The sequence below is a fragment of the Amia ocellicauda genome, chromosome 11, assembly GCF_036373705.1.
Source record: "Amia ocellicauda isolate fAmiCal2 chromosome 11, fAmiCal2.hap1, whole genome shotgun sequence".
Classification (NCBI taxonomy): Eukaryota; Metazoa; Chordata; class Actinopteri; order Amiiformes; family Amiidae; genus Amia; species Amia ocellicauda.
Genome location: NC_089860.1, coordinates 36,923,655 through 37,063,685, shown reverse-complemented (window position 1 = coordinate 37,063,685; position 140,031 = coordinate 36,923,655). Strand labels below are relative to the sequence as shown.

The following is a 140,031-nucleotide window of genomic DNA, read 5'->3' as shown; positions in this document are numbered from 1 at the left end:
AGCAGCAATAGCCTGGAATGGGTTTACCTGAAAAGAAACACACGTGTTTAAGGATGTGGCCACAGAGCACAAAACATCAGTAAACCTACGCAGTTCCTCTACTGCAGGGGTTCCAAAACCGGTCCTGGAGGACCCCCTGTCCTGAAGGTTTTTGTTCCAACCAAGATCTTAATTGCTTAATCGATTCCTTAATTGGACAAACAATGCAATACAATTATTTAATTAAGTGCTCCTAAAATCTGATAATTCGTCGGTGGAGGGTTTTGAGAGGGAGATATAGGGTTTTATTCAGTGGTGTTCAGATAATTTTCTTGAGGTTAATGTAAAGAAAACTAAAGAGATGGTCATAGATTTTAGAAGGAAAAAAACAATAGTTCCCTCTTCTAAGATTAATGGTGAATTAGTTGAGCGGGTCTCAACTTATAAATACCTTGGAGTTGAAATTGATGATCACTTAAGATTCATTGAATGCGCAAGGATTAAGTATAAGAAACTACAACAGAGGTTGTTCTTTCTTATGAAACTGAATCATTTAGTAGACTGTCATATCCTCCATATGTTCTATAAATCTGTTTTGCAGAGTGTTCTGTCCTTTGGCCTGATCTGCACCTTCGGAAACATGCGTGTTCAAGATCATGCCAAATTGCAGCGCATGATCAAGATGGCAAATGGGATCACTGGGGTCGATCAGGTGTCTGCAGCACAGCTGTATAATGTGATGCCAAAAGCAAAGAAACTGCCCGTTCTGAGATCAATGTGAAAATGTATTGGATAATTAATTAATTATTTAAATAAAGATAATGAATTACAGTTCATTATATATAATAATAACCTAAATCAATAAATTTGAAATAATAAATAAAGCAAATATGAAAACATATTATCATGTCATCTCATTACATATCACTTACAGCTATAATCCTTCTACAGCCATATCTATAGTTGTGCTGATTAATCTGGAATTTAATCTGTCTTGTACATTTTTAAAAGGAAACTCTTGTGAAATGTTGTTTCCTTGTTATAGAGAAACCTGTTTTCACTTACCCAAACAAATCTTGAGAAACATATAAATCCCCTGAAGGTCCAATGTACCACAGTCAAGAATATGTTGAAGACCATATTGGAGTTGTAGAGATTGTAGAAAATAGATTCTATTGACCAACCCTATTAAAAAAACGAGAAACATAAGAAAAACACAACAATTATCGCACAATGTCTTTGAACATAAAGATCTATATTTAATTGTATTTGCATGTTTACTCGATTAGAACATAATATCACAGAATCTAAGCTCCAAAAATCAGATCATAGTCTGACACCAGCACTATAAATAACTTACATTTTCTCAAGCATTAGTACAAATTCTGTGTGTCTAAAGTGCTGGAGTCTCCCAGAAGTCACTGCAACATCCTACAATTTAAGGCATTTATACTACCTTTTGCCAAAAGCCTTGTCTGTCCTTGAAAATATGTAAAGCCTTTTTCTGGATTGTGTCTTGTGTCTCTGGGGTTAAAACACCTGTTGTAGATCACGGTGTAGTTCTGACCCAAGCTCGTCGTCTCGTGGCTGTCACTGTGTACAACTCCATTGCAGTTGCTATGAGGCAGTGGTGACAGGTGACTGCTGAGCCAGTTAATAAATCTTGTCTAATCCTCTTAGCCATTACAGCTGGTGATTCACTGGAACACATAAGACAGGCCAAATCAAAACTTTGACCTACCTATGGATCAAGTACAAATCTGTACCCTATGGCAATTCAATGTATTGTCAGAAGCCACTATATACTATTTATACATTAAAACTTGATAAACTTCTAAACTTAGTATTTTGAGTTGATTTAGTCTACCCAAAAAGTGTGTGATGGACCCTGTTTAATGTTATTTTAAACTCATTCCATTTTGTAGAGAAATGTGGAAATAAAAGACCCTTGTTAGTAGTTATACCTTTAAATATGTAATTGATACCAGTATTTGAACATTTGCCATTTGAAGGATGCTACCAAATAATGTCTTCATTGGATCTGAATAAATAAAATGTATTGATCTCCTAAGTCACGTACACTGTAATGTTAAATAAGATTGTTTTTAAGAGATTTTTAAAAATCTCTTAATTTCTGAAATTCCAAGGACAGAGACAATGTTTATTGTGTGTCATAAACATTATTTTAAAATGGTTATCAGTCCAACATATGAATCATGAGATGTGATCCAGGGTGGGGGAAGGGGGGAGTATTGGATTATATAGCAAAGGTTTGTTATTCACTCATGTTCACTCATGTCAACTACATAATTATAATCCTTATCCAGGGTAACATACAATTAACAATTTATACAGCTGTGTTTTACTGGAGCAATCTAGGTACATAATAATAATAATAATAATAATAATAATAATAATAATAATAATAATAATAATAAAATCCCATTACATACACACGTAGCCTATATACACCGATCAGCCATAACATTATGACCATCTGCCTAATATTGTGTAGGTCCCAAAACAGCCCTGACCCGTCGAGGCATGGACTCCACTAGACCTCTGAAGGTGTGCTGTGGTATCTGGCACCAAGACGTTAGCAGCAGATCCTTTAAGTCCTGTAAGTTGCGAGGTGGGGCCTTCATGGATCGGACTTGTTTGTCCAGCACATTCCACAGATGCTCGATTGGATTGAGATCTGGGGAATTTGGAGGCCAAGTCAACACCTTGAACTCGTGATTCATCAGATCAGGCCACCTTCTTCCATTGCTCCGTGGTCCAGTTCTGATGATCATGTGCCCATTGTAGGTGCTTTCAGCAGTGGACAGGGGTCAGCATGGGCACTCTGACTGGTCTGTGGCTACGCAGCCCCATACGCAACAAACTGCGATGCACTGTGTGTTCTGACACCTTTCTATCAGAACCAGCATTCACTTTTTTAGCAATTTGAGCTACAGTAGCTCGTCTGTTGGATCGGACCACACGGGCCAGCCTTCGCTCCCCACGTGCATCAATGAGCCTTGGCTGCCCATGACCCTGTCACCGGTTCACCGCTTTTCCTTCCTTGGACCACTTTTGATAGGTACTGACCACTGCAGACCGGGAACACCCCACAAGAGCTGCAGTTTTGGAGATGCTCTGACCCAGTCGTCTAGCCATCACAATTTGGCCCTTGTCAAAGTCGCTCAGATCCTTACGCTGCCCATTTTTCCTGCTTCTAACACATCAACTTTGAGGACAAAATGTTCACTCGCTGCCTAATATATCCCACCCACTGACAGGTGCCATGATAACGAGATGATGAGTGTTATTCACTTCACCTGTCAGTGCTCATAATGTTATGGCTCGTTGATGTACAGCAGTATTTGCGATTTGCAAAGCGGAACCTATCTCTACAGTTGCTGGTTTCTCTCCCTACGAGATTTCCGGGGGCCGGTTTCCGGTGCGCGGTTTCCGGTCCGGCGCTGTGGCGTCGTGTTGCTGTCGCGCTGCCGGAAGTGTATTTACAGTCGTGTCCGCGCCGAGCCGGAGCTGAGACGAACATGGAGACGATCCTGGAGCAGCAGCGGCGCTACCATGAGGAGAAGGAGCGGCTCATGGACGCCAAGACCAAAGAGATGCTCCACAAGAAGACCACGGTACCGTGAGCGCCGGCTGTGCGGGGACGAGGCCCGGGGTCGGCCGGCGCAAACAGCCGCCCGTTCATATGCGTATATATGTGTATATTGAACAGTGTATTGAACACACATTACAGGGTGCTGTTATTCGTGTGAGCTTTGAATGACCAGATTGCTGTGCTGGTCAGTATGTACAATACGTACAGAGTACTTACTGAAACTTTTAAATTCATATTTACATCTCAAATTGACACGAATGCAACATTGTTTTTCTAATTAGTTTCATTATTAATATCTATAACGCTTTCTTTTCTAGTGCTGTGGGCGTGGAAGAACAACACTATAGTTTATATGCGGAATAAGTGTTAATAATATTGTGTGCGCCACTGTACAGCACTACAGTCTGGTCCGGCTGTCCGGCTGCAGTCCCGGGCCGCGGTGTCTGCTGGTCCAGTTTCAGGAGAGCACAACCACTTCATTAATGCCATGATTGACTCGTTTGGGCTTGTGTAAAACTGTCTTATCTTGTGCTGCCAATATCTTACAATTTGTTAATGACTCAAAAGATTGAATCCACAGAACATGCCAGTCTAGAGAGAAGGGTTAAATGCATCCAGCTCATTGTTTATTTAGGCTAATTAATGACCCCACAGCTGGGCTGGAACAGAACCCAGCAGACACCATGGCCCCCCAGCACTGGGGTCTGACACCCTTGGTCTAATTAACTTTTGTAATTAGCTGAAATGCACTGATGAGGCAATATTTAACAAATCTGTAGTCTGAGTTGGACTTGTTTGTATTAATTATTGTCTTTTCTCACCCAGTTACGAGACCAGATCAACTCGGACCACCGGACCAGAGCCATGCTGGATGTAAGTGTATGATCGCAGTATGTGACTCGTGGAGTGAAACTGAGGAAATCCCGTGTTCTGCTCGTGTGTTTATTTCCCAGCCGTAATAATCCTTGGCCTATTATAATCCTCCATCACAGTCCCTGTCACTGATCTGACCTTCATTCTTTCAGAGGTACATGGAGGTCAGCGGCAGTCTGAGGGACTCGTATGAAGATAAAGATGGGTGAGAACGTGGATTGGATTATTTTAATGTCTATTTAGTTATTTTTGTAATAATTACAGCTCGGATGACTCCACAGTGTGTGATGTTCGTCTGACCGGTTTATCACGTGGGAATTCAGTAACCTCTTCGAGCCACACAATGAGCTGTGTTCTGTCTTGGCAGAAGTGAGAATTGTGTAGATTAGACCCAGATCCGGCTCGGATGTTTTGTTTTACTGACTGGAGGACAGTGTGTGCGGTTCCTGTTTGCTCACACTGCTGTCCACGTTGCAGGATGAGGAAGGAGGAGCTCGCCGCCATCTCGGGACCCAACGAATTCGCCGAGTTCTACAACCGGTTGAAGCAGATAAAGGAGTTTCACAGGAAACACCCCAACGAGGTGAGCGAGGGGCCCGCCAGCGACGCAGAGGCAGGGGGATGATCTCCCGCACGCCACAGTGACAACACGAGGAGCGGCTTTGTGCTCCTTAGACTCGTGTCCCCCAGTGATCGCCTGCTCTCTGTGTTCATGCTCTGCTGCAGGGAAATGAGCGTTTCTTCTCCTGCTTTTCAGATCTGTGTCCCCATGTCTGTGGAGTTCGAGGAGTTGATAAAGGCCAGAGACAACCCCACTGAGGAGGCACAGAGTGAGTCCCGCAGCTCTGATGTCTGATCAGGGTTTAAAATCCTGTATTTACTCATCAGAATAAGACCCTCGCTCTCTTTAATGTGCAGTGCTTTGGCCAGGTCTCTACCCCCCCCCCCCCCCCCCCCCTGCTGCCTTTCCAACACATTCCCCTCTGTTACAATGAATCGGCCACCTTCCCGTTTATGACTGCGTTCCTGTTCGGGAAACGTTTGGACATCTGTGAAAAGATGGCTGCTGCTATGTCCATCAATGTCCTTTGATTCTGTTTTGCCCGTTCGCAGACCTGGTTGAGTTCACGGATGAGGAAGGCTACGGCCGGTACCTGGACCTGCACGACTGCTACCTGAAGTTCATCAACCTGAAGGGAGCAGAGGTGAGAGCCGGCGCCTCGGCGCAGTTCTGCTCGTCTTATTGTGTGGGAGAGAGAGAGAGCTAACTGTTCTTGTTCTTCTTGTAGAAACTGGAATATATTACATATCTGTCCACGTTTGACCAACTGTTCGACATCTCCAAAGAGAGGAAGAATGCAGAGTACAAGAAGTAAGTCACGTTTGCTTTTTGAGGCGATTGGGCAGCGAGGATTCAGGTGTCGCTTAGCCAGAGATCAACCGAAAGTGCGACCCTGTCACGTCATGCAGATGTTTACAGCCTGAACGTACCCCACCAGCTCCACAGCCAGTGTTTCATTGATTTGTTTGTGCGTCTCCATCACTCCTCTCTGTGGCGAGGAGTCTGTGGAGATCTGTGTTAGCTCTCTCGGTTCATGTCTGCCTGTGCCTGGTCAGGTATCTGGAGATGCTGCTGGAGTACCTGCAGGACTACACCGACCGCGTGAAGCCGCTGCTGGACCAGAACGAGCTCTATGGTCGCATCCTGCATGAGTTCGAGAAGAAGTGGGAGACGGGCACCTTCCCGGGCTGGCCGGTGAGTCTCGCCAGAAACCAGTGACCTTTGTCTGCGTCTGTGTGGTGTGGCCTCTCCGCTTGTGCTTCAATATTGAGTTCCCCCAAGAAACCTGTCTTCGCTTCCAAACTAATTCCGGAAAGAAAAAATAGATGAATATAGATTAATTGAAACGAACCCCTTCCTACTGATGCTGATCGGGTGGTTGTTGCTGGAGACGTAGCCCTGTTGTTGCGGGAGATGATGGGAGACGTGAATAACCTGCCGTGTTCTCAATGGAGACTCGTCACGGAGAGGTGAAGGGGTCTGTGGATGGGGGTCTGTGGACAGGGGCCTCGCGCTCCGGTTATCTGAAACAGTCGACCGCTCTGTTGAGCGACAGTAAGGCGAGGCGGAGAGGCACTATGCGTTCATCACTGTTTTGTCGAAGCTCAGTCCCTGCTGTGTTGTGTTGTTGTAGAAAGAGACCAGCAGTGCGCTGACACACGCCGGAGCCCATCTGGACCTGTCTGCCTTCTCCTCCTGGGAGGTCAGTAGAGCTGCGGTCTATGTGTGTGTGTGTGTCTGTGCTCCAGTCAGGACCCTAATGGACGTTCCTCTCCCCTGCAGGAGCTGGCGTCTCTGGGGCTGGACAGGCTGAAGTCGGCCCTCATGGCTCTAGGCTTGAAATGCGGGGGGTGAGTATTGCAGAGACGCCCGAGGCACTTCATTAATATGTCCTGTGGATACTAGGGGAGAAACGGACATCTGTCTCGCGTTCAGAATCAGGAATCCAGTTCGGAACAATGACCTGCATTGTGTGACCGTGTGTTTTTTTGTAATTAAATCGTATTCCCATAATTAAATATAGTTTTAGCCACAGAAATGCCACCACAGCTCACTCGGCGTGAGATTCGTACTGAACTCGCTCAGAACTGCGTTAAATACGTTTAACGATGTGTTAAATATGTGGGTATTCAGAAATCACTCTTGACTGTAAACTCAAAGTATTGATTAAACTGCTGAGGTTGGTGGTTCTGTCTGCCGCTCTCCTGCCGAATTTTACACGTTTCCTCACAGCGATCATTCCAGATGTATTTTGTTGTGGTTTTTTAAAGTTATTAAAGCGGTGCAGTTGTGTTGGCTTGTGTTCAGTGACAGTAAAGCAGCTCTAGACTGACTGGGCTGTTTCTGACCCTGTCGTCCTCTGATGCAGGACTCTGGAGGAAAGAGCCCAGAGGCTGTTCGGCACCAAGGGCATGTCGCTGGAGTCGCTGGACCCGTCCCTCTTCGCCAAGAACCCCAAGTCCAAAGGACCAAAGAAGTACAGACGCTTTATTACCCTCAGAGAATGGCATCATGAGTAACGCTTTGAACGTGAAGACATTTAGTCTCGAGCCGAACAGAACCACGGCTCTGTTTTGACTCTTTTTTTTTACTTTTTTTTTTTCTTTCTCCTCTCCAGGGACACAGAGCGCAATAAGGAGATCGCCTTCCTGGAGGCGGAGATCTACGAGTATGTGGAGATCCTGGGGGTGAGTGTCTCTGTCCGTGATCGCAGGTGCACATGCGGGTCATTACCGCGTCGGTTCAGTCCCAGGCCCCCACTGACCCGCCCTGTCCCCCTCCGGCCCGCAGGAGCAGAGGCAGCTGACCCACGAGAACGTGCAGCGCAAGCAGGCCCGGACCGGCGAGGAGCGCGAGGAGGAGGAGGAGGAGCAGCTGAGCGAGAGCGAGAGCGAGGACGAGGACAACGAGATCATCTACAACCCCAAGAACCTGCCGCTGGGCTGGGACGGCAAGGTACGCGCCCGCCGCGAACCCCCCAGTGTGTGATGTTGTGTTGTGGGGACTGGAGAGATGTACACGTGACGTGGCGTGACCAAGTCGTGTTTTCCTTCCGTGTCTTCCAGCCGATTCCCTACTGGCTGTACAAACTGCACGGGCTGAACATCAACTACAACTGTGAGATCTGTGGCAACTACACCTACAGGGGCCCCAAAGCCTTCCAGCGCCACTTCGCCGTGAGTTTGACCTTTTAATTATTATTGTAAGCTCCGTAAACTGTTTTTATTCCCAGGTTAACTGTGTGCTGTTAGATTTTATGACTAAAGGCACATCTTGGCTCTTCAGTCTGAGGGGCAGAAGCAGATGTTTGTTGTCGAAAGCTGTGTGATGCAGGTGAACTGGCGGATCGTGTACTGATTGTGCGTGTCTCTCTCAGGAGTGGCGTCACGCTCACGGCATGAGGTGCCTCGGGATTCCCAACACCGCCCACTTCGCCAACGTCACCCAGATCGAGGACGCAGTGTCACGTAAGAGCCTGGCTCCTCTCTCGCCGCACAGCCGGGCAGAGGAGGGATTGATTCGTGCATGTGTGTTGTGTGGCGTGTGATCTTGTCTGGTGCCCTGAACAGAGGTCTCTTTGCTCCAAACTCACACGCTGCATCTCTCCCCTGTTCCTTCCTCCTCCAGTTTGGGCAAAGCTGAAATCCCAGAAGGCGTCGGAGCGGTGGCAGCCGGACACGGAGGTAAGCATTTGCATGTTTGCCGGCCCATTACAACGGGTTACCTGTGTGTCAGATGGGTTCTCCTCCGGCTGCTGAGTGACTAGACCTAATATCAGAGCAGATTTAACCCTGCTATGGCACCATGAAAAAAGTTACGTTGACATTACCATTTGGGGTGGGGTCACAGAGACCCCGTTCTACCACAGCAGGGTTAAACACGCATTCACGTTGCAGTCGCAGAGTTTTGTTATTAATAGTCTTGCAGTGTGGATCTGTTTTTAATCTCTTGCCTATAACGTACTCTTGTTGCACATGACGTCCCGCAGCAATGCGAAGCCCAGGCCTGTGTTGCTGGAGGTGAATGTGTGACTGTAGGGTTGTAGAGTTGTGTGTCTGAGGGAGAACCGGCCACAGGGGGGCGCTAACAGCCAGTGTCTGTGCATTGCAGGAGGAATACGAGGACTCCAGTGGAAACGTCGTCAACAAGAAGACCTACGAGGACCTGAAGAGACAGGGGCTGCTGTGAGGCCGGCCCGGGCTTGGGTCTGACACGGTCCTGAGTCTGCCCCCTCGGGATCGACTGGGAGACGTTGCAGCCGGGCTTTTTAAGGGACTTTGTGTCTTGTTTTTTATTCACGGTGTTTGGTATCGACCGTGCGCCTGTATCTTTACTCCGGCCTGTCGGACACATTCAATAAATTTCTTCAGTGTGTTTTTCCCCAAGTCTGGTTGTGGGTGTTTCCGTCGGGCGCTGGATCAGACTCTCTTCTGCAGCGACGCGGGCAGGCAGCCTGCCGTGTGTGTCAGGGCAACGAGAGGCTCGCCTGAGCAGCACCAGCCTTGCGCCTCCTCCTCCAGATCAGTATGGTCCGCAGACCGAGCTCAGTGGCTGGGTCCAGTCCGGTCTGGTCTTCTGCACACGTGTCACGAGCTGGAAAACGAGTTCTGGTTTCTCCTAGGGTTGTCTGTCTGTGTTGTGCTGCTCTGCTGAGCTGCTGCTGACATGTTACACAGTTTTAACAGCTTCTTTTAATAGTAGTGCCTCAATAAACACCCACGTCCCCAGGAGATGGCAATGAGGGATCGATGCTTCTTATTGACCTACTTCTATGTGGTTCCGTTTGAAGTGAGTGTGTGTAGAAGCCGGGCTGAGGACAAGGAGACCTGCTCTGTTCTGAACCCATGGAAGAGGTGAGCAGACCTGACCCGGCCTGGAGAGAGAGGTAGAGATGGGCCGGATGTGCAGAAGGAAAGAGGGAGGGTGAAGTGAGAGAGAGATGAAGGACGGAGGAGGAGGAGGAGATCATGAAACCAGCTTGGTGTCTCTCTGTGTGTGTGTGTGTGTGTGAGAGTGTGTTCAGCAAATTCCTGCTGCACTTTTCAGAGTGTGAACAGCAAATGGTCTGTCCTCCTCCACAGGAAGCGGTCCTCGGTCCAGACACACCCCCTGCTCAATCTGCACATCTAATTTTCCTGCATCTTCTTTATTCTGTCAGGACGGAAATGAGGTTCTCTCGGCAGTTCTTTATTTAACCATCACTTCAAGTTTTTGATTTTAATCTTCTCTCTTGCTTCTCTAGACGTTACTAGTTTTAGCAGGATATTTAGAATCTCTGCAGAATGAAAACGACTCCATGTCTTCATTAAACTATTATGGGATCCCCACACTCCTATAAACAGAGCTCCCCTTGCTGTATTAGTGCTGTTTTTACAAAGAGTTGTGTTCAGTTGGTATATCTCGGGGAACTGATATCTGTACACCAGACGAGACAGGCGTATTGATGGAGGATTGTTTTCCCAGACGGGCTTTATTTCTACAGCATTACCGGTTATTCACACACCGCTTCAGTTTAAACACAGAGATGCGGGTGTGTGCGCTGCTCATGTGTGGTCTGTTCTCTCGTTTACTGATCCCTTTGTTAATTGAACACGATCGGTTTACATCCCTTTGTGGAGAACACAGTCATTTCATACTTCAATATCAAATATCGCATTGACTCCTTCAGTCCCCATTGTCCTGTTTGTAGAAGAGCTATATTTACCTAAATATCTCGCATGCCTTGTCCGATATATTGCATAGTGCCAACCAGAAACAAACTGTTTAGATTAATAAGCGTCCAAATGTCATTCGGCAACGTATACTCATAGTAAACATATTTGTGGCCGAAGAGGAAATCTGATCTGTGCGGTGAAACAAAGTCCACACGCTTTTTTGTCTCCAGTTTTGTGGTTTCCCTGTTTCAGAGCGAAGAGCAGGTCCCCTCCACGCTCTGTCCTGCCTTGTACCAGCTCACACCTCGGTGGCCAACATCTGCGCTGATTGTGTTGCTTGTTGCGTTGTTTTAAAGTAATAAATGCATTTGAAGATGTCCTCAATGAGTCAGACCCGTCCGTGTTGAAAGGAAGGCCTCGCCCTCCGTCCTCGTGCGCTCGGTGCACGTGAGCTCCGTGCCGCCGACGGGAAACTGTTTCCAGGCCGGCTGGGAAGAAGCAAGATTGATTCCAGTAACTAGTTTTAATGAGCCACTCTTTTCACTAAAGGACCCTCATGGCTAATTAGCGGTGCTCAGCGGCCCGGGCCTGCAGGGGCGCCTCCCCGCGTCCTCCACGGCTCCTCTGTTGACGCAAGAGCCTCATCACCAAAGACACGGTCATGATTAATAGTTGCCATAGCACCCCTGTATGAAGCGCGCTCTCTCTGCGCGGCGCTCTGTAGTCGCCCTGGAATAAAACCAGCACACACCGTTTGTCTTTTTGTCTTGTTTTGTTTGTGGCTGCTGTCCGCAAACGAAGGGCTGTGTTATGTTCTGGATGATGAATGCTGTTTACACCCAGGGCAGCTTTATGAAACTCCTATGACTAACAAAAGCCACTGAAAATGCATGTATGCAGGTGGGTAATTAATGCACATCTTAATAAAGCAGCATATGCTGGTGGTCTGAGCGCCAGGGCGCTCATAAGGAAGGTGGGGGTGAGCTGGTAAATGTGAACTATTGACCCGAGAGGAAAGAAACCATCCAATTAATACATGTACTGACTTTAGATTCAGTTTATGTTCAAGCACATCTGGCTTTAGTTGTGAGACTTTAAAGTGAAAGGTAAACTGACAAATAAGACTTGAAATTCATCAGAGAAATCTGTGCGTTTGGTCTGGCCTGAGGGTATTACAGACTGCAGTGAACTTCCCATGAATGCTCCTGTCTCAGCTTTATACCTCTGGTGTGTGTATGTGAGAGAGAGTGAAAATTGTTCACACCCTCATCGATTTCCTTTGCCACAGCACGGCTCAGTCAGGTTTGGTTCAAGACCAGTAACCGATCTGTGAACCCGAGTCGTCTTTCCTGGAAAGTGGAACATTAACGGGGGGAGAAGTGCATTACACTGGTGTCTGTCAGCACTGGAGTAAGATTCATCCCTTCATGGCCTAAAATGTTCCCCAAGACTGTCCATGTCAAACACAAGGCACTTCTACTCTCGGCCCGAAGGAACAGTGCTGCTGTCATTCCAGAATCCTGTTTTATTGTGTAACTACTAAAGTATACCCGTATAACATTTACACGTGTAAAAGTGACTCTCGCAGGCATGAGCGGGTGACACACTGAGGTTGCTCTGTGTCTGAGTGCATGTTCGTGCTTCGGGAAGAGCAGGTAATCCAACAGCAGGGGTTTGTCCCCGTGGTGCCTCTGTCACTCAGAGCCGGGGCCCCTATCTCCCGTCCTGCCACGCCAGGGGGATATAAAGGGACAATTGTTGTCCGGAGGCTTTTATGTAAAATAAAAAGGTTTTTCATTTCACTTTGTCAGACAGAGAAGTGATGAAGTCACTGCAAACCCGCCTTCAAAGCTCTGAGCCCTCTCTCTCGACTGGCGATCAACAGTGACTCGAGGGTGAGTAGCGAGGTTCTTCTGTTTCATAGTCTTTAATCCGTCGTTTCACACGAGTGGAGCAGAGCAGCTACAGAAACGCGTCCGCACAGGACTGAAACGACGAGCCGCAGAGTCCAGCAGGACAGTGAGCCGTTTCACTGCTCAGACTGAGCTGCAGTTGTGAGACTTGAATTAGCAGCCAGTGTTGCTCAGAATAAAGGTTTGTGTTTCAGATATACTTGTTTAAATGGATCGTCCTCTGATGAAGGCAGCTGGTCTGGAAACGGGAGGTGTTCCTGTGGGAACCCAGTGAAAACTTGAGATTAGAAGTTGCTTTGTTAGAGTGAAACTTTGATTGGTGTCTGGTCTTATGGACATTCATTAATACACTTTAATTAATCTTGAATTGATATCTTCTAGTTATTTTTCTTTTTAATTTTGCTTTTAATTAATTATTTCAATTAATTTGCTCTTAATTCAGGCAGTTGAAATCACAGAATACTTTTGAGCAAGAAAATGCCCGTGCAGGAGCTGTGCCGTGGGAAAGAGGGAAATTATTCAGATGTAAAGCACATTTCATCCAGCTCAGTAAAGGATGCAAGTTAATGCTCAGGTTCAGTCGTGGTGTACAGGGCGAAACAACGACCCTCAATTAGATTTCAAATCAAGGGTGGAAAATGGAAAGCTTGCATTTGAGATGTATACGACATGTTGCATGCTTAGACATGTTTCTGGATTTTGACTTGACCTGTTTTTGGCCATTTCCCACTTCCTAAAGGTGTGTGTGTGTGTGTTTCTGTGTGGGGGTGTGAGCGTGTGTGTGTTTCTGTGTGTGGGGGTGTGAGAGACGCAGGGCAGTGTGTGTGTGTGTGTGTTTCTGTGAGGGGGTGTGAGTGTGTGAGACGCAGGGCAGTGTGTGTGTTTCTGTGAGGGGGTGTGTTTCTGTGTGTGTGTTTCTGTGTGGGGGTGTGAGTTTGTATGTGTGAGACGCAGGGCAGTGTGTGTGTTTCTGTGTGGGGGTGTGAGTGTGTGTGAGACGCAGGGCAGTGTGTGTGTTTCTGTGTGGGGGTGTGTGTGTGTTTCTGTGAGGGGGTGTGAGTGTGTGAGACGCAGGGCAGTGTGTGTGTGTATTTCTGTGTGGGGGTGTGAGTGTGTGTGAGACGCAGGGCAGTGTGTGTGTGTTTCTGTGTGGGGGTGTGTTTCTGTGTGTGTGAGACGCAGGGCAGTGTGTGAGTGTGTGAGACGCAGGGCAGTGTGTGTGTGTTTCTGTGTGTGTGACGCAGGGCAGTGTGTGTGTGTGTGTGTTTCTGTGTGTGAGACGCAGGGCAGTGTGTGCGTGTGTTTCTGTGTGGGGGTGTGTGGGGGTGTTTCTGTGTGGGGGTGTGAGTGTGTATGTGTGAGACGCAGGGCAGTGTGTCTGTGTGTTTCTGTGTGGGGGTGTGAGTGTGTATGAGACGCAGGGCAGTGTGTGTGTTTCTGTGTGGGGGTGTGTGTGTGTGTGTGTTTCTGTGAGGGGGTGTGTTTCTGTGTGGGGGTGTGAGTGTGTATGAGACGCAGGGCAGTGTGTGTGTATATTTCTATGTGGGGGTGTTTCTGTGTGTGTGAGATGCAGGTCAGTGTGTGCGTGTGTTTCTGTGTGGGGGTGTGTGTGTGTGTGTGAGACGCAGGGCAGTGTGTGTGTTTCTGTGTGTGAGACGCAGGGCAGTGTGTGTGTGTTTCTGTGTGAGTGTGTGTGTGTGTTTCTGTGAGGGGGTGTGTTTCTGTGTGTGTGAGATGCAGGGCAGTGTGTGTGTGTTTCTGTGTGGGGGTGTGAGTGTGTGAGACGCAGGGCAGTGTGTGTGTATATTTCTATGTGGGGGTGTTTCTGTGTGTGTGAGATGCAGGTCAGTGTGTGCGTGTGTTTCTGTGTGGGGGTGTGTGTGTGTGTGTGAGACGCAGGGCAGTGTGTGTGTGTTTCTGTGTGTGTGTGTGTGTGTGTGTGTGTGTTTCTGTGAGGGGGTGTGTTTCTGTGTGGGGGTGTGAGTATGTATGAGACGCAGGGCAGTGTGTGTGTATATTTCTATGTGGGGGTGTTTCTGTGTGTGTGAGATGCAGGTCAGTGTGTGCGTGTGTTTCTGTGTGGGGGTGTGTGTGTGTGAGACGCAGGGCAGTGTGTGTGTGTGTGTTTCTGTGTGTGAGACGCAGGGCAGTGTGTGTGTGTTTCTGTGTGTGAGACGCAGGGCAGTGTGTGTGTGTTTCTGTGTGTGAGACGCAGGGCAGTGTGTGCGTGTGTTTCTGTGTGTGGGGGTGTTTCTGTGTTGGGGTGTGAGTGTGTATGTGTGAGACGCAGGGCAGTGTGTGTGTGTGTGTGTTTCTGTGTGTGAGACGCAGGGCAGTGTGTGTGTGTTTCTGTGTGGGGGTGTGTTTCTGTGTGTGAGACGCAGGGCAGTGTGTGTGTTTCTGTGTGGGGGTGTGAGTGTGTGTGAGACGCAGGGCAGTGTGTGTGTTTCTGTGTGGGGGTGTGAGTGTGTGTGAGACGCAGGGCAGTGTGTGTGTTTCTGTGTGGGTGTGTGTGTGTGTGTTTCTGTGAGGGGGTGTGTTTCTGTGTGTGTGAGACGCAGGGCAGTGTGTGTGTTTCTGTGTGGGGGTGTGTGTGTGTTACTCTGTGGGGGTGTGAGTGTGTATGTGTGAGACGCAGGGCAGTGTGTGTGTGTGTGTTTCTGTGTGGGGGTGTGAGTGTGTGTGAGACGCAGGGCAGTGTGTGTGTGTTTCTGTGTGGGGGTGTGTTTCTGTGTGTGTGAGACGCAGGGCAGTGTGTGTGTGTTTCTGTGTTGGGGTGTGAGTGTGTGAGACGCAGGGCAGTGTGTGCGTGTGTTTCTGTGTGGGGGTGTGTGTGTGTGTGTGTGTGTGAGACGCAGGGCAGTGTGTGTGTGTGTGTTTCTGTGTGTGAGACGCAGGGCAGTGTGTGTGTGTTTCTGTGTGTGAGACGCAGGGCAGTGTGTGTGTGTGTGTTTCTGTGTGTGAGACGCAGGGCAGTGTGTGTGTGTTTCTGTGTGTGAGACGCAGGGCAGTGTGTGTATGTGTGTGTGTGTTGCTGTGTGTGAGACGCAGGGCAGTGTGTGTGTGTGTTTCTGTGTGTGAGACGCAGGGCAGTGTGTGCGTGTGTTTCTGTGTGGGGGTGTGTGGGGGTGTTTCTGTGTTGGGGTGTGAGTGTGTATGTGTGAGACGCAGGACAGTGTGTGTGTGTGTTTCTGTGTGTGAGACGCAGGGCAGTGTGTGTGTGTGTGTTTCTGTGTGTGAGACGCAGGGCAGTGTGTGCGTGTGTTTCTGTGTGGGGGTGTGTGGGGGTGTTTCTGTGTGGGGGTGTGAGTGTGTATGTGTGAGACGCAGGGCAGTGTGTCTGTGTGTTTCTGTGTGGGGGTGTGAGTGTGTGTGAGACGCAGGGCAGTGTGTGTGTTTCTGTGTGGGGGTGTGTGTGTTTCTGTGTGGGGGTGTTTCTGTGTGTGTGAGATGCAGGGCAGTGTGTGCGTGTGTTTCTGTGTGGGGGTGTGAGTTTGTATGTGTGAGACGCAGGGCAGTGTGTGTGTGTGTGTTTCTGTGTGGGGGTGTGAGTGTGTGTGAGACGGAGGGCAGTGTGTGTGTGTTTCTGTGTGGGGGTGTGTTTCTGTGTGTGTGAGACGCAGGGCAGTGTGTGTGTGTTTCTGTGTGGGGGTGTGAGTGTGTGAGACGCAGGGCAGTGTGTGCGTGTGTTTCTGTGTGGGGGTGTGTGTGTGTGTGTGTGTGTGAGACGCAGGGCAGTGTGTGTGTGTGTGTTTCTGTGTGTGAGACGCAGGGCAGTGTGTGTGTGTTTCTGTGTGTGAGACGCAGGGCAGTGTGTGTGTGTGTGTTTCTGTGTGTGAGACGCAGGGCAGTGTGTGTGTGTTGCTGTGTGTGAGACGCAGGGCAGTGTGTGTGTGTGTTTCTGTGTGTGAGACGCAGGGCAGTGTGTGCGTGTGTTTCTGTGTGGGGGTGTGTGGGGGTGTTTCTGTGTTGGGGTGTGAGTGTGTATGTGTGAGACGCAGGACAGTGTGTGTGTGTGTTTCTGTGTGTGAGACGCAGGGCAGTGTGTGTGTGTGTGTTTCTGTGTGTGAGACGCAGGGCAGTGTGTGCGTGTGTTTCTGTGTGGGGGTGTGTGGGGGTGTTTCTGTGTGGGGGTGTGAGTGTGTATGTGTGAGACGCAGGGCAGTGTGTCTGTGTGTTTCTGTGTGGGGGTGTGAGTGTGTGTGAGATGCAGGGCAGTGTGTGTGTTTCTGTGTGGGGGTGTGGGGGTGTTTCTGTGTGTGTGAGATGCAGGGCAGTGTGTGCGTGTGTTTCTGTGTGGGGGTGTGAGTTTGTATGTGTGAGACGCAGGGCAGTGTGTCTGTGTGTTTCTGTGTGGGGGTGTGAGTGTGTGTGAGACGCAGGGCAGTGTGTGTGTTTCTGTGTGGGGGTGTGTGTGTGTTTCTGTGAGGGGGTGTGTTTCTGTGTGTGTGAGACGCAGGGCAGTGTGTGTGTGTTTCTGTGTGGGGGTGTGAGTGTGTGAGACGCAGGGCAGTGTGTGCGTGTGTTTCTGTGTGGGGTTGTGTGTGTGTGTGTGAGACGCAGGGCAGTGTGTGTGTGTTTCTGTGTGTGAGACGCAGGGCAGTGTGTGTATGTGTGTGTGTGTTGCTGTGTGTGAGACGCAGGGCAGTGTGTGTGTGTGTTTCTGTGTGTGTGACGCAGGGCAGTGTGTGTGTGTGTGTGTTTCTGTGTGTGAGACGCAGGGCAGTGTGTGCGTGTGTTTCTGTGTGGGGGTGTGTGGGGGTGTTTCTGTGTGGGGGTGTGAGTGTGTATGTGTGAGACGCAGGGCAGTGTGTCTGTGTGCTTCTGTGTGGGGGTGTGAGTGTGTATGAGACGCAGGGCAGTGTGTGTGTTTCTGTGTGGGGGTGTGTGTGTGTGTGTGTTTCTGTGAGGGGGTGTGTTTCTGTGTGGGGGTGTGAGTGTGTATGAGACGCAGGGCAGTGTGTGTGTATATTTCTATGTGGGGGTGTTTCTGTGTGTGTGAGATGCAGGTCAGTGTGTGCGTGTGTTTCTGTGTGGGGGTGTGTGTGTGTGTGTGAGACGCAGGGCAGTGTGTGTGTGTTTCTGTGTGGGGGTGTGTTTCTGTGTGTGTGAGACGCAGGGCAGTGTGTGAGTGTGTGAGACGCAGGGCAGTGTGTGTGTGTTTCTGTGTGAGTGTGTGTGTGTGTGTGTGTTTCTGTGAGGGGGTGTGTTTCTGTGTGTGTGAGACGCAGGGCAGTGTGTGTGTGTTTCTGTGTGGGGGTGTGTGTGTGTTTCTATGAGGGGGTGTGAGTGTGTGTGAGATGCAGGGCAGTGTGTGCGTGTGTTTCTGTGTGGGTGTGTGAGTGTGTGTGAGACACGGCAGTGTGTGTGTGTTTCTGTGTGGGGGTGTGTTTCTGTGTGTGTGAGACGCAGGGCAGTGTGTGAGTGTGTGAGACGCAGGACAGTGTGTGTGTGTTTCTGTGTGAGTGTGTGTGTGTGTGTGTGTTTCTGTGAGGGGGTGTGTTTCTGTGTGTGTGAGATGCAGGGCAGTGTGTGTGTGTTTCTGTGTGGGGGTGTGAGTGTGTGAGACGCAGGGCAGTGTGTGTGTATATTTCTATGTGGGGGTGTTTCTGTGTGTGTGAGATGCAGGTCAGTGTGTGCGTGTGTTTCTGTGTGGGGGTGTGTGTGTGTGTGTGAGACGCAGGGCAGTGTGTGTGTTTCTGTGTGTGAGACGCAGGGCAGTGTGTGTGTGTTTCTGTGTGAGTGTGTGTGTGTGTGTGTGTTTCTGTGAGGGGGTGTGTTTCTGTGTGTGTGAGATGCAGGGCAGTGTGTGTGTGTTTCTGTGTGGGGGTGTGAGTGTGTGAGACGCAGGGCAGTGTGTGTGTATATTTCTATGTGGGGGTGTTTCTGTGTGTGTGAGATGCAGGTCAGTGTGTGCGTGTGTTTCTGTGTGGGGGTGTGTGTGTGTGTGTGAGACGCAGGGCAGTGTGTGTGTTTCTGTGTGTGAGACGCAGGGCAGTGTGTGTGTGTTTCTGTGTGGGGGTGTGTTTCTGTGTGTGTGAGACGCAGGGCAGTGTGTGAGTGTGTGAGACGCAGGGCAGTGTGTGCGTGTGTTTCTGTGTGGGGGTGTGTGTGTGTGTGTGTGTGTGTGTGTGAGACGCAGGGCAGTGTGTGTGTGTTTCTGTGTGTGAGACGCAGGGCAGTGTGTGTATGTGTGTGTGTGTTGCTGTGTGTGAGACGCAGGGCAGTGTGTGTGTGTTTCTGTGTGTGAGACGCAGGGCAGTGTGTGCGTGTGTTTCTGTGTGGGGGTGTGTGGGGGTGTTTCTGTGTTGGGGTGTGAGTGTGTATGTGTGAGACGCAGGGCAGTGTGTGTGTGTGTTTCTCTGTGTGAGACGCAGGGCAGTGTGTGCGTGTGTTTCTGTGTGGGGGTGTGTGCGTGTGTTTCTGTGTGGGGGTGTGAGTTTGTATGTGTGAGACGCAGGGCAGTGTGTCTGTGTGTTTCTGTGTGGGGGTGTGAGTGTGTGTGAGACGCAGGGCAGTGTGTGTGTTTCTGTGTGGGGGTGTGAGTGTGTGTGAGACGCAGGGCAGTGTGTGTGTTTCTGTGTGGGGGTGTGTGTGTGTTTCTGTGAGGGGGTGTGAGTGTGTGTGAGACACAGGGCAGTGTGTGTGTGTGTTTCTGTGTGGGGGTGTTTCTGTGTGTGTGAGATGCAGGTCAGTGTGTGCGTGTGTTTCTGTGTGGGGGTGTGTGTGTGTGTGTGAGACGCAGGGCAGTGTGTGTGTTTCTGTGTGTGAGACGCAGGGCAGTGTGTGTGTGTTTCTGTGTGGGGGTGTGTTTCTGTGTGTGTGAGACGCAGGGCAGTGTGTGAGTGTGTGAGACGCAGGACAGTGTGTGTGTGTTTCTGTGTGGGGGTGTGTGTGTGTGTGTGAGACGCAGGGCAGTGTGTGTGTGTGTGTGTTTCTGTGTGTGTGACGCAGGGCTGTGTGTGTGTGTGTTTCTGTGTGTGAGACGCAGGGCAGTGTGTGCGTGTGTTTCTGTGTGGGGGTGTGTGCGTGTGTTTCTGTGTGGGGGTGTGAGTTTGTATGTGTGAGACGCAGGGCAGTGTGTCTGTGTGTTTCTGTGTGGGGGTGTGAGTGTGTGTGAGACGCAGGGCAGTGTGTGTGTTTCTGTGTGGGGGTGTGTGTGTGTTTCTGTGAGGGGGTGTGAGTGTGTGTGAGATGCAGGGCAGTGTGTGCGTGTGTTTCTGTGTGGGTGTGTGAGTGTGTGTGAGACACAGGGCAGTGTGTGTGTGTTTCTGTGTGGGGGTGTGTTTCTGTGTGTGTGAGACGCAGGGCAGTGTGTGTGTGTGTGTTTCTGTGTGGGGGTGTGAGTGTGTGTGAGACGCAGGGCAGTGTGTGAGTGTGTGAGACGCAGGACAGTGTGTGTGTGTTTCTGTGTGAGTGTGTGTGTGTGTGTGTGTTTCTGTGAGGGGGTGTGTTTCTGTGTGTGTGAGATGCAGGGCAGTGTGTGTGTATATTTCTATGTGGGGGTGTTTCTGTGTGTGTGAGATGCAGGTCAGTGTGTGCGTGTGTTTCTGTGTGGGGGTGTGTGTGTGTGTGTGAGACGCAGGGCAGTGTGTGTGTTTCTGTGTGTGAGACGCAGGGCAGTGTGTGTGTGTTTCTGTGTGAGTGTGTGTGTGTGTGTGTGTTTCTGTGAGGGGGTGTGTTTCTGTGTGTGTGAGATGCAGGGCAGTGTGTGTGTGTTTCTGTGTGGGGGTGTGAGTGTGTGAGACGCAGGGCAGTGTGTGTGTATATTTCTATGTGGGGGTGTTTCTGTGTGTGTGAGATGCAGGTCAGTGTGTGCGTGTGTTTCTGTGTGGGGGTGTGTGTGTGTGTGTGAGACGCAGGGCAGTGTGTCTGTTTCTGTGTGTGAGACGCAGGGCAGTGTGTGTGTGTTTCTGTGTGGGGGTGTGTTTCTGTGTGTGTGAGATGCAGGGCAGTGTGTGTGTGTTTCTGTGTGGGGGTGTGAGTGTGTGAGACGCAGGGCAGTGTGTGTGTATATTTCTATGTGGGGGTGTTTCTGTGTGTGTGAGATGCAGGTCAGTGTGTGCGTGTGTTTCTGTGTGGGGGTGTGTGTGTGTGTGAGACGCAGGGCAGTGTGTGTGTTTCTGTGTGTGAGACGCAGGGCAGTGTGTGTGTGTTTCTGTGTGGGGGTGTGTTTCTGTGTGTGTGAGACGCAGGGCAGTGTGTGAGTGTGTGAGACGCAGGACAGTGTGTGTGTGTTTCTGTGTGAGTGTGTGTGTGTGTTTCTGTGAGGGGGTGTGTTTCTGTGTGTGTGAGATGCAGGGCAGTGTGTGTGTGTTTCTGTGTGGGGGTGTGAGTGTGTGAGACGCAGGGCAGTGTGTGTGTATATTTCTATGTGGGGGTGTTTCTGTGTGTGTGAGATGCAGGTCAGTGTGTGCGTGTGTTTCTGTGTGGGGGTGTGTGTGTGTGTGTGAGACGCAGGGCAGTGTGTGTGTTTCTGTGTGTGAGACGCAGGGCAGTGTGTGTGTGTTTCTGTGTGAGTGTGTGTGTGTGTGTGTGTTTCTGTGAGGGGGTGTGTTTCTGTGTGTGTGAGATGCAGGGCAGTGTGTGTGTATATTTCTATGTGGGGGTGTTTCTGTGTGTGTGAGATGCAGGTCAGTGTGTGCGTGTGTTTCTGTGTGGGGGTGTGTGTGTGTGTGTGAGACGCAGGGCAGTGTGTGTGTGTTTCTGTGTGTGTGTGTGTGTGTTTCTGTGAGGGGGTGTGAGTGTGTGAGACGCAGGGCAGTGTGTGCGTGTGTTTCTGTGTGGGGGTGTGTGTGTGTGTGTGTGAGACGCAGGGCAGTGTGTGTGTGTTTCTGTGTGTGAGACGCAGGGCAGTGTGTGTGTTTCTGTGTGGGGGTGTGAGTGTGTGTGAGACGCAGGGCAGTGTGTGTGTTTCTGTGTGGGGGTGTGAGTGTGTGTGAGACGCAGGGCAGTGTGTGTGTTTCTGTGTGGGTGTGTGTGTGTGTGTTTCTGTGAGGGGGTGTGTTTCTGTGTGTGTGAGACGCAGGGCAGTGTGTGTGTTTCTGTGTGGGGGTGTGTGTGTGTTACTCTGTGGGGGTGTGAGTGTGTATGTGTGAGACACAGGGCAGTGTGTGTGTGTGTGTTTCTGTGTGGGGGTGTGAGTGTGTGTGAGACGCAGGGCAGTGTGTGTGTGTTTCTGTGTGGGGGTGTGTTTCTGTGTGTGTGAGACGCAGGGCAGTGTGTGTGTGTTTCTGTGTGGGGGTGTGAGTGTGTGAGACGCAGGGCAGTGTGTGCGTGTGTTTCTGTGTGGGGGTGTGTGTGTGTGTGTGTGTGTGAGACGCAGGGCAGTGTGTGTGTGTGTGTTTCTGTGTGTGAGACGCAGGGCAGTGTGTGTGTGTTTCTGTGTGTGAGACGCAGGGCAGTGTGTGTGTGTGTGTTTCTGTGTGTGAGACGCAGGGCAGTGTGTGTGTGTTTCTGTGTGTGAGACGCAGGGCAGTGTGTGTATGTGTGTGTGTGTTGCTGTGTGTGAGACGCAGGGCAGTGTGTGTATGTGTGTGTGTGTTGCTGTGTGTGAGACGCAGGGCAGTGTGTGTGTGTGTTTCTGTGTGTGTGACGCAGGGCAGTGTGTGTGTGTGTGTGTTTCTGTGTGTGAGACGCAGGGCAGTGTGTGCGTGTGTTTCTGTGTGGGGGTGTGTGGGGGTGTTTCTGTGTGGGGGTGTGAGTGTGTATGTGTGAGACGCAGGGCAGTGTGTCTGTGTGTTTCTGTGTGGGGGTGTGAGTGTGTATGAGACGCAGGGCAGTGTGTGTGTTTCTGTGTGGGGGTGTGTGTGTGTGTGTGTTTCTGTGAGGGGGTGTGTTTCTGTGTGGGGGTGTGAGTGTGTATGAGACGCAGGGCAGTGTGTGTGTATATTTCTATGTGGGGGTGTTTCTGTGTGTGTGAGATGCAGGTCAGTGTGTGCGTGTGTTTCTGTGTGGGGGTGTGTGTGTGTGTGTGAGACGCAGGGCAGTGTGTGTGTGTGTGTGTTTCTGTGTGTGAGACGCAGGGCAGTGTGTGTGTGTTTCTGTGTGGGGGTGTGTTTCTGTGTGTGTGAGACGCAGGGCAGTGTGTGAGTGTGTGAGACGCAGGGCAGTGTGTGTGTGTTTCTGTGTGAGTGTGTGTGTGTGTGTGTGTTTCTGTGAGGGGGTGTGTTTCTGTGTGTGTGAGACGCAGGGCAGTGTGTGTGTGTTTCTGTGTGGGGGTGTGTGTGTGTTTCTATGAGGGGGTGTGAGTGTGTGTGAGATGCAGGGCAGTGTGTGCGTGTGTTTCTGTGTGGGGGTGTGAGTGTGTGTGAGATGCAGGGCAGTGTGTGCGTGTGTTTCTGTGTGTGTGTGTTTCTGTGTGTGAGACGCAGGGCAGTGTGTGCGTGTGTTTCTGTGTGGGGGTGTGTGGGGGTGTTTCTGTGTTGGGGTGTGAGTGTGTATGTGTGAGACGCAGGACAGTGTGTGTGTGTGTTTCTGTGTGTGAGACGCAGGGCAGTGTGTGTGTGTGTGTTTCTGTGTGTGAGACGCAGGGCAGTGTGTGCGTGTGTTTCTGTGTGGGGCTGTGTGGGGGTGTGTGGGGGTGTTTCTGTGTGGGGGTGTGAGTGTGTATGTGTGAGACGCAGGGCAGTGTGTCTGTGTGTTTCTGTGTGGGGGTGTGAGTGTGTGTGAGACGCAGGGCAGTGTGTGTGTTTCTGTGTGGGGGTGTGTGTGTGTTTCTGTGTGGGGGTGTTTCTGTGTGTGTGAGATGCAGGGCAGTGTGTGCGTGTGTTTCTGTGTGGGGGTGTGAGTTTGTATGTGTGAGACGCAGGGCAGTGTGTCTGTGTGTTTCTGTGTGGGGGTGTGAGTGTGTGTGAGACGCAGGGCAGTGTGTGTGTTTCTGTGTGGGGGTGTGTGTGTGTTTCTGTGAGGGGGTGTGTTTCTGTGTGTGTGAGACGCAGGGCAGTGTGTGTGTGTTTCTGTGTGGGGGTGTGAGTGTGTGAGACGCAGGGCAGTGTGTGCGTGTGTTTCTGTGTGGGGTTGTGTGTGTGTGTGTGAGACGCAGGGCAGTGTGTGTGTGTTTCTGTGTGTGAGACGCAGGGCAGTGTGTGTGTGTTTCTGTGTGTGAGACGCAGGGCAGTGTGTGTATGTGTGTGTGTGTTGCTGTGTGTGAGACGCAGGGCAGTGTGTGTGTGTGTTTCTGTGTGTGTGACGCAGGGCAGTGTGTGTGTGTGTGTGTGTTTCTGTGTGTGAGACGCAGGGCAGTGTGTGCGTGTGTTTCTGTGTGGGGGTGTGTGGGGGTGTTTCTGTGTTGGGGTGTGAGTGTGTATGTTTGAGACGCAGGGCAGTGTGTGTGTGTGTTTTTGTGTGTGAGACGCAGGGCAGTGTGTGTGTTTCTGTGTGGGGGTGTGAGTGTGTGTGAGACGCAGGGCAGTGTGTGTGTTTCTGTGTGGGGGTGTGTGTGTGTGTGTGTTTCTGTGAGGGGGTGTGTTTCTGTGTGTGTGAGACGCAGGGCAGTGTGTGTGTGTTTCTGTGTGGGGGTGTGTTTCTGTGTGTGAGACGCAGGGCAGTGTGTGTGTTTCTGTGTGGGGGTGTGAGTGTGTGTGAGACGCAGGGCAGTGTGTGTGTTTCTGTGTGGGGGTGTGTGTGTGTGTGTGTGTGTGTTTCTGTGAGGGGGTGTGTTTCTGTGTGTGTGAGACGCAGGGCAGTGTGTGTGTGTTTCTGTGTGGGGGTGTTTCTGTGTGTGTGAGATGCAGGTCAGTGTGTGTGTGTTTCTGTGTGTGAGACGCAGGGCAGTGTGTGTGTGTTTCTGTGTGTGAGACGCAGGGCAGTGTGTGCGTGTGTTTCTGTGTGGGGGTGTGAGTGTGTGTGAGATGCAGGGCAGTGTGTGCGTGTGTTTCTGTGTGTGTGTGTTTCTGTGTGTGAGACGCAGGGCAGTGTGTGCGTGTGTTTCTGTGTGGGGGTGTGTGGGGGTGTTTCTGTGTTGGGGTGTGAGTGTGTATGTGTGAGACGCAGGACAGTGTGTGTGTGTGTTTCTGTGTGTGAGACGCAGGGCAGTGTGTGTGTGTGTGTTTCTGTGTGTGATACGCAGGGCAGTGTGTGCGTGTGTTTCTGTGTGGGGGTGTGTGGGGGTGTTTCTGTGTGGGGGTGTGAGTGTGTATGTGTGAGACGCAGGGCAGTGTGTGTGTGTGTTTCTCTGTGTGAGACGCAGGGCAGTGTGTGCGTGTGTTTCTGTGTGGGGGTGTGTGGGGGTGTTTCTGTGTGGGGGTGTGAGTGTGTATGTGTGAGACGCAGGGCAGTGTGTCTGTGTGTTTCTGTGTGGGGGTGTGAGTGTGTGTGAGACGCAGGGCAGTGTGTGTGTTTCTGTGTGGGGGTGTGTGTGTGTTTCTGTGTGGGGGTGTTTCTGTGTGTGTGAGATGCAGGGCAGTGTGTGCGTGTGTTTCTGTGTGGGGGTGTGAGTTTGTATGTGTGAGACGCAGGGCAGTGTGTCTGTGTGTTTCTGTGTGGGGGTGTGAGTGTGTGTGAGACGCAGGGCAGTGTGTGTGTTTCTGTGTGGGGGTGTGTGTGTGTTTCTGTGAGGGGGTGTGTTTCTGTGTGTGTGAGACGCAGGGCAGTGTGTGTGTGTTTCTGTGTGGGGGTGTGAGTGTGTGAGACGCAGGGCAGTGTGTGCGTGTGTTTCTGTGTGGGGTTGTGTGTGTGTGTGTGAGACGCAGGGCAGTGTGTGTGTGTTTCTGTGTGTGAGACGCAGGGCAGTGTGTGTGTGTTTCTGTGTGTGAGACGCAGGGCAGTGTGTGTATGTGTGTGTGTGTTGCTGTGTGTGAGACGCAGGGCAGTGTGTGTGTGTGTTTCTGTGTGTGTGACGCAGGGCAGTGTGTGTGTGTGTGTGTGTTTCTGTGTGTGAGACGCAGGGCAGTGTGTGCGTGTGTTTCTGTGTGGGGGTGTGTGGGGGTGTTTCTGTGTTGGGGTGTGAGTGTGTATGTTTGAGACGCAGGGCAGTGTGTGTGTGTGTTTTTGTGTGTGAGAAGCAGGGCAGTGTGTGTGTTTCTGTGTGGGGGTGTGAGTGTGTGTGAGACGCAGGGCAGTGTGTGTGTTTCTGTGTGGGGGTGTGTGTGTGTGTGTGTTTCTGTGAGGGGGTGTGTTTCTGTGTGTGTGAGACGCAGGGCAGTGTGTGTGTGTTTCTGTGTGGGGGTGTGTTTCTGTGTGTGAGACGCAGGGCAGTGTGTGTGTTTCTGTGTGGGGGTGTGAGTGTGTGTGAGACGCAGGGCAGTGTGTGTGTTTCTGTGTGGGGGTGTGTGTGTGTGTGTGTGTGTGTTTCTGTGAGGGGGTGTGTTTCTGTGTGTGTGAGACGCAGGGCAGTGTGTGTGTGTTTCTGTGTGGGGGTGTTTCTGTGTGTGTGAGATGCAGGTCAGTGTGTGTGTGTTTCTGTGTGTGAGACGCAGGGCAGTGTGTGTGTGTTTCTGTGTGTGAGACGCAGGGCAGTGTGTGAGTGTGTGTGTGTTTCTGTGAGGGGGTGTGTTTCTCTGTGTGTGAGATGCAGGGCAGTGTGTGTGTGTGTGTTTCTGTGAGGGGATATGTTTCTCTGTGTGTGAGATGCAGGGCAGTGTGTGTGTGTGTGTGTTTCTGTGTGGGGGTGTGAGTGTGTGTGTGTGTGAGACGCAGGGCAGTGTGTGTGTGTGTTTCTGTGTGGGGGTGTGAGTGTGTGTGTGTGTGTGAGACGCAGGGCAGTGTGTGTGTGGAGGGGTGTGAGTGTGTATGTGTGAGACGCAGGGCAGTGTGTGTGTTTCTGTGTGAGACGCAGGACAGTGTGTGTGTGTGTGTGTTTCTGTGTGGGGGTGTGAGTGTGTGTGTGTGTGAGACGCAGGGCAGTGTGTGTGTGTGTTTCTGTGTGGGGGTGTGAGTGTGTGTGTGTGAGACGCAGGGCAGTGTGTGTGTTTCTGTGTGTGAGACGCAGGGCAGTGTGTGTGTGTTTCTGTGTGGGGGTGTGAGTGTATATGTGTGAGATGCAGGGCAGTGTGTGTGTGTTTCTGTGAGGGGGTGTGAGTGTGTGTGTGTGAGACGCAGGGCAGTGTGTGTGTGTTTCTGTGTGGGGGTGTTTCTGTGTGTGTGTGTTTCTGTGTGGGGGTGTGAGTGTGTTTGTGTGAGATGCAGGGCAGTGTGTGTGTGTTTCTGTGTGGGGGTGTTTCTGTGTGTGTGTGTTTCTGTGTGGGGGTGTGAGTGTGTTTGTGTGAGATGCAGGGCAGTGTGTGTGTGTGTTTCTGTGAGGGGGTGTGTTTCTGTGTGTGTGAGACGCGGGGCAGTGTGTGCGTGTGGGGGTGTGTGTGTGGGTGTGTTTATGTGTCGGCTGCCCTGCAATGAACTTGTGTCCCGTCCAGGTTGTATCATATCCTCGGTGCCCCCAGGTTGCTGGATAAAGTAGTTATTGAAAACGGATGAATCGACACATTTCTGGTGTGAGACTTTGTTAAACACTGTTGTGTGGTGTGCCAGTTGTGTAGCACTTCTCTCTGGCAGCGAGAGCTGGTCTTCGGTTGCATCACATAGTTAAAACCGCTGAGTTCAAGCAGCAAACTCCACCAACGCACCCCAGCATTCGATACGCTGCGGTCACCCAATGAGATCCCGACACAGGAGGCGAGCTGGGAGCCCATGTGCTCTGAGCATCACTTCATTAGCGTGTTGTAGACATGCACTCATATCTGTTGTGCACCTGTGCCCCCACCCCCCCCCCCCCCGCCTTGCTGGAAATCCTCCCCTCGGCGCTGTGTGTGTTAATTGGTAGGAGGTCCAGGTAAAAACAGTGCGCAGTGACAAGCCGCAGAGCAGCAGCAGATTAGAGCATCTCTGTGTGTCGAGCTCTTTCAGCGCCAGGTCCCGGGGAAGCAGGAGATTTGTTCCTCCAGTGCCGAGTAGGAGTGCGTCAACACAACACAGCTGTGTGTCACGGATACACACGGAGACTGAGGGTCCGGCAGTGAGTGAACTCGACACGTTTCTAACCTTTTCAGGTCACATGTATATTCAACAGTTGGTAGAGTTAGAAATGATCTTGTACTCACACAGCTGGTTCATGTGTGGTTATTTCAGAGAAACTGTCCTGTTTGATGATTATTATATTATGCGTAAAATATTGATTATTTTTACTCCGTTATGGAGCTAAATTAATTCTGATTTTATTTATTTTCTTTGTGAATTATGGATTTATAGGACATTAAACAAAATGAAGATGATCTAATATTTTATTAATGCATTTTTATTAGTAGTAGTAGTCATAGTAGTTTTACCACTTAACACTTTATTTTGAAACAATTTCTTGAGACAACTGTTACACTATTTTGTTTTAGAAACCGTGCACAGATTTTCCTCTTACAAGAAGGCAAACGACTCCTTATTAAACCAAAATACCGTATTGTTAAGCGTGTGTGTATGTCTTTAATAAAGCTGGTCCTTAGAGTCCCGGAGGAAAAGTGACATCATGTATTTGGTTCCTGCATTTTCACAATAGAAAAAAGCACAGCGCTGTACTTTGTTGTTGTTTTGATTTTTTTTTTCCAAAAGCGTGTTTTCACTTCATGATGTTAGAAATTAACTATATAACATCATCTAATATTAGTTATGAGTTTTGACTTTCATTTCAATTAACTTATTAGACCTGGAAGACAGACAGAAGCACACACACAGACCATCTGGTATCATGGTCAGGCAAATGCTTATATGAGCAGATTTTAAGTGGGAGGTGTGAGGTGCCGTGGGTGTGAGGATGTGGCCCTCGCTCTGTCGGTTGTGTAATGGAAATGATTACAGGTCGATCTTTCTCAAAATACAGAATCGCCAGATCACCTTGGAGGCCTGTGGCAACTGTCACCATGCCAGCTGCTCTCCTGTGAGCAATTACCGTTGGAAGGAAAAAAAAGCGCCTTGTGTTTTTTTTTAAGCTCATTGTTGTCAGGGCAGCTTCACGAAGGATCAAACGACCTCGGGAGAATATGCGAAAACAACCTGTACGTTTCATAAGTGCTCTGGGAAAGTAAACAAGCATCTCCTCTCGATGAGCGAGTCACAGGCTTTGCACAAAGGTCACCTGCCCACCTGTTTAATTGAATATCAGCCTTTCACACAGCCACGCGTGTCGGCGAATGTCAACAAGCTGCCTCGCAGATCTGGCCAATATCTGGTTTTGGAAATGGAACTTAATCTGATGTGCAAAGACCTGCATTGTGTGGAGGGCAATCCTTCCCAGCGGAGGTTTACCCAGATGGAGTGACTACGGTGTTGAGAAGTGGTACAAATGGAAATGTGGGGTCTTTATGTATTGTGTTTGTATATTAATAACATGGATATATTTCAAGAATGTTTTAGTCTGTAATTCCTATGTTAATTTTATATGTTGAAATTACATTGTAATTAAATGTACCATACATTTTCAATATATGGAAAACATATGTGGATTGAAATATACTGAAATTGTATCCTGTATGTTTTTAATATATAAGGATCACACATTTCTGTTGTATGTTAATCAGGGACACAAATGGAAATTGGGCTTCAAGGCATTCAAGACAGAAAACAGGAGATACTTCTTCACACAGAGAGGCGTCACAATCTGAACAAACTCCCCAGCGATGTGGCTGAAGAGACAATTTGGGAACATTCAAAAACAGACTGGATAGGATCCTTGATCACTTAGTTATTAATGGACACCAAACGAGCACAATGGGGCCTCCTCTCGATTGGACACTTTATGTTCTTATAACAGACCTCAGTAATGGCTCTTGTGTAGCTGAGTATTATGGGCACAAACCTTTCATACTCGACTTGTTGTGTCCAATTGAACTCTGCGCTGTGATGCATTTCTGGTCATCCTTCAGTCTACTCAAACACTGGCAAACATCGCTCCTCCATCTGTCAGCCACCAGGATGCCACCCTTCGAGAACCAGCGAATCGAGGCAGATGAAAATCTTCACCGGAATTTTACCAGTCCGCACCACATCAACGTTTAAGTCGGAATCCTTTCTGGACCCTCATTTTGAATCCCAAGCAAAGCCATTGCAATACTGGCAAAGCTTGAGAAGGAGAACGGATGACAAAGCAGTTTCTCTCACAAACACCTGGTGGAAAACCAGACACAGGAGGTCCCTGGCTCTGATCTCCCCCGTGGGCTCGGACAGCTGGAAAGAGTGGAAACCGCTTCACTGCAGGTTGGCTGAGGTCACAGGGACCAACAATGAAGCCTTCATAACTCCAGATTCATAAGTCTGATTGAGAAACACAGAGAGATTCTGCCACTCCTGAGGCAATTACTCTGCATCGCGGTCAACAATCGAAGTTGTCACTAGAGATTTATCAACCATACGCAAGAAGATTAAGTTAATTACTTAGTTGGTTATTGTTTGGTCTGTTTATTATAGGTACTAAACTGCACAAGATATACAGTGCATCCGGAAAGTATTCACAGCGCTTCACTTTTTCCACATTTTGTTATGTTACAGCCTTATTCCAAAATAGATTAAATTAATTATTTTCCTCAAAATTCTACAAACAATACCCCATAATGACAACGTAAAAGAAGTTTGTTTGAAATCTATGCAAATGTATTAAAAAAATAAAAAACAAAAAAAGCACACGGCATTTGCTCAATACTTTGTTGAAGCACCTTTGGCACCAATTACAGCCTCAAGTCTTTTTGAGTATGATGCTGCAAGCTTGGCACACCTATTTTTGGGCAGTTTCTCCCATTCTTCTTTGCAGGACCTCTCAAGCTCCATCAGGTTGGATGGGAGAGTCGGTGCACAGCCATTTTCAGATCTCTCCAGAGATGTTCAATCGGGTTCAAGTCTGGGCTCTGGCTGGGCCACTCAAGGACATTCACAGAGTTGTCCTGTAGCCACTCCTTTGTTATCTTGTCTGTGTGCTTAGAGTCGTTGTCCTGTTGGAAGATGAACCATCGCCCCAGTCTGAGGTCCAGAGCGCTCTGGAGCAGGTTTTCATCAAGGATGTCTCTGTACATTCATCTTTCCCTCGATCCTGACCAGTCTCCCAGTTCCTGCCGCTGAAAAACATCCCCACAGCATGATGCTGCCACCACCATGCTTCACTGTAGGGATGGTATTGGCCAGGTGATGAGCGGTGCCTGGTTTCCTCCAGACATGATGCTTGCCATTCAGGCCAAAGAGTTCAATCTTTGTTTAATCAGACCAGAGAATTTTGTTTCCGAGAGTCCTTCAGGTGTCCTTTAGCAAACTCCAGGCGGGCTGTCGTGCCTTTTACTGAGGAGTGGCTTCTGTCTGGCCACTCTACCATACAGGCCTGATTGGTGGAGTGCTGCAGAGATGGTTGTTCTTCTGGAAGGTTCTCCTCTCTCCACAGAGACACGCTGGAGCTCTCTCAGAGTGACCATCGGGTTCTTGGTCACCTCCCTGACTAAGGCCCTTCTCCCCCAATCACTCAGTTTGGCTGGGCGGCCAGCTCTAGGAAGAGTCCTGGTGGTTCCAAACTTCTTCCATTTATGGATGATGGAGGCCACTGTGCTCATTGGGACCTTCAATGCTGCAGACATTTTTCTGTACCCTTCCCCAGATCTGTGCCTCGAAACAATCCTGTCTCGGAGGTCTTCATACAATTCCTTGGACTTCATGGCTTGGTTTGTGCTCTGACATGCACTGTTAACTGTGGGACCTTATATAGACCAGGTGTGTGCCTTTCCAAATTATGTCCAATAATCTGAATTTACCACAGGTGGACTCAATCAAGTTTGTAGAAACATCTCAAGGATGATCAGTGGAAAGAGGATGCACCTGAACTCAATTTTGAGTGTCATGGCAAAGGCTGTGAATACTTATGTACATATGCTGTTTTTGTTTTTTATTTTTAATAAATTTGCAAAGATTTTAAACTTCTTTCACGTTGTCATTATGGGGTATTGTTTGTAGAATTTTGAGGAAAATAATGAATTTAATCCATTTTGGAATAAGGCTGTAACATAACAAAATGTGGAAAAAGTGAAGCGCTGTGAATGCTTTCTGGATGCACTGTATATATAGAGCCATATATATTTAGAGTGTAACATAACTGTAGTGATTAGTTTATCTGATGCATTGTGGGATACAGAAAACACTCCTAAGAGATTCATATTATTTCTTTAGCAAAAGTTTTGTTGTCCCCCCCAACTGTGGATAGTGGGAAAAACAAAATGGGTTTTGGGTTTGATAAGTCAGCAATGGGGACATTTCCCACAATACATCTGTTTCCCTCCTGTATACTGTTGGCATGGAGTGTTTAATGCAGATGGCTGACCGTTGATTTAAATTGTCATACAATTCAGGCGGCAAAGAAATTTGGTGTTAGTGATTGTCTGTGTGAAGTTTAAAAGCCTCGAGTCATTCCTGTGAAGAAAGTTTGTTTCATCATGTATCTGCTCTTTCAAGAGACTCTCATCTGTAGGAAGTATTTATCACTGGGAGATCATTACTGTGGGCTCTATAATCAAAGTTGGTGCCAAAAATGTTCTGTTTAATCTCCTCATTATCTAAGAGATGTTCAGCAGATATTTCAGTGTCTAGTAATACAATTTTATTTATAAATCATGTGGGTTTAATTGTTGAGGAACTGAAACAAAAGGTTGCTCTCCATGGTACTGAAACTCTAAGAAACTCTTTTCTGAAGATGTATAGACTTTGACTTTTGTGAGAATTGATGATCATGAGCTAGAGATGTCTAAACGTCACTCCACCTGGGCTCTGCATGTCTTTAGCCTGGGAATTGTGAGGAAAACCAAGAAAAGAAAGGACACATGTTTTGAAATTAGTTTAAATGCTTTTATCTTGCAGGTTATTGTAAGTACTGTGATTTCAACCGTTTGGAAGAAAGTATGGCTCCTGGAAAGCTGTTGAAAGGTAAAAATCACTGCACACGTACAATCGCCTGCATCCCCTACCCTTGCTTTTATAAATCCATATTATATAAACTGAGTGGCATAACACTATGAACGGTTGCAGACCAAACAAAAAAAATCTGAATCCAGAAACACTGTATATTAGATGAAACTACAGAAATGCACATGAATGGGATGGCAGTCAAAGTTCCCACAATCATGTTCATAATCCCTTTCCCATCGTGCTCAGTTCACAACAGTTTCCTAATGTGGGGGGGGGCAGTGAGGAAGGAACGTCTGGGGAGCTAATTTAAGAAAATGAAAATGAGATGCTGTTTATTTTGTGTCATGGGGGATTCGTTTTTCATCTTTAAGAAGGATATGGGAAATTTAACAAGGTGTTCAAGTTTAATTAAAATTGGCCTCCCTTCCTTTAACGGATTAACGAGCTGGAATCCGTACCAGTTTGAGTTCACTGGAGATGGAGAGACGAGGAGTGGGACTATCGTCGAGTAGTGGATTGAAAATGAAATGTAAAACAAGTTTGCATCTGAAATGTAATCTTATGGAGATGCGGATGAGTCCTTCTCGTTGGGAGGGGAAATTGGCAGTGCTGGGCAGAACACAAACCCTTTACTCCACATATTGAACCTTTTCCACATTTCCGGTCACAAATTCAGCACAAATGCCTTGAATACAAAACCTCACACACACACACACACAACATACATATCAATATGTACTGCTACACCATTCCAAACGCAGTGACAATGTGGTGAAAGAGCTAAATAAGTTGTTTTGTTTCCTTGTATTTGAATGCTAGGTTTTCTTCTGCTTGTAATCGCTCTCACAAGAGGTCCACTCTTGATGTCAAGTGCATTAGACACATCCACTGAAACAACATCTGGGTCCACAGCTGAGAGCACACCCGCGGGATCCACAACCGCGTCCGGAGGAACGGGAGCGACAGCTTCCGCCACAGCGACCAATCTTCTCACTACAGGCCTCTCCGGTGCAGCCGCCACCAATGGCACCACGGCATCTACCGCCTTGCCGAGCACTTCAGAGACTGCAATCACATTGACTGCAACGCCAACCACCAACACTACAGGTACCACAATGAAGCCATGATGTATTCGGTCTTGGGATGGAGACTGTACTAGGTTCCAGAGCCCAAACGTTGACCCAGATGGAAAGGGTGAGATCTTAATGGTATGCATCTCTCCTGGTGATATATGGAAGCTGTCATGGACATTTAAATCCCCCCGACCGTGTATTATGTTGAAGTGAATTCGTTGTTCTCGCAACGATAGTCGCAATAAAATTTAATAAAACATGTCAGGATGAGTATATATTAAACTATTTCCACATTTTTAAATTGACTGTTTCAAAGGAGCAAATGAACGAATGTTCTAATGAGTCGCTCTGGGTCTCAGTGTCATCAAAAGCCTCTCGTTTCCTTCTTTAACAGCAAATGTTACCATGAGGCCAGATATGACTACTTCAAACTCCACCAGTGCTATAGTTTCAATGGTAAGTGCAAAGACAGATCTCTTGATCTGAAAAATGTTTTCCTTTTCCAAAACCACACAATGGTGCAGATCCGCAGTGGCTCTCAAAAGTATTCACCCCCCTTGGGCATTTCTACATGTCATTGTGTCACAACATGAAATCGGAATGGATTGAATCAGGAGTGTTTGCCACTGATCAACATAGAGAATTCTATACTGTCACAGTGAAAAATAGAATCTGCAAATTGTTCTAAATACGATACAGACAATACTTGTATATTTACTGTATATTTGTATCTGTAACCAGTGTCTACATTGAGCACCTCTCGTGCTAGTTCTTCCCTGGAGGTCTAGGGAGGTCTGGTGTGATCCAGATATCTCCAAAACACCCAGTGACATCGAGAGACAGACCTGTGTACAACTTGCCCACAGATCTTTCACTCGGATTGAGCAATGACTGTAACTGATGGTGCTGCCAGTCGTGCAGCTCAGTGGTACGGTATGGATGATTCAGTCTTTTCCTCCTGTGCAGCCCCCCTGCAGGTGGTTCAACTGCAGCTGGTCTTCATGTTATTCGATGTTCACGGACGTGATGGCAGAGCTTGTGAAGACTGGGAGTCCTTTCTATAAGGTAAACCCTTGTCTTGCAGGGAGTGGGGTTCCCATACACTGTTGAGTGGAGGCTTTGGATTTGCTCGAGATTGGAGACAGAAGCACAAAATGGGCACACAAGTCTCCAGTTAAACAGAGGAAGGCTCATTCACTAATTAATGGACGTTTCAACTGAAGTCCTCATAGCCGGGTCATTGTTCCCTTAGTCAGGCCAGTCTATGCCCAAATTATATTTACCTTCTACACACGTCTATTGCTGTTGTCCAAACTCCTGAAATTAAACAAATACCGCCCTGGCAGCTCGAAATGGAAACGATAACTGCCCCTCTGTGACAGGCCAAGCAATGCTGCTGCTTCTCTCCTCCGCTCACTTCCTCATGCTTTCCACACCGAGCTCTTCCACTGCCATTGACTTCAACTGCTCCACTGCTCAACCACAGGGCTGCATCTCTCCTTATATGGCGTGTGGCCCTGGCCCGAGAACACGCCCCTCAGCTAGGCCCCGCCCACGTGTCCGTAGAGCAGAAATCTGAGCTGTTTCTGTTCATAAGTTAATGGAGCTGAAACCCACGCGCTGAGAATGAACTTTCTTATGTTCTGTTAGAGAAATAATGAGTTTAATCTAGATTATAATTTCTAGAACTTTCTAATGTAGACGGCTAACGAAATGCACATGTAACACACAGGGTTAAATTAACATGAGAAAACAACAACCATATAATCAGTCAAATATCTGCCAATGGGATTAAACAAATCCTTAATTTGCAAAACACAGCACCATTTCATTTTCAGTTCATTTAAGCAAAGTAATCTCACTTTAAGAACCTCAATGCATCAGCTGTTCAGCTATTTTGGGTGTGTGTTCCAGAAAGATTATGAAAATATAAGAGACTCACCTACCCAGTCCTTTCAAATAAGATCGTACATCTAGGAACGATATTTGTATTTTCTTATTTCAGGTTTCCAGTTAGATGAACAATTGTATTACCTTCACAAGCCCAGTTATTAGCCTGAAATCGTACAGATAGACACGCTACGATCAGCATTGTTTCACACTGAAGAGCTTCTGTCTTGCAGCTGAGCCGGCTGAGCGACGGGAACTACAGCTTCAGCTGCAGCAGCTTTTGTAACAGCACATACGGCCGATGCATGAATGCCACAGAGACCTCCTGCATGGTGGAGTGCTGCAACACCACGGCCTGCCTCAATGCCACGCTGAAGAGCCTCAACACCAGCGCAGGTAACGCAGCCCACCTCCCTTCAGTCTAACAGAGCCCGACCGAGATGAACAACATAGAGCTAGCTGACAAACACAAAGGCAGAACATCTCAGTGCTCAATGACCGCAGGTAAGAACACGGTGGATACGAAACAGAGAAAGGAAGATCACTGGGTTGATGCACGGAGAGAAGTACACAAAAAATGTAAAGAGAGAAAATGTTGTATAGCGCATACAAAAGGGATGGAGACAAAACAAAATACAAAGAATATGTTGAGCTGCAAAAAGATGTTAAGAAAGGGATCAGGAAAGCAAAGAGGGAAATGGAAAGAAACCTAGCTCTATGAGCTAAAACTAATGCAAAGAGCTTTTTTCAATACTACAACAGCAAGAGGTCAATAAAGCAGGAAGTGAAACAGATAAAGGGCAAAAACTGAAGAATCTTGGAAAATGAACAAGATGTGGCAAATGTTCTAAATGAGTATTTCACAGAGGTTTTTACAAAAGAAAAGACAGATCACATGCCACAGGTTAACAATCAGTCCAGGCAAATCCTAAGAGAGATCAGGATAAATGAGGAGGAGGTACTAAAGGGACTAGCAGAATTAAAACCCACAAATCAGCTGGGCCAGATGGGATATTTCCAACAGTACTTAAAGAAATGAGGGAAATTATTTATAGGCCACTAAGTCAATTATTCCAAATGACACTTAGAACAGGGGATGTGCCAACTGACTGGAAGACAGCAAATGTCATACCAATCCACAAGAAAGGGGACAAAACTGAGCCAGGAAATTACAGACCAATCAGTCTCACCTGCATCACCTGTAAAATGTTGGACAAAATGATTAGACAGAAAATAGAGGAGCATCTCAATGAAACCATATTCTTGGAGATAGTCAACATGGGTTTAGACGAGGTAGATCATGTCTTACTAATTTATTGGAGTTTGTTGAACATGCGACTGCGGCTGTAGATCATGTGAAAGCATATGATATGATATACTTAGATTTCCAAAAAGCTTTTGATAAGGTTCCACACCAAAGACTGATCCTCAGATTGGAAGCTGTAGGCATTCAGGGTAATGTAAGTAGATGGATTATGAACTGGTTGATGTTTAGGAAGCAGAGGGTGTCGATTAGAGGAGTCGCTTCTAACTGGAGTGAGGTTGTTCGTGGAGTTCCACAGGGATCAGTACTAGGGCGTTTGCTTTTTATAATCTGTATTAATGATCTGGACTCTGGGATAGTTAGCAAACTTGTCAAATTTGCAGATGATACTAAAATAGGTGGCTCAGCAGATACAATCTCGGCAGCACAGGCTATTCAAAGGGACTTAGATAATATTCAGTTGTGGGCCGACACCTGACAGATGAAATTCAATGTGGACAAGTGCAAGGTAATACATGCAAGTAACAAAAATGTCCACTATAATTACACTATGGGAGGAATAGAACTAGATGAAGTAACACATGAGAAAGACCTAGGAGTCTATGTGGACTCCTCACTTTCAGTAATAAAAAAGGCAAACACAATGCTAGGGTATATTGTCAAAAGTGTAGAATTGAGAACAAGGGCAGTGATGTTCAGACTGTTCAATAAGACCATAAGAAAGTGTCCAATGGAGAGGAGCCCATTCGCCCCATCGTGCTCGTTTGGTGTCCATTAATAACTAAGTGATCCAAGGATCCTATCCAGTCTGTTTTTGAATGTTCCCAAATTGTCTCTTCAGACACATCGCTGGGGAGTTTGTTCAGATTGTGACGCCTCTCTGTGTGAAGAAGTGTCTCCTGTTTTCTGTCTTGAATGCCTTGAAGCCCAATTTCCATTTGTGTCCCCGGGTGCGTGTGTCCCTGCTGATCTGGAAAAGCTCCTCTGGTTTGATGTGGCCGATACCTTTCATGATTTTGAAGACTTGGATCAAGTCCCCACGTAGTCTCCTCTGTTCCAGGGTGAAAAGGTTCAGTTCCTCAGTCTCTCAGTAGGACTTTCCCTTCAGACCTGGAATAAGTCTGGTTGCTCTCCTCTGAACTGCCTCTAGAGCAGCGATATCTTTCTTGAAGTGTGGAGCCCAGAACTGTCCACAGTATCCAGATGAGCTCTATCTCATCGATAGGATCCTTGGAGCACAATGGGGCGGATGGCCTCCTCTCGATTGGACACTTTCTTATGTTCTTATGTTTAATTATTATACCGCCCAGTCTAGGACAGGGATAATACAAAAAATGGCTGCCAGGATGTGAAGTTGACATTGTAAAAGCGGTTGGCATAGCGAGAGACAACTAGACGCAGGTAGAAAACTGTAAAGCTGAGAGAGAGATGCATAGATAAATGTGTCTCCAGTAAATTCTCAGTCTTTACAATGCTTTATTGTAAACGTAACCCCACCTTCTTGTTCTTTGATCTCTCAGGGACAACAATGGCCCCATCAGCTACCACCACCGCTCAATCCTCTGCCACCACGGCTGCCAATGTAAGTAGTCATTCTTGTTGTTGTTCTTTATCTTTGTTGTACTTTATCCTTTTCCCACCAGATTTTCATGGTGTTTACAACTCCTAGAAACCCATAGAGAACTGTGACTCAAGTCTACTTGGATCATCTTCTACCTGACCGGTTGACTGTCACCATCTGGGCACTCTTTTAACAGATCAAAGAGGACCAATCACAGCTCCAGGAGACTAGTGCCATCTGAACCCCATTCAGATATGGTCTGGTGTCCCTTTCCAGTGCGGTTGTGGTCTCATTCTTTGTTCCTCTCCTTGTTTTTATTTTCTGGGGGGGCAAACTCATAATCTGATGCAGGACCAAGCAAGATTTGTAATTGCCTGTTCTGCCCTTTTCACTTCCCAGGGAAAGAAGTGCGCGACACTGACGTGTAAAGGAGACGGATGTTATAAAACCGCAACGTCGACTACAGCCGTGTGTGCCTCGGGCTACGACTACTGTGAGGTACGTTGTGCTTCTTCTCCCCAAGATGAGAACGAAAGGCAGGCGCTTTAGAGACGGCTTCAGCTGTGGCGGTGCTGTGGAGAAGCAGCCGGGGCAGGTCGTGTAGAGAGATGATCAGGCACTGTTGTGTTAAACTCTCACAGCCGCACCATCACTGGCTCCACAGCTGGACGATATCTGTCCCCAGGACGTTACAGATCATGGGGACGGATGACGAATTCAAGCTCTCCTGTCGTCTCTTTACCCCCCCACCCGCAGCTGAAGAAGGTGGTCTCCGGCTCCGAGATGACCTGGACGGCCAGCTGCAGCAACTCGTGTCTGAAGAGCGGCCTGGTGACCTGCAGCTCCACGGCAGTGGACTGCATGCAGGAATGCTGCAACGCCACCAGCACCGCCTCCTGCCTCAAGCTCAACGGCAGCGTCAACATGCCGAGCAGCGCGGGCCCCGCCACCGTCCCGTCGCTGATGGCCCTCCTGACCGCCGCCCTGCTGGTCTGGGTCTTCAACGGCCAGCCGTGGTCCCCTCTCCGCCAGTAGAGCGAGACGCGCTCCGTCCCGCAGCGCCAGTGTCTCCGCCGTAGCTTGCCGGGCTTTGTCTCCCCCCGTCTGTCTTTGTGGTAACGAGGAGAGCGACTCCAGGGTTACGATTGAACGCATGTCATGTAGTTTAGCCTGAGCTGCTTACAGAGAGTAGGGCCGAGATAGAGACCGCCGTCCACAGCCTCCGTAGCATTGACTTGCACAACCCTCATGACACAGATCAGTCGCAGAGCTGCCTGATCGCACCGCACGTGTAGGGAGGAGACCGACGCTGTCTGTACAACGCTCAGTGCGTCTGAGCTACGGCAGCACCACACGCCTCCTTCATGAGCTGTAGCATTTCTAAGGTACACAACCTCCCGCTTCAAACCATCAGCTTTCATATATATATATATATGTGTGTGTGAGAGAGAGAGAGAGAGCGAGGGGGGGGGGCGTGTGTGTGTGTGAGAGAGAGCGAGAGCGAGAGAGAGGGAGAGGTGTGTGTGTGTGTTTGTATGGTATCTCTAAGCCTTTTATGCCTTTGTAAATGTATTAGTTCAAGCTTGAAGGTCAGAACCCAATCATGTGTGATGCTAGGGTTTAATCACCATCAAGATAGCATGATGTGCTGGCTCTCAGCCCTGCTCCACTCCTGGGACCCCCGCCCTGGTGGTTTCCATTCCAAACGAGCTCTCAATCACTTAAATGAACTGTAATTGAAGTAATTTGTTTCATTTGACTTTTTAAATCATGTAGCTTATAAAAAGTTGGATATTTCAAGTTCCATCTCCAGTTTCATACTTAACATGAACTCTACAACTGTTTACCATCATTTCAGATCTCCGATTAGGCAAATGATTAGTTAAATGAGGGTTTAAGTAAGTCATTGAGAGCTCCGCTAGAACAAAATAGCAGGACCGGGGTCACGGGACCAGGACTGACGGCCAGAGGCATAACGGCAGGCGGATATATACGCTGCTGTCACTATTCTTATATTGTTTTTAAGCCCAGCTATTAATACAACACAGAGCAGGGCACACACACAAGGTCACTGAGGAAGACAAAGTCAAATAGAAAGGGCCCGTTTCGCTGCTGTTGGTAATTACCCATCTAGCACATTTACAGCAGGATGGGTGTGTACAGAACACAGGGCAATCTGAGGTGTAACAGTCTGTGCTGCTTCTCCTATATTGTGTATGACATGGAATGGGAACACAAATCCAAAATAAAGAGCAATAGTAAGATCTTGAAATTAAATGAATTTGACTTGTTTAATGCGGTCAGTTGTGCCATCAGTCAATCAGGTTCACATCTGTACATCATCTTTAAAACAGCAACAGAGTCGTACGAATGTGCATTTATATTGAAACCCTACCACTGTTCTCCAACCCTGGAATACACCAAGACAGGAATGATTCTAGATCATGTTTGTGTGTGTGTACTATATCATACAAATTATAGCAATAAAAACATGACTTATGCCTTCTGCAGGTGAAAAGTACTTTTATTTTTGCAATATAATTGTATGTTGTTTTAATGTCCTGTAATGTTACTTGCAAAAAGATTATTCCATAATAAACAATTCAAAAGTGATGTTTGTCGCTTCTGTCGATTGAACAAACTCTACAAACTGTGACTCGACTTCAGTGGAATAGAGGTTTCAAATGGAATGCAAGAAGCATGTTCAGAAATAACATTTTAAAATCTGTCAGTTACTTCAAAACGGAAATGATAACAATCTTTAACAGAAAAATAAATCTGAATAGACGTCTCCTCCATGTCGAATGAGTCAACCTGACCGTGTTGACACAATGCAACACGTGCTGAGACGGGTCCAGTCTGCAGCAGCTCGGCAGTGTTGTCTCCTCTTCCTCTCGCAGCACAAACCTGCTCTTTGTAATCATTATTAAAGTAGCACAGCTGCCGAATCATAGAGCGCGGACTGGACATCACTCGCGCTGTCTGTGTCTCGATACAGGCCTGAGCTCTGTCCAGGGCCATCCTAGCCACAGGAGACTTGTCGTTATTCCCCAGCAGGAAGTCCAGCTCATGTCCCAGTGATGAAGCCCGGCTGCTCGGGAGCCCCGAGTGGACTTTCACCGACTACATTTTCAGAATAACATGTTCAATTGAATCTGTACAATAAATCCAAATTATTGCAAATCAGAAAAGTAAGGAAAGAATGTAGGTGTGCACTTTATGTTTTGGGTATGAACTGTAGTAATCTGGTAACTGTCAATGTATTATGATTGCTGCTGGTGATGAAAATGACAAACAACAACATAATCATGATGATGAAGATGATGAGGCAGTGACGAGAATCCTCAACCACATCCACACTCTTCATCACCTGTAGACACACACGGGACGTTGGAGGGACTTCAGTGGCCAGTGTTGCGTGTTCAGCACAGTAAGGCCACTACACAGCAAAAAGGACAGACGTCATGGCATCTGCTCTGAGAAACTGTGTATTGTTGTTATAGTAGGAGCAGTAGTGTTACAGTGTATGATTTATAACGTATATGTAACAACTATTACATGCACGAAGGAGTCTGAGACACTGAAATAAAAAAGATATGTTTCACAGCTGTTTCTGGCCGATGGCAGCGCTGTTGTGACGGTCCAGGAGCAGCGGAGCGGATGGGGGGCACGTTTCTTCGACTTTCTTTCTCTCGTCAGACCTCAGGCTGTTGTCCCTGCTCTCTCCGTTTGACCTGTGAAAGCGGATGCGCAGAGACACCCCGCCTGACCGCCGCTGCGCAGCCGCTGCTCTGTCAGGGGTTCCCCACTGCGGCGCCGTGACGTCAGAGCAGCGCAGTCCGTGCGTGCAGCTGTGCAACATCTGGACTGCAGAATACATCGCCCAGTAACGCGAAACTTCATGACCCACTGAAGTTATCGGCGCCACGGCGGGGATTTCAGGCGTCATTTGGGAAGCGCAGCCCGTTTTCTCTCCACACTGTCGTGCTTAGAGACCTTCCTGTGAAAATGGACCAGTCGGTGGCGATCCAGGAGACCCTGGCAGAGGAGGAGCAGTGCATCATAGTATCCTACTTCTGTGTTGGCAGCGCTGTCCGCAGACGCAGGGCGCTGATCCGGGTCCGGCAGGGCGGGGTGGTGCTGGGCACTGCCCGTGTGTCGTGGGTCGTGAGGAGGCCCGGGCCTGGGCTGAGCTCCCTCGCTGTGGAGAAACATTGGCTGCTTGCTTATCCTCTCTAATAGCTGCAGACCTCGCAAAGCAAAAGTAAAGACACGTCTCTGCGTTTTGCCCGGCGACAGTTTTGCTATTTGAGTTCCAAAGTTCATGTTGACGTGTTTAATGCACTCAGCGCATGCTCAGTGCGCTCCGTGCTCAAGTGCCAACATGAGTGCAAGGTGAAGCGGAGGCCCATGTGAGGGCGCTGTGGGACGGGTTACCCTCAGTCACACCGTACCAGCGCAATAACAGCGCAATTACTGGATACATGGTCTGACAGAGAGAGATAGTTAAAGATGCATCAATAAAATGAGCTTTATTTATTAGACACATTATTGAGAGAGGGAGAGGGAGAAGAATAAGGAGAAGGAGGGAGATTAAAGCATTCAAAACAAAGTGGCCCAAGTTGTAGTTTTATACAAATATTGTGAAGGCACAATTCTTACATTTCCTCCATTTGTTTGCATTCATAGAGCCAGTATTTTAACACATACATATCAAGCAGGTTTTGTTGTGAGTGTTGCCCTTAACTGAAGCAATTATAAAACATGCCGTCCAGTGTTGTCTTGTTGTGGACAGCGGCACAGAGAGCCGACTCCTCGGGCTGGTGGGACATGGGGACGAACATGCGTAAGTCCCTCTTGGTCTCTGGTGAAGCTCTACAGGTGACAGAGGCAAACTGACCAAAACAGGCACCAACCATAATTGGATGAAGCTCGTAGTGTAGCTTTCCTGTCCTTTCTTTCTCTGCAGGCTGTTCATCTACACTCACAGACGAATGGCCATTACTGGAGATGATATCACAATAGATGAAGTCATCCCCATCGATGGAGACTTTGCTGTTGAGGAAGGTACGTTGCTTTTCATTCATTTTGAGGTCCTCTGTATGGTGGCTCCATGGAGCGTCTCCCACCCAGTGTGCCGAGGTCTGTGGGAGCCAGTGAAAGTGTGGACCGTACAGAATCGTTTCCCTTCATTTCCCGCTCTGTTACAGAGTGTGTGTAACATTAGTTGAGATCATGCTATGGAAAAGACTGAGGACTGTGTCTCACGTGATCATGCCAGCAGGGCGTATGCAAAGTGAGCCCCGTGCAGTGTGTTTCTTGAAGCTGAACTGAGGCTTTTAGGTGGAGGACTCATCGCCCCACCAGCGCTGACTGTCTGTGTTCCTCCTCTTGCAGTTTCCTCTGTGAATGAGCTCGCCGTCGTTGGTGAGTCCTGGCACTGCCGTTTCATCGCTCTGTTCAAGACACCTGTTGACTTCCACCAACCAGGAAGTACTCAAACCAAATGACAAGATCTCAAGATATATCAGTAGATAATTCACTTCCATCCAGTGTCGCTAACAGGTGTTACAAATTAGATTTAGGTTTTCACATAAGACCTTTCACTATCCAGTTATATAGTTGTTGTTGTTGTTGTTGTTTACTGGAGCAATAGCCACGCTCAAGGGTGCAGTTCCACACCTGCAATTTGACCACACCGCTCCACACTCCGGAGTGCAGTTCCCGAAAACACTCCCCTATCTATCCACTTTCTCACCGACCAGTTTTTTGTTTCTGGGTGAAAGCAGCTGTGTTGGAGGCAGGTGGGGACTAATGGGGCGTCTGACTGGCGTCTGTGTTTCCCGCAGGCTCGGACTCCACCGTGACGATCTCTGTGCAGGGGCTGGTGCTGGAGTTGCGGCTGCATTTCGGCTCCAACAGTCGCATGTTTTTGCATGAAGTCAACAAAGCCTGTCAAGGTAGGCGACCATTTTCATATCCTGTTTTTTAAACACTGCAGCTCTGAGATCCATATGCAAAAATAATGTTGGCGCAGTGTGTGCAGATGTTTTGTGGCAGGACAGACCCGTCCATGTCTTCAGTATGGGAATGCAGTGCCTATAGGACGTATTCCCCACCCTTGGATTTCTCCACAGTCTGCTGTGGTACAATCTGAAATGTTGATGCATTTAAATGTTATGTATTAACTTTGATTCTCACAATCTACTCCACACTTTCAATGTGTGAAAAAATGGGGAAGTGAGAAATCAAATCTATTTAAAAAAATCCCTGAAAAGTCTTCATTAGAGAAGTATTAGAAGTATTCACCCCTTTGCTGTGAAACTCCTAAATAAGCTTGATTGCCTTCACACAATACATTGACTGGAGGCCATCTGTGTGCAATAAAAGTGATTGACCTGATTTCAGATTAAACACAGCTGTCTCTGTAAGGTCCCACAGTTGGGTAGTGTGTTCAAAACAAAGACACCACCATGAAGACCAAGGAGCGTTCAAAACAACTCCAGGATAAAGTTCTGGAAAGGCGCAGTTTAGGTGAGGGGTTTAAAAAGAGGTATACAAAGATTTCAGTGGCATTCAATATCTCTTGGAGCACAGTCAAGTCAATCACTAAGAAGCGGAAGGCTTACGGCACCACCCAGGATCTGCTGAGAGCAGCGGTCCTCCCACACTGGGCAGCCGGGTCAGAAGAGCATTGGACAGAGAAGATACCAAGAGGCCAGTGACACTCTGAGAGACCTGCAGCCATCCATGACTGAGATGGGGAAACTGTCTAAAACAGCTCAGGTACTCCATAGATCTGCCCTGTATATGGGACTGGGAAATTTGTCAGGGTAAAGGGCAAAGTGGATAGAGCAAAACACAGCCAAATCCATGAGGAAAACCTGCTTCAGTCTGCAATAGACCTCAGACTGGGTCAGAGATTCACCAGCAGGATGATGACCCCAAGCACACAGCCAAAGCGACACTGGAGGGGCTTAAAAACAAGACTGTGAACGTCCTGGAGGGGCCCAGCCAAAGCCCGGACTCGAATCTGATTGAGAATCTGTGGCAAGACTTGAAGATCGCTGTCCACCAACGATGCCCTTCCAACGTGACAGAGCTTGGACAGTTTTGCCAAGAAGAGTGGGTGAATATTGCACAATCCAGGTGTGCAAAGCTGGTAGAGACTGACCCCAAAGGTCTCACAGCTGTAATTGCAGCCAAAGGTGGATCTACCAAGTATTGACTCGGGGGGTGAATACTTTTCTAGCCAAGACATTTCAGTTTTCTGTTGTTGTTTCACAATAATAGTTCTCTGGCCTCTTCAAAGTGTTGAGCAGGTTAAAATAGATGCAGCACAATGTCAGGTTGTAACACAACACAATGCGAAAAAGTCCAAAGAGGAATGAGCTGAATACTCCCTATAGCTAGTCCTTCAGCTAACTGCCTAACATGTGAGTGGATAGAAAACAATCTCAGTATTACAGTCTTGAATAACTTGATTTTAAAAACAATTTGTGTCTCTCAAAGTCCATGGTTTCTGGAGTTTCCATTTTGTGGTATAAATACAAAAACAACAGACACACATTTTCATACGTCCATTTCCCACCAGTCTTCATCAATAACAGTCTCTCATATGATACTGAGAAAGGAAGCAGCCGTCCAGATAGGAACAGAATTCAGCAGCTGTCCGTTGCCTGTGATCACTATCTGCCAGGACATTTTCTCACGACAGACACCTGTGCTACATCTTTTAAAAATGCTATGAAGAATTTTGGGAAACCTAGTACCTAGTGAACGTCCTACCTCCTGTAAAACCACCTTTAAAAATACAAAACCACAAGAGAATCTCTGTTGATTACGCTCCCTGTGTCTGAAAGGGATGACAGATTGCGCTGAACGCGTGTGAGTCGCTGCAGTCTGTGTTGAACGTGGTGTCGCACTGTCCTTGCTGATGTGTGGATCTTGTGTAAATAGATACAGGAGTTCCACGTGCAATCTTCAGTTCCCCATTATTGAAGCCAGGTGTGAGACAGACAGGTCTGTTCAGAACTGGGACTGTCAGAGTGAAGCGCACGCTAAAGAACTGTAACATAATAATAATTGTGAATTGATACGCAGCACTTACATTCAACAGATACATAATAATAAAAAAGACCTGAGTGGCTAAATGAAAACAGGATGAAGCTCTACAGTAGCTTTGAGCAGGAAGCTGTGTCCAGCGCTCGTCCCTCAGGCGCTGCCCCTCTGTGTGAATCCATATCCGTCACCGCAGCCTCGGGTCGCAGTGTGGAACCGCCACGGCATGGCTTCTGTTTTGAACTCCGTCAGAGCACGTTTTTTTCTTGTTATTTGTTTCCTGTTATCCTGGCTTGGCGGGAAAGGCAGCATTTCTGTTCTTACCATCATTCGCAGTAAAGATCAAATAAAATAAGTCGATTCAGCTTTTATTCTAGAAACATCTACTATATGTAAATACTGTGGCTGTGTGGGAAAAGTGTGTGTGTGTGTGTGTGTGAGTGTGAGTGTGTGTGTGTGTGTGAGTGTCTGTGTGTGTGAGTGTGTGTGAGTGTGTTTGTTTGTGAGTGTGTGTGTGTGTGTGTGTGAGTGTGTGTGTGAGTGTGTTTGTGTGTGAGTGTGTGTGAGTGTGTTTGTGTGTGAGTGTGTGTGTGTGTGTGTGTGAGTGTGTGTGTGTGTGTGTGAGAGTGTGTGAGTGTGTGTGTGTGTGTGTGTGTGTGTGTGTGAGTGTGAAGCATCTTCACCACCACATATTTACACAAAAATACAAATAAACAAACAGAAATGGATTGACAAGAAACTTAGAAACTTTTAACAATGTATTTCCTGTCCATTCACTACTTGTTACTCTAAAGAAGTCTATATATATATGACATATATAAATAACTCTAACTGGAAACCTGTCAGGTGGCATTTTTATGGAATCTAAAACAGGAAGTGCACCCTTTAAGTAAATAAATAAAAATAAACCCAGTTTTGCTGTAATACTTAATTTTTAAAACATTATTCTAATTTATTTGTACTTTTTGTACCAGAACTTGCTTTTCCGGATTTTGAGCTTTACTTATTGATATAGTAAATAACATAGCTGTCCATGTTGCAAGATTGTTGAAGTACATAATTACAGTGTATACAGCCAAGACATACCTACCTACCTAACTACCTCTAACGGTATAACCCTGCTTTTGAACCTTTAAAAACAATGCAAAGGATTAAACAATGGGCCAGTGATCCATTGTAACAGCCAGTACTGAAAAAAGGATGAACTGTGTTAAAATGAAGAACAGAAAGTTACACTGAATATATGTTGCATCTCTTGCACTTATAACTAACTGGGATTGTATTCAGACTTAACTAGAAAACAAAATAGTGTCCAATGATTATTGCTATGGGAAGGGGGTGGGGGGTAAGTTGTTTGAATTCTTGCAAATGATCTAGTTATCTGAAAAACTTGCCCCACAAGTTATCCATTCATGTAGGACGTCTACATGTAAAAAGGGAATTACAATAACTAGAAAGCATGTGTAGATCTGGTGCACATTCAGTACAATACTTATTTTTGGACTTAAATTGAAAGAAAATGCAATTTACTGATAGATGCCTAAACCGAGATTACAAGAGTTGATCTTCCCTGAAATCTGATTAATGTTATCCAGTGGCAGATTTCCATTTGGTCCAGAAACCTCTGGTCTGAACACTTTCCAGTTCATTTAAGACCTGAAGGTCATATTAACATTTAGTTGCATGCATGAGCAACAGAAGCCTGGCCTCAGTCTGATGACCTACTTCAGCTGAATTAGCGGGGTTAACTGGTGGCGAGACCCTGTAGTGAGAGAGAGAGAGAGAGAGAGAGAGAGAGAGAGAGAGGAGGGTGGGGCTTTGGTCTGACTGTTTATTGCAAAACAAAAGTTGTAAAATGCAGTCAGCCCTCTGAGTACAGGTATGACCAAGAGATTTCCTTTTCCGCTCGTTCGGCTTTCAGTCAGGATTCGAGCTCAGTTTTAGTTTTGTGCTGCTGTGTTTGCGGACTTCAATTGAGGAAACTGCTGCAGAAAGAGGCCACTCAGCAATGTGTTATTTCTGGCTCTGGATCGCAACTTCAGACGATGCTCCCACACACAGCATCACTCTCTGACTGAAGCAAAGCCTGGAGGTACTCGGCAGAGGGACGAGAAAAGAGTTGGAAACCTCCCTGTCCGAATGGACTCACTGCCCTGTCGCAAAGAGGACTGTGTTCAGCAACATGGATACTGTTTCAGAAAGGGTTAACGACAAGAACAATATAAAGAATTCACAAGGTAAGAGTATAGCCTGGAGCTGGACGCTTCTAACTGCGGTAGGCTTGAATGTTGAGGCAAGCAGCGACATTATCATGTGGTTTGACCAATAATATTTTTCGCCGTTCAGGCACTAGCAAGAGGCTGTTCATGTTGATAGTTAAGATAAGGAGGTTGCAGTTTGTGTTCTCAGTATGAGTGTGAAGGTTTGCTAGCATACCATAAAAGAGGAAAGATCAAACTTCAGGGTTGTACTGTTAAAAAAAGGCTCTGCGATAAATAGACTGTCCCTGATAATCACACAGCTGAGGCTCTTTCTGCTAAACTGAAGATCTGTGTCACATATGGAATAATTAAATATGTTGTGACTTTGAAATCTTCCTGTGAAATTTGATTTATCGATGGCAATGCATGGGAAACTTAAGGCTCTGTGTTTCGCACGACTTGCCTTTCTTAACTGCATCTCAGTCCTGCAACGCACATGACCCTGAGGACATGTAAAGAAGTGATGAAATAATGTAACCACGGCTCACCACATTATGAAAGTGCTGGTCCTGTTCCTTTCTCTTGAGTAACAAGTAGTACCTTTCTTCACTGTCATTGTCAAAGTCACATTGAGCTCCACTGTCACTCCAGTGTCCCAGTGCCACACAAAAGCAGAGGAAAATAAATCTGCACTTACTTGAGTTTTAAAAGCTCAGCTGAGGGTTCAAAGACTCAGTGTGAACTTTGCTCTCCTGTTGTGGATTGTTTTATTAATATTGCGCACTCTTTACAGCCTGTTCAATCTTTTCACTCTTCCTAGGAGTCTGTGCATGAATAAATAAAGTTATAACATGTTGGAGGATTACATTTGGACATGACTGAAGCTCTGTGTCAAAGTGTCACAGGTGTGTTTTGTTTTGTTGGTGTGTACTACTTTGCCTTTGAACTTCTTTTCCCCCATTTACATCCTCAGGCGTCTGTAAGCCATCTCACACAGAAGGGCCTCAGTCGCAGTTCGTGTGGCTCTCCAAATACCGCAGATCTTCCAAGATCACCAGCTCTGCGGCAATGGACTCGGACTCTCAGACCTCGGACCACAGAGGAACCCAGTTCTCCAGAAGGGGACAGCTGAAGAAACCAGGCAAGCAGCTCTGATGGGTTTCTGTTGTTGATGTAGTTGTATACATGCAGTCACTCAGCCTGCATCACTCTATACTATAGTATACTACACTGCAGTTGTGAAAAGTGTCAGTGGAAGGAGCAGTTTGGTGGCTCGGGTGAATTATCTGGACTCATGCTAAGTTATAAGCATGGTGTTCGCAATAACTGCAGCCGAATTCCCTCTAGGTCTGTGACATGTGTTATGTAGGTGTTGACAAGCTCAATATATTTGCTGCTCGATCCTACCGACCGCGGAGTTCTGGAATCCAGAGATCAAGCACGCCTGGAATGCTCTGGCGTCATGACGTCATTAGCTAGAATCTTATCGGGACTCAATCTTGTTTTTCCGCTGTGTTGACATGTGATTTAACCATGTAGTGTATGCCATTTTGTATATTAATCTGCATCTGATCATATTCTGAATTTCCATAGTAAACTCATTCAACTGTATACTTTTGTTTCCTAACTAAAAAAAGTACATTAAATGAGCGTCTTTTCTTTCCTCGACTGTGGGGATAGAAGAAAACAATGTAGGCGTGAGATTATAGGGGACAGACGCGTTGAGTAGAGAAGCTCTCGAAGCCCCGTTGTTGATAAACCGTGTATAATAATTATTTTCCTTTGGAAACGGAAAGTAGACGTGTGGTTTTGGAGGATCGTATTTAACTGCTACACTATGGCTCTGGCATATATATATATATAAAAACATATTCCGTCTGCAAAGGACAGCATTTCTCCGCGTATTTAAACACATGTGCTGCCGGCGCTCGGGGATTGATTGCTCTGGTCTGGTCGAGCGCTCCTCTGGTGACGTCACGGGGGAAAGGAAAACACTTGGCATACCAGGAACAGGACTGGGAATCCAACACAGAATGGCAGAGAGACAGTCGGGCAATGTCTGGTGTGGTCCAGGGATCTGGTAAATACACTTTTCCTTTATTTGTATCGCTATTTCTGTTGCTGTTTCAAGACCGCTGCGGCCGGTGTGAAGTTTACAGTGTTGTGCAACTTTAAGGGTTTTATACTTACGAACAGCAAGCCGTCATTACCCGTCATTAGCCGTCTTGCTGCGGTGAAGTGTACAGGGCAGGAGGTTACTGTCAGACTCTCCATGACTGGATTTAACTCTTACACGCATGTCTGTGCGATCAGAAAATGTTTCAGCCAGTGCAGTGATAATACTGTAGTGAAGCCCCGCCGTGCTCAGTGCAGTAATACTGTAGTAAAGCCCTGCTCAGTGCAGTAATACTGTAGTAAAGCCCCGCCGTGCTCAGTGCAGTAATACTGTAGTAAAGCCCCGCCGTGCTCAGTGCAGTAATACTGTAGTAAAGCCCCGCCGTGCTCAGTGCAGTAATACTGTAGTAAAGCCCTGCTCAGTGCAGTAATACTGTAGTAAAGCCCCGCCGTGACAGTGCAGTAATACTGTAGTAAAGCCCCGCCGTGACAGTGCAGTAATACTGTAGTAAAGCCCTGCTCAGTGCAGTAATACTGTAGTAAAGCCCTGCTCAGTGCACAGTGCAGTAATACTGTAGTAAAGCCCTGCTCAGTGCACAGTGCAGTAATACTGTAGTAAAGCCCCGACATGCTCAGTGCAGTAATACTGTAGTAAAGCCCCACCGTGCTCAGTGCAGTAATACTGTAGTAAAGCCCCACCGTGCACAGTGCAGTAATACTGTAGTAAAGCCCAGCCGTGACAGTGCAGTAATACTGTAGTAAAGCCCTGCTCAGTGCAGTAATACTGTAGTAAAGCCCTGCTCAGTGCAGTGTCTCACTGGCCGCAGCGCTTGTGGCTCCAGCCTGGCTGTGCAGGTTATAGTGCGTTTCTTTACGGTGTGATTGTTCTCCAGGAATGACTGTGTCAAGGCGTGGTGCTGCGTAAGCCCCGCTGGAAATACAGTCCCTGGAAAGATTATGTGCTTGAGATGGCTAATGGGGATTTAGTTTGAGAGCCAGTTTACACAGGCAGTCCTGTCCCTCATGTCTGACTCTCGGCTTCCCTTCCACTTTGTTTCCTTTGCTCTTGAATGGAGCCCATGTGCTGTCCCAGCATACCTGGACGAGGTGTCTGAGTGTTTGAAAAGAAGGAGCAGGATCTAGTGGATTAATGTGGTTGTTTGTGTACTCACACTGACACTCACTCATTCCCTCGCATGTAAAGTGCAGCAGCTCGAAAGACACTTGAGGAAGTCAAACTTTATGTATGTCCTGGACAACAAATCAACACAGATGGACGTTTGAAAGGGAATTGACACACTGAAGATGTTAAAGTGGCGATGGGCTGGACGCACTGCAAGGGGAACAGATTAATGATGGACAAAGGAAGCTATCGAATGCATCCCAAGAGATGAAAAAAGACCTAGAAGATGGGAAGATGAAATTATAAGCCCTGCATACGGAACATGGAAGAGAGAAGCTCTACACTCACCTAAAGGATTATTAGGAACACCATACTAATACTGTGTTTGACCCCCTTTCGCCTTCAGAACTGCCTTAATTCTACGTGGCATTGATTCAACAAGGTGCTGAAAGCATTCTTTAGAAATGTTGGCCCATATTGATAGGATAGCATCTTGCAGTTGATGGAGATTTGTGGGATGCACATCCAGGGCACGAAGCTCCCGTTCCACCACATCCCAAAGATGCTCTATTGGGTTGAGATCTGGTGACTGTGGGGGCCAGTTTAGTACAGTGAACTCATTGTCATGTTCAAGAAACCAATTTGAAATGATTCGACCTTTGTGACATGGTGCATTATCCTGCTGGAAGTAGCCATCAGAGGATGGGTACATGGTGGTCATAAAGGGATGGACATGGTCAGAAACAATGCTCAGGTAGGCCGTGGCATTTAAACGATGCCCAATTGGCACTAAGGGGCCTAAAGTGTGCCAAGAAAACATCCCCCACACCATTACACCACCACCACCAGCCTGCACAGTGGTAACAAGGCATGATGGATCCATGTTCTCATTCGGTTTTCGCCAAATTCTGACTCTACCATCTGAATGTCTCAACAGAAATCGAGACTCATCAGACCAGGCAACATTTTTCCAGTCTTCAACTGTCCAATTTTGGTGAGCTTGTGCAAATTGTAGCCTCTTTTTCCTATTTGTAGTGGAGATGAGTGGTACCCGGTTGGGTCTTCTGCTGTTGTAGCCCATCCGCCTCAAGGTTGTACGTGTTGTGGCTTCACAAATGCTTTGCTGCATACCTCGGTTGTAACGAGTGGTTATTTCAGTCAAAGTTGCTCTTCTATCAGCTTGAATCAGTCGGCCCATTCTCCTCTGACCTCTAGCATCAACAAGGCATTTTCGCCCACAGGACTGCCGCATACTGGATGTTTTTCCCTTTTCACACCATTCTTTGTAAACCCTAGAAATGGTTGTGCGTGAAAATCCCAGTAACTGAGCAGATTGTGAAATACTCAGACCGGCCCGTCTGGCACCAACAACCATGCCACGCTCAAAATTGCTTAAATCACCTTTCTTTCCCATTCAGACATTCAGTTTGGAGTTCCGGAGATTGTCTTGACCAGGACCTTGAAGCAACTGCCATGTGATTGGTTGGTTAGATAATTGCATTCATGAGAAATTGAACAGGTGTTCCTAATAATCCTTTAGGTGAGTGTATATCGAAATAAGTGCAAACATCCAGGGGAGCCTTCATCCAGCAGTGGATTGATATAGGATGATGGTTATATATATATATTCGCTCACAGTTTTAATTTGAAGAAGTCAGCCCTATATTAATTCAACTGCATGGTTCAGTCAAGACAAGAGTCAGGATTCCAGCTGATTGACTACCTTTTGAATATATAGTGCTTGTTAATTTTTTAATAAAAGGAAATATAAGTATTTGTATATAGTCCCTCCATTATTCTGTCCCTGTGAAGGTTCTGATCCTTCTAAAAGCATTGAATGGTCAAACTTGAATATCACATTTTAAATGTGGCCATTGTACAATTTTGGAAGTGTTTACTAGTAGTGTTGAGTAGTGATTCTCCTGTTGCTTTTGGGTTTGTGCTGATGCAGTCATGCATGTGTTAGAATGGTCTGCTTTGGTTAATGTCCACCAGCTCCCAGCGAATCCCAGCCATCTCCAGGCTTTGGGCAGTACCTTCAAGAACGTGTTGCAAGGAGGAGCACAAAGGGAATATTTTGGTCTTGTCTTTTCCTGCATCTGTGGGGTCTGTGTGTGTTGACTGGGTTTGCAGCACATGGGTGAAAGGCACACGGGCTGCGAGGTTTCTGGTGCAGAACGCTGCAGTGTGTTGTGTACGTGGTCCAGTGTTTCCATTACATATTGCCAGGAACCCACGCAACTGGTTTGCAGTTTCCTTTAACAGCATGACATCTTCTTTTGAAGAACGAATGAACGTCCGTGCAAATCAATCCATACATACGATGCCATGTTTCTCCCCCAAGTTGTCAGAGTATCTGCCCCCTATATTAGTGCTGCTGTCTGACTGACAAGAACCAGCTGTCAGACACTGCATAGATTAACCCCGGACTGACGCGACCAGCAGAGCACATTTGCACAACATATAGTGTGTTTCTATTATAGTCCTGTAGCTCAACAGCTCTAATGTCTGCTGTCTCAAAGCTTATGTCTTGTAGAAACGTTGCAGCTTATTTCCCCGAAATGTAACCGGTAACCTTGTTTTGTATAGTGAACTTATCAGAATATGCACTGGAGTCACTCACACTATTATGAGTATTAATATTATTGCAGTGGGGAGGAGCGCTATTACTGCAGTTCATCAGATATGAATGTAATGATTATATCACTCTGAACACGAGGTCATTCCTCAGAGAAACACTGCTCTGTGTCAAGACCAAACTGAACTAACCACAGGAAGTGTGAAAAGTAATTAAGAGCATTAGAGCATTTAAAATCAGCTTTTTTGTATGCAGGAGAAAGCAAACAATCAGTGAAAGCAGAGTTATACCCTAGTGAAATAACTTGTCTTACATTCCCACATACTCCTTGTGCAAGAAATGCTTTGCCAGGGAAGGCTGAAATAAAAACGGCCGACACTTCCACCATTTGCAGGAAGTGGTTTTTGAGCAGAGCTGCACATACATTCGGCTCTGCAACTCGCACTTGGTAGCTGATCTAAATCTAAAATTGTTCACCTCTTTTTGCCTACCACAATTTATTGCAAAAGGAAACTAAATTCGGTGTCAGCGATAAAAGGACTTTGTGTGAAGTTTGAAATGCAGTCAGTGGCCCGCAGTGACTTGTGAAGGCTCTAAATATCACAGTTTGAACAGTAAAACAACACAAATCCATCTAGAGTCACACTGCAGATGTTACTGTAAACTCTCAGCATAGCCTACATTTTGTAGTTCTTTAAATTGCCCAACATGGTTTCAGCTGCCAGTGAGTCAGACCAGATGAGGCTCTTTCTGCCTCTGAAGTGTGTTATGGAAATTTCATTTAAAGTCGTGTTGCAACGCAGGTGCCCTAATTGGTGCGTCTGTGCGCAGCGGGCCAGCGAGACCCTGCTCTCTCTCAGTGCGTCGCACAGGGGAGGCCAGCACACTGTGAATCATGTTCCGCGCTTTTTGAAATAAATAATGCTTCCCTCCATCGGCAGAGAACAATGTCTCCCGTTTCCGACCCGGGCAGTGGGGATCTCCAGGCTCCGCCTCAGCGCTCAAGGCCCGTCGGACTGTGGCCGAGCTGTTTACATTGAACGGGTGTGTCCCAGTTCAGAGAGACATTTTTAGTTCAGATTGTTTGGGAATGTATATTTTATTTTTACCCCATGTGTTTTTCTATCACATACCACAGGATTAAAAATAATTACTAGCCCGGGACAGAGAATGCTTTTCCACCACTTACATTTGTGAGTGCCTGCTGTTGTTTTGTCACTAATGCAGCCTGTTTTGATACATTTTAATCATTTAAATCGAATATGAATGGGATTACATTTCATTGCAGTTTACCAGCACATGCACAATTGACAAGTGCATACGTGTGCCGTCCCGCAGAGGGTGAGACATGGTTAAGACGTATTATTACTGACAATCCTTTGGCAATTGCATATGTCCTTAATAACGGGTCTCGTGTCTTGTCTTGCCATGTATGAGACGGTTGCTCCGCCTCAGTGTTCTCAGAGACGACTAAACCTCTCTGTTACCCAGTTAAACAAGTTATTGAGTCAGTCAGACATGTATAACCTAAGATATAAGATAGCTTGCTTCAGCGTTCGCTCCCTGAGGAGTTATTGAAGTGTGACTCCAGTTCATCAGCTGATCGGTCCAGTTCAGTAGGTCTGGGCTGGATCACAGGGAGCAGGGGACAGTGGCCGCCCGAATAGTGTGAACCCACAGAGTTCAGACAGTCAGTCCTGTTCACAATGCCTTTACAGCCAGGTGGGGGGGCTGCGATGCTAGTGCGACCCAACCGGGGACAGACTTCGGGAGAGCAGGAGATCACGGCAGCCGGCTTTATTCAGCACAGTGGGGACTGAAATTCAGTGTTTAATAGCAGGCATGACCCGTCTCATCACGCACAGATCAACGTGTCACATCTGATGCGTAAATGGCATCACGCTGGATGAGGAAATATCAGTGGGAGGGACAGAGCAGGACCGACCTCTATTCATTCATGTCTGATTCAGCAGGATTTAAATACAGATGGGGGCTCGTTGAAATACTGTGGTGAAAAGGGAAACTACCTGAAGAGTTCTGTCCTGCAGAGTTTTTATCATCAGTATTGATTTATTGTGCAGCAGTTTTGGGATTTGGGGATAATGTACTGAGCGGACCAGGGCTAAGACTGCTGACCAATGTATGGACTGTGATGATAATATTCAGTTTAGAGGACTATGGTGGGTGTAGGGAGTGATAGGAAATTGTAGTTACTGGTTTCCTTTAATCGGGGGTGTGTGTTGATATTGCAGCAACAGTTTATCTTGCTGTGGCTTCATTGCAGTTTTCCTCCGCATTAAAGCTGTAGGTCATTCTTCCCCTGTGTCGCTTCACTGTGTTGAGTGCGTGTTGCAGACCCGGTGCACTTCTGTCAGAAAACGCACGTCTCTCACTCATTCCTCGAGTGTCCAGCCTTTTATTGTATTTCAGGATGTCTGTATCTCTGGTTTCCGTTTTCTCCTGGGTGAGCCTGCAGTGTCGGTTTCATACAAGATATTTCCGCATATTTCCGAGCACATTAATCTCCCTTTATCGTTTTTAACAATTATTTATAGTGCGCTGTCCATTTCAAACTGCCACCTCAGTGTCGCCTCACAGAGCAATTAAAGGCAAAACAAACCTATAAAGCATTACAGCCTGGAAATGAATGGACGAGAACATGAAACACACAACCCCCCACCCGAATAAAACATGAAACATTAGACTATTACAAATACATGTTTTGCTTTTGATCTAAACATTGTAAGAAATGTAGCGCCGGTCTTCCACGCTTCTACTCTAGGAGTCCAGGAAGTAGGGAACTCCACTAATCAGTTCTAGAAGTGAGCGCAGATGAAATTCATATATAGTAGCAGGCCTGAGTGAAGATAAGAAACAACCTGGCCTTTTCTTACGACTTTACTTTCGGCTTCAGACAAACTCAGTGCCCTGCAGGCGGGGAGGGAGATGTGCTTTAAATCATTCATTTCCAGTGCCTCTGTCTGGTCTTCATAATCCGTTTATTGTGCTGTGGCTCCTGCACTCATACATTATTTTGATTGAAGGTCGGTAACAGAAAGCTAATAAGACGAGATTGAAGCAGGCGCAGTGAGGAAAATAATAAACTGCATTTTGCAGAAAGTGGTTTACTCCACAGGATGTCTCCTGTCTCCTGTCTAGCTCTTCTTTATCCCAGTGTCATGAAAGAAATCCTACAATTACTACAACGCAGAAGTTGTGGCTCTGTAAAAATGTGTGTTTTGTTCATGTGAAGTTCATACAGCCTACAATGTGTGTGTGCCATGCCCCGTCATGTTCCTGTGTGCAGCGGTCACGTATTGTGGTCCTTTACACTTCTCTCCGAGTCAGCGTTTCTCACCAGCTAATAACAGCCGCAGAAGTTCACTGAACTGCTAATGAAGCAGGAATTCGACGGCAGCTGCCAAAACTGTGCTTTTCACGCGTGCAGCTCTGCTACAGGACATTGTACAGACTTAACACAGCGAAACTGTAACTGTGTCTGGGTTTGATATGTGTGTCCCCTTTTAGTGAGGTGAAGTTCTCTGGTGAGCCTGATATTAGTGATAATAGTCATTCGTTTCACTGCTGCTTCCAATCAAAGGGACTCTATTACTAGAGCATTATGGGTAAAGCACCTTGATCAGCCTTCTCACCTGGATCTGAACCCAACCTGGCATCAAATCTTGACCCCCAACCCCCTAGTCCACACTGCGGAATGAACAACCGATCGATGGTGATAAAAAGTGCTCCATCGATGGACAATTCAACAGAGCATCCCTTTCCCATGAGCCTCGGGGGTAACTAGTTTGGTAGTAAAATGGTCGGTTCGTTTTTTGTGTGTTTGTTTTTGTTCACTCTACTATCAGTAAGTAACCCTGTTTAGATGCCACTGCAATTGAAATTGTGTACCTTTTGATATATTTTCTACACTGACTCGAGCTGCCCCCTCGCAATCCAAGCATACCCATGCATGGCACAACAAGGGCACGCTCTGTGAAGGGAGGAAGGGGAAGCGATGCCGTCACAGTTGGATCACACTACAGCCTAGCGCTTTGTGGACCAGTCTGATTTACATACCTGCTTGCTTTGCCAGCGCCAGAGGCTATAAAGCTGGATCTGTGCCTCCCCCTGCCAGCACCGGCACAGAGCGGCGTTGTTGTTTGCCGGGTCTCGTATCCAATAGGACGGCCAATTTGGAAAAGAGGGGAATACGAGTATTTGTACCACTTTGATTACTTTTATTTATTATAGAATCTTTAATGCATATTCTTTTTTTTCTAGCTGCTTTATTTATTCAGCTGTGTCGTTAATTTTGCAAATTACTCAAAACACCGAACAGACACAACTCCGTCTCTCAAGCTCTCGTGCTCAGTAGCCTTATCGTGTCTGTCTTTTTTCACATCAGAGAGGTCTGTGGTGGATGGTCAGATACAGGCCACCGATGAGCTGAAGGCGAACCACAGGAATGACCAGAGCGGGCTGGAGAACAATGCGGACAAGTAAGGCACCGATCCCCGTCGATTGAGATTTCGGAGTGTACAGGGCGAGTGACTGCTGTCTGTTTTGGATTGTGTGCATTTGTTCCTTGCCTTGTTATCGTGCTTCTCTTAACCTCAAGTTCAGTTGATATTGAGCAATATCCACCCCCTCCCAAACCAGCTCATCTAATCTCCGCACAGAGACCTGCTAACGTCTTAGTGTAGTATATGTGTATTTGTTTTTCCTGCCAAATGCAATCCTGTAGTTCTGCAAAACTAATTGTGATAAATTCAGTGAAGAATGAGTTTCTCCGAGGTGAGGATCTGCTTTTAGACGTCGTGTTGGTTTACAACCACGCTGCCTTGCTCCTGTTCTCCAGGCACGACAGAGTGACGGTGGAGGCACGGGACAGCATGGTGCGCTCCTCCAGCCACACAATCTCGCACAAGGCCCAGATCCTCAGCATGCCCCAGTTCGGCCTGCGGGACAACCTCATCAAGTGCGAGCTGCTGAGAAGTGAAGACGAGTACACTTACATCAAGAACTTCAGGTGGGTTTGTGGGGTTTGTTTCTTCTTCAACAGAATGGAAAGATTTTGCTTGGCCTGTTTCCTCGCCCAGAATGACTTGAAAGGGGCTGGACGTGTCTTGTGAGTCGCAGTTGAATTTGAACTGCCTGCTTTAGAGAAGTTCAATATGAACAGTACTTGTTTTCATCGCAGTACCCCTCGGCACAGTGTGAAGGAGTCGTGACTCAGTGTGAAGCAGAGTTCCTGTGAACATCGAATGTTACTATGAAATAATTTGCTGATTAAGACCGTTACAATTTCAGAAAACTGCAAGACGACACACCCCTGAGAAATGGAACCGATCCCTATTGAAATTAAATTCAGAAGAAGAAAACTAATTTACTAATGCGGACACTTGCAATTAGGTTTGCTGATTTCAGAGTCTGTCTCTTGGTGTAGTTTCCTTCGATTAAAAGCCTTCAGCTGTAAAATGCTTGCCCCTACCCCCGCACAACATTTAAATAAACAACAAAATGGAGATAAGCGTGTGAATAAAGACACAGTGCGCTGTCATTAAACACCTTTACCTTCTGATAAAGAAGTGTGTTTTAAAGTTACATTTCAAAGCTCTTTGTAAATAGTTGTTATATATCCGATCTTTACATGATCATATCCTCTTCAGTAGACGGGAGGGATGCAGTAGCTGGTGTAAGGAATCCCCCGGAGCGCTGTTAATCAGTATGAGGTTTATTAATGGTGATAGAGTAATATAGAGGCACAGGTGACAGAGATGCAGAGGATGCCTGGAAGAAAAGGAGAGGACATTAATAGGCCAAGACCTCGATTTCGCAGAAAAAGATTGTATGTTGGAATAATCGAACAAATCAATAAATATTCATGAAATGCTGATTAATATGCAAGTGCAGCAGATTATATTGGCTGTTGACTGATCAGCAATATAGACCGTGAGGGAATATGATGCCCTCTGGCACATTTCCACTGCTGTGACTCTCAGAAACAACAGGACGGTTCATTATCAGTACAGTCATGTTTACCTCGTCCCTCGATAGTGTCAGGCAGGAAATCAGATGTTTTGGGAACCAACTGTCTCAAGACACAGAGACACACAGGCCCTGTACGATCCAAACTGAATAATTTGGACGGGTTCAATATAGGTGCGGAACAATACTAGAAATTCTCACACTGGTGTTTAGATCAAATCTGAAACAATTACTGGAAATCATAATTAAAACAATATGCAAACACACCATTTTAATTATGTTGCCGTTGCTTTAATCGAGGCCCACCGAGGCTTTCAAACAGGAGTTGCCCTCAACTACTTCCTTGCATAATTCACAAATCAGGAGGAACTCGTATTTAAATATGAATGCTGACCTCTGCTGGTCGAAGTAAAGAGTGAAGGGGTATTGAACTGAGCTGGGTATGGCCCCACAGATCGGGTTTGAAAGAAGCGAATTCAACACTCCCAGGGATCGGACGCTGGCTAAACAACGAACGAACTGAATAAAAGGCATGAAAGTAAAAGCACCAGCCAGGACATTAAGCTGTAGATATAAAATCTGGCTTCTGTCGTGCCTCTCAGATCGTTCCTGTTATTCTTTTAATATTTTGAGACACAGGAGAGAAATAGGCTTTCTGTGCGAGTGACGATAAAACGGATGATCCCACGCATAGTCTCTCGGAGCGCACCTGAATTGGAGCCCCAGGGCGCTGTCTCCACACTCCTCTGCAACTCGATTGCTCATTAAAGCGCTGCCTGAGTCAGACACTCGTTGGTGTGCGTCCCCCACGTCACGCTCACCTGTTACCAGTCTGTGCACTCGATGGCACCGTGCAGGAGGTCAGATGCGTCTCCCTTCGCCACACGGGGGGAAGGGATCAAAATCTGTCTGGGTCCGGAACCCGAGCCCTTATCGAACCTGTTTGAATTAATTATCTTTCTCTCTGTAATTACTGAGAGAGACAGAGATAACAGAGTGTGCAGGGTTTCCATCCCACACAGAATCTCAGACCCCTCTCGATGACGCTGGCAAAACATTCAGACTCCAGTACGAAGATCCCGAACGGATTGCAACGGGAAGGAAAATCTCAAATCAAATCCCAGCGGGATGGGAAGTGGGGCAGCCAGTAGAGCCAGTCCACAGTCTGTGATGGAGAGAGAGAGAGAGAGAGAGAGAGTCCGTCTCTGGCAAGGAGCTGCTATATCTAGTGTTGCTGATTTAGCAGCGGCTAAAGGAGCAACAGCCGTCCCAGACGCGATGAACGGCATCAAAACCGCACTGTCCCTCTGTGAAGGTGGAGGGGGACGGGTGTGTGCGGTTAGTGTCCGTTTTCTCACGTCCATCCGACCCGGCGTCCAAAAGAGGGATTTCCTGCTGTCGGCGCTCTGTGCTTCATAAGCTACAGAGGCATCGAAAAGACCAGACAACTCCTGTCCTGAGCTTCTCCCCACTCTCCTTGTGCCAGAAAATAAACACATGCAGAAAACATGAAACTAAGTAATGCACTCTCTCTCTCTCTCTCTCTCTCTCTCTCTCTCTCTCTCTCTCCTGTATTACAGTTTTTTCATAGGAACGTACAACGTGAATGGCCAGGCGCCCAAGGAGTGTCTTAAGCCCTGGCTCAGCTGCACCCCCGAGCCCCCGGACGTGTACTGCGTGGGGTACGTGGGTCCCCCTGTCGCATAGAGCTGTTGTCATCGTGTCTCGCAAAGAATAGGCCTTGAAACCATAAATACAGCTCAGTGTAGTTACTGCCACCCTGCCCTGCAACACGAATACCAGTGATGTTGAGTTCTTTAACCTGTGCATCGTGACTACAGATGAGCTAGAGATGTTATCAAGGCTGAACTGTGATTGTGACTCCAGTTTTCAGGAGCTGGACCTCAGTAAAGAAGCTTTCGTCTTCAATGACACACCGAAGGAGCAGGAGTGGAGCAGAGCAGTGACGCTGGGGCTGCACCCCGATGCCAAGTATGCCTTGGTGAGACCTCGCTCGACCCGCTTACAGACCACCACCGTCACTCTGGCTCTCGCCCAGGCGCTTTGTCTTTGATCTTTGTGTTTTCCTCAGTCCCGTTTGTGTTCACGCAGGTCAAGCTGGTGCGCCTGGTGGGCATCATGCTGATCTTCTACGTGAGGCAGGAACACGCCGCGTTCATCTCGGAGGTCGATGTGGAGACGGTGGGGACGGGCATCATGGGCCGGATGGTGAGAGGAGCTCAGTAGCGTTCATTCACCCGTTCAGCATCATTTACATGTGTTTCACTCACACCCCCCTCAGTCTAGAGCAAGACCACCTCACTCTCAACACACACACGCACAGATGCATACACACACCACATACATACATCACGGCATTAGACATCAATTAAAAACTCTTGTCAAAGATACTTGTTCACATCTAAAGAAATGGTTATAGATCGATGTTCAGTTTTGCTTTAATTAATATTCACGGCCGTTACATTCCTCAGTTACACCCCCCACAACCCGGTTACATCTTCTACAGATGCATTTCACCACAAGAAGCGTCCGTGTCTGTGGTGGGACAGGGCCTGAGGAAAAGCCGCGTGTTCATAGCAGATGTTGTATTTCATTTCTTGTGATGGTGATTGTGGATTCTGTAGTTCGGGTATTCAGAGGATGTGTGTTTAATCCACAGAGCTCTCTTTGTGTTTCGAGCCTGTTCGCGCTGGCCGCGGTTCTGACCCCGAGGCCCGGCCCGTTGAGCGTGTCCATTTTTTTTCAGGGCAATAAAGGCGGGGTGGCGATCAGGTTCCGGTTCCACCACTCAGACATCTGTGTGGTCAACTCTCACCTGGCCGCCCACATCGAGGAGTACGAGAGACGCAACCAGGACTTCAGGGAGATCTGCTCTCGGCTGCTCTTCCGCCAGCTGGACCCCACCTTGCCACCCCTCACCATAATGAAGCACAAGTATGTGGATCACAAAGAGCAGAGGAGGGAGAGGGAGTTAGAGGGAGAGAGGGCGAGGGCGAGGGCGTTACAATGTCCTGAGAAACAGTCGCACAAACCCACTCCCTCGTGTTACGCTCTGTTACACATGTGCTTCTCATTGTGACCGAATTTCCGAAGGCTTTTTTCACTTGTAGCGTTTCATTACCAGACAAGGCAAAGAAACTCCCAAATAACGTCCTGTCATTGTTCGTTTGCCTCAACCCGAGTTTCCTGTTTTTGTTTTTTGATGTATTTGTAGCGAGTTGTGCAGACCATTCCAGTTGATTTAATCCGAGTTAATATTCTCTCTTTATTACATGTAATGATGGGCTTGTATCGGATGATGCATCGAATGTTTATTTTATGCACAAACCCCTTTTTTGTTGTTGCGGTTTTATTTCAGGATATTAAACAGTAATCGGTCAACAGCTGCGTTTCACAATACACACAGTCTTGCCTTCTGGTAGTTTTTAGAAAATGAAAGCTCTATTGAGTTCCAGATATTAGCAGTACCTTATTAATACAAGATTCGTTTAATGTTTTGTCTACAACAGTGCAACAGATGTGCTCATAATGTGTATTTGTGGTTTAAAAGCGATCGTTAACAATAAATAAATATTTGTATTGTAAATGATAAGGATGACTGAAATGCAATCGATCTCAGACTGTCACGAAACGGACAGTCTAGTCCCGGGGTTCCCAGCCCTGCTCCCGGAGGAGCCCCTACCCTGCTGGTTTGTGTTCCAGACAAGCTCTCAATTACTTAATTGAACCTTACTTTAACTATTAATTTCCTAAATCGGAGCCTTTTCATTATTTTAAACAATAGGGGGTTTGAGTTAAGAATAGAATTGTATAAAGAACTGATGAAAGAACCAACTTTTTTATTAAACAATTTAAAAAGTCAAATCTAAGCAGATTGTTACTTCAATTAAGGTTCAATTAAGTAATCGAGAGCTCGGTTGGAACAAAACCCAGCAGGGCAGGAGCTCCTCTGGGACCAGGACTGAGGACCACTGCTTCAGAGCATTAACTCACTGCATATTGAAGCCACGTTTATACGTCTCCTTTGCTCTTATTCCTCCTCTCAGTGTGGTGCTTTGGCTCGGTGACCTGAACTACAGGATAAGTGAGCTGGAGGTGGAAGAAGTGAAAAAATATATTGAGAACGAACAGTTTGACAAACTCTACAAGTACGACCAGGTGAGTGCCTGCTGTCCGTCTTTCTAACCCTCGAGGAAGAGCAGAGTGACTGGGAACTTCAGATGCTTCCGGATTGTTGACATCGTCACAGGGAAATCTCCTAGCGCCTTAATTTGAGAGGCAGTTCATACCAGTCAGTTCCTGATGACGAAACAGGATCAGGCTTTAATAGAAACGCCTTAAATGATCTGACAGACACCTGGGCTGCTGGGATCCCACTGAACACGCATGGACTGTGTGTGTGTGGGGGAATGGCTGGGCGTGTTGAAGGTCCCGTGAACTCACTGTCCTTCTCCCTCTTCTAGCTCAAGCGGCAGATTGACCAGCAGGCCGTGTTCGTTGGCTTCAATGAAGGCTTCATCAAATTCCAGCCAACTTACAAATACGACCCCGGGTCTGATCGCTGGGATACGAGGTAGATGTCATTGTATTATTATTAATAATAATAATAATAATAATAATAATAATAATAATAATAATAATATTATTATTATTAATGTGGCTCTTACCCATGACCCGCCCGAGAGCTGCACCTCAGACTGTGCCGATCAGTTCACACTCGAACTCGGACTGGTCTCGGCTCTGTCAACAGACAAATGGTTTCAGACAGATGTGATGTAATTTAAAACAAAAGCCGCTGCGGTGGTTTCCCTATACTCATAAGAGCAGGAGCCAGTGTCCGAGTCTTGTTGACTAGTCAGAGGGGAGATCATGTGTTCTTACATGAGTACATTACATATTTTCCTGGGCATTACAGTGTTTGTGGCAGATTACTCACAAAATATCTCCCCTCCTGAAGTGAACTATACCAGCATTCAGATTAGGGTTTTCAAAAAATCAGCGACAGCACTGGGCACCCGGCCTCTCCGAGACACACAGCGCTGAACTTCACACGCGTGCTACACAATCTTGCTGCAACAAATGGTGCCAATAGAGTATTCTTGGCTTCCACACCAGGCACCGTCCCACAGCGACACAAACACACCTGGCCAGTGATGCCACTGCAGCAGACTTCAGAGCTGAATTAGCAGTACAGATAATGTAATTGTGTCCCTGTGTCTGTGTCCCTGTGTCCCTATCCCTGTCTGTGTCTGCGTTCTTTTTGGTTCTTTTCTCCGCAGTGCCAAATGCCGAGTGCCGGCCTGGTGTGACCGAATACTGTGGAAAGGAAAGAACGTCCGGCAGCTGAGCTACAGCAGCCACATGGAGGTCACCATCAGCGACCACAAGCCCGTCAGCTCTGTCTTCGAGATTGGGGTGAGCTGTAGCGCCGGGGCTGAGGCTCGTTGTGCCGTGTCCCTGTCTCTCACGCGTCCCTGTCTCACATGTGTCCCTGTCTCTCTCACGCATCCCTGTCTCTCTCACGCATCCCTGTCTCTCTCACGCGTCCCTGTCTCACACACATGTCCATGTCACACACGCATGGCCCTCGTGTGCACGTCATAACGGGCGTCCGTTCTCTTCCAGGTGAAGGTCGTGGACGAGGTCCGGCACAAGAAGAAATTCGAGGAGATTGTGAGGAATATAGATAAGATGGAGAACGAGTGCATTCCCTCAGTGTCGCTGTCGGGCCGTGAGGTAACCCCGCTGTGCTTCGCTGAGCCAGACCTGAGAGAACGGTTTAAAGCGCACAGGTAAATCTTAAACGCGTGTTTGATCTCACTGGCAGTTCTGCTTCAAGGACGTGAAGTTCATGCAGCACCGCGCTCACACGCTGACCGTGCACAACGATGGGCAGGTGCCCTGCCAGTTCGAGTTCATCCAGAAGCTGGACGAGACGGAGTACTGCAAGCCCTGGCTCACAGCCAGCCCCTGCAAGGGCTTCTTGGCACAAGGTAGGCGATCGAATCCCACTGCGCTGGCTGGGGGGGAGAAGGAGTTGGCGTTTTTATCCTTAGGACCAGGTCCACGGGTCCCGTCTGTCCTGGTGAAGGGTCTGTTTGAATTCCTCGTCTCCTAGGAGGGAAAGTGGACATCGAGCTCGAGGTCTTCGTGAACCGGACAACGGCCACGGAGCTGAACTCGGGCCGGCAGCAGATCGAGGACATCCTCATCCTCCACCTCGAGAGAGGCAAGGACTACTTCATCTCGGTGACGGGCAACTACCTGCCCAGCTGTTTTGGGTCCTCCATCCAGATGCTGTGCCAGCTGAGGGAGCCCATCCAGGACATGCCTCTAGAGACGATACAGAAGCTGGTGAGCTGTAAACCACGCGCTCTTCTGAATGACACGCTTGTGTGCAGCGTTGTCTGGGCCGAGTCAGACATCCCTGAGTCATCCGATCAATGACGTGTCATCGGCAGTAAGGACTTATGAAGATCTAAGCAAAGTGGGCTTTTAACATCCACTGCCCTCTGTCCTTTCAAAGCCTGCTGCCAGTTTTAACAACACTCAGAGGCCAAATGCAATTAGCGATTAGAGTCCAGTGCTGTGCTGTCTTTGCTCACCATGAGAAGTGCGCAGTCTCGTCCCTGCTGATCTGGAAAAACTCCTCTGGGTTGATGTGGTCGATGTGGTTTATTTAGAGATCTCTAAATCATTTCAAGATACAGTGAGGGGAAAAAAGTATTTGATCCCCTGCTTATTTTGTACGTTTGCCCACTGACAAAGAAATGATCAGTCTATAATTTTAATGGTAGGTGTATTTTAACAGTGAGAGACAGAATAACAACAACAAAATCCAGAAAAACACATTTCAAAAAAGTTATAAATTGATTTGCATGTTAATGAGGGAAATAAGTATTTGACCCCTTCGACTTAGTACTTGGTGGCAAAACCCTTGTTGGCAATCACAGAGGTCAAACGTTTCTTATAGTTGGCCACCAGGTTTGCACACATCTCAGGAGGGATTTTGTCCCACTCCTCTTTGCAGATCCTCTCCAAGTCATTAAGGTTTCGAGGCTGACGTTTGGCAACTCGAACCTTCCGCTCCCTCCACAGATTTTCTATGGGATTAAGGTCTGGAGACTGGTTAGGCCACTCCAGGACCTTAATGTGCTTCTTCTTGAGCCACTCCTTTGTTGCCTTGGCTGTGTGTTTTGGGTCATTGTCATGCTGGAATACCCATCCACGACCCATTTTCAATGCCCTGGCTGAGGGAAGGAGGTTCTCACCCAAGATTTGACGGTACATGGCCCCGTCCATCGTCCCATTGATGCGGTGCAGTTGTCCTGTCCCCTTAGCAGAAAAACACCCCCAAAGCATAATGTTTCCACCTCTATGTTTGACGGTGGGGATGGTGTTCTTGGGGTCATTCCTCCTCCTCCAAACACGGTGAGTTGAGTTGATGCCAAAGAGCTCGATTTTGGTCTCATCTGACCACAACACAACACAACACCCAGTTCTCCTCTGAATCATTCAGATGTTCATTGGCAAACTTCAGACGGGCCTGTACATGTGCTTTCTTGAGCAGGGGGACCTTGCGGGTGCTGCAGGATTTCAGTCCTTCACGCCGTAGTGTGTTACCAATTGTTTTCTTGGTGACTATGGTCCCAGCTGCCTTGAGATCATTAACAAGATCTTCCCGTGTAGTTCTGGTCTGATTCCTCACCGTTCTCATGATCATTGAAACTCCACGAGGTGAGATCTTGCATGGAGCCCCAGACCGAGGGAGACTGACAGTTATTTTGTGTTTCTTCCATTTGCGAATAATCGCACCAACTGTCGTCACCTTCTCAGCAAGCTGCTTGGCGATGGTCTTGTAGCCCATTCCAGCCTTGTGTAGGTCTACAATCTTGTCCCTGACATCCTTGGACAGCTCTTTGGTCTTGGCCATGGTGGAGAGTTTGGAATCTGATTGATTGATTGCTTCTGTGGACAGGTGTCTTTTATACAGGTAACGAGCTGAGATTAGGAGCACTCCCTTTAAGAGAGTCTCAGCTCGTTAACTGTATAATAGACACCTGGGAGCCAGAAATCTTGCTGATTGATAGGGGATCAAATACTTATTTCCCTCATTAACATGCAAATCAATTCATAACTTTTTTGAAATGCGTTTTTCTGGATTTTTTTGTTGTTATTCTGTCTCTCACTGTTAAAATACACCTACCATTAAAATTATAGATTGATCATTTCTTTGTCAGTGGGCAAACGTACAAAATACTTTTTTCCCTCACTGTATCTTCAAATGACTTCCTGTATGTAGCCCCAGATTGTCACTTCCTGTTTCCTCATTCAGTTACATAGACATAAAGCAGTGATTTAGAGATGAACAGGAAGTCATTTGCAGATTTAGAGAGATCTTGAAATATTTAAAGATATGTTTAAATGATAATGTGGTGTGCCATAATCGTGTGCATGTGTTTGAGTTTACTTCTGTGAACCAAAGCAGAGCAGACAGTGTGTCCTTTAAAGGAGGGTGTTTTATTTATTTTCTTATCACTGAAGACTCGGATGCCTCTGGACTGCGCCGATGGGGACAACCTGGGCTCTGAGAAGCCCCTCGACATCCCCAAGGAGATCTGGATGATGGTGGATCATCTGTACCGCAACGCCTCTAAACAGGTCTGTGAGTCTGAGCCCCCGAGCCGCTCTCCGATCAGTCGAGTCATTATCTGGACACAAAAGGCTGCGTGCCTGGGGGGCAGTGTGGATTGATTGTGCCCCTCCATTTACCCATCCCCCTATGAAACATAAGCACAGACACGCTGTAGTGACCTTAACTGCCAGCACACAGACGTGATGCTTGCTGACAGCAGTGAGGATGAAGCAGAAAAATCGATGGGCTGCTCTTGAGTTCGCCAAGGACTCTGGTCAGAAGTCTGTGTGTGTGAGGTGTGGTTTTGTGTTGTCCTGGATCTCTCTTCTCTTCCCTTGCACGAATAACCCCATCACAGAGCAAGACGGTGTGATCGTATCGATGTACAGAGGCGGCTCTCAGTGATGAGGTTTTATCCTCTGCTGTGGGAAAGAGAAGGGAGTTGACCTTGGTATGATTCCCACGTGTTCGTGTGTTTCTGAGGTTTCACTCCAGTTTGACAGTGGTTTCTTATGAGTTTAACGAGCCTAAGTTATACCCCCATGGCAATCCCAGGGGAGTAAAGCACAGTCCAGGTATGTCGGACCCACAGGCAGCAATTACATGTCTCTGGTCAAACCATTTTCACATGATGAAACTCTGGTCAGCGTCAGTCGATGCCAGTCAGTGCTGACGTGCGTTTCCTCAGCGCTGTGGCAAGACTGGAGTTCTCCCATGGAGCCGCTTCATTTGCGTGTGTGTATGTGTGTGTGTGTGTGTGTATTCAGACACGTACTGATGCAAGCCTCTGCATTGCAGGAGGACCTTTTCCAGCAGCCGGGGCTGAGAAGCGAGTTCGAGGAGATCCGGGACTGTCTGGACACCGGCATGCCAGACTCCCTGCGTATCCTTTATCGCCGCCGGCCTCGGGTATCTCTCCTGCGTTTCACCACACTGTCGTTGCCCCCGAGACGAGCGCTGCCGCGACTCATCCGTCCTCTCCCCGCCTGGCCGCGCTGCCGGCGTGTCGGTGCTGTACTCACACTGGTGCAGCCGGAGAGCAGGGCTGTCATCTCAGGGCTGTTACTGTGGGTGAATGCAGTGTCCTCTGTACGTGGTATTTCCTAGAAAAGCAAAGACAACATCATCGCATAATCTTGTTCATTAGGTTAACAAACAAACTAAACAAAACCAAGGGTTCCTTCGTCAGCTCAGATTAAAGCCCAGACCACATTAAAGCATTGTCCTGCCCAGAGATCTCACACGTTTCAATGAGTTCTCAGAATGACTAACTGAGTAGAATAACTAACACATCACAGCAACTATAGTGACAATCGCTTCTTCCTACAAAAAAGCATCTGTTAAGTTACAAACTTACAACTAGATCTGATCACCGTTTAATCATCGTTTAGTTCTGAGTTTAGAAACATAAGAGGCCATTCGCCCCATCGTGCTCGTTTGGTGTCCATTAATAACTCAGTGATCAAGGATCCTATCCAGTCTGTTTTTGAATGTTCCCAAATTGTCTCTTCAGCCACATCGCTGGGGAGTTTGTTCAGATTGTCACGCCTCTCTGTGTGAAGAAGCGTCTCCTGTTTTCTGTCTTGAATGCCTTGAAGCCCAATTTCCATTTGTGTCCCTGGGTGAGTGTGTCCCTGCAGATCTGGAAAGAGTTGGGAGTCAGAGTTTGTTTTTGGGGGGGCTGGGTCTGTCCAGTGGCGGTACAGACCAGGTCGTATATGGGAGCTGTGCTGGGTTTATTAATCTCCAGTTATTGTCCTTAATCGGGGCTCCCCTCAGCCGGCAGCAATCACTCGGTGGCCGAAGCCCTCCTGCTCTTCCTGGACGCCCTGCCGGAGCCCGTGATCTGCCACTCCCTGTACCAGCAGTGCCTGGAGAGCTCTGCCAACTACGCCCTGTGCAAGAAGGTCTGTTTCCTTTCACACATCTATCATTCATCACAAGCCTGCCATGCTGGCTTCCCCAGCCACGGTGTATTTATAATCCTTTGTAATCGAGTGATTGGAGACTCTCAGGCAATCACACAATCCAGGTCTTGGAGAGTCTCGTCCTGCGCTTTCTGTCCCATGTCATAAAATGAAGTCGAGGGGAAACGATGGATTCCAGAAGTCCAGTTTAGACGCATTGTGACAGATTAGCACGTCGATGTGGTTTGATATTGTGCGTTTGTGGTTGTTTTGTGTGATGATTGTATTACAGTTAGTGCTGGTTTGAACTAATCTTGTTATATGTTATGATGTTAATGTGAAATGTAAATTCTCTGTGAAAGCGCGTTGAGTGGCACTATAGCAATAATAAAAATAAATGTACAGCGAAGCGCACACTGCAGAGACCAGGCCCTCGAGTAAGACTGCCTTCTTGTTGATACCTCTCTATATATTGGTTTCCTTTGCTACAGGTTGTCTCCATGCTACCTCTGTGCCACAGAAATGTCTTCAACTATTTAACGGCGTTTCTGCGAGAGCTGCTGAAGAACAGCGCGCACAACCACCTGGATGCCGGCACTCTCGGTAAGCAGGGGGAGCGGCCGGGCGGCAGTGAGTCTGTCTGTGAGCTTGTTTTATGTCATCAGTAAAGACCTGGAGGTTTTTGTAGCAAAGGATGTTCGCAGTGTGTACTGATTGTGTTGCATTGAGTGCGTACACATAAAAGATTTTCAATCCGCTGTTTAAACAGTAATGCTTCTAATCTAAACAGACACATTTACACATCGTCAATGAATCGTCAATTCATTCCTTGCCTTCCTAAATTGTGCTAATGTTTCCTAAGTGTACATTATTTTTCTGCGAGTTGTGAAATGTAAAGCTGTTCAAACCTGCGTGTAACACGAACAGGGAGCCTGAAATTGTCATCTTTTTAACCCCACGGTTCTTCTGTTAAAACTGAATTAGTGCCCCTTTCAGAACATGTGGCTGTTAAGTATGTAGAGCGGGTGAAGGCAGGCTCGGGCAGAGAATACAGCATCCAGTTCCACAGACGCTCCTCACACAAACCTCGGGGGTCAAAGGTTTTGAGAAAGCAGCTCCCCGGGGAAATCCTCTCCAGCGAGATGGTCCCGCAGCCCTGGGACTGCGAACAGAGGTCGGCTGGAGCTCGGCGGAGGAGTGTGCACGGCCTCTCGCAGCGCCGGACGCTGCTGCTTCTCGTTGTGCGTTGTTCTGTGTATTGTAGAGAGGCCGTCTACAAACTGCCATGCATTACTATTCCAGCCTCCGAGTGCACAGGCTTAAGAACGTTGTCTGTATTCACACACTTCTTAAACCGCAGCAAGCGTATTACTGTAGAGAGGTCTTCACACGGTTCATGAGGTAATCTAAGTTACGGATTATAACCATAATCATTCTGTGTTCCCCTCCAGAGCATTACAGTAAGAACATGCATCACTTATGGACAGACTGATCACGCCTTCCTGTCCCTAACGATCGTAGACATCAGTCTACAGATGTGTAAGGGCGTCTAAATGGGATCGGACAGGTTTCCAGCGTAAGACTGACAGAATAATTCATAGGCTACAAAGCATTTTAATACAGAGTGAAAATGTGTATTTACCACTGATGGCTGGAGCCGAGTTTCTTTCTTGCCTCATTAAACCTTAAAATCCTAAATCAGGGAAAGAAGCAGCCGGGTCTTTATACCATTAACTTTATGGCTTTTTTTTGCCTAGTTTAAGACAAAAATAAATAAAGGTTTGCATAAAACATGTGAAATTGCAGTCAGAATATTCCGGTGGAGCCAAAATATATGACTGTGCACGAGCAGAATTGAAGTATCTGGCCTGTACAGAATGATATGAATTATTCAGGTGCTTTAAGGCCTGGCAGCTCCAGCGCGGTGCTCTGTCCTGCTTGTCTGCGTCTGTATTCCCGATCGATTCCTAGCGTTAGATCTGGAGCGTGGTTACAGGTGAAACGCATGAACCCGTAGCGCTGGGGACACGACGCACAGAGACGCACAGGGGCCGACTGAAGCGCGGTGGCTGTGAACGCGTCCAGCGGTCATTTGCATCGGGGTTTGCATGTCAGTGTGGGTGCATTTGTTTACTGATTTGTTTGTTCAGGAGACAGGGACAGGCTTGATTACTTTTCTCGAAACTTTGTGACTATTTAATGAGGGTGCACCACCGGGGAGCAGTTTCTCTCAATTGCACACTCGATGTTTTGCCTTTTTCTTGTTTTCTTCCAATCAGTCTTAATTAACTCGTGTCTGTCTGTGTGTGTCTCTGTGTCTCTCTCTGTGCGTGTGTCTGTGTGTGTCTCTGTCTCTGTGCATGTGTCTCTGTGCATGTGTCTCTGTGCATGTGTCTCTGTACATGTGTCTCTGTACATGTGTCTCTGTACATGTGTCTCTGTGCATGTGTCTCTGTGTGTGTGTGTGTGTTTGTGTGTGTGTGTGTGTGTCTCGCTGTGTCTGTGTGTGTGTATCTCATCCACAGTGTCCATTTTCGCTGCCTTGCTGCTGCGCTCCGAATCCCAGCAAGACTTTACAGAGAAGAAGAAGACGCAGGAGTTCGTGCACCATTTTCTCACCCCGGGGAACTTTTCCTGATCGCTGCGTCTGAGTATTCTGTACAGGACCTGACTATTTTTGTAAACTGTATGATGACAAAGTAAAAAAGCTTAATTTTATAAACGCTTAGGTAAATTTCCAAGTCATGTGTTTTATAGTCCACTGTATTTTATTTTGTATTTTATGATCTGCTACCAGATGACTTTCCAGCTGGGTTTTATGAGAAGGCATTGTTAGGCCAAGAACAGCTGCAGACAAACTGACATTTTATATGTTTTGTATGTAGTAATTATTTAAAGAATAATTAAAATATGTTTTTATTATTCTCTTGTGGTTTCTTTTAAAAAAAAGGATCAGCATTTTCTTTAGAGGTGTGAGCCCAGCATTATTATTCTTCATCTTAAACGTGAGCTTTTTAAGGATCTCTATCCCATGACACTTCATTCAGTCTAATGTTTTAATCATCTTGCGTGTGTTTAAACCCGTTATGCAGACAGCTGTTGTGCTGCACCAGGATTTCAGAAGGACAGTTTGAAATGTATAAATCCAGAACAGTTGTTACATTTTAAACTATCTTATACAATATAAGGAGGGCACTGCCTTTTATGCCACCGTTTTCTAAGGTTGCACTTTATTTATCCCAGCACGCAGCTGTCTGTTTATTTAGACCACTTATTGATTATTAGTCTCCCGATTCCTTTAATCATCTCAATTAAGCCCCAATCACACTGCAATGCCGGCAATACAGGAAAAAAGCAGGAAAACTGGAAAAGGCAGGAAATCATCTCAGTTAAACCCCATTCAGATTGTTGGCATTTCAGTGCGAATGGGGCTTAATTGAGCTGATCTGCTTTTTTCCTGTTGCCCCCCATTCACACTGGCTTTGAATGCCGGAACATTCCCGGCGAGGATCCATTCTCACAGAACAAGAGCGCTGTGGCCATGGGATGGAGACGCTGTGAAGCCTGTGGGTTCAGGAGAGGACACCCGAACCCACACTCTGGACGTGTCTGTACAAGTGCGATCATTTCCCCATTTATAGGTATGGCAGTAGCAGTAAAATACTCCGAGATGGATATTCAGAGACCTCACACTACTGTGTTATTGTATATTTATATATAGGCAAAACAATCACCATTCGGCAGTGCAAAGTACAGTAGCCTGTTTTGTTCAATAACTGCACGGTGTGTTTAAATAGACAGTTGGATGCGTCACTATTCAGACTTGTCATAGACTGAAGATGAATCGCTTTGCTGGTCAGATCTGCGCACTTTCTGCACAAATTGACTGCAATTGTTTCAGTTGAATGGAGTTTTAATCTCTAGAGCTATGGACATTTATTTAAAGGGACAGGCACCCCTTTATTTTTAATACCTCTTGTTCAGAATTACTTGTTAGAATGTGTAAATAAGTAATTTAAATGTTTTAATTTACTAGTAGGAACAGACAATTTGTCATAAAAAAAACTGTAATTTTATATAAAATACAGAATTATTAACATATATTACAAAGATTGATGGTATTCTGTTAAAATGTGGCCATAAGAAAAATGTCTTTCACTGTGTGCAGCATGTACTTCAATGTGACCCAAAGATGATCTGCAGTGTTGCGTGTGTTTGCCCAATGAAAATGTCTTGATTGAGCTCTTTTTGACCCCATATTTAATGGCCTATCAAACCCATCGCTTTATTCAGTTACCTTATATACCTATCACAATAGTTTTTGTGTGTGTGTTTTTAAATATTTATTCAAGGTGCAACTTGTTGATTTAATTGTTAATTAAACTGCTATAAGAGAGGCTTCAGGTACATCGAGGGCAGGGGTGGCTAACCCTGGTACCGGAGAGGCGCAGCGTCTGCAGGTTTGTGTTCTATCCAGATTGATAACTGCTTAATTTAACCAATTATGAGTATTAATTAGGCAAAATGTCCCTGTGTTCAAGGTAGCAATTGATTGGTAATTTAGAGAGACCTGGAAAACCTGCAGGATTGCAGCTCTCCAGGAGCAGGGTTGGCCACCCCTGACCTAGGGCATAAGAATGGCAGTAAACGCCGGGCCCTGTGAATCAGGCCTGACCTCTTCAATCTCCTGTGGCAGTGAGTACTGATGTGCTCTGTCTCCGCAGTCGAATGTGCACCTTTTCAACCAACATCAAAGGGACGTTAAGAGTATTTGATCTGACAAACAAAAAGATAACACCTTCATCACATACAGTTCAAAGGAAACACTAAACTGGATTAAACATGAATCGCTTCACTTATTTCTGCAGGAGGACAACACGCACTGAGAGAACTATTCTGTCATGCTGTGTGCGGTGGGTGTTTTGTGTAGCATTTCCATGTGCTTGGTGGAAACTAAAACTGCACATTAATTACAGTCAGAACATACAGGAACATCTTAAATACCACGTCAGTGCCTCTAACATTAGCAGCAACAGAGACTGTATCAAGGTCCTTGTACAAGCCCCGAAACAAAGACATCCCAGGACCCGGTCAGAAATCTGTATCATTATAACTCTTGTATCATTATTAACTATGAACAATTCATTTAACATCATTTGTTGTCTTTTAAGCTAAAAATGTAGATTTAGGAATTCAAGCACATGATTTTGCAGTAATTGGGGGAAGAACAATACAATGCACGGGGAGAAGTGAATGTGATATAATAGCGGTCCTATAATAATAATAATAATACACCCCCCTCCACACACACAGTATTGCATTAACAAATTCCACCTTAAAAAGCCCCCCACCTATTTACCAATGCAATCACGTGACAACTGTCAGGTCGTGGGGGGGGGGGTGCATACTTTTAACTGTTTCGCTTCTACGTTACAGGGTGTATACAAGTCATGCATTTCCTCCCCCTTCATTGCAAATAACTGTCATGTGACTCTGACGTTTTCCATCAGCTCCTTCAGAAACATTTAGGCTGCTGTGCAAACATCCACGCAGAGCGACTGGCTGGAGGCAGAGCTTTGAGACCCCCCCACACACACATATATACACACACACACACATATATACACATGGCCGTGTCCGTTCTCCAGTCTGAGGGGTGCACAGTCCCAGGTGAAGCACATGGCTGTCAAGTGGCCGGCCAGTGTGCAGCAGCACTGGGGAGACAAGAGGAGCCCCTGGCCGTGATGTCTATCACACAGTGATGGGTGCACAAAGACACACGTGTGTGTGGGGGGGGGGGGTCTGGTGTTTTCTCAGTGTCCCTCACAGCGGCTCCGGCAAGCAGGCCCGTCTCTGTCTCTCTCTCCCTCTGTCCCTGTCTCTCTCTCCCTCACCCTGTCTCCCTCTCTCTCGCTGTCTGTGTCTCTCTGGCCCCGTCTCTCTCTCCCTCTGGCCCTGTCCCCATCTCTCTCTCTCTCTGTCTCTCTGTCCCCGTCTCTCTCCCTCTCTCTCTGGCCCTATCCCCATCTCTCTCTCTGTCTGTCTCTCTCTCTCCCTCTGTCTGTGTCTCTCTGGCCCTGTCCCCATCGCTCTCTTGCTCTCTCTCTGTGTCTCTCTCTGTCCCCATCTCTCTCTCTCTCCCTCTGTCTGTGTCTCTCTGGCCCTGTCCCCATCTCTCTCTCTCTGGCCCCATCCCTCTCCCTCTGTCTGTGTCTCTCTGGCCCTGTCCCCATCGCTCTCTTGCTCTCTCTCTGTGTCTCTCTCTGTCCCCATCTCTCTCTCTCTCCCTCTGTCTGTGTCTCTCTGGCCCTGTCCCCATCTCTCTCTCTCTGGCCCCATCCCTCTCCCTCTGTCTGTGTCTCTCTGGCCCTGTCCCCATCTCTCGCTCTCTGGCTCTCCCTCTCTTTCTCTGTCTGTGTCTCTGGCCGCGCCGGGCCGCAGACGCGTTTCCCAGCATGCCCCTGTGCCCGGAAGCTGCCGTGTGACGCGGCTGTGTTAATCATGGCGCCGCTGGGGAGGGGACGGGAGGGAAGTGCGAGCCAGCCGACCCCCGGAGCCGTCCTGCGCCCGCCGAGCAGCGGTAAACAATGCGTGCGTGTCCGGTAGAGCCGCGCCAGAGGACAGGGCCGACCCGCGCCGCGCCGCCGCGCTCCTATCGCGACCCGAGCCGTAAGTCGAGCCGGTCCGGAGCCGCTCGGGGATGCTGTGCTGGTGTCGGACAGTCGCGACCGAGTCCGAAACGACGCGCCGGCTGTGTGTCGCGCTGCTTCCCTGCGCCTGCGGGACGAGCGGCCGCCCGTCCGTCCGTTTGTGCGCGTCAGTCGGCTGATCGCACCGGGACAAACACTAACTAGTGACGGTCGGATTCGGATGAAGAGCGTCTCACTGACGGGAAACACACCCGTCCCGCTGCCTGCGCTCTGGGGTCGCCCCTCGGTGTGAGCCGGCAGCGTCAGACAGCTGGGTCTCACTGACACACTGCGACCTGCTCGTTATTATCACAGCGATGGAAACTCACTCCTCACAGTGCATGTGTTTAAGAGCACAGGTGACTGAGGGGAGAGAGAGAGAGAGAGAGAGAGAGTGAGTGAGTGTGAGTGAGAAGTGTGTGTGTGTGTGTGAGGTGAGTGAGTGAGTGAGAAGTGTGTGTGTGTGTGAGGAGTGTGTGCTGTGTGAGGAGAGTGTGTGTGCTGTGAGAGGAGTGTGCTGTGTGTGTGCTGTGAGAGGAGTGTGCTGTATGAGGAGTGTGTGTCTGAGGAGAGTGTGTGTGCTGTGTGAGGAGTGTGTGTCTGAGGAGTGTGTATTTGTGAGTTTGGCGAGTTGGTCAGCAGCTGCAGATGTGGGTTGTGTCGCACAGAGGCTCAGAGACGCAGTAATCGAGACAGGGATGTGACAGTTGAGATGATGACACTGAATCTGCTCAGGGATGCTCAATTGACTGACAAACCACCCTGACATACCGAGAACTGAGTAAACGGTTTAATCTGAAAGATGCCCGGTGCTTCTGAGTGTCTCAAACTGTGGAAACCGTGATGAACCCGTCTCAGCTACACAGTAATACGTTCATAGTTTGTGTGAAGGGTGTCTCTTATTGTATAAGACATGTCATCTCGCACAGTTATTATGATCATAATCATTTGTAGCCTATCCTGTCCTTCTGAATCTTGCTCTGTCTTTAAAGCCAGTGAAGTGTCTCTCAGCTGGAGATGTGCAGAACCGTAAAAATTACATTATTATTGATTGATAGATTGATTGTCAGGTTCCTTATCCAGCATTGCAGAAGCGCACGGGTCAGTCCCTGTTTAATGTCTCTTGAGGGCTCAATCACTTGGCAGGAGGATGACTTCCTGTTTCATACTACGATTGGAAAGAGGAAGGATCTGTCTTCTTAAAAAGCGGTTTCAACACAGATTTCTGGCATGAGCCGAGCGGGGGCAGCATGGCACGATGGTGGCGACGTGGAAGTCGTGTGTTTTTCCTTCACTCTTCACACGCTCGCCTCTTGTCTCCTCTCAGGATTATCCAGTCTGAGGATAAGACAGCGGTCCGGTGCCTGAGCTCCTCCTCATCCTCGCGCTTCACCACATGGATGCGTATCCGAGTCCCCTCGCACTCTGCTCCCGTTTGACGCCTCTTCCAGAGCAGCGCGGTGCCCCGACCGCCGCCCGGCTCTGAGCCGCCGGGCTTCTGTACCATGGGCGAGAATGGCCCGCACAAGGACATCATGTACTTTGAGGTGGAGGTGGACGAGGACGATCTGACCCGGGAGGAGAACATGGTGGGCTTCGACAAGAATGGCCTGATGCCCTCCTCCTCGGGCACGGTGTACGACCGCACCACCGTGCTGATCGAGCAGGACCCCGCGGGCCTGGACGACGAGGACGAGGACGGCCACTGCAGCGGCGACACCATGACTTTCCTGGCCGAGGGCTCGGAGGAGGGATTGGCCTTCATGGCCGATCACGAGGGGATGTCCCAGGGCTACGTGCACCACACCATCTCCCCCGACCAGATCCAGTTCATCATCAACCCGGGCTCCACGCCCATGCCCAGGAACATCGAGGGGGCCACGCTCACCCTGCACTCCGAGTGTCCCGAGACCAAGCAGAGAGAGGTACGCACAGCTAGGGGGGGTTCGGGTTCCAGGAAGTGCTTGGACTTTTGATCTAATCAGACTAGGTGTGTGAGACTCCAGTCCTGGGGGGCCGCAGTGTCTGCTAATTCCTTCATGTCATTAGTGACTCATGTGGGCTGGTCTGAAACTGTCATATTCTATCTATAGCCGATCTCTTACCATCTGTTGACAATTCAAAACACTGAACCCGCAGAACATTCCAGAGTCTGGAGAGACGTGGTACATTAATCCAGTTAATTGATGAATTAGTCCAATTAAGGAGCAGAGAACTGAGCTGAATTGAAACCCAGCAGACGCTGCGGCCCCCCAGGACTGGAGTCTGACACCCCTGAATTAGACCGACCGGAAACGCACTTCGGAGTGTCTGAGGAGATCAGGCAACACTCTTTCAATCGGAGAGAGAGGCCTAAACAGACAGATCAGTACATGTCTTGGTGAATAAAGTCACATGACCAGCAGTGTGCAGATTGTAAACATCATGTATCAAAAAAACATTTGATCACCAGAACTTAAAAGACGCATTTCTTATTCAGATGGGTGGCTCTGTGATCCTCTCTGTGTCTTCGATGGCTTGGCTTTAGTCTCGCATCTCTTGCCGTACGGTGAGGTTACGGCTCTGAGGAGACGTTTTGCCATCTATTATTCACGCGTTCCTCCTGTGCTGATTTCGACGGGGGCACGGCCTCGGTGGGGGGCGGCGAGGAGAGCAGGCTCCCGAGTGGGGGATGGGGAGCGTGTGTGTCTCAGTGAGAGATGCTTTGAGAGCCACTGGTTGGCATAGCTCTCTGTGCTTCCCGGGGCCACCTCCGGCACACGATGCCGTGTGGTGGGTCCTCGGCCTCCCTGCCCATGTACATCAAGCGGAGAGAGAGACTCATTCTGACGTTCTGGCACAGGCGTGTATTCTGGGCCCCGGGATCCGGTCGCAAACGAGACGTCTGCACAGGCTTCTCAATATGTCCCTTTTAGTAATCCACTACAGCCGGTCAGAAAGGCTGTTCTTCGCTGTGATTATCAGTCCCTCGTGTGCCGAATCAATACGCGGCAATTTGAGATCTGGCTGATGTGAAATCAGTGTATTCATGAAGTTTAATGTGGTGCCTCGTGGGTATGAAGTGGTAATAATGAGAGAACCGTTTTGCTGTGTGGTGCATTTCTATGTGCGTTAAAAATTGATGTGTTCCTCTGTGGTTCAGAGCCGCTTGTGTTTACTTTGGCCTCGGCTAATCTCTTATCTCCCGGCAGACATGTACGTCCACTTACTACAGATTTTTATCCTTTTTTTTTTAATTTTAATTTTTAAATTAATGAACAATCTCAGAGATGTGCAAGAATATCAGGAACGTCTCTGAACGTACGGTTCCAGAAGGAGGCTACTGCATGTGTGTCGAGGACTTTCAGGGACTATTCCTTCGTAATTATTAGTCAAATGTAATAAACTGCACAGCAGGTGACGTCACACACATTTCATTGAGCGTCTGTTTAATTTAGCGTTTTTATTCTGATGAGGAAGAGTGTTTGTGATGGTCGGGGGCTCTGGTCCAGTGATGCCCTGGTTGTGGAGATGTGTGGGGTTTCCCGGTGTTCGTTGCACTGTGCGGCCTTAACTGTATTTTGTTCACACCCGGTTATGGTCATGATTGTGAACTGTTGTATAGTCTGCTGATTGGCCCTGTCCTGTTTGAATGTCCAGGGAGCGCAGGGTATGTCAGAGCTCTGTAGGACAGTGCAGTTAAACTGTATGCAGCCCTGCATTGAAAGCTGTTGTCTGTCTGTCTGTCTGTCTGTCTGATTGTTCACCAGAAATATTACATTGAAGCACGTTCGAGTTTTGGCATTTTTCTAGGTAAACATTAGGCTACATTGACTGAAGTGAACGTGCAGCGTGGACCCTTTGAACTCCCTGTGAACACACAGCCCGTATCATTCATTTATCATCAGGCCGTTCGCATGACTCGTTAGATGTCAGGACAGATCGCTTTGTGTCTATTTGAGCTATGGGCTGTGCTCTAAATAGGTTAATCATTCCCTGTAAGTGAAGCAGCGGCTGATTGACTCGAGACCTGCCGTTATTGCAGCTCCTGCCTGTGTCTGATGTGGGGGATTGGTTTAAAAGGAGTGGATTGTGTGCCGTGGCCGTTGGACGCTTCTGTTTGAGCCCTGTGGGTGCAGCCCGGTCCGCTCACAGTGGGGTCAGCATGTCAGTGCACTTGGGCTGCGGAGACACTGATCCACGGGGTCTGTGCGAGTTTCAGCTGCCAGGGAGGGAGGTGCCCGACTCCCAACAACATAATCGCTTGTTCTAATGCTTTCACTGACCCAGTTATGACTGGAACCATGTGCATTTATTTATATATTTATTACTGTGATAGATGATATAGTAGCATAATTGCCTTATTCCTCCTGCTTTAAAGCTGCTGTAGGCAGTGAATTGAACATCAAAGATTATCCTTTTCGTTTCTCATGGTTTGAAAGCAAAACTGAGGATTTTTCCTTTGAACTAAACTTTGTTTGTGTCGGTCTTTCATAATTTCTCCACAGACGTTTTTAGTTTTTTTCCCCTCTGATCTTGAGCAAACCTGCAAAGATTTCACATTGACTGAATTTGATCATGTGATTGATCGCACTGTCAACAAAAAGCAGAAAAGAAAACAAGAATCCATAGTTTAATGTCTTGGATAACGATATTTTTAAGATAGTGAGTCAATGGTAAAAAGTATTCAGTGAAATCACTGCTGAAGCCACAGACATGTTCTTCAGCCTTCTTTGCGAGGGGCTGGTGTGATTGACCGCAGCATGTCACTCTGCAGTGTAAAGGCCACGGGGATCTGAGTGCGTTATGACCTCTGAGCCCCAGCCTTGTAGAAGCGGGCCTAGGGTCTCCCTGCATTGCAAACCTATTGAAAATTATTTCCACGGAGCCCAGAAAACCCATCACAGTGTAGGCAATTTCCTGGAGCCAAAGTGGAAAACGCAGGCATTCACGATTTATTTAAACGCTCGAAGTCAAACAATGGTAGGAAATGTTGATCAAATGATCATGATTGGGAACAGAAGCCATATTAGCATCGAAGGGTATTATTACCCCCCCGTGTGTTCATGTGGAGGCAGAGCAGGGCAGCTCCGGGCTTTGGGGTGGTCGGGTGTTGTCTCTGCCTCTTCTCTCCTTTTCCCCTCAAGCCTTTCAGAATGTTTCCTGTGTTACAGTATTGATCAGCCGAACCCCCGATCCTTTTAGCTGTTCTCTGCCTTTGATCTGCAAAGGCAACAATGACCTGCATTTGTGCTTCTCTATTATCGCTTTGATTGATGTCTGAGTCAATCTTTAAATGTTTGATAGTAAACTTGTTTCCTCCTTTTAGTGTAGCACTTCCTCAGTGAAGAGATCTAGTTTTACTAACACAGGTGTGAAGTGACCAGGAAGGAATCGCACATTGCCTTACTGACTGTCGTAAAGAGAAACGTCTGTGTTCGAGAGTCAGGTTTTGTCCCTCCAGGCCCTCTGCGCAGGAAAACACTGAAGCTTTTGTTGGGGGAGAGTCAGCTGGGCTCACGAAACCAGGCCAACTGCCAGACACCGGCCTCTCTCTGCGCTGAAGCAGCTGCTTTGTGTCTCCTGTCTCCACCGAGGAGCGCCGCGTCACTGCGCCAAGGGTCTTCACAGATATGAGAACCGGTTTAAATGATTCTCATTCGCTTCATCTCAGTCTGCTCGGAGGTGCCGATCTGATTGGAGGTGATTTATGGTGGGAGAACAGTCTGTCGCCAGTGACACGAAGTAATCCTGAAATGCCAGTTAAAGACTCAGAATGACTGGTATCACTGGGCTTATGGCAGGTTTCAAATGTACCAAGATAATTGATACAGAACTTCCAAGAAATTAATAATAAATGGAGTCTTGACCCATAAGATGCAGTATAGTACTACAGCTCTAATGTGTATCGTCTGTATTGTATATTTGTTTGTTAAATATGTTTAATATAAATATAGACTAAATACTGTATTCAAAGATGAGGAGAGGCTAACAAAATAAGTAAAACATGAATGAAAGAGTTTAATAGTTTTCAACATGCATATACAGTGCTTTACAGAAAGTCTATAACTGCTTTCAAATTGTTCATTTTGTGTTGCCTTATAGCTTGGATTTAAAGTTCAGTAAAATACTTTTTTCCATTCATCTACACATCCTACCCCATAGCTTCCAAGTGAAAAGATATTCTAGACATTTTTAGAAAATAAAAACAGAAATCTCTTGGCCAATGGCGCTTGTCAGGACAGAAAGGACGATTAATAGAGCAAAGTATAGAAAAGTCCTTGAGGAAAACCCGCTGCGCTCGGCGAGAACTACCCTGCAGTGGCCGTTTCCAGTCAGTGATGTGTGGCAGGACGTGAAGGTCGCTGTCCATCAACACTCCCAGAGGAGCTGGACGGGGCTGGAGCGGTTTTGTGAAGAAGAATGTTAAAATATTGCCAAATCTGGCTGTGCAGAGTTGGCACAGACCTGTCCAAACACTCACAGCGGGAATTGTTGCCAAAGGCGCTTCAAACAAGTATTAACTCAGGAGGGTGGGGACTTATCCAGTTATGATCATTCAGTTTTGTATTCTTAAACTTTTTTCCTCACAATGAAAACGTGTTCCAACTGAGCTCTCAATTACTTAATGTAACCCTTAATTGAAGTAAGAGGAACAAACCCTCATTTAGATGGATGAAACTCTGAGGCACAAACACAACAACGTGAAAACGGTTCAAGGGGGTGTAGACTTTCTGTAGTGTATGTGTGTATGTATATATGTGTGCTTTTTTTAAACCTGAATAGTGTTTGGTCACTTGTGGTTAAATAGTCATCTTTTGGAAAGTAATTTATTAGGAGGCCACGCTCCAAATGAATCTGGATGGCCATGTTACTGTTAGGATGTTTATTCGTATTAATAATAAGTTCACAGTGGCATCGAAACTTGCAGACCTTGTGAGGGTTGTAGAGGCATGTCCACCATGGAAATACAGCTGATGGGTCACGTGGTCTGGTGACTTTCCCCTGATTGTCACCCATCTTCTGTAGTGACGATGTGAACCTGCAGTTCTGCACACGCTTGTCATTTCCTATATTTAGGTCGGTCACAGTTTGCCAGCCCTGTTGGATTTCTCGCATACCGTCGCGCTCTTCACACTGAGACCTGGCGTGTGGTAAGAGGTGTGGTGTCGGTAATCTAGGAAAGCCAGTTTCTCAGGTTTGGTCAAGGTTAAGTGGCTGCTGAATGGTTTACATTTAGATCATCATATTTCATCAATGATCGACCTGCATATTGCTTTTTTCTTTATGATACCATGTAGGCCTGATATTTTGAAAACACACAGCCCAAATCTTGTGCTGCATAAAAACAGTTAATAAGAAAATCATTCCTGCACACATACCCTACATAAATGCTATTTTTTGTATTCGTAGCAAATTCTTAAATACATTTTTTGTAACACATATGGAAGTGTGCCGGTTTTATTTTCTATTTATGAACCATGTAATGAATATCTTCACACAGCACTCGATCTCAGTGTCAGCCAGCAGTGTGGTCAGATGATGGATTTGGAAAAAAAAAAAAGCCCTTCCTGGTACATTGTCTGGAACAGTGTTTCTCAAACCCGTCCTGGAGTACCACCCGCCCTGCTGGTTTTTGTTCCAACCAAGCTCTCAATTACTTAATTGAACCCTTAATTGAACAAATAATTTCCTAATTAGAGCCTTTACATTATTTTAACAGTAGGGGTTTTAAGTTAAGTATAAAATTGTTTAAGGAAAATATTAAGGAGACAACTTTTTATCAGTTACACAATTTAAAGAGTCACATTCAATCAAATTACTTCAATTAAGTGTTCAATTAAGTAACTGAGAGCTCGGTTGGAACAAAAACCAGCAGGGTGGGTGGTACTCCAGGACGGGTTTGATAACCGCTGGTCTGGAACTACACTTACAAATTAAGTATATCAACCTTATGGCATTTGCAAAGTTGCCATTATTTTTTATACTTAAATATTAGTGATTTTGCAATTTCACTTCCTCTATCTTATACTCTAAGAATAGTGCATGGTGGGGGGGCTTTCCCAGCAGGCCGTGCCCAAGAGCACCTCCCACATCTGCAGCTCACTTTCACATCTGGATTGCTTTTGCTTTCCTGGAAAAGCCCTGAGCGCTGGGAAGCACGATGCCCTCATTTTCCAAGAGTCATTCAGAGCAAACGAAGAGAAAAGTGGGCTTGCCAGCAACTTATAAACATCAGTTTCTTTTTTTAACAATGGGTGGCACTGTGTGTCCTGGGAGTGTGTATTGCTGTGCGTATACTGAGGAGCTTCTCCGGTTTAAAAGACCATTATGTTCCTTCAGGTGAAGCGGTACCAGTGCATGTTCGAGGGCTGCACGCGCACCTACAGCACGGCGGGGAACCTGCGCACGCACCAGAAGACGCACCGCGGCGAGTACACCTTCGTCTGCAACCAGGAGGGCTGTGGCAAGGCCTTCCTCACCTCCTACAGCCTGAAGATTCACGTGCGGGTCCACACCAAGGAGAAGCCCTTTGAATGTGACGTGCAGGGCTGCGAGAAGGCTTTTAATACACTGTACAGGTGAGCAGCTGCTTCTCTTCAGCCTGAAACTGTTTATCATCCAGGGCAGGTGGTTCTGAAGGATTGATCTACAATAGAACAGGGCTTTCTTACAGCAGGGTAAATGTAACACGAGAACATAAGACAGTGTTCAATCGAGAGGAGGCCATTCGCCCCATCATGCTCGTTTGTTGTCCGTTAATAACTATGTCCACGGGTGCGTGTGTCCCTGCTGATCTGGAAAAGCTCCTCTGGATTGATGTGGTCGATGCCCTTCATGATTTTGAAGACTAAGTAAATCATGCATGATTTGAAGGCCTCCCCAAGATTATATTTAAATGTTAAATGTTAGTATTGTGTGTTGGTGCTACTAAGTTAATATTAATTGATATCAGGTCGATATAAAGCTACTTAGAGTGAAGCTGAGAAATGTTTAAGCTGAGACACGGCCTTTATTGATGCCAGTCAATCACAGAGTCTTAGGTCAGTTTTGTGGTTTGAATGTTATTGTGTGCTGGTATTGCTAAGCTTGTTTGTGTGAGTGTGTGTGAGTGTCTGAGTGTTTTTTCATATTTTCCTCTTTTTTTTAAAACATCATAGTGCTGGCTGGGTATTTTGTTTATGTAATGAATAGTTGAATACATATTGTTATATTATTCATATTATTAATTAATATGAATCTGCCTACTTGTCTCTGAACAAATCGAGCCCGCAGGCTTTCTGAACTCTACTCTTGTGCTCACAGTGGGAGGATTTAAATAGTTTTCTCTCTATGAATTCCGTATAATGAGCCATTTGTTGACAAAGATGCCCAGAATGGCGACAGCTGCTTATTGCCGTTACAACTTAATTTGTAATCGTGTCTCCTGGTAAGCGTCTCCTTTCACAGCCGTCCACTCCGGTGTCTTTTCAGTGCTGGGTTGAGCTGCAGAGAGAGCCTTTTCCTTGTGGTCTAGACCGGTTCTAGATTAATGCTTGCAAATAATTGTGTACTGAGACCAAGAAAGCATAAACTCCGGGTTTTGATGTCACAGATTGAAAGGTTTTGGCTTTGACCTCCAGAGTCCGTATCCAACAGGATTTACAGCTGACCTTTAATCATCAACTTCTCAACACCTGGATCAATTGAATTGTGATCAATTAAGCATGCGAGTGTAAAAGGTGTATGAAGAAAATGAACTGCCCTTTGCAGCCCTCAAAGACCACAGTTCCCTTAATTGAAAAAGGTATTTGCTTAATTGATCCATAACTGTTCCCAGTCTTTTGAAATTAGGGTTATTTAGGGTGAAACGTGCTCAATAATTCCCATCCCAAAACAGTGAAGCAGGTTCAATAGAGAAGTCTTGCTCGGTTTTAAAGACATCTCCTCCAGTGTGGAGGCGTGGCCTGGGGTCCCCCTCTGATTGGCCCCAGACCCCTTCCAGAGGAACAGTTGGTTGTTTTGGTTGGTTAGTATCGGCCACATCCCTGACTCAGCGATGATGCTCAGTGACGTCACGGAAGGGAGAGCTCTGGTTGTATCATTACTATAAATTTGTGCATTTTAAGTGGATATATATGATATTAAATCGTTCTTTGCACGATCGATACACTGTCTTTGAACAGCTAAAAACATACAATAAAACATACGACGCACACGTCAGCCCCGGATGGAAAGCGATTGATTTTGTGTCAGCCTGAATAAATCCGTAAAATCGCTCAAAGCAAAGGAAATCTGTCCCTGTTAATCAAATAACTTTCCCACACGAGAATCTCTGGCACCATCCCGTCATGTTTCCTTGCCTTCGAAGGCTAATAAACGGAGGCCGTGAGTCGAGCTCCCGAGTCCCGGGAAAGGAAAACACGGACCCCTTTCAAAGCATGGAAGTGAAGCACGATGAGTCATCTCCCTTAAAAGCCCTTCAAAGCCAATCTTGCTGGAAATTAGTCAGCTGGATTGTTTCTTTGTTTGGTTTCTTTTTGTTCTGTTGGTTGTGAAAGGGAGAGTAGCACTGGAAACGTACACTGTAAAGGTCAGGGCCGTAAACATCGCAGCGCGGCTCCGGTGTCTGTTTGTAAAGTAGCTGGTTGGCATCCAGAACTGACACGTGACCATCAGAGGCTGGCAAAGGCCTTCAGTGCCAGGTCCCTCACGGGTCATCAGCGCCCAGCTTGTCTGGACTACGCACTCTGTGGACCAGAGGAACGGCAAGAACAGCACGTGCCCAACAACGTCTTCTCATGAGTGAAATAGATGGCAGTCATGTTAGTTTCCTCTTCAAGGGGACACGAATCCCGTCTCCTGAGCTGAAATTAGGTGGCTGGAGGAAGAATCGCCCGCTGTGATGGTGTCTTCACCGCGGTACAGCCGCTCTTGTTTTGTGTGTATGTGTGTCACTGCTGTTCCATATTTGATTTTCGCCGTGTTTTTGTTTTATTGATTTGTAGTTCCTATACAGTACAGGATTGTGCAATATACTCCCTTAATTTTAGTGATTTTTCTTTGTTTAATATGTTTGTTTTGTTACTTGAGGTATGAATGCTCTTTTCTCAGTGTGCGTTACATGTATTCAAAGTGGAGAAAGCTGTAAATAACAGTTCAGACGACTTCTGTAATACGCAGGTTGTGTAAACCCCTGCTCCATGATCAGATGTTCACACTCACTCCCTGTCCAGTCATTGACAAACCATCGTTTTCTGTCGGCCTAATCTGTGTGCGACCCTCTCTAGAAAGATGTGATTGAGTGTAGTTTATTTTACTGTAGGTGAAATGACAGAGGAGTTGACTGCCTCGTTGTTCAGGGCTGCTTTATATATGACAGAATAACTGGGGCGTTTCCTGTTTCTGTTTCGAGCAAATGTCTTATCTCTGAACTGAATTCCTCCCACTGGAAGTGCTAGGATCCATCATTTACGGCAAAAGGCACACCGAGCCTGAATGTGTGTTTTGTTAATCTTGAAAATGATAAAATAAAATGTATGCCCGTGTCGATCCTATAAACTCAATCACGAGTGCACAGACACAAGGGCTTGTAATCGCGGCTGTTTTGGGTGTCTAGCCATGCCTACACTTCCTAATCTTAAATAAAGTCGTTACATCATCCTAGACATGTATTTTGAACCCAGATCGATTTAATCCCAGTAATAACTGCAGTCAGGCCTCCGCTACTTTGATGTGTTTGCTCTGCGGCTTGTGAATCGAGCGGAGCAACTCTAATCTGGTTGCGTGTCCGCAGACTGAAAGCACACCAGAGACTGCACACAGGAAAGACGTTTAACTGTGAATCGGAGGGATGCACTAAGTACTTTACGACCCTCAGCGACCTGAGGAAGCATATCCGAACCCACACAGGAGAAAAGCCATTTCGGTGAGTTGTCTTACTTATTACCCTCAACTGTCTTGCTTTATAGTGTTTTTAACAGACCCCACAGAAGATTCAATATGAACGTCTCTCTGTTTGTGTGTGATGATGTTGTGTAGATGTTGCTCATGAACATTATTGCATCTAGGGTTGCCCACCCTCCATATAGGAATTAAGACGGTTACATCGTAACATTTTTAACCTGTATCAAAACCTGTCCGAGCATTTGGATCAAACCAAACCATTGTTTAAACTGGAAGACACATAGAGTCAGCCTGACTTGTGTATCATGTCAACTGTCTGCTGACGTGCCGGCAGGATTCGGACACAAACGACAGATGCATGGAGATGGATCAACTGCAGTGTGTCATTATCTCTGTCTGGGCTGAATTAGAAGAGAGTATTTAATCTGTCACATCAGTATGAAGAACACAAATTATTACAATGAATGAGTTACTGAAAACGGTTCAAATGAAAGCGCTGGATCCTTTCGTCTGCGGCCGTCTAGATGCCAAGAAGATCCTGTCTGCACCATCGTTGCCTTGAGGTTGTGTAACCCGTGTGTGAGGTTCAGCGCAGGAGTTCTGTGGACATGAAAAACAATGTCATCCAAGGCCATAGAGAACAGAAGACAAAGAAGGAGTCTGTGATAGCATCTCAGTGAACTCACTGATGTCATGTTGCTGTTCAGCACCCAAGGGAGTCTTCCTGACTGTGAGTCTCTGGAGCGCTTCGCTAGCGTTCAATAAACTACTCTTCCAGCTTATCGAGTCGGGCCCAGAGTGCTCCCTGTCTGCCCCCTGTGGGCATCCTGCAGTGACTGGGCTTGTTTGTGAATGGCCAGCGTGTTTAACTCTTCCTCAGTGTCCAGTGTTGACCGTGTCTCTGTGCTCTTTCTAGGTGTGACCACGATGGTTGTGGTAAAGCGTTTGCAGCGAGTCACCATCTTAAAACTCACGTCCGGACACACACTGGTACGTCCTGCAAGACCGAATACCCCGCCTTCCGTCTGCGGCTTGAACACTGACCCGAGAAGTGCCTGGGCTGGGGCGAGCCTCTTTTAGTCCCACTCGATACTGACACAAGCGCTTGTAATATTGAGGTCAAATGTCATTTGTAAAAAAATGTAAATGTAAGTGGACGTTTTCCATCAGGGAGTGGATAGCGTTTACAGTCCGTAGTGTTTTGTGTTGTAATGTTTCCTTTTTAAGAAGTGACTTTGCCCTCTGTCTTCCTGTCGTCACTCGGCCGCTGGGTGTGCTCTGCTGTGTGCGTCCGGCCGGGCGCTATAAAGCAACTTTCACCTCTTGCAGGAGAGAAGCCCTTCTTCTGTCCCAGTGACGGCTGCGAGAAGACCTTCAGCTCCCAGTACAGCTTGAAGAGCCACATGAAGGGCCACGACAAAGGACACCCGTACGGAGTCACGCTCAGCCATTCCCTGTCTGAAGTGAGTTCCCTTTCACGGCACATTCAGGTCACATGTGACCCCCCCCCCCGCATGGGATCGGTCTCGTTCCGCTGACCTCGACATTCCCGTCGTGTATGAAGAGTCAGTTCCCTCCTTCCTTACGGCGGAGGCCTGTGCTTCGGCCCGTGAGTTTATGCTGAACACTGAGCGGACGGCCTCGGTCTGATGCTTGTGCTCCTCCTTCCTACAGGATGCAAACCACTCCCTCTGCCTCAGCGACTTGAGCCTAATCTCTACGGACTCGGAGCTCCGAGAGAACGCCAGCAACGTGAGTCTGTTCACACGCCTGCAGTGCCACTGCGGGCAGCGCTGTGCAGTTGTGTTTCCTTTGTAGAATGAGTCGCACAACACAATAATTATTTATTTATATATAGACATGCTTCGTATTGATACTAACACTGCCATGTCCTGCTCCAGTCCCAGGGCCTGGACCTGAGCAGCGTCACCCCGGTGAGGGTATTCGAGCTGATGTTCCAGAGCCCGGAGAACAGCGTCAGCCAGGACGAGGCTCCAGCGACGGGCAAGTATCCCAGCCTTGACGTCAGTGTTGTGACTGGACAGTGTAGCACAGAGCAGCACACCGCAGACCAAGCGGCTCAAAGCCCTCTCCCGTTCAGACGAGAGAGACTTGAGCCAAGACTTGGTGAAACTGCTCGGCTGTTTGAAGTCTGTTGACGGGTTTCTGTTTGAATTCCAGACTCGCTGGTCGACTCGTTCGGCTCGGACACCGTGGCACCCCCCTCGGCGCAGCCCCCCGCGGCCGATGCCGCCGCGCTCCTGTCCTTCCCCCTGCCCTACCCGCCGCCGTCGGTTCTGGAGCCACCCCGGCCTGCGTCTCCGCCTGCCCTCCCGGCCGCGTCCGGTGCGTCGCAGACCCCCGAAGTGCCTGTCCAGCCCAGCGCCGCGCCGCCGTACCCTGCCGCTCAGACGGACTTCGTGCAGCAGACGCCTCCCTTGCAGCCGGCCCCCCAGGGACCTCCTACGGCCGCTGTCAGGATGGCGAGCACCGCGCCGGCCAGCACAGAGACACTGCCAGCCCTGGTGCAAACTGTGCCTTTAGCTTCCGCCCAGGGGCTGACCGCCAGCCCCTCCATCGCCATCACCCCGAGCCAGAGCGCCGCCATCTTGCAGCCCAGCATCGTGATGGCGGATCAGAACCTGCAGTGGCTGCTCAATGGTGCCACCTGCACTCAGCCGGGCTCGGACCCCACGGTGAGTCCACCTGGTGTCGGTGTGGTCAGGCAGGGGAAGGTTTTGGTTAGGAACGCTTCTGTTTACATCCTGTTGCCATTTAATTAGTTTAATGTTATATTGGATTTGTTTTTCTTTAAACAGGCAATCGGTTCAGCAAAGAATGCTTTGGGCTTTTTAAGAAACCGCCAGATCTTCGAACATCGTCCGGCGTTAATCAGAATATCTGAAATCCAGCAGAATTGTTTTTTAGACTGTTTAGGTGCAGTAGATGCTGTGTATCGCTGTGCGTCTGTAACTGTGAGCACAGATCACCTCATTTACAACTGATTATACGTTTTTAATGATGATTTTTTTTAATAGTTAATATCCACTCTTTCCTTCCCCCCAGCAGCACCCAGGTCCAAAGGTTGAGAAAGTGTTTTTCACTACAGCAATACCCGTCGGAGGGAACGCAGGTAGGCCGGACGGATTCGTCCATTTCATTGCTTGTGCTTGTCAGTTAAGAAGGTCTGAGACTGTCCGGATTTTTCAGTGTTTCTCGTTCTCCTCTAAATCTGCATCTAATGAGCACACGACCCCCAGGGGATTGTGGGTAAACTGTCACATGACATAAACACACATCTATTGCCGGTTCTATGTCACGTCACAGTGATTAACGCCAAAATGCGCCACATCACACCCTGGGCGAGGGTCCGTGTCGTGACGCTGACTTTGTCTCTCCTGTGGCAGGGGCCTCGGTGCAGCAGATCGGCCTGAGTCTGCCGGTCATCATCATCAAGCAGGAGGAGTCGTGCCAGTGCCAGTGCGCCTGCCGGGACGCGGCCAAGGACAAGAGCTCGGGCCAGAAGGGCGGTGTCCCCGCCGCGCCCCCGCCGCCACCCCCACCCCCGCCATGTCCGTCTCCCGCACTGCCCCCGGACGTCCCGGCCCGGAGCCCGGAGCCCCCCATCCCCCCGCCCGACCCAGCGCCCCTGTCCATGGAGCCACCGCCCCCGTCATTGGAGCCATCGTGTCTCCCCCCGCCGCCGCCGGACCCTGGGGCCGACCCGCTGGCCAACATGGACATGTCGGAGTTCCTGTCCCTGCCGCGGCCGGAGACGCCCCCGAGCGCCGGCACCATCGAGGCGCTGCTGCTGGTAGACGACGACTTTGCGCTGGCCGGGGGGGGCGGCGGCTTCGCCAAGTGAGCGGGCCGGTCCTTCCTCTCTCTTTCGTTCTTTCTTTCCCTACAGAAACTGTCCTCTCTCGTTTCCCCAAGAATCACGGCACAGATAGATAGATATAATATATTTTTTAATGTTTTCTATTTAACAATGAGGAGAATTTCCACCCTGCGATCTGACCAAGACACTTCTTGTGCAGTGCATTCTGGGTTACCATGCAGATGAGGTCTAAATTCACAAGTTTTATCAGTTAGGTCTTTTCATTTCTTTCCTGAACACTGTGGAACCAATAATTGCGCAGGACCAGAGTCAGAGCGAAGCTGCAGAGCCGGGTCCGGGCCTGGAGTGTCAACCGGTCTCATTCACAGTGTCGGGTCTGTTCGATGTAAACGAAAGCACAAATCGGTGCCACGACGTGTCTAAAATACACCAGGACCCGTTCGATACAGGCCGCTTCCCTTGCGCACTAGTGTCACTGGGCAGCGGAGGGACCGAATCGAGGGCCGGTGGGGTTAGTCTCATGGGTACGTTTTGGAGTCTCTTCTCGTCCGTTTCACTGCGCTCTTGGGTTCGTTGCGCCACGTCGTTCGGCAGACGGAGCACAGAGCCAGAGCGCGCTGCACACGGAGTCGACCCGCCTGCGTATGACGGCGGCGAGCGCAGAGGAGCTCCTCTCCTGCAAAAGCAGTTTTCTACCTAAAAGTGTCATAAAATATTGAAAGCGTTTTTCTCAAAGAAGCTTCCAAAACGAACGAGAAAAAAAAAGGTTGTTGGTCCAATTTAATTCCACATTAAATAGTAAATGTGATCATTTGTGTTGATGGTCCGTTTAACGCCTGCGACCGAGACGTTTTTAAACTGGATATTTCAGGCCTGTTCACCCACGAACAAACCTGCCTTGCTCTGTTTTATTGTTTTTTACCTTATTCTATGGATTTGTGTCACTTGATTAGCTCTTAGATATCGCCGTGTCTTTCCCAAACGATGGCCTGAGCGATGCTGGCGGATCTTGCATTGTGGTTTGTTTAATATGTTTCCCAGCACAGCTATAATTTATCATTTTATATTCAGTTTCCCATTGAAGAGAATTTTTCTTCTGCTCCTTTAATGTCACTGATTTTAAAGAAACTGACTGTGTTTACAGGACAGTGTAGTTTTGGTTTCATCCCCCTGACATTTGGCATTCCTGGTTCTGTTGATTTATTTATTTTTTTGTACCTTTTTTTTATGTTTCTGTTGATTTGTTTTTAGATTTTCCACTATTTGCAACCCGAGCAAAACTCCCCCATCATTCTCATTCAACAAACCTCACGCCAGTCCTCGACTCCATCAGATCACCATTTAAGCTTCTGTAGGAAAAATAGATGATAGGAAATGGAACTGGGTCCGTTGATGCCCAGCGCTGTGAAGGTGGCACTTGTTTAAAACAATCCTGACTCTTTGAGAAGTCTTTAGATTGTAGAGAGATCCAGTATTTTAATAATTGTATTTACATTGTATAGACCTTCACTTGTTAGTGTGTACAATGTGGCAGAAGTTTACTTTTTGTTTTTATTCGTTCACCTCTATGAAAGTATGCATTTACAGAGTGCATTAAGGGTTAACCTGAAGCCTAAACTGGTTTAATACCAACTTAAACTGCCTTGATTTTAACTTACAATGTAATTCTTCATAATCCTCTCAAACAAAACGAAAGCTTGTCGCACTTCTGGGTGCCGACCTCTCTCTGACCCCATCGGGAGAGAGGGAGGGAGGACTCTAGGACAGGCATCACAGTCAGACAGGTTCTTCCAGTTGCACTGTAGTTGTTGAACGAAGCTGCTGTTCAGCACAAGCACACAAGCAGGACATCTTTATTTTGACGTGTCAGAGCAAATCTTTGTTCTCCCTGTGCCAAGCGCTTGTCCGATGTCAGAACAGCGATCTGGTGCTCAAAGTCACCAGGACGCTGAAGATGTAATTTATAGTGAGTCACAGCAAATGTGACTGATTCCTGCTCCCAAGTGCGGTATTGATACCAAATTAGTTTAAAGATTAGTCCCATCTTGAAAAACCTTTTCCACACTTTCTTCACATCTCTCTGCAGATCTAAAGATACTCTGGCTGCGTTGCACTTACATGTGTTTGAATGACGCTTCTCAGTCCTGACTGAGAGACGTTTCCCTCCTGGCTGGTTGAGTGGAACATGCAGCTCATCACTGGGCAGGTCCTGGAGCACCCGTCAGCTGTCTCGTGTGTTTGCGTTTCCATCGTTTGTTTCTTGCATGCCGTGATGCACAGAACTTGGCTCTGCATTGCAGATGTGATGCAAAGGGGAAGAAAGATTTGCAATTAAACTGTAGGTCGTTATGAAATGGCAATGCCAGTGCCCTGCCTGTCAAGCCCAGCGCTTATGATGCAGTTGACCGTTCAATCCATTGCACCGCAACCGGGGAATCCGAGTTCAGTTTGAGTTTCTGGTTGACGCATCACGCACTGCAGTATCTGAGCACTTTAGGTTACAGTTTCTGGTCTTGAAACTTGTTTGTGTGTTTGATCATCCGTTCCTGAGACGGGGAATGATGCCTTTTAATTTATTGTTTGATTGGTCTGGTTTGTTTTTAATCTTTCTTCCATTCTTTTTTTCCACTCCTATGCTGTGGCAAGAGTACATTGTCACAAAATATCCTTTTGCTGTTACTGATGAGGAGGTTTTGTTTAATTGCCTAGTTTAATGTTCTGCTGGTAGTTTATCACACTTGGAAACCCTAGTCAGTGACATACAGGAATGATGGAATTGTTTTTTTAATCTGTTTCCTTAATTTGGACAGAAATTCATCCTCACAGTTTCTTATTTGTTGCTTCAGAGAGTAACAATCTATGCAATGGTCTATATAATAACATCAAATCGTTTAACCGTTTAAAATTTCAGTTATTTTGGTTCAGGAGAATGGTACCCGGAGTCCACCTGCATTACCGCGGGGACAGAATAAGATGGAAAACATCATTTATTCGACTTAACTAGCATCACATTCCCTGATTTTAAATATGATGTGGGGAAAATGTTCTGGTGACACTGTCCTCGTTAAATCAACACAACCCGCAGTTCATCGAGTGGGTATTGCACAGCTGTCCAGATAACCTGCGAACTTTCCAGCATAATACATCAATAAAACAGTAATACACAGAAAAGTTGAAATGCTGACCAAGACGTGTTCTCATATTCCGGGTGAGGCTGAGCAGCAGAAGTGCGTTGTGTTCTTGCCAGAGGCGCATTAAAGGCTCAGATTACTTTATTGCTAATGGCTTTTCAGAAATGTTTGTTCATCCAAACTTATTTAAGGCTATTGAGAGCTGAGCAATGAGGCTCGCTGCTCTGATGGGACAGCAGGAAACATATGGAAATGATACCCTAAATTAGCAACCTGTGCGAGAGGAGCAACACCCTGAACACACTTGCACACTGCAGCGGCTGCACAGCGCCGGCAACACGCGGCCGTGTTCAGAGTCACAGCTGTGCAGATACGCGCTCTGAGCCGGGAGTGCCTGCTCTGCATTGCAGTTAAGCACACACCTGCTCTGCATTGCGTTTAAACACGCACCTGCTCTGCAGTGCATCTTCCTGGCTGTGCGCAGAGCAGTGATCCACTCAGTCTTTCCTCTGTATTCTGTAACGTTTTCCTTCTTTTTCTATGCAAATGCCACATTTCTCCATCACATTTGTTATTAAATCTTTTCACAATTAAATGCATATTATATGGAAATATCCTGTAAAAAAATAAAAGTACACCTTAAAATATGTGTTCCATCAATGTAGGACAGATGACAGATTTATTCAAGGTAATATATTGTGATTGGAAATCCTAGCCCCCTAGCATTGCTCTGAGACCTGCCTTAAGGAATTCACAATCCTGTAATAGTGAAGGACGCTTTTGTTCTTTTTAATCAACTTGTGACTTTTTTGTTTTAAATCAGACCTTCACTGTTATACATTCTTACCTAGATATTTTGGAGTTGTGGAAATCATCGAATTACCGACGTCTTTTCTTTGTTTCAACTCTGAATTATGCAAATGCATCTTGTTTGATGATGGCATAGTTTGGGAAACTGCAGGCAGCGACGGTAGCCACAGTTAATAATAATATTAATAATAATGATAATAATAATGCACTGGCGCTGGAGTTCAGTCCACACGATGGTCGGTGGTTTCTCGGTATCCTGTGAATCAGGCACTCAACCCCTTAGACTCTCTCCAAGTTTCATTGACTGGTTTTACTGGAACATGATGACCTTTCCTTTCACCTGTCCATGATTGGTACTATTGGTGGCATTTAATCAGACGCTCTCTTCCTGTTAATTACCACTTACCCATAGCCTTAGAGACGAATCGCACTCCTGTTCCTAATGGCGGAGAACAGTCAGCTCATCTGGAGGAAACAAGCAAACCATGGTCGTGAAAATTAAATTCTGTTCTAAGAATTATGGGTCAGTTTGAATGTTTTAATAAAGTCGATATTGTTTTGTTATATGTTTGTGGAACAGATAAATTCTCCTGCGGAGATCCTTGTCCTTACAATCATGTATTTAGTCTTTTTCTCATATTTATTGCAAATTATTAATTTAGTAGAATTCTATTTAAAGAGATTATGATCTGTTGTATAGTCTACATATTTAATTCTGCAGTTACTGATCTTTTCAAACCAGCATTTCTGTCCACAGATCGAGCTCAGTGTGAGGGTAGAGTAGACGCTGACATGTTGTTTGGTCTTCATGATGTAGCCTGTTCTCTGGACTGCTGATGGCTTAAGTTGATTTGGTTATATGTGTTGCACACCCCCGTTTTAATAATATTAGTGGTGATTTGAAAGGGTTTTGGTTTGTCATTTCTTAAGTAGTATTCAAATGCTGTGGAAGGAACGAATGAGTGGAGAAGCAACCGCGTCAAAGGCCGAGCGCATGTGCCGGCCGCGTCCACTGGGATGTTCACACGGGAAAACAATACTTCCCACGGAAGAGAATGTCTCCAAAACCCAAAGAGTGAAGAAAATTTACATGTCAAGGATTTGTATTTTTAAAGAATGTATAATGTGAACAATGTTTGCTTAAATGCTCGTTTTGTATAAAGTAATATTGTATTATGATTTCAATAAGTGAAAATTTAACATTTTTGGAACTGAAAGCAATATAATACTAATTAAATCCTATCTGACATATGCCACTGTGTTTTCCTGATGTCACTTGCAGTTCAGCTTTGTTCTCTCAAAGATCCACGATATCTGAGCACAGAGAGGATAGTCAGGGTCTTACCAAGCTGAAAAAACAGCAGATTACTTTGCCTTTCAAGCCAATCTAAACGTTGAATAGTACACCGGAGTGGTTTGGGGGGGGGGGGGGGGGGGTTGGGGGTCGGTGATAAAGTATCAAAGATCAAAGTAACATCAGCTTCTGAGGATCCCCTTCTTGGGTGAGTGGAAGAGTCAGTTTCCGGTTTGTTTCCAGGATGGTGACACTCCTTGACATTTTTTATTAGTATAATCTTTTGTAATATGATTTTTAAATAGATTTTAGTTGTACAGTTACTGAATGCTTAGGCTTGTTTATTTGTAGGCTTGCATCCAAACCCCCAATAGTTCCTCCTGCTCTCACTGGTCGACACCTCCAGGTTTTTCAAGCTGCTCTTTTTTCTAAAAAAAAAAAAGAAAAAAAAAAAAGGCAGGAATTAGTTGCTTTGACAAAAATACTTCATTTCAAATACATTTAAAATAAAATTAACATACAGCCAAAATAACTTCCAGACTTAGCAAGTCGTGGATGATCTTGTTTGTGACCTCTGTGAGGCTGTCTAGCTCCTTCAGTCGTCCATCAAGCTCTTCAAGATCCAGCGCCTAAAATTAACACCACAGGAGCAACTCAAAGCAACAATGAAACCAGCAGATAAAGGGATTGTAATAAAAAATAACATGGAGGCATCTTTTCAGCCAGTGTGACCAGTACAGGCCTGCATGTTTAGAAAGATCTGTGCTTTAAGTAAAAGTTAACGTTTAAAAGGTCTTGCTATTTGTATTTAATTGCATTTGTGGGTGGGGTGGTTGTAAATCACCACATTGGCTATTTTAGAGTACAGACCTGCTGCTTCAGATGATCCGATTGACCCTTTCTTGGTTGAGCGTTAACCTCGTCTTTCTGGACTAAAGAAAGAAGAAATTCAGATTTAGAATTTATTTGAAAACATGTTTCAGTTCATGACCGTTCTTACCTGTGGCCATCTTCTGTGTTTTCCAGGAGATTTACCTCCCCTTCCCCCTCCGCCCTCTTTTAACAGGTGCATGACCTCATCAATCATTAATTAAGGACAGCTATGCACATGCAGACGGGTGCAGGTGTGAACAACACGTGTAGGACTTTCCAATTTCAATGAAATGCTGAAATGCAATACAGTCCAAAGACCTCGATATATGAAGTCCAAATATAAAACATACCATCAGTCCAGTCATAGAGCTGTCATTTGTAACCCTGTCATTTGTCTTGCAACAAAAACTTTATTGGTAATGATATGATTAGTTATTCCCATTTACAAATATTTACCCACACCAGATTTCCTGCAAGAATACAAATAAAAAAATAAAAGGGTTTGAGTGACGTGGTTGTAGCAGTAACCCGGAAGCGGTTGGGGAATTACGTAGTCCTTCCGGAGGAGCCAGGCTTTGCGCCGGCGCTGCCCATGCTGCCTGCCGTCCGACACTCCCGCACTGTCCTCCCGCCGGCCCGCCGCCGCAACTTCGCCTCCAGGCCGATAGTGAACCCGGCCGCCATGTGCAAAGAGCTGCGGACCCGGGTGCTGCGACTTGGGCCGCCGGCGCGGAACGGGCCCTGCGCCGGGGACACACTGCACGGTAACAGCCCGCCACGGTTCATTGAAACACGCCTCGCACACCCGCTGGCGATTAATTTCCTATAATGCACTTAACACGCACAGTATTCATTTAGATTCTGGCTGTGTGTGTTAGGTACAGAAACATGTAATGCCACACAAAAATGCCAACACGAATATTACGCAATCTTTATGTCGCAAAGCATTCTGGTACTTGTAGTTTGTATCCTATGCTATACTTTCTGCATGGTATCCTGATGTGAATCTAGAGCCCGTATCATAAAGCGTGTGTCTGTGTGTCTGTGTGTGTGTGTGTGTCTGTGTGTCTGTCTGTGTGTGTGTGTGTGTCTGTCTGTGTGTGTGTGTGTCTGTCTGTGTGTGTGTGTGTCTGTCTGTGTGTGTGTGTGTGTGTCTGTCTGTCTGTGTGTGTGTGTGTCTGTCTGTGTGTGTGTGTGTGTGTCTGTCTGTGTGTGTGTCTGTCTGTGTGTGTGTCTGTGTGTGTGTGTGTGTGTGTCTGTGTGTGTGTGTCTCTGTCTGCCTGTCTGTCTGTGTGTGAGCGTGTGTGTGATCTGTGATCCGTGTTTCAGGCTGGAGAGAGATCCTGGACTGCACCGTCACTGCGCTGCAGGAGGGCCGTGTGGTCGCCGTGCCCACAGACACTGTTTATGGACTGGCTTGTCTGGCGCAAAATCCAAAAGCCATCGAGAGAGTTTACAGCATCAAGGGCAGGAACGGGCAGAAACCGCTGGCTATATGTGTGGGGGAGGTGGAAGAGATCTACAAGTACGTCTCCACAGTACTAATCGTGTTTACTAGCAATGGAAAGCTCTGTTTAGGGGTGTGTCGTTTTTTAAAGGTCTATATGTGCGACTTAAATTGTGAACAGTCTCGTTCAGTAGGCAGCTGTTTATATTCAGTGTTGTCAGTGTCTGTTGGGACACTTTCTCATCAGTCGTCCCGCTGTGCTCACATGATGATGATGATGATGATGATGATGATGTGTGTGTTTGACTGACGTGCTCTGTGGGTCGCAGGTTCTGTAAGGTGACCGTTCCGGACCCGTTGCTGCGGGAGCTCCTGCCGGGCCCGGTGACGCTGGTGATGGAGAGATCGGCCGAGCTCAACCCCGACCTCAACCCCTTCACCCCGGTGAGCCTCTCCTGCCCAGCAGCTCGGTCCTCTGTCAGTCCGGCTCGTCCAGCCTCGGGCTCTCCATGATAATCACTCTGCATGTGTTTTATGTTTCAGAGGAAATGGTGTGTAAATTGCTTGTCGTCAGTTCTCCCCCTCTGTCTTGCGGAGTCATTTAGACCCTGACTGGAGGCTCTTCAGGGCAGCCTCGGCTTTCTATGAGGGGCTGCTTTGCACTTGCACCCTTTCTCTTCCTCCGGTGCAGTTAGAGGAGTCCGTATTGAACCCGTACAGGCTGTGATTGTCTGAAGCCCTGCCTCTGTGTCTGCAGTTGGTGGGAGTGCGGATCCCGGGTCACGCCTTTATGAGGAAACTGGCCCAGCAGTGTGGGGGTCCCCTGGCGCTCACCAGCGCCAACGTCAGCTCCCGGGCCAGCACCATCGCCGTCGAGGTGAGTCCTGATGTGCGTCTCTCCCGTTTGTAATCGGAGCCGTTAAGGCCGCTCAGCATCTGGATGCCTGTCAGCGCATCCTTCGAGGTCGGATAGAGAGCGCTAGAACAATGCTCTGTGTTTACTGTGATCTTGGAATGGTGTGAGTCCACATAACGCTTTCTGTGTGTCATATATCCTGTGTGACACAGTCCTGTGGGTGTAATGATAGGATGCGCCCCGAACAGCCTGGTGTCACATCTGTGTCAGTGGCTGACTCGGATCCCCTCTGCCTTGAGCTGTACGTCTCTACAGAAACAAATGATTGACGCTGCAGTCCAGTTGCACAAACGCTCTGCCTGTGTTGTCTGTTCTAGTCGGAAAGAAAACGCACACAGAAAGAGAGAGAATCTGGGGCCGGTTGCGTAAAACTATATTAGACTGGTCTAAACCATTGCACTGGTCTTAATTTGACAGTTAGACTAGTCTATGCAAGTTAGTCGGTTGCATAAAAATTAAGACTGAGCCTGAAAAGTCAGCCTCCTCCCCCCCAGGCTGACTTGGATCTGTCTGTCTTTCCATTGAAAGCACTGCCGAGTCGACAGCGACAGTCACTGCTGCTGACGGGCGTGCAGAGCCTCCCGCTGCCTCACCCCCTGCTGTCCCACACACTGCAATAACCAACTCTGTATTTTACCTGCACTTCTGTCATTTCAAAACTTGAATTTGTATGATGTCTGATTAGTAGTTTTGTGCTGCATTTAGTGATTTTGTTTGCTATTTGCTGTCCTGGACAAGGGTGTCTGGCAAAGGAATACATAATAAACTCTGCGCTCCTTTGCGTTTAGTACGCAGATGTTTCCTCTTCAATTAGCATATTATTTAATAGTTTCTCAAGTCTTTTGCAGACTGCACAGCGCGCACAGCTGTTTGACGATGTTAACTTTTTTTCTTCATTTGATCCCACACCTTGTTTGAATGCGTTGGTAAAAGTTTCAGAGAATGGCGTCCAATTTATACATTTCTCTACATTTCAATAACTAACATAGATTCTCAGTTAGCTGTGATCATCGCTGTTTTAGAGAAACGTCCGCCATGTTGTTGTTTTCTTTTTTTTTTCTTGGCGTCTTAAAATTCCCAGAATGCAGTGTGTGATTGACTAAGTAAGACCAGTCTGAGGAAAGACTGTTTTATGCAACGGTCTTAACTGAGTGTCTATCGTTAGTAGGACTTATTACCATACGAAGACAAAAACTTAGTCTATGTAATGCAACTAGCTGGTCTCTGTCCCACTGCAGTGGTCAATGTCTGAGGGCACAGAGTAGTCGGACACCTGAACTCACTGCAGGAGCTGTGTCTGTTTGTCGGCTGGAGCAGACTGACGACTGAGGCGTTCTCCGCAACTGACGTACAGAGCTATTGACTATTATTTTAATGTGAAAGAGTGGTTTTCTCTGGTAATCTGACATGGATCACACAATCGCACACGAGCAGTTTGCCACCACCTCTTTAAGACATGAAAACTGCAGTGCATGATCAGACCATCTATACAGTCAAGGTAAACTGCCTTCACTGACAGAAGATCTCAATAACATGCTTTTAATCTGACGTCCTGAGATGCTCGACTGCTGCCTCTGTGTAAAACAGTCTGTCGATCCGTGTCAACGCTGTTCCCCTCTTCTCCTCCTCGAAGGAGTTTCGGGACCTGTGGCCGTCGCTGGGCCTCGTTGTGGACGGCGGCCCCGTCGGTGAGGTCATGAGTCCGGAGTGCCGCCTGGGCTCCACCGTGATCGACTTGTCTTCCCCCGGCAGATACGGCGTCATCAGGCCAGGCTGGTAGGTGGCGGTCCGGGGACGTTTGGTCGGTGCTCTTGGTGCTGAGCGACCCGTTGTGCGCCCGTGTGTGTGGTTTGAGTGTATGTGTGCTGAGCCTGCAGGATCTTCTGGTTCAGAACAAATCTGGTCTCAGAAACTGGAGGAACCGGCTCGTGTGACTCACTGTAGCTAAAGCGTGTTTATCATGTCTGAGTGGGCAGAGTATCACTTGTTTGTGAGCAGTTTTATTGACTTTTTTTTTTTTTTTTTTTTTTCCATCACAATCCCACTGATGAGTGTTCAGTGTGTTCATTCCCCTCCCACCGCAGTTTATGTATTCACACTTATATTTGTGCAGCTGTTTTGCCCCTCTTGTGTCACAGAATATTGCAATGAAACCGCAACAGTAATGAGATTTATCCAAGACCCACACGCAACACTTTGCCACGTTAAATCGGTTGTAAAGAAAAACCAATTACTGAGGATAAAGCGGTTTCCTTTTCTCTACGAAGTTCTTTCTTCCCATCACTCTGTTGTTGGAGAAAAATACAAATAAAAAGATAACTTCCTTTCATACATGCTTCCTTGTGCCCACACACTGCCCTTCAGTTCCCCTGCATAGCCTCACACTCGCCACTCAAAAGAAGAACCTTGTTCAGTCTCTACTCTTCCCTCAAGTCTGCCGACGTTTTTCTCAATTAAACCTCAGGAGCAGGACTTTAAAGTTGTGCGAAATGCTGCTCAGCGGCTGTAGATTCCAGCAGCACAAACACAAGTCAGTGTTTATTTGATAAGATTTCCTGTTAATTGTGCCTCAGTAGGATAGTTCAACAGCAACAGCCCTTTGGTTTTATACCATCTTAACAAACAATTACACACCATCTCTCATTCTCTGCCTGTTCTCCCCACAGCGCCCTCACGGCTACAGTTGAAATTCTCGAGAAGAAATACAGGCTCTCGCTCGAGACGGCGGGTCAGTGATTCTCGCTTCTGCTCGGCTTACTCTGCACCGCAGCGGGCTCTGGACGGAGCCGTTCTGTGGCCCGAATACCAGAGGGGAACGAGGGAAACGAGACTCTGTGCTCAGAGCCTGAAGGAACGTCTGGAAAGCTGGATTTCTGGGAGGAGACATTCGTCCCTTTCTGTGGAGTTACAACAGCCATCAAAACTGAACCCCCAGGACTTACCAAAACCTTGTGCACCGAATACTGGCCAAGCGATCTGGTGGAAGGAAGTATTTTACCTTGTTTCAGATAAAATGTGCTTTCCAAAATCCCCCTGTTCCCCAATGAAGACGACGAGGGGGTGAGGTTCAGGGGGAACGTTTGTTTGTTTGCTGCGTCTCTGGATTAAACCGATCTTGTGTTTCTGTGTTGAACCTGCTGGACCAGGGAGGATAATTCCGCCTGTGGATATCCGTGATTCATGAGGGAGTTTTCTTTGTTAAAATTGCTTGTGTTTTGGCTCCTCTATCGGCTCGTGGATATTGTATATCCCTGGGGTGGGGGGGGGGTGACTTGGTTGGCTTTATGGTGTATATATGTAATTTAACTGTGCATGGCATGTATGTATGTTTTGCCTCAATGGCAGTGTAACAGGCAGTACAGAAGCAGGACACCTCGGCTATCAGGACGGAGTTAATTTTACCGCCTCTGAAGCACGACAACCCGAATCCTCACCTCCAGCTGGCCCCCGGGGGTGTAAATGGACATGCAGCAATTATTAATGTACTGATGTGATGCTCGATTGTACAGGATGTACCTATAAGGTGTGCTTCTCAAGATTCCTGTTTCTTTTAGCATAACTGACCATGTTTCTCCCCATTCCTGTCAACCTGGCCGACCTCTCGCCTTTCTCTCACTTTTGGGATGCATGTAGCTGCTGGATAGAGGATGTCCTTTGCAGAGCAAATTCATTACTATCTGTTGACTTTTAATAATGGGTTTTATATACCATTTTGGTTCATCTCCATTTATTTATTCCCGTCTGGAAAAACACAATAAATGATCAGGTGGATTATTATTCAAGTTGTGTTTGTTGTCTCATCCTCATTAATATTCTTGTAGATCACCGTCCCATCTGGTGTGGCCCGCCGTCTTTCCCAGACGGAGACGTTGTGCCTTAAGATCCTCTGCTGTTCTTTATCTGTATAATGACATTCAGTGTGATCATTTTAAAAGCGCAGTCCTCAGCGCAGACCAGAGCCGGTGTTGTGCGTTAATGACACGCAGGCACGGCGTGGATTCGATGAGTGATGTACTCTGATGGTGAAATCTGATAAATAACTTGTCATGTTTTCAGTTCCTTTTTTTTTTTTTTTTTTAATGTACTATCGTTCGAAATCGCTAACCGCACGCTGCCTTATATCTCGTCTACCTGCACAACCACAATTGTATTTCTGAGCTAAACCACCACCGCATATTCTTACGGATTCATTAGATGGATGTGTCTGAAGTTGCTTATTCAGCTGCTGTATGAAGGCATTGCGTGAAGGCATTGCGTGAAGCCTGTGTGATCTCGTGAGATACCATGACTATCATCACGCACGAGTTCATTATAGCTCGAGACATCATCTGTGCCAGACTGTTGTTCACCACATTAGAAATAGGTTTACTTTGAACCGTGTTATTTGTGTAAGACGCAATGCAGCGCCTACAGTCAGATCTGGTCTGGTGTTTGACTTTTGACAGTAAACTTCAGCAGCCTCACCCTGTTCGCTGAGTTTGGCTGCTCCTCACCCAGTTTTATTCCTCCTACACAGCTGTTTCCGTTTCAGTCAATGATTGTGTTTCAACCTACGTATTGAATTGATGATCATTAGCACCTGTGTGGTATAGTTGTTTAATCAGACATCTGACTATATGCCTACAAAATCCCTGACTGTGTGCAAGTGAACCTAGAAAAATTGATGCTGTTTTGAAGGCAAAGGGTGGTCACACCAAATATAGATTTGATGTAGATTTTTCTTCTGTTCACTCACTTTGCATTTAGTTAATTGATAAATATAATCTATTCACATGTCTATTTTGAAAGCATTCTTACTTTACAGCATTTTTTTCACACCTGCCTAAAACTTTAGTACAGTACTATATACACACATTTCAGCTCCGAATCCACAGCGGACGGCACTTTAAAACCCATTACTCTCCCGTGTTGTGTTCCTCGTGTTTCCAGTCAGTGGAACCGGCAGTGATGCGCGTCTCAGTCGATTACATTTCCACTCGAGGCCACTGCCGGCGCGTTCAGAGACACGGATCAGAGCACATTCTTTTATTCTTAAAATGTTCAGTGATTTCACCTTGGCGTTAAACAGCGTCGCCTCACAAAGCGATTGTAAATAGGTCACACACATCGTACATCATTTTACAAAAAAACCAGGGTTTGAGGGATCTAAAGGTGAACAAGCCCCAAAAAGCTGCAGGTATTTTGGAGTAGTAATTAAATGTATCAAAATCCATATCTTCCCCTCCCATCTATGACCCATCTATGACTGACTGGGCAAAACATCCCCTTCTAATAACCGGAAACAAACACAGGAAAGGACAACAAAAAAAGCAAATTCAGAATCTGCATTTCAAGAGCATCTCTTACAGCGGAGCACGTCTGTGGAGAGACGGGTGAGGTTTTCATCAATTCAGGCTCGGCAACATCCTGAGAAACTATCGGTTACAGAGGGTAAAGAATGAGGCTATGAAGTAAAGGTTATGGTTTCTGCATTTCCCATTCATTACACACAGCAGAAAGGAGAAAATGTCAGTTCTCAATGTGTTGCAGACGGTTTTTCTTGTCCCACTGAAGCGTTGAGCCACTGATTTTGTTCCTCTTGCTAATTGTGAAAGCTGCGCAATTTAGTCTCAGTTCTGCAAATGTACTGTTGGAATCTGTTGAAAACTCTGGATACCATGAGGAAGTACAAAACTCTTATCACAGAGGAAAACCGTACGTCTGTTCGGCCTGGGTTCAGAAGTGGCGAAGGTGAACGGAAGCGATGTCTGGGGACGGCGGCTTCTCTCAAGGTCAGTTTGCATCGCAGGCAGGGAAGGTCAGCTGTCGGGTATCCTAGCATGAGATCTGACAGACCGCAGTGGTGAGCTGAGGAAATGGAAACGAGGGTCATCGGGAACGGATGGAGGTGAACGTAAACATCTGGACACATCACAGCCTCCACACCTTTGGAACATAAGGTCCTGTGTCTGTCTTCCAGCTGTGGAATCAGAAACTCGTCTCGTGCCGTCTCTGGGCAGTTTCAGTGAGGAAAGAAGGGAAAAGCCTTCCAAAGGATTAAAGCTGACTAGAGTTGTACAACCTTGAGTGAAAGGCCAACTAAAGGGACCCTTGCTTAAAACAACATGGCGGACGGGCGGACTCACATGAGCCACTGCTCCTTCTCTTTGTTGAACTGTTCGGCCCACTTGCGCGTCAGCTCCAGGTACAGGTCGGGCTTGTGCGGCAGGTAGTCCAGGTACATGCGCGTGACTGTCTTCTTGGGCAGCGCACGCTCGATCTGCGTGCCTTCGTGCCACTCGTTGAAGGAGGTGATGGTGACGATCTCGGGGCGGACCATGAGCGCAGCCTGCAGCGAGGTCTCGTAGTACTTCCCGTTGACCCGGTTCCTCGTGTTGTGGTTGTTCCACGGCCGGATGCTGGTGTCGATGTAGCCCGGGCCCACGCTGGGGACGAACATCAGGTTGTTGACGTCGCAGAAGGTCTTGATGGCTTTCCAGTTCTGGTGGGACGAGCCGAAGGAGAAGCCGTTGGACGCGAAGTAAGTGTACATGCCGTCGAAGCCCCCCGACAGGATGTCGTGCTTGTGGCGCTCCTCCACGATCAGGGCGATGAATAGGCCGTCATAGGGGGTGTTGCGCAGGCTGTGCGAGCCGGACGACGTCAGGAGGTCGGCCCAGGCCTCGGGTGGAGTCAGGTACGAGTCGTAGATGTAAAACAGGGGCAGGGTCTTCCCGGTGCTGGACTTGAATCTGTAGAAGGCGCCATGCTTTCCGTACCTGTTGAATACAGAAGAAGAATAGACATCAGTGTGTCTGTTTATCCAGTGACTGTTTGATTTGATCTATATATCCGTCCCATTGGCTGAATTAACAGCTCAATACCCATCAAATACAAATGGAGGTTCAGCACATCGATAAAGGTTTTGGCACAATCTAAATCCAATAGTCAGCTGTGGTTATTGTGTATTAAAAAATAAATACGCAGTCCGAGTAGGATCCTGTAGTTGCTATAGCTTTGCTGGCTTTGAAAGCTTTTGTGTCCTCTGTAAAGTCATTGTCGAGATGATCTTAGATTTGAATCCCCAAGCGTGTAGGTGTAAAAGACACCGCGTCCCTGAAACCTCATCTGTAATGCGGAGTGGGTTATATAACTCGCAGCCGCAGCCCTCGCTGGTGGCATCAGATCTCCCTTCACCTGCTGCTCCGCTAATGAAACATCAAGTGTCGCTCATTTATTTTTAACCACTTGTTCTTTTTCGAGAGCAAATGCACCATCAAGAGAGTCTCTATTACTCGAGTAGAAGATTGAAATCGTAATTAAAGCCGCAACAAGCATCCCGCCTACAGCAGTTACCCCACGGCAATAAATAAATAAAAAAGAGAGTAGATGTCAGTGCGATTCACATACTTGTCGATGATGTATTTGATGTTGTCGTGAACCGTGCGGTCAGTCCTTCCTTTGTAGGGCTGGATGTGAAAAGATACCTGCAAAGACACGAGACAAGGGATTTGTTTTCCAGTCCTGAGAGCGTTCTTATACAGCCTTAACTGTCAGCAGACCTTAGATATTTCTACTTGATGCACCATTAGTAAGTTTGGGAATCCAAAGCAATTCTACTGTAAACACCTTCAAGCTAGAAACCCTCCTCTTCATGTGGGAGAGACAGGTGAGGCTAACGTTGACATCAGCTACTCTGTGCAAAGCGAAATCTTCGCCTTAATTTATAGGTCATCAAATTATAATGACATCCCAGGAGCTGGAGCTCGTTAACCAATAATTATATAGCAGTTGTTGCTAATTAAGCATAATTGACGGGAAAATAAATAAATAAATCTGACGGGGTAGCAAAAGCAGATCATGTGGTGCTGGCGTTCTGGCTGCCCTTTAATTCTTGTAGTCCAAACATTAATTACTCCAGCTGTAGACTTTCATTAATTTCACTTCTAAGATCCGCAAAGACATATGCAAGTGTGCAGAGCGACTGGGTGTAGTGGAGGCTTCTCGGCAGGGAGAAAAAGCACACACAAAAAACACGTCAATCTGTGTGGCATTTTGGGGTACCAGATCACATGACTTTTAACTGAAACTAATTAGCTTTGAAGTGTGGGACGTTGCTGTGGAAGAGAGCCAGGCACGGTATTCGCTTTCATGCACAGAAAAATGTGTTCATTTAGAACGGTCTTTGCATGGATAGCTTCAATGTTTAGTTTTGTCTTTGATGTAGAGCAGTGGTTACCTATATGCTATAGTTAAGATGTAGAACATGTCGGTCTGGTCTGTGAAGTGCGCTGGACTCGGTGGAAATGTTTAAATAGCGTCTCCCTGAGGGAAAGGCTGGGAAAGCGCTGTAGGCTCCTAATGACCCACACGGTGCCCATGAAAGAACAGTGTCAACCTCTCCCTGTGCTGGTGAGTATTAGGATCTGGTAGCTGTTTGCATTATTATATTAGAGTTCAATTAATAAACAGTAAGGAATACGTATCCCTGTGAATCGCTCCACGCTGTGAATCGGGCAGTCAAGAGAGCGAGTGGCTTTGCCTGGCGAGGGGGTGCAGGTGTCAGCAACATGCAGCTCCCAAACACAGGATGGGTTTCAAATGTAGGGCAGTCAGTCTAATGAGCACTAATGCCCAGGAAGTATGAGAATTCGAGCGTGATCAATGCAGTGGCAGATACAAGTTTACACACATGCCCCGTCCCCCACAGGCAGAATTCAGCTGCAATCGTTCGTTTCCCCCAGGCCAAATCAATGCTCAGCACAGTCCTGCGAACACAATGGAGAAATTGGTGCAGCCAATTACAGAATAACTGTGTCAGAGCACAGGGAGCTGATACTTTCAGCTATAACTGTGTGGATGCAAACGTGAACCTCTACACAATCGCCCGCAGCTTCACGGTTAACATCCCCGACCCATTCGCCATGGCCTGGCTATCGAGCCGCGATCTAAACAACTCGGCACACAGCTGTTGCCCTCAATGTGTGAACGTCGCTGCCCTGCTTGTCACTCAAAACTGTGTGTGTGTGTGTTCAGAGAGTGTGAATGACATTTGTTCAGAAGCCATTAGAAACTGCACGGGTCCTTCAGCGAATTGTGATGTTCGAATTTGAAAAAGAATCCTATTTGTGTTGGTTCTGTTTTGTGTTTTTCAATCTTACTCAAGCTCTTCCATATTTCTGCTTTACTCACTCTATCATGGGAAAAACACTCATCGTTAATGGCAAACAAAATGCATTCTTCCTGCTCAAGAGGATTGAAAGGCCACAGGAATCTCTCTCTTGCTTGACCGCATTTATTTTCGAAAACAAACGAGGCAGACGCACTGATTCCACGCCAGATCTTTCATCTCCTAAACCCCGGTATTCGTCTGAAAGCGGCATAAGAGCCAATCAAACAGAACTGGTAAGAAGTCTTCACCGTTACAGGAATGTACCTTTCCCTGAGGTCAAACCCCCCGGTGGCTTCAAATAGACCACGCCTTGGTCTGAAAAGAACTCGAATGCAATTGTTTTTCGAAAGTCAGACTTCGGAACAAGCCTGGGAAGTGGCCCACGAACTTCCCTGCCCGAGATGTGCGTGAGAGGACTGATCTGGAGACGTGTGCACAACAGACTGCTCTGAGATCAGCATCACACCTGACTGGAGGCTGTTTCCAGGGTCTCTGTCCCTCCTGGTTGTTGTCCGGCTGGTTGTGTTTCTGATGGCTCATCTGTGGGAGCCAATGTAAAGGACACGGCTCTGCTATTGCCAGCACGGGGTTGTGTGACCCTCCCCACTGTGCAGCTGGAGCCCCGGCATCTTGTATTCAGGCCTTGGTTCTCATGCCTGCTATTCAGGCATATTGTGTGGCAGCCCGTTGCTCAATGACTGTAGCAGCAGCACCATCTACTCGTTCACTTCATATCTTCTGGCCCCACGCAGTACACAGCGCGATGCATTGTGTTAAACCCCTCCATAGCACCTGACTTCACAGCTCAGTCTGTAAAGCAGTCGTGTTGTTGAATGCCAGTCGACTTAAAGACAACTCCATAAAAATACGGATGCTCTAAATGAGACGGGCTGATTGAGATGTGTGTTTTGAATGTGATAGCATATGATCGCACGTCCCAGATGTTGCTTCTCTTCAGGGGGTCACAAAAGGTGATTTTTTTACTTTTACTGAAATGCAGACATTGAACATTTATTTAGTTCACGTTAATTCCCGTGAGGAAAGCGTCTGTGGCATAATGCGGCAGGGCGGCTGAACTTTAAACGTTCAGCTTTTTTAGTTGTCATTTAAAAATTCAGTGCCAAAGGCTTGAGGCCTCGTTTGCAATTTTTTTTTTTTCAGATACTGAATTCTTACAACCCCGAAAAACCTGCTAGCTGTGACATCCGGCTACAGCATCAGTCAACCCATGTGTGACAGAGGTATAAAATAAACATTTACGAGATCGGAGTAAGACGGTGTTAAAACCAGACTGTTTGTTTCCCATAAACACTAACCCAGAATAGTTTTCATTTTCCCGCTGCTTCACATTAGATTGACTTTACTTTCACTCTCGTCTGCTTGAACACCAGTAAGAAAAGCTCGACACACTTCTCCCACAGAGCCCTCCAGCGGTGCGGTGTGTTTTGTACATACGGTGACTTCAGTTTTGTTCGCGCTGCTGCTGGGTGCGGTAAACCTCTTTCTCCTCAACCTAGATGTCAGGAATGAAACCCGTAATAGCAGAGCTGGTGCATCGAGGAGCCTTCTCTATACTCCTCTGTATTTTGTCATCTGTATAAATCTAAACAAAATTGTGTTTTAAGTGAAGGAGTTACTCTTGTCTGAAAGCACAGACTGATACCAGGACAGCCAGTAAGTGGCAGAAAATGGCACAAAGTGCCTGGCAGCCTTGCCGTACGAGCAGTGACCGCAGCAGCGTCGTGTTTGGTGCGCAGGATCTGGGAAACGTGATTAAAAACATACCTTCAATCTGGAAGTTGCTGTTTTTCACTGAGTTGAACGCATGGCGGCTGATTGTGAGTGGATCAGTGTCAGCTGGGTTGGAACAAACATTTAATTATGGATTTAAAGTCTGGAAACACAGCGGTCTACGTGCTGGGGTTTATGTATGTTGCTGTGTGTGGGTATGCACCTAACAATGCCCGGGTCTTGTAAATGTCACACAATGATGTCTTGAGGGTTAATGATTTAGGAAGATGTAAACATGAGGATTCCACGTCTCCGCAGTAAACGCTTTTTTAACTCCGTAAGCCGGTATTATACTGTATTATACTGTTTACAACATCTGTATTAACTGTGCGCTTTGAAGCATCACCACAGATCACAGACATCTGATGAAGGGTTTATGAAAGATTTCAAGAAATAAGCCAATTTAAATATGATGTGTGTTCTCGTTATGAAAGCACTGTATAGTTTTTCCCCCACCTTCGAGCGGTCTGAATTTATTAGTTCTTGCCTTTTACTTAGACATTCCTGGAAACCCCTCGTTACTGTGGTGTGTTTATTGTGGTTCACAGCAGAGGGAAGGTGAGGGCAGACCCACTTGTGTCAGCCTTCAGGAGCAACGCAATTCATCTTACAGTGGGAAATACTCCTTCAAATGAAATCCCTTCAAGGGGGAGGGAGTTCAAAGCATAAAAATACACCAACCTTTTCCAGAGTTTGTAAAGGATTTCTACTATGAGTGTCGGGCAGCTACTCCCCCCCTGCACAGTGTGTAGTGAGCAACAAAGGCAGGCAGACTAGAAAGCTCCCCCCAGGCTGAGAGCTGCGCAAGACTGACTTTTTAACTCTGACGGTACCTGGTTCCTACAAGCGCCTTCCAACACGCGCAAACGAGGTACAGAGTGTGGCTTTTCATCCATTTGCATTCACCGTACTAGGAATACAGTGATTGTGCGATGTGTGCGCATTTGTGTTTTGAACGACTAATTGGCCCCACAGTCTCTTGAAAGAAAAGGCCTAGAGACCCAAGACAACATCAGCCCTGGCTCTCAATGAAATGGCAAGCAGCAGAGATCGACGCACTCGGCCCACGCTGCGACACGCTGCTGTGTGTCGGTTCACCCGTCCCGTATGACGCCATGTGGGTCACCGCTGCTGGTGCACACGTGTGGGCTGTAATCATAAACCAGAGGCCGATGTGGGCAGTAATGATACTAATACACCCAGAGCACTCGAGGCTTTCAACTGCAGCAGTGTACCTGGATGAGAGCTACACACAGGAAGTGCTACTCAAGTGTCTTTGGCGACGCGAGGGGAGGTTTCATGCTGTATTCCACAGACCTGCGGCTTCTGTCTTAGGTTATGGATTTGGAGCGCATAAAAATCTCTCCTGTGTCAATTCTGTTTTACCGCATATGTTACTTTAATCGTTTCTTTCCCTACAAGTGCCTGCAAACTAACTCCAGTAATGAGGTATATACAGAAACAGTGCCTTTAGAAAGTCGACACCCCCTTGAACTTTTTTCACGTTTTGTTGTATCAGGGCCTCAGCATTTCATGCATTTCAATGTTTACATTATATTACATTCAATGTTTACTTTTCTACATACCATCCACACTCTTTAAGTTTTAATTGTGAAAATTATGTATTAAGAATACAAAACTAATATCATAACTGGATAAGTCTCCACCCCTCCGAGTTAAAACTTGTTTGAAGTGCCTTTGGCAGCAATTCCAGCCTTGAGTCTGTTGGGAATCGGTCTCTGCCAACATGGCACACTTAGATTTGGCAATATTGGACCACTCATCTGTACAAAGCAGTTCCAGCTCTGTCGGGCTCCTGGCAGCGTTGATGGACAGTAAGTCCTGCCACACATTTACGACTGGATTTAGGTTGGGGCTCTGACTGGCCACTGGTGCCACACACCTTCCTCTTAATAATTGTCTTCGTGTGCTCCAAGGGATAGTCAAGGCCTTTAGTATTATTATACCCATCGCAAGCTCTGTGTCCTGGAGTTCCTCTGACAGCTCCTTGGTGCTCCTGGTTGAGTTTTTGCTTTGAAATACAAGACCCAGCAGAGGGAACCTAAAGGAACTGCGCAGTTTATCCTGAAATCCTGTGAATCTCTACAGTTTAACACAGGTGGAGCCACTTGACTTGCTGTGTGATTTTGGCTATTTTAGGATTGCTATTACAAGGGAGAATGGACACTTATCCAACAAAAATCATTCAGTTTTTATTTTTAATTGATTTTCTACAAATTTCTAGAACCTCTTTTCACTTGGAAAGTCGTGGGGTACGATGTGTTCATTTTTCTAAATGATTTTAATGCTACAATGGGGGACAATTTTGAAAGGGGGTGCAGACTTTCTGTAGGCACTGTATTAATCTATTTATTCATATATAAAACCTCTGATCTCAGTTCAAGCATCTGCGCACTATTACCCCAGCTCTGCGCAGTGGACACAGAGGGGTGATGGTTTGCCAGCTGGTTACTTTACAGGAGATTCACACAAAGGTCTGAAGAAAAAAATATATATATATGAAAAAGAAAAATGAAGCGGGTGCAGCCGAGACAGGAAGGCAGAGGCAGGCGATGCATCTTCCCGCTGATATCCCTGCCCTTAACATCACGGTTTCTAAGTGAAGTATAAATTAAAGACTACATTTTCATTTCACACTGCTTTATGTGATGGAGGTAAAAAGCTATTAAATTAAGCAAGGCCATGTTTGCATTTGGAAGTGAAAAATAGACAATTAGAGTCAGATGGTTTTTTTTGCCCTAAACTCTGTAAGTAATAAACCTTTAATCAGACAATATGAACATGCCCCCCCACCCCCCACCCAACACACTTAAAAATAATAATCTGCTATGTGTTTCCTGAGGAGCAGGAAGGAAGATAAATGAGTGTAATATATCATCACATTGTTCTCTGCAAGGGGACCATAGCAAGGCTTAATTGTGGAATTTATTAAGTTATTACTAATTTATTAACAGTTATATACATGAATAGCTTAAGAAGAAAATATATATCTATATATTAAGGTGTAAATTACTGCCTCAGGACGTGTGAGACTGTTGTATCTAGAGAATGCATAGCCAAGAGATCCGTTTGAGTGTCAATACTCTCCTGCATCCAGGTGGCGCTATACCACATGGTGCTATATCGTCGTGACTTTTAATGTAAACATCTCTTTTCTACAAGAACTTGATTCTGCTGGTGTTTCCAAGCAATTTGTCCATATAGTTCATATTATTTAAACCCCCTGCTGAGAGAGGGCAGTGGTTTTATCATGGCATTTTCCATTCTCCTTAACCCCCATTTTATGTATTTATCTTAGTTTATTATGTTGCGAATGCAAATTTTTAAAAGCATTTCCTTGAGGTTCATGCATTCAGAAGGAACTGCAGAACAACATCTTTCAGCTCAAGTTCTCCTCCCTTGGGCTCTTTTCCTGGAAAATGCTCTTTAATGTCATACTTTGGAGGAATGATAGCTATTCATGCTAATCTATTTCAACCATCAAATACCAATGTTTAGGTTTACAGCATCTTTAATGAGGCCTTTCTGTCCTGACTCTTTTCACTGGAGCTCCAGATCAGAGGACTGTGTTGTGTGTTGCGTGTCGCCAGGACGTTTCCATCCTTTATGTAACTGCTCAAGACTGCCTTGCCTGTCTGTTGCCGATCCTTGAAACCCACTTTACTGCTCACTTTAAAACTCTCAAAAGACGGTAGCGTTCCTCGCCACGTCTGTGCGACTGAGCAGAAGAAAAACAAAGAAGCCCACAATGTAAATGAATCCTTTGAAGAGAAAGAAAATGAATTCTCTACCCTTATTCTAGGCGGAATGATGTGTTGACTACGATGGGAGCTCTAATCTGAAAGAGAAGGTTTCCCGTACGTTGCACAAAGCTTTGTGGGAGTATTTCATGATTTTGCCCTTGAGCCTGGAATATAAACCTCAATAAACCTCAGCGCCGCTCATCCTTGTACGTTACACTGCTGCGAGGTATTCCTCCTGCAAACTCCGGTGTTTTGTTGCCACCTGGAATGCTGCGTCCTTGTTCTGCACTGAAATTATGTTTTATTGAAACCTTGCCACAAAATACGAGCAAAAGACAGAGATTAATGCTTTCAAAGTTGACAGTTTCATGCTTTCAGCTTTTATCAACAGAATAGCCCACTCATATATTTATTTTTCCTCTAGTTGAATCATCACCAGACCTCTGCAAGACACGACCATGAAATCTGAAGCGGTGCTAGCGATGTACGAACACAAAGCTATAATAGCGTACGATGGTACAACTAGTACACCCCGAGGTTAGGATGATGAAACATACCTCTGCAAAGTTGAGGGGTGAACATTTAACCATATTAAGGTTTTCTGGTCAGATAATTTACAGGAAAAAGAGCTAAAATAGTAGCCCTTGATTCCAGGGAGCTGAAAAGATTGTGATTTCTGTCTGTGTTAAAAGATTCATTGCTTTGTCTTTGCGATAAAGTAGGTGTAGCGTTTTTTCTTTTCAAAACGCTCCACCCCTGGTTATTTTTAAAAAAGTACTTTGCCTCCCACATAGTATGAGGTGTTTGCTGGAGTGTCATACAGCTCAGATATATTGGATCTGTTGCAGTAGGGGGGTGGGAATTCTGGTCCTGCAGGGGCATGAAGGTTTTCTAGGTCTTGTCCAATCCCACCTGGCTGACAACTGCAAACGATGCTTAATTGGCTCGACATAGCAAATTAATGTTTCAGTTCGGTCACTGGGCGTGGAGGTGGACACACAGATCCAGCACCACAGCTGTCCACTATTGATCTATAGCGATCAGTTTGAACAGGACCAGTTCATCCAGTGATGGTGCTGTGACAGGCCCACACCCTCGCCTCCCATTTCACCCGGCTGGAGTACAGTGCCAGGCCCTTCCCTGTGCCTAGCAAAGGAGTACAGCGTGAAGCCTTTTCCTACCATTTACCTTGATACTATGCCTGTGGGCAGCGTCCATTATAGCGGGCACCAAGTCTTCAGTGGGTTCTCCGTTGTCGTCAGCCATGCCTGGTGGATACCAAGATAAAACCAGCACCCCTAAACAGACACACGAGGGAACACCATTTCTATTAGAAGAGCTTCTCGAACACCGCTCACGCAGACTGAGAGAGAGTATGGCCCCTCGGAGCATGTTAACGATTACTGAGGATCTGTTGTGTTTGGGGTTTTGCTTTGGGGGCTTTTAAACATCCAATTTAGAAGTGGCAGATTGTGCAGAATGTGGGGTTTGCTCTGTGGATGTCTGGGCCCAGCATTTGCTCTCCACATCAATGCCTGTCAGTACAGTGAGGGCCATGACACCTGGTCAGTCCTGTAGCACAGTGTGTCTGGGTCCAGCACACAAGAGGACCCGTACAGAGGCAATCCAACCAATTACACATAAGCCAAAGAAACAATGTTAACAAGCATAACCTTAATTTAATTATATTTTTTCTTGTTTTGCATGTAATGAGACTTCTCGACCCCTAGTGTCCTTTAGAACAGAATCATCTACGTTCAAAGCATTATAAATACATCAAATTAACCTTCCTGTGTTCTGAACACCGACAATGGCTAATCCATTTTCATTTTTTATTTTTTGCAATTCTTCCCGAATAATCAGCATTCAGGAGGCATTTGAGATTGTCCAAAGGATGGGTTTGTTTTAGATTTTTTTCCCCCATCGTCTTTGCTTTCTTCATTTCACTTCTCATCTACCATCTGTCGAGACACAGGAGTGTAGGCAGGAGTAAAGATCACCCAACAGCAGTCCTTGGAAATTAAGTGACATCAGACACTGGGGGTAATACACAGGGTTGTGACCCAAAAAGCTGCCTAGGCACATTTCAGTGTAATACAACACTGGGCTGTTCTCCTTGGTTGCCCTGCACTGAACAACAGCAGACATTGACTATTTTCTGTTGACAAGTGTGGGATGTAAATATTTTAATGAGCATCCCGTCCCAAATTTACAACAATCTGACCAGATCCAATTTCACAAATACCATCTCACTATCTTTGGTAGTATGATATGAAACATGGGCACGAAGATGTCACGCTCTTACAATGAATGTGTTGCAATTCTGCACAAGATATGTGTTATACTGACACTTTATTGTAGCTTATTCCCCGGTGTGTAGGATAGTGTCTCTCCCACATCTTTCAACACAATGCCTGTGTTAAAATGAACACAAAGCCCTAATTACACTCAGCCCTGTGTAAAACTAAAAGAACAACATATGATCATTGCTTATAGCACAGTTGTTTTTAGGGTGTAGCAGTTTGAAAGAACACAATCAGAAATTAAATTAATACCTAAATCCACATTAATTAACTACATTAATTACATTAATTACATTAAATTGGGGGGGGAAATCATTTAATTGTATTCCAGAAACCAATTAAAAAACGTGTCTTTGGTTCGTCATATTTTCACAAGATACACGTTTCAAAAGCTACAGTGTGCAGTGTGGTGTTGTCATTATTATATGAATGTATACAGTCGGCGGTGCTGTGTGACGTGTTTGTTTCCAGTGATCTGCGGGGAGCTGTCCAGCAGCCTGAGTGCTGAATGGTCACCGGGAGTAAAAGGGGTTTTAGTAAAACCTATGAAAATCTATTGAATACAATTATTAGGTACATTAAGTTCAATTAATTGGCAATTATAACCAAGTGAAATATTTGGCCAATTACAATATAAACACCTTATTTTAAAGTATTGTTACACTTCACGGTTGTCATTTCAGATGCTGCACTTATTCTACATAAATATTGGCCCCTAAAGTGCGTAATGGTCAATAACTGTGGCTGTGGTTAATGCATTGCATGTTCAGAGTCCTCTCTTTTCATGACGTCTTGCATTTTAACAGCCCATGTGCTCCTCTTTTAAAACTTCAGGAAACCCAGCTCCTGCTTTAAAGAGTCCGATGGAAAAGCCTATCGATCTCTAATCGACTCGAAGAGACGGAAAACTCTGCCAACAGCAGTCGATACGGTCTGTTAAGAGGTGTCATTCTGGGTAATGGATGGATCCTGATTTTACAGCTCAATACTCTCAGTTCATGTGATCAACCCAGCTAACAATACGACGTTTGTGCAACGTTATTTGTACAATAACCTTAAAACAACTTTCCAGCAATGTTATACAAACGTTTCGTGTTTGCTGGTAAGCTATTTCCAGTATATATATATATATATATATATATATATATATATATATGTCGTATTTCGTATATACTTTCATATGTTGCAGTTCCAACACTTTTTTTTTAAATAAGTGCACCTTTATACTGTACCTGCGGCTGCGGCTCCGAGCTGCTCCATGTGCGACTCCAGGACACTCGGGTCCCTGGAGCTGTAGGGCCCCAATTCCGGGTAAAAGCTGGAGCCGATATCCTCCGGGGGCGTGTGTCTCCCTTTGGGGTAACTGGCGGCAATTTTAGGGTCCCAGTGTGGCACCAACACGTGGTCCCAGTGCACATATTTTCCGTCCATTTTGGGATTCCCGTACCAGACATAATAAAATATATGCACGTCATAGAATATGCCGTTGTCGGGACCAGAGTTGGAGAAGACGATTTTAGTGTTGCTGATGGGTCGAGGGGCCGGGGAGACGACCAGCTGGTTGACCGCACGCCTGTCCACTCTGTCCCCAGCGACGGGCATCAGCTCCAGACCAGGGGCTAAATCGGAGAAGCCGTCGCTGGGTTTCAATGTCCTCAAGCCCATCATGGTGCCGAAAATGAAAAGCGTGAATAGAAACAGAGCCACACAAGCCTTCTTGCGCAGTCTGGCCATGATGCTCCGTCTCTATGATCCAGGCAGGCGCAGTTTCTCGCAGAGGGGTGCGGGTAGCCCGTCTCTCTGTGAACGCAATGACAAACTCAAAGGGTCGCCAGGGCGAAGTGGTCGCTACATTTCAATGAGCTCCTTGAAAAGGACAGTCCATGCATAGCGGTGTCATCCGACAGCGAGAGATACGGCCTAAGCTAAACTCTGGGAAAACGTGGATGGTGTCTAGAAATAAGGTAGGCTATCTGCGGTATTTTATGTAACGCACAGCAGCCTTACATTGGGCAGAAGGTTTGCGCTCCAGATCCTCATAATTTCTGCAAAACAGTGTCTATAATCTCCACAGCATCTTTTTTATATAATCTGCTGCAATTATTGAGAGGGAAAAAACAGAGGACCTGAAACCGGCGCAATCATATAAAAAAACTTTAACAAACCCCGACCTCTGTCCTTACACGACGATCTCCGACCTGAGCGCTGCAGCCCGCAAAACTAACCCAGGGAAACCGAGCCTTTCACGGGAAGAGCAGCATATCACTGATCTCAATGCATCCCATTGTTTTTAAAGATACATTTACGATTCCTATCTACACTGCATGCTCACGGATGTGCCATTTTAAACCCACTGGCTGTATTTAATCATGAAATCAACCGCTCCCCAAACCACGGGCTCCAGCCGGACAGCGGGTCTGTTTATCCGGAGGCTCGCCACACAGGGTCGCTTCTTTCCTATCATTTATCTCCGTCGAAAACAGACGTCTATTGTCCCAACATACAAGTAAGCGTCGCATTAGATCTAAAGCCCTGGCGATGATAACAAATTAATAAAAACCTGATATTTTGCTCATAAAAGGAAAACCTCGTCAGTAGAGAAGCCGTGGGATGAACTCCATGCTATATCCGCGGATCGGCTGTGGCCTCAGCCCACAAAGCCAGGCATCGCTGCCATCCGGGTCTCTGCAGGTCCCCGGAGCAGCCCGGTGGTCAGTCCAGCTCCCCGGACGGCGGATCCGTTAACCCGAGCCCCGCCGCGCAGCTCGTTTCCATCCGGACGTCTGTGATGCTCGGTACTGATGAAATGTCTCCGTATGTCTGAGCGCTGTCTGTGGCGGCAGTGCGCTTTGCTTTAGTTTTTTGTCCGTTTTGTTCCCTTCTTTCTTTGCCACAAGGAGGAGGAGCCTCTCCCAGCTCTGTGCTGTGTGATGCAGAGAGGGAGAAATGGCTGTTTCTGAGCCCCGTCTCTCAGCAGTGCTGTCTCACGGTGTCTCACACTGTCCACTGACCCCAGCGTCTGACGCGCACAGACTTGCATGATTTATTTTGATTGGTCGGGCAGATCATGCAGCTGGAGTTTTTGAATACTTCCTGGATCTGAATTAGCATTGGTATTAACTACTGACACGGTTTGTGTTTGAGCTTCCAGCCCCACATCGCTTTCCCACCTAGGAGCCCCACAGTCCCGCTGTTTGCACACTGATGTGCTCAGGCACTTGTGTCAGTGCTAGACGCCTTCATGCTTTGTGGCGCATAGCAGATACATATTATAAAGGCAAAACTGGATAATCGTATTGACTGACATACCATTGTAGCTAAAAGGATCCACACCACCTGCTTACTGGACCGCAATGATGCTTTGAGTGAACCGAGCTAAGACAGGGTGTGTATACTTTAGACTGGTACCCTGCGTTTGTGTGTTTATTTTCCCTTGCAGGGAAGCACACATCTAGTAACTAAACAAAGCTCCAGAAATATAACCGTTACCTTTTCACAGTGCTTTTTGTAACCACCTACATGTAGAATACTTTCATTTCTATTGAGATCCACAGACATTTTAAGACACGTCAACTATCCGAGGTGTCGGAAGAGCAAGGAGCATGCTGGGAAATGTGCCCAAGTGACCAGCAAACAAACACCAGCCAACACGGATTCATGCAGTTTGTTATCCCAGGGCTTGGCTGACCTCCCCTGCACACACAAGCGTTTAAAAGGCTCATCTCGATATCTTGAACAGCCTCCCTTTGAAGCAAGACTGCAATCAATTTGTAAGTCACAGCTGGACTGGAATTTATTGAGCATATCAAGGTCAGCAATTACACATGTCTGTGGGTTAAGTTTTGGATGATTTCCCATCGTGCTCCACCAAATGGGCATCAGAACACAGCCAGGGTAGCACAGTGGCCCTGCTGGTCTTTTCATGGGGAGAACCGTGAGAAAACGTCTGTCAGAGCAGTTCAAAATCTTTACCACAGCCAGCGATGACTTCAGATCTGTGCAACGGTTTATTGAGTGCAGTGCTGTCTGTATCACTGCATCTGGCAAGGACATGTCAACGGAGTTTATTTTAGTGTTCATCCTCTGGGCTTGAAGCCAATAAGAGTGGCAGGTTTGTATACTTAGATGGATTCTTTGTGAATAATTATCAGAACAAGTTCAATACCCCCCCAACATCTTACAGAGTCCTGGGCAGACAGCTGTCTGATTAGAGTTTACAACTTGTTTTATCTGGCTCTTGACACATCTGTAAATATAGATTTGTTTCCCCATGTGCTTCGAACACCCTGCACTCTGCTGCTCTCGGGGTTGTAAACTACACTGTGGGTGTAACGCAGGCAGAATGGTAGTGCGTTTGGCTCTTTTTGTTGTATGTTTACAAAGGCAGCTCGATTATTTAATCCTCGTTGCTGTTGCAATCTTTCAAAAGACGCGGCTTCATTGTTTGGAAGTGAATTCCTGTGACACTCAAGTGCAAACGAGGCCAAGGTGCTGCAGGTTGGGCAGAGGACCTCAGTGACTGCCTACACAGAGGCAGCGTTTTAGAAAAGATCACGTCTCCCAGGGGAAATTACACACATCGCAACTATAGATTCGGATTTCCTGTTTTTTAGTTGAAGTCTATAATTAAGTATCAAGTAATCATTACAGCAATTAGAAGCATTTATAAGATTGCAAGTGGCTTGAGTCAAAAAGCCATGGACGCAGATGCATTGCTTACAAAGTGAAATGTCTGAAACACAACAACACTACCCATTGTCTGCTGATGTTGATTATCTGGAGACACACGTGAGGCAACCTAGCGGTGAATTTTCCTTCCCCGATCAGGCGTTGTGTTTTACACTTTAAACTAACCGTTCTGCACACTGCGATGTGATCCCACAAGGAATCTGAGTGTGTGTATGTTTTAATGTGTCTGAAAGGGAAGATCCACAAGACCAGCTACTGGCGGCGTCTTCTGGCTTTCGTTCTCAATTACTTAATTAACTTAGTTATTTAATCAGCTAGACACATCTTCAATTATTTAAAGGTCTTTTGCAGATCACAGTCTTGTGATTCAAGGTGCACTACCGCAGAGAAGTCTTAATTCCTCCAGTTAATCTGATAATCGGACCCATTCGATTGCCGGGAGCTGGACTGGAACTAAACCCCCGAAGACACTGTGGCCCATGAGACCCCTGCCCCTTTCCCATTTGTCAAGGAATAGAGAGATGCATCTGCCCCCCCCAACTACATAATTCAAGAACCCCCCCAGAGGCTTCAGTACTCAGTGACTCAGCATCCACAGCAAGACGGAGTTTACAGTCACATTTCTAATGACCTCACATACACAGCAGTTACACAATATTCCATACGCCATTGATAGATTGTGTACGGCCTACAGAGCATTATAAACCTAGTATTAAACCCCAGTATAGTAATTCACTGTTCAGCTTCTTTAAGGATGCCTTGAAGCCCAATTTCCATTTGTGTCCCCGGGTGCGTGTGTCCCTGCTGATCTGGAAAAGCTCCTCTGGTTTGATGTGGTCGATGCCCTTCATGATTTTGAAGACTTGAATCAAGTCCCCACGTAGTCTCCTCTGTTCCAGGGTGAAAAGGTTCAGTTCCTCAGTCTCTCAGTAAGACTTTCCCTTCAGACCTGGAATAAGTCTGGTTGCTCTCCTCTGAACTGCCTCTAGAGCAGCGATATCTTTCTTGAACTGTGGAGCCCAGAACTGTCCACAGTATCCAGATGAGCTCTAACTAGTGCATTGTACAGTCTGAACATCACTGCCCCTGTTCTCAATTCTACAGGACTAACACCAGAGTCTATCCTCCTCCGAGTTCAGATCGCATGGATAACAGTTAAGGTTAGGCTCAGGGTCAGGGTTAAGGATTGGGGTTACAGACTAGGGTAGGATTCAGGCCTTATACGATTGGCACTGGAGCCAGTGGAAGGGCTGGAGAGACGCAGGTGTTAAGAGTGTGGTAATTCATCATTAAACATGACCAGTTAGTGGTAATTGTTATACAGTGTTGAGAATAGCTCTGGCTAGACTTTACCAATTGCAGTGAAACCCCCTAAGCTAATCTTCCCTCAAATTCTCAGTGTGATACAAACATTTGTTCAGAAATGAAGGTATGGAGAACTCAAGTCCGTCTGGGCTTATGTTCTGGGGGAGAATCTCAGAATCAGTTTAGTTTCCTTCTCATCATATGTCTCCAGGGGACATTGGGAACTGATGGTGCACAGGCTTTCAGTGGGAGTTGCTCACTGCTGCTCACGGCAAGATTTTAAAACGAAATAAGAAGCTGATAGCATAGGATTTTTTAAAGTCGCAGGGCTGTTGTTTTTTTATGGGCTTAGAAAGAAGTTACAAAACACATCTTCAGCGCAGCACCAACAGTCATGGGCCTAGTTGCAAAAACATGTATTGTTCAGCACCTGCAGTCGTTGCAGGTCCCGTGATCACGGTCTGGGTACAGTGTTTGAGAAGAGAGGGAAACAGGCCTGTCAAGGGTCTGTTAAATGCCTGATTTTGCATTGCCACCGCGATTGCCACCCTTGCAACCTCTCTGACCCTGGCAGTGCCCGTCTTATACAAACTATTTGAAAGGAGTTTATGAAATAACCTCATGAGGTTTTAGACCAACTTCTCATTTTGTCCCCTGGCTTTGAAAACCAACCTGCTGGTGTTTCTGTATTTCTATCCTTATTTACCCATCCTTCTGTACCGGTTCATGAAGGCAGTGTGTACCAGCTTATTCCTGAACCGTGGCTCTCACCTAATTAGAACAAAATTGTTTCGATGAAGGCGTGCTTCGCATATTCGGGAGGGAATAATTGCTTTGTATTTCGTATTTCGATACCAGAGGGACCAAGCTCTCCTTCACAATCTGTGGACTTTTATAATGAGTGTTTTGCAGAACGCACTAATTAAAACAAAGCATACATGGAGATATTTCACACCATCGCGGTCAAACAGATGCTCGCATTAGCCTACAAATATGTCCTTATGATATAATATATATTTTAATGCATGGGAAACAGGCAGATGCATCACAGGGTTTGTTTTCTATGTCTGCTCTTGATTTCGGTGCTTGTGAATAATGCATTCAGTGAGAAACTGCCTTTGTACCCCAGGTTACGTATTGCCATCGCCAAGGAGTTTAGCATAAACTGTGACTTGTGATTCATTGGTTGGTGACAATCTGTTGACCAATTTGCCATATTCATATGGCTAATCGATATTCTCTGTGCTGTTGTTGCTGCTGCTGTGTTTTTTCTGAGACACCCTCTGCAGCTCAAAGTTCACCACCGGCTTTACAGTTCATGGTGCACAAAATTAGTTGTTTCTCATCTGACGGGTTCAACACAGGCTTAATTCTCCTGTACAGATATATACGATCACAGTCTCACTCCTGGGCATGTCTGCGAATACAGAGCGGTGTCTCAAGCCCGTATTCCATCTAAACAAAGACCAAATGAGAGTGAATAATAAGAATTGGATCTCGTTAGGCTGAGCGGCCAGCCCCAATACATTTGTTTTATATCTTGCAGTGATCTAGGTCTCTCCGGATTGTTGTGTGCAATGGTGTGGCTGCTGTGTGATTGTGTGTCTGTGTGTGTGTTGGCCTGGGGGGGCAGATCGTTTCGGGGTCTGTGAGTTAGGGAGTGGAGAATTGTGGGGGCTTCCCGGGTCAAAGATCAGTTAGTGTGGAGAAGGGATCGTTAATATTATTACATTTTGTGTTTTTAATATTAAAATTGTGAATATTAAGAGTGCTTTATTCTATGACAAACATCCAGAGGAGAACTGAAGTAAAACACAGACAGACAGTTTAATAGATATAATTAAATAATTCCACATTTGAACTGGATATGTTTACAGACTGATGTTGAGTCATGTTGACAGTAAACAACAAACTTTTAGTAACTTTTTGACGGGATAAATTCACATGAAACGCAAGAGAAAGTGTGTGAAATGGTTGCCTATTTTGAAATCTCTCTCTAAATCACATCTTCCTCACAGAACTGCCTGACAGGCGTTTCCCCAGGAGAGCGCTGAGTCGAGATGTATTTTTAGAAAGACCCAGAATTAGTCAGAAAAGCGCCGGTCAAGCTGCGCTCAGAGATGAGGCACAGGAGCTGAAATTAGATGTTTCCAGCGTTCCTTAAATACAGATTCACCCTGACGTTGATTGTTTCCTCTCTGGATCTGCTTACTACTGTGGGTCAAGCATTAAACTCTGACCAGTCAGTAATATTGGATAAACAGTGGATCATTTCAACAACTGCTGGTACAAACACAAATATAACAATGTCAAAGTCAACGCCATTTACAGCCCCCAGATTCTTGGCTTTCTTCTCTCCCACCTGCCTCCCAGTTCCATTCTTGAAATCCTGCTTTTCTTCAGGTATCTAGGTTTCTCTCCCAGTCTCCTGAACAGGCCTGTCTTACAGTCCACCATTATTTGTCATTTAGCAGACGCTCTTATCCAGGGCGACTTACATTTGTACCCATTTATGCAGCTGGGTATTTTACTGGAGCAATCTAAGTGAAGTACCTGCTCAAGGGTACAACAGCACTGCACCACCCAGGATTTGAACCCTAACCACTACTCCACAGTGCTGCCAGTACCATCAGTACTGGACGGTGTGTGCTGTCAAAAAGGGTTTTTGGTAGGACATAGTTTCGATTAATGTGTGTCTGAAAGAAAATAATAAATCCATCTCCCCCTTGAGCAGCTCTGAGCTCGTGACTAAGGGACCCTCTAAGATGAAGTCGCAGAAACATATCCTGCCCGATCGCTCCTTTCGATTGCTGTAGTTTGAGATGGATTTTAGTATAAAACTGCCAGGGTGTGCAGACAGGACAGTCCTGTGTGATATTGAGTCCCGGAGCTGTTGAGCGTCTCGAAGGGAAGGACCGTCCCTCAGCAGAGGGGTGCCCTTGAATCTGAATCATGTGTAACCACTAGTAATAGGGCTTACGATTTGATGTACTCTAAGGATCATAAGACTGGAATGTATATGGTGGATTTGGTTATTTCCAGTATGATTTCAAATAAACACTACTGAGATTTGTTCTGGTAAATACTGGCAAGTTTATTACCAGTGTAATTATACCAGATACCAAAAATAATAAGAATACAAAAATAAACATATGAAAGGGATTGTGCACTCGGTTTCAGATTTAAAGAATCAATCAGATTCTTTGTCTTATTTATATCCTAGCACATATTTATACTCAGTTCTACCCGGGTTGAGTCTAATAAAGACAAGGAGTGTAAGAGTTTGAGTGTTAATCCTTCATGTGGGTTACACACGTAATTAGGAATGTGTGTGTGTGTGTGTGCGTGTGCATGTGTATGTGTGTGCATGTGTGTGCGTGTGTGCATGTGTGTGTGTGGTGTGTGCATGTGTACGTGTGTGCATGTGTGTGCGTGTGTGCATGTGTGTGTGTGCGTGTGTCTGGGAGGAACTAACAAACTAGGGAAAGTAGTCAAATTAATCCAAATCCTTAATTAATTTATAAATAAAAAAGTTGACCCAAATGAAAAATAAGATAAATTAATTATCTTGCAATAACTGCAGCATAAATGTCGCCTATAATATCTGTAAGATCTCGTCCAGTTGCCAAGAAATAGTGCAAATTTGGTCTCCTTCTCCATTTACGTAAGAGAAACTAAGTATGAGACGAGCTCCAGAGAGTTTGATTATCCAGAACTACTGGAAAATAAGCATTAATTAATCTAACATGAAATAGACAAGCTAAGGGACAAGGTAGATCATTCTGGCATTAAATGAAATACCAACTGCTCAAAACTAAATTCCCACATTCCCCACAACGCACACACTATCATGTGTAAGGATGTCCCACAGCGGGACCCAGCTCCAGCGACGCACACACCGCGTGGAGAGGGGATGAGCCCAGAGCCTTTAACCACCTGACTAGTGGTCTACATCTGAGGAGCCGCACAGCCTGAAGTGAGTTTTGTTGTTTATAACACGGCTAGTTGTCACCAGGGGAGGAAAATGATTAATTGAAACACCTTTCAAATGAGAACACAGCCAGTAAGTGTTGTTGCATAATCATCTGCAGTGTTATACACTCACCTAAAGGATTATTAGGAACACCATACTAATACTGTGTTTGACCCCCTTTCGCCTTCAGAACTGCCTTAATTCTACGTGGCATTGATTCAACAAGGTGCTGAAAGCATTCTTTAGAAATGTTGGCCCATATTGATAGGATAGCATCTTGCAGTTGATGGAGATTTGTGGGATGCACATCCAGGGCACGAAGCTCCCGTTCCACCACATCCCAAAGATGCTCTATTGGGTTGAGATCTGGTGACTGTGGGGGCCAGTTTAGTACAGTGAACTCATTGTCATGTTCAAGAAACCAATTTGAAATGATTCGACCTTTGTGACATGGTGCATTATCCTGCTGGAAGTAGCCATCAGAGGATGGGTACATGGTGGTCATAAAGGGATGGACATGGTCAGAAACAATGCTCAGCTAGGCCGTGGCATTTAAACGATGCCCAATTGGCACTAAGGGGCCTAAAGTGTGCCAAGAAAACATCCCCCACACCATTACACCACCACCACCAGCCTGCACAGTGGTAACAAGGCATGATGGATCCATGTTCTCATTCGGTTTACGCCAAATTCTGACTCTACCATCTGAATGTCTCAACAGAAATCGAGACTCATCAGACCAGGCAACATTTTTCCAGTCTTCAACTGTCCAATTTTGGTGAGCTTGTGCAAATTGTAGCCTCTTTTTCCTATTTGTAGTGGAGATGAGTGGTACCCGGTGGGGTCTTCTGCTGTTGTAGCCCATCCGCCTCAAGGTTGTACGTGTTGTGGCTTCACAAATGCTTTGCTGCATACCTCGGTTGTAACGAGTGGTTATTTCAGTCAAAGTTGCTCTTCTATCAGCTTGAATCAGTCGGCCCATTCTCCTCTGACCTCTAGCATCAACAAGGCATTTTTGCCCACAGGACTGCCGCATACTGGATGTTTTTCCCTTTTCACACCATTCTTTGTAAACCCTAGAAATGGTTGTGCGTGAAAATCCCAGTAACTGAGCAGATTGTGAAATACTCAGACTGGCCCGTCTGGCACCAACAACCATGCCACGCTCAAAATTGCTTAAATCACCTTTCTTTCCCATTCAGACATTCAGTTTGGAGTTCAGGAGATTGTCTTGACCAGGACCACACCCCTAAATGCATTGAAGCAACTGCCATGTGATTGGTTGGTTAGATAATTGCATTCATGAGAAATTGAACAGGTGTTCCTAATAATCCTTTAGGTGAGTGTATAGTCTATATATATACAGTCTATTCATAACATGGGATGTAAAATGTTGTGGTGTGTTGGGATTTACGCCTAGACCAAACTGTGACCCACCCACTAATCTGAGACTAATTTGTTGTGATTTTAACTTGGTAGAAAGTGGCTTATGACAATACATTTTGTTGGGAACATTCAGAAACAGACTGGATAGGATCCTTGGATCACTGAGTTATTAATGGACACCAAACAAGCACGATTGGGCGAATGGCCTCCTCTCGATTGGACACTGTCTTATGGTCTTATGTTTCTTAAATTAAACCATGAACGGGTATGGGGTACTCTGCACAGAGGTGAAGCGTTTGGTCTCACATCAGAGTAGTGAGTTGTGTAATTAGGCTCATTTGTATATGAACCATATTATACACTATAGACACAAATGGTCACGTGATATGGTGTATACAATCAGAAGTTATTTGTCCATTGTACTGAACCATATTTACAGGCAGAACAGTTCGGGAAGATTTGGTATCTAAGTACTTATTACAAGTTGGCTTGTCGTTTTTTATTTTGCCTTCCAAGTCCACACCATCACTTTGATTCATACATAATTAATAACTGATTTCAATTCGTTGAGCCTGTGGTGAAACTTTGTAACTATAGACAACACTGCCCCGCAATTGTGTTTCACAAGAGAAATTATTTCTTTCTTTCTTTATTATTTGAATGTGATATTAAAGCAAAAAAAACACCCACAAGACAAAACAATATATTGAAATAGAAATATGACTCCAGCAATCAGATATGAGCCCAGAACTAACATGTTCATCTCTCTTGCCATTTTAAAACACTGTAGTGTGTATGCATGGTGAATATCGTTTTTGATATTAGGAAGTGCTGGAAAATAGCATCGCAAAGAGGTGCAAAGCAGCAGTAATGCCCGCTCCAGCAGAGAAGCACAAAATTGCTCCATCCAATATTTATGCCGTGGAAGCTCTTGTTTTCCTTCAGGGCTTCTGAGCCAGTTTCCATGTGTTTATTTAATTAATGAAGAAAAGTGCCTGTTTTTTTACATTACTGGTGAGAGCTCTGCCCAATCGATCTGTAATGATATAAGAGAGCTCAGTCTTTCACGCAGACCAGGGCAGATGTGTTTGTGTTCAAACCTGACACCTGTTGCTCCAGCGTGGTTTCATAACGCCAAGCTGTAATTCAGCTCAGCTTGTGTTGCAGCACAAGGGTTTGTTTAGTTTCTTACCCTCGCAAATCAGGGATTTACACTGCGACGCCTGACCTCCAGCTGCAGTCTGACTGCTGGGTCAGCAAAGTACAAATGTGTCCCTGTGCTCCATCACACTTTCCACAGAGACAGTATCTATTCATCCAAACACAATATGTCAGGATCCGACAAACATATCTGAGATGTGCAAGAGATCATAAATAATACCAGCACAGGAGATACAGATCTTGACAGATTTCCAGTCGGGATAAATCTCAGGTTCCTTTCACAATTCAGGTTTTGCCACGTTTCTTCTTTTTATCTGAAATGGCTTGTGTCTCCTCTTTCTTTTGATTTGTTTGGTGTGGTTTTTGAACTCTTGTAAATCAAAGACATACTCTGTCCAACCTGCACTCGGAGGGTTGAAATAACCAATACCTCCCTACCCATGTCAGTACCAGGCACATTTCTTTGTGGATTAAGACTGAATCCTCCATTAAGATATATATATTTATATATATATATACACTCACCTAAAGGATTATTAGGAACACCTGTTCAATTTCTCATTAATGCAATTATCTAACCAACCAATCACATGGCAGTCGCTTCAATGCATTTAGGGGTGTGGTCCTGGTCAAGACAATCTCCTGAACTCCAAACTGAATGTCTGAATGGGAAAGAAAGGTGATTTAAGCAATTTTGAGCGTGGCATGGTTGTTGGTGCCAGACGGGCCGGTCTGAGTATTTCACAATCTGCTCAGTTACTGGGATTTTCACGCACAACCATTTCTAGGGTTTACAAAGAATGGTGTGAAAAGGGAAAAACATCCAGTATGCGGCAGTCCTGTGGGCGAAAATGCCTTGTTGATGCTAGAGGTCAGAGGAGAATGGGCCGACTGATTCAAGCTGATAGAAGAGCAACTTTGACTGAAATAACCACTCGTTACAACCGAGGTATGCAGCAAAGCATTTGTGAAGCCACAACACGTACAACCTTGAGGCGGATGGGCTACAACAGCAGAAGACCCCACCGGGTACCACTCATCTCCACTACAAATAGGAAAAAGAGGCTACAATTTGCACAAGCTCACCAAAATTGGACAGTTGAAGACTGGAAAAATGTTGCCTGGTCTGATGAGTCTCGATTTCTGTTGAGACATTCAGATGGTAGAGTCAGAATTTGGCGTAAACATAATGAGAACATGGATCCATCATGCCTTGTTACCACTGTGCAGGCTGGTGGTGGTGGTGTAATGGTGTGGGGGATGTTTTCTTGGCACACTTTAGGCCCCTTAGTGCCAATTGGGCATCGTTTAAATGCCACGGCCTAGCTGAGCATTGTTTCTGACCATGTCCATCCCTTTATGACCACCATGTACCCATCCTCTGATGGCTACTTCCAGCAGGATAATGCACCATGTCACAAAGGTCGAATCATTTCAAATTGGTTTCTTGAACATGACAATGAGTTCACTGTACTAAACTGGCCCCCACAGTCACCAGATCTCAACCCAATAGAGCATCTTTGGGATGTGGTGGAACGGGAGCTTCGTGCCCTGGATGAGCATCCCACAAATCTCCATCAACTGCAAGATGCTATCCTATCAATATGGGCCAACATTTCTAAAGAATGCTTTCAGCACCTTGTTGAATCAATGCCACGTAGAATTAAGGCAGTTCTGAAGGCGAAAGGGGGTCAAACACAGTATTAGTATGGTGTTCCTAATAATCCTTTAGGTGAGTGTATATATATATATAAAGCAACATTTGTATGCAGTTTACGCAGACAAGCTGGCAGTTAGCGGCTGTTTTATGGTAATGGAGAATATTATCTTGGGGAAGCAATATCAGTGCAACAGAGTGCAGTTCTTTGTGACTTCTGCTCACTGCTAATCTTGAATAATTCAGCTCCACTCGTTTGTTAGTCTGTGCTGTGAGCCAGCGAGGTTGTTCTCAGCAACAACAAATAATTTGAATTATATTAGACTCCCTGTGGTTTCATCCCCTTGTGTGGGCTGGGTTTTTGACAGATACATTTTTTTAATGAAGGAAATTTAAGGGAGAAAAAGGAAAATAGCAGCTTGGTGTGTGTGTGTGTGTGTGTGTGTTTAAAAATTGAGTCTTCCAGGGCCTATGCAGAGAAATTGAGCTCCCTCTTCTGTTTTCACACTGTGCCGGTTTCCAAAGTGGAAATTAAAGACTTTGTTTGCCTCTTTCCTTCACACACCACATCAATCCAAAAGTTCTTTGCTGAAAAATAAAATAGCTTTTGTTCGACACAGCTTCAGAATTGATTCTTAACTAAAGCACTTCTGTTCAAGACCATTTTCTATCATTTCCACTATCGTTGCTGCATCCGATCACATCAGATTGAAATGGCCTGCGATGAAGGACAAGATAGAAATATTCTGCCCGACTTCACAGGTGTCGGGTTTCGCTGTATCAAACGTTTCATTTGGAAACCGGTATTTTTTCCCCAGAATACAAAATCATACATTTGAAACTTGTCATGGAAAAGAAACGCAACAGCAATTTCTCACACTGTCTGTTCTATATCAGGAATCCTTTCCTTTCTTGTGTAATTGAGCTCGTCTGAAAAGCCTTAGTCAGCAGCAGACATCCTGCAGGTACCAAAGCAATAACTGACAAACACACACATACTCTGTCTTAGTCTATCCTGTCAAGTCTGTCTTTATATTTTGTCAGTGCTTTCCTCCAGAGTCATTTCATATTATAAACAAATCACAGCATCACGAAGCAATCATAAAGCGTCGTTCCCAACCTGTTTTCTGTTTTGTTGTTCTATCCTAAGTCAAAATGTAATCAGATCAGCCTGGAGGCTGCTGTATTGATATGCATGCCTTTAATGAATGAAGAAAAGGATGAGGCGTGCTTTCTTGCAGATGGTATTAGAGGTTTTTCAGGAAATGGCTCCTGCAGTTTTTTCTGAGTGTATATTTAATTAAGTGGAACACATGCCAACCTTAAAGGTATTGTGCATTTACATTTGAAAGTGAAGTAGTCTCCTGTAAGTCTGCCTAGATAGATGGCTATTCGATTGGTTTTGTTCTGTTCTATATTAAAACTGTGTCGTTGGAGGGCAGATGAGAAGATTTGCTCACAATACCTCAAATCAGACCGTTGCTCTTTGATCCGTGTGTTCAGGAATGGCTCCTGGATGCGGCCGGTACCAGGTTCCTCCCGCTCTGTTGCTACCCAGACAGACTCGGCATTCGCTTCACACAGGTTAATAGTGGATCAGTCTGAGCGCTGTTTTTCAGAAACAAAAGGTCACGCTGAAGAGCAGCAAAATAAAATCCCTGTGCATTGTACTGAGTGTGTGGGGGGGTGAAAGAAGCAAGACGTGAAAATGTCCAGGAAAAAACTGACACCATCTTGCTTGTTGGAATTCACAAGCCTTGTGGGACAGTTCTGAGAAGACCTGCTTTCCCCTTTCAATTTTTTAACATAATCAGTCAAAAGCATCGTTCATTAAGCATCTAACGGCTGGAATGGGCACCAGCGATGCGAGAGGTTTGGGGCGCTTTGGAGAAGCAGATGCCCCCGGTGGCTCGGCCTGTCTTGTCAGATCCTCCCTCTTGCAGAAGCAGAGCTGTTATTTATTATTTGAGACACATTCCCCATTAGATCACAAGTGATCAGTCTTTACTGCTCCTGTGGCATCCCTTCCTCTGCTAACAACGGATTTGTCCATGAGGAATCGAGGGGATTTCTGACACCCAGAGGCATGTGGGGAGTCAGGTTCATGTGCTCAATGAACATCTTGCCGTATAGGATTGCATCTGAATTTTCTTTAATAGGAGAGGTTTCATCAGGTTTAAAGTTATTTCGGTATCAGATTGTTTATTCCTGGATATTTTGATAACATTGAAGATTCTCCTCTCCCCACACACACACTTATTTCATCCTTCTTTATTCCCTTTCTCTCCATCATCCTGTGCTTTTGGGTTTATAGTTCAAATTAATAAATAAATCCAATAAAATTAAAGTGGAGTGATGTCTTGGGTCACTTCTCAGCGGTGAATCGGACTGGAAGGGGATGCTTGCATATATCTAGTTATGTGAAATATTTTATCTGAGAAAGAGTTGACATGTCTAGTGAGCAAAAATTTGAAATGGTTGTTGATTGAAAAGAGAGAGAGCTGCAATACAATATGCATCTTATTTATCTGGAACACACTGTAATTACTAGATTAGTTTCCTTCTTAAGATGAATAATCACGCAGGCCAGGCATAAAAAATCCATTAAGCAGGAATACCTGACACAGATTAAGTTTTCATTATTATTATTATTTATTTCTTGGCAGGGCGACTTGCAGCTTACAAGCGTTACAAATGTGCAGAAATACAATTCAGTACCAAAGTTGCAGGCCGGCCAGGAGGGAGGTGCTGTAGTCCAGGCGGGAGAGGACCAGGGACTGGGCAGGCAGCTGAGATCCACCATATGTTACTCAGGAAGGTGTGTGTCAGTGTGGAGATGTGTGCAGGGGGACTTGACTGTGAGGAGGAGGAGCGAAAGAGGAGGTCAGATTTGGAGAGGTTGAGCTTGAGGTGGTGCGAGTGCATCCTGGAGGAAATAGCAGACAAGCAGGAAGAGATGCGAGAAGGAATGCGAGGGTCAGAAGATGGAAAAGACAGGAAGATCTGGCCTTCATCTGCATAGACATCATAGAAGAAACCATGGGAGGTGATGAGGGGGCCAGGGAGCGAGTGTAGAGAGAACAGGAGGGGGCCCAGGATGGAGCCTTGGGGTACACCTGTAAGGAGAGGTTTAAAACAGGAAAGGCAGTTTGCAGTGTCGAGGTATTATAGGGATTACAAAAATAATAACCGCAACATTGACTGTCAAATGTGGGAATGATTTATTATTGAAGTCTTCTGTAAAGGAAAGAAACAACTGTTCCCTGAAGTCTGTGTTGTCTACCTATGAGCACAAGGATATTCTAAATCAGGTGGTTTGTGAGAGATTACCTTTCATTGTTTTTGGTAGCTAACTGCCTAACAGCTAATTAAAATATATGATGGTGTTTACAGCACAGCCTTGAGTCATGAGATTTTATCTGCAGCCCGATATAATGTATGTGTGCCGATAAGTGAATGCCTGTTACAGACTGATTACCCTGAGGAATAGAGTATATCAGACACTATAAAGCTTTGTTTGGCTTCACTTGGCCATATCCGCAGGGTTGATTCACCAGTAAAACAGCACTTTGTTACAGATGGGTAACAACTGACTCACTAAAATGCGCTAATGTGACAGTTTAAGAGTTAAATCCAGTCTGAGAGTCGGTGTGAATTAGCAGTTTCAAAGTAACATGCAGATGTCCTTCCTGATAAAGCTGTTAGTGACAGGTCAGTTAGTTTAACGAGCTGTTATATGTTTTTTGTGAGATTTTACTGAAAGAGGACAGAAGGACCTGACATGCATGACAACAATGTATGGGTGGATAATGTTGGCCTGTGAACACCCCCGGACGTGTATGTGCCGTTTGACAGTACAGGGTAGGACACACAGAGACACTATGATTAATAAGCAACCCTTTTGGTTTGACTCCTAATGTGCTTGATTCGAATCCTGATTGCTACCATCGATGGCAGAAACAATGAAACACAACCACAACCAGCAGCACGGCTTGGGCTTGTTTTAGCCATGGCAAGACATCATGCAGCTCTGAGACCCTTGGAAAAAACACGGCAGAGATCGTGCCTGTAACTGTGAACAGATTGAGACAATGTTGTGTGTTCATTTTGAATCTCTTCTCCACCACCAATTTTCAGCATAAACCAAAGATGTATAAAACAATCAATATATTGCATGTGTGTATATCTGTACTGTGTATACATACATCAGTAAGATTACAGTAGTTGAAAGTCCAAGAGCAAAGGTGATGCGGGTAGGAGCTGTGATGTTTCATTAGTATTTGAGCTCCATCAGTCTTCTCTGATCTGAACTGAATGCCTGAATCCAAAATGGGCCCTAGTGTTAATTTAACCCCCCAACACAACAGGCCTAATCTGCTCTTATGCAACACAGCTCAACAGGCTGTCTATTCAGCAGTACGGCCCCAGGTTAAATAGCCATTCAAACCCCATTAACCGCAGAGTGGTCGGCTAAGTGCCTTTGTCTCCTGCTGATTGGTGCCGCGCTTTGCACAAGGTCACGCGGGGGAGGGGGGCACGGAGATGCAGCTCCTCACATGTTTGTGTGTGATATGTACTGAAGAGGGGCGTGCTCCATGGGCAGAGGATTGATGCATAAAGATTACAGATGGCAACAAAAAAGGAATATATCTATATTGACAAAACAGGCGCTATCTGTTGAAGAATGCCTCCCGCCATTCTCTGCACATGGATAAATACCTGTGGGTCACTGGTCGGCCAGGAACCCGGGGACACACCTGAGGTCCAGCCCAGCTTTATAAGGAAACCCCCCCGGGTGATTCTCTGTGCGCTGCCTGGGGGGGGAAGTAGTGCGTCAGTGCAACACAGACACAGAGAAAAGGATGTGCCCGGATACCGACCCCCCGTTTGTTTGAGCACCAGCCTTGATTACCAACCCTGGACTTTCTTGGGGAAACTGGGCAGTGGCCCAAACACAGACCAGGAAAACCAAAGAAAAGTAGTCAGTGCCCTCAACCAGGACGAGCTGATGATGTTGTTGTACTTTGTGTACATTGTTTCAGCCTTTCTAAGGACTTGACGTTCCCCCTTGTTCCCAGACTGTCAACCCCCCCACACAGTGTCAGCATATATTATATATCATATGTGGTCTGTGTTGCTCCTTGTAGGCTGTATTATCCTGAACAAACTCGACCCATAGTCTATATAATAATTAGTTATTATTGTATAACTACTAGGCATATTCTAACTCACAGTATTTATTCTAGCCAGCAGTAGCCAGCATGTCTCCAAGTACACAGGAGGTTGAGTAGAAAAACAAGCTAGAGGTTTGAAAATCCCTGCCAGCCCCGGAACCGCCTCTCTCCCGCGCTCGGGCAGCTCGAGGGAGGGGGCCGTGGAAACAGGAGCGGAGTGGAGTGGAGAGAAGTCATCTTTAACTCTGGGGTGATAAAAGGCAGACGGTCTCCCCTGCATACAGAACAGCAACTGTGCTTCAGCGAAAAGTTACAGATCAACACTGAATAAACACACACACACAAACTGCACAGATACACTTTCAAATCACTGTTCAAATTCAATAACTGTGTGTGTGTGTGTGTGTGCGTGTCTGTGTGTGTGTGTGTGTGTCTGAGTGTGTGTGTGTGTGGTGTGTGTGTGTCTGTGTGTGTGTGCGTGTCTGAGTGTGTCTGAGTGTGTGTGCGTGTCTGTGTGTGTGTGTGGTGTGTGTGTGTCTGAGTGTGTGTTTGTGTGTGTGTCTGAGTGTGTCTGAGTGTGTGTGTGTGTGCGTGTCTGAGTGTGCGTGTGTGCGTGTGTGTCTGAGTGTGCGTGTGTGTATGTATGCGTGTCTGTGTGTCTGAGTGTGTGTGTGTGTGTGTGTGTGTCTGAGTGTGTCTGAGTGTGTGTGTGTGTGTGTGTGTGTGTGTGTGTGTGGTGTGTTGGAGGGCTCATGTATCAAATCTAATATCCACAGTAGGGGTCTACAATGAGCTGTACTCAGTTATGGATCTAGGCTGAAGTGCCAAATGTCTGCTATATATATGATCCGCACTGTGGATCCAGGGCAGGTATTTCCATTCATGTCAGGCTGTCTTTTGTCTGTGCCTGTATTTCAATGAGCTGGCAGGTTGTAAATAAGGTTTGAGGCCCCTGCCTTGGCATGGGCAAGCACAGCTTGGCGCCGGCCGCACATCTCTCTGGTCCAAATCCCCTGCAGCCCGGCCCTGGTCCAAACAGCATGACCTGACTTTGCGTTACACGTTAAGATTATTAAAAACAGATTTAATATTGGACTGGTAGATGCTGAAATGAAGACGATAAAGAGTTAATTGTACAAAGGGCTGGTCAGGCAAGCCACCACCTCAGGCAACTGCATGTTTTGGTTATGTGTCTTTGTGAATAATAATAATGTGGCCATATTGTATTTATAACATACATTGTGTGTCTTATTTTAATCCGTAGAAGTGAGGAGAACCCCACCAGCTGTTTGACCTAGACAAGGAGAGGAGCAAAAGTTATCAGTGTTCAGGGAAACCTTGTTTCATTGATTTCCTTCTGAAACGTATCCAAATCTGTCTACTGTTCTCTTCTCCTCTCATTTGCCTCTGATTCCTTAAAGCACAAGTATCAACAGAAGCAGACCCACCACTGTAAGTATCATAAGAACATGAGAACATAAGAAAGTGTCCAATCAAGAGGAGCCCATTCGCCCCATCGCGCTCGTTTGGTGTCCATTAATAACTAAGTGATCAAGGATCCTATCCAGTCTGTTTTTGAATGTTCCCAAATTGTCTCTTCAGACACATCGCTGGGGAGTTTGTTCAGATTGTGACGCCTCTCTGTGTGAAGAAGTGTCTCCTGTTTTCTGTCTTCAATGCCTTGAAGCCCAATTTCCATTTGTGTCCCCGGGTGCGTGTGTCCCTGCTGATCTGGAAAAGCTCCTCTGGTTTGATGTGGTCGATGCCTTTCATGATTTTGAAGACTTGGATCAAGTCCCCACGTAGTCTCCTCTGTTCCAGGGTGAAAAGGTTCAGTTCCTCAGTCTCTCAGTAGGACATTCCCTTCAGACCTGGAATAAGTCTGGTTGCTCTCCTCTGAACTGCCTCTAGAGCAGCGATATCTTTCTTGAAGTGTGGAGCCCAGA

General features: G+C 46.5%; 7 protein-coding genes and 1 long non-coding RNA gene across 13 annotated transcripts in view; 5 read left to right on the top strand and 3 right to left on the bottom strand.

Annotated features, from left to right (window-relative positions):
• LOC136762816 (uncharacterized) overlaps positions 1-1,154 on the bottom strand; it is a 9,525-nt gene extending 8,371 nt beyond the window's left edge. The window contains exons 1-2 of the mRNA XM_066716355.1: positions 1,045-1,154; positions 1-27 (exon numbers count right to left, since the gene is read on the bottom strand). The exon at positions 1-27 is cut by the window's left edge and continues 67 nt beyond it. Of these exons, the coding sequence (XP_066572452.1) occupies positions 1-27; positions 1,045-1,119 (102 nt within the window). The 5' untranslated portion in view covers positions 1,120-1,154. The remainder of the gene's footprint in view (positions 28-1,044) is intronic.
• Positions 1,155-3,434: 2,280 nt separating this feature from the next.
• sf3a3 (splicing factor 3a, subunit 3) lies at positions 3,435-9,410 on the top strand. The gene is made up of 17 exons (XM_066717753.1): positions 3,435-3,617; positions 4,421-4,468; positions 4,621-4,673; positions 4,946-5,051; positions 5,226-5,298; positions 5,582-5,673; positions 5,758-5,840; positions 6,086-6,224; positions 6,664-6,732; positions 6,813-6,880; positions 7,399-7,506; positions 7,648-7,717; positions 7,821-7,985; positions 8,096-8,206; positions 8,407-8,497; positions 8,658-8,713; positions 9,141-9,410. The coding sequence occupies exons 1-17, from the start codon at positions 3,522-3,524 to the stop codon at positions 9,216-9,218; spliced, it is 1,506 nt and encodes a 501-aa protein (XP_066573850.1). The 5' UTR covers positions 3,435-3,521; the 3' UTR covers positions 9,219-9,410.
• Positions 9,411-35,651: 26,241 nt separating this feature from the next.
• On the top strand, positions 35,652-40,849 carry LOC136762759 (uncharacterized). The gene is made up of 3 exons (XM_066716318.1): positions 35,652-35,807; positions 38,196-38,257; positions 38,993-40,849. Exons 1-3 carry the CDS (start codon positions 35,717-35,719, stop codon positions 39,269-39,271), a joined length of 432 nt encoding a protein of 143 aa, XP_066572415.1. The 5' UTR covers positions 35,652-35,716; the 3' UTR covers positions 39,272-40,849.
• A 1,041-nt stretch (positions 40,850-41,890) lies between these two features.
• inpp5b (inositol polyphosphate-5-phosphatase B) lies at positions 41,891-73,787 on the top strand. Of its 4 annotated transcripts, none has more exons than XM_066717750.1 (23): positions 41,891-42,301; positions 43,012-43,082; positions 43,206-43,303; positions 43,634-43,663; positions 44,086-44,196; positions 49,472-49,639; positions 58,720-58,813; positions 59,173-59,343; positions 61,883-61,984; positions 62,190-62,304; positions 62,415-62,531; positions 63,070-63,257; positions 64,370-64,481; positions 64,787-64,896; positions 65,603-65,738; positions 65,949-66,059; positions 66,151-66,316; positions 66,442-66,677; positions 68,868-68,984; positions 69,757-69,841; positions 70,738-70,865; positions 71,357-71,468; positions 72,317-73,383. In XM_066717750.1, exons 1-23 carry the CDS (start codon positions 42,245-42,247, stop codon positions 72,355-72,357), a joined length of 2,676 nt encoding a protein of 891 aa, XP_066573847.1. In that variant the 5' UTR covers positions 41,891-42,244; the 3' UTR covers positions 72,358-73,383. The 4 variants fall into 4 exon arrangements, with proteins under 4 accessions (XP_066573847.1, XP_066573846.1, XP_066573848.1 ...); XM_066717749.1 differs by lacking the exon at positions 72,317-73,383 and adding an exon at positions 73,391-73,787 and having other exon boundaries at positions 41,893-42,301; XM_066717751.1 differs by lacking the exons at positions 41,891-42,301; positions 43,012-43,082; positions 43,206-43,303; ... (1 more) ...; positions 44,086-44,196; positions 72,317-73,383 and adding exons at positions 48,155-48,534; positions 73,391-73,787.
• A 3,558-nt stretch (positions 73,788-77,345) lies between these two features.
• Positions 77,346-98,454, top strand: mtf1 (metal-regulatory transcription factor 1). 3 transcript variants are annotated; one of them, XM_066717745.1, is made up of 11 exons: positions 77,346-77,445; positions 78,882-79,479; positions 85,877-86,115; positions 89,310-89,441; positions 90,336-90,409; positions 90,749-90,882; positions 91,094-91,171; positions 91,321-91,423; positions 91,601-92,115; positions 92,489-92,552; positions 92,827-98,454. In XM_066717745.1, the coding sequence occupies exons 2-11, from the start codon at positions 79,060-79,062 to the stop codon at positions 93,282-93,284; spliced, it is 2,217 nt and encodes a 738-aa protein (XP_066573842.1). In that variant the 5' UTR covers positions 77,346-77,445; positions 78,882-79,059; the 3' UTR covers positions 93,285-98,454. The 3 variants fall into 3 exon arrangements, with proteins under 3 accessions (XP_066573842.1, XP_066573840.1, XP_066573841.1); XM_066717743.1 differs by having other exon boundaries at positions 92,486-92,552; XM_066717744.1 differs by having other exon boundaries at positions 77,357-77,534; positions 92,486-92,552.
• Positions 98,370-99,539, bottom strand: LOC136763624 (uncharacterized). Its single transcript, XR_010821002.1, has 4 exons — positions 99,496-99,539; positions 99,366-99,427; positions 99,017-99,124; positions 98,370-98,923 (listed from the first exon to the last, which is right to left on the bottom strand). It is a non-coding gene; the product is annotated as an uncharacterized LOC136763624 (long non-coding RNA).
• Positions 99,540-99,898: 359 nt separating this feature from the next.
• Positions 99,899-105,513, top strand: yrdc (yrdC N(6)-threonylcarbamoyltransferase domain containing). Its single transcript, XM_066717747.1, has 6 exons — positions 99,899-100,132; positions 100,698-100,893; positions 101,145-101,259; positions 101,573-101,692; positions 103,365-103,507; positions 104,398-105,513. The coding sequence occupies exons 1-6, from the start codon at positions 99,961-99,963 to the stop codon at positions 104,465-104,467; spliced, it is 816 nt and encodes a 271-aa protein (XP_066573844.1). The 5' UTR covers positions 99,899-99,960; the 3' UTR covers positions 104,468-105,513.
• A 1,523-nt stretch (positions 105,514-107,036) lies between these two features.
• On the bottom strand, positions 107,037-121,726 carry maneal (mannosidase endo-alpha like). Its single transcript, XM_066717746.1, has 4 exons — positions 119,973-121,726; positions 117,626-117,735; positions 109,121-109,197; positions 107,037-108,489 (listed from the first exon to the last, which is right to left on the bottom strand). The coding sequence occupies exons 1-4, from the start codon at positions 120,472-120,474 to the stop codon at positions 107,853-107,855; spliced, it is 1,326 nt and encodes a 441-aa protein (XP_066573843.1). The 5' UTR covers positions 120,475-121,726; the 3' UTR covers positions 107,037-107,852.
• Between the last annotated feature and the right edge of the window lie 18,305 nt (positions 121,727-140,031).

Bases quoted from the DNA above. Each gene is read 5' to 3' on its own strand.
- sf3a3 (XM_066717753.1), top strand. From the start codon at position 3,522: ATGGAGACGATCCTGGAGCAGCAGCGGCGCTACCATGAGGAGAAGGAG. The intron at 5,841-6,085 runs GTAAGTCACGTT...GTGCCTGGTCAG, and splicing joins AAGAATGCAGAGTACAAGAA to GTATCTGGAGATGCTGCTGG. The intron at 8,207-8,406 runs GTGAGTTTGACC...TGTCTCTCTCAG, and splicing joins CCTTCCAGCGCCACTTCGCC to GAGTGGCGTCACGCTCACGG.
- LOC136762759 (XM_066716318.1), top strand. From the start codon at position 35,717: ATGAATGCCACAGAGACCTCCTGCATGGTGGAGTGCTGCAACACCACG. The intron at 35,808-38,195 runs GTAACGCAGCCC...TTGATCTCTCAG, and splicing joins GAGCCTCAACACCAGCGCAG to GGACAACAATGGCCCCATCA. The intron at 38,258-38,992 runs GTAAGTAGTCAT...CCCCACCCGCAG, and splicing joins CTGCCACCACGGCTGCCAAT to CTGAAGAAGGTGGTCTCCGG.
- inpp5b (XM_066717749.1), top strand. From the start codon at position 42,245: ATGGACCAGTCGGTGGCGATCCAGGAGACCCTGGCAGAGGAGGAGCAG. The intron at 42,302-43,011 runs GTATCCTACTTC...CATGCCGTCCAG, and splicing joins AGGAGGAGCAGTGCATCATA to TGTTGTCTTGTTGTGGACAG. The intron at 64,897-65,602 runs GTAGATGTCATT...TTTTCTCCGCAG, and splicing joins TCTGATCGCTGGGATACGAG to TGCCAAATGCCGAGTGCCGG.
- mtf1 (XM_066717743.1), top strand. From the start codon at position 79,060: ATGGGCGAGAATGGCCCGCACAAGGACATCATGTACTTTGAGGTGGAG. The intron at 90,410-90,748 runs GTACGTCCTGCA...CACCTCTTGCAG, and splicing joins TCACGTCCGGACACACACTG to GAGAGAAGCCCTTCTTCTGT. The intron at 91,172-91,320 runs GTGAGTCTGTTC...GTCCTGCTCCAG, and splicing joins TCCGAGAGAACGCCAGCAAC to TCCCAGGGCCTGGACCTGAG.
- yrdc (XM_066717747.1), top strand. From the start codon at position 99,961: ATGCTGCCTGCCGTCCGACACTCCCGCACTGTCCTCCCGCCGGCCCGC. The intron at 100,894-101,144 runs GTACGTCTCCAC...TGTGGGTCGCAG, and splicing joins GAGGTGGAAGAGATCTACAA to GTTCTGTAAGGTGACCGTTC. The intron at 103,508-104,397 runs GTAGGTGGCGGT...TTCTCCCCACAG, and splicing joins GGCGTCATCAGGCCAGGCTG to CGCCCTCACGGCTACAGTTG.
- maneal (XM_066717746.1), bottom strand. From the start codon at position 120,474: ATGGCCAGACTGCGCAAGAAGGCTTGTGTGGCTCTGTTTCTATTCACG. The intron at 109,198-117,625 runs GTAAATGGTAGG...GTGTCTTTGCAG, and splicing joins CCCACAGGCATAGTATCAAG to GTATCTTTTCACATCCAGCC. The intron at 108,490-109,120 runs GTATGTGAATCG...TGTATTCAACAG, and splicing joins ATCAAATACATCATCGACAA to GTACGGAAAGCATGGCGCCT.